Source organism: Mirounga angustirostris, unplaced genomic scaffold, assembly GCF_029215605.1.
Source record: "Mirounga angustirostris isolate CCGP_5_RB_7025 unplaced genomic scaffold, mMirAng1.0.hap1 SCAF_16, whole genome shotgun sequence".
Classification (NCBI taxonomy): Eukaryota; Metazoa; Chordata; class Mammalia; order Carnivora; family Phocidae; genus Mirounga; species Mirounga angustirostris.
This window is the reverse complement of record NW_026991724.1, coordinates 59,222,249-59,354,963: the sequence shown is the minus strand read 5'-3', so window position 1 is coordinate 59,354,963 and position 132,715 is coordinate 59,222,249. Positions and strand designations below refer to the sequence as shown.

Here is a 132,715-nt window from a genome sequence, read left to right as displayed (position 1 = left end):
TTGTGACCTGGTGTACAGTATTCACTTGTAACCCCACAGGGGCAGGGGAACTGTAATTTGTAATCTAGATGACTGGGTAATTAGGTACTTAGAGGACACATCAGGCCCCTGATGGAGTGTATGTCTTATAAAAGTATATCCACAGATGGTGTAGTGACTAGCTGGGCAGGATCAGTGTTCACAAATTCTTCACTTTGAGACCTACATCCTGTGTAACAGGTCATTATAAAATAATCTAAAGGTCCCTGAATTCTGATTTGCTCTCTGGTGCTTACATGTCAAGGCCATTGTGTTGCATGCAGGGAAAAGGTAAAGACAAGGGAGAATTCATCCTCCAGGGTTGTAGCTTTTGTGAGCCTGTCTGGCCAGTATGCTTGTTGGTATCCTAAAGGACTATGGCAGACACCTGTTCTGAAACATCCTCTTCCCAGGGTGTCTCCCAGGTACTCCCCAGCCTCTAGGGCTAAAAAAGCAGAAATTTTTGGAGGTGGTGGTGAGGAGTCCTACTCCCATTAATGGTTGCTAAAGATTTGTTTCTGTCCCAAAGTCCTTGAGTAAACCATTTCTCCTCTAGGTGGACTTCTCAGCCTTTTTCTTTGGCCTGAAGGCTTGGAGGTCGTTTTGCAAGTATGTCCCTTTCCATCAACAGTACTGTTCTCTTCTCTGGATGTGTACCACTGTTGATCTCTTCATCTGTTTGGAGCATGTGGGTTATTTCCAGTGTTTACCTTTCACAAACAAATCTCTCTATATAATTTTCATTATAATTCCTTATGCGGATAGCAGTTTCATTTCTCTTCTGCTAAATCTCAAAGCACAATGACTAGGCACAGGCAGGTGAGTGTTAACATTGTTATGAAAGGGCCAAATGGGGTCTGAAGGGTTCACTACTGCATTCCCACCAGGTATGAATGAGAGCTCCAGTATATTCATCCCTGCCAGTACTTGAGAGGGTCAGTCTTCAATGTCAGCCCTTTTAATACTTGTGTAGTGGTATGTTGTAATTGCATTTCCTAGAGACTTCTGCCTTTCAGCATTGTTTCATGTGTTTCTTTACCACCTGTATGTCTTCTTTCGTACAATTTCTGTTTACGTCATTGCCTATTTTCTTTCATGTGAGTTATCACTAGTTCCTTTTTATTTACAAATAAGACCTGTATAACAACTTTGGAATTTTCCTCATTTGCACATCGTGTGATATTTTTCTCGATGGAGTCTTAGCAATCCTGGAAGGCTATTTCCTAATTTTTCCTGAGATTTTTTGTGTCCTGCACAATGTCATGGACCAAAATACCTTACACGTTTAAGTCTAGGGTGCATTCCTACCATTATGGAATGCCTTTGTAAAGTCCAGGCCTTCAGAAATACAGAACTGCATCCCCGCTTTGTAGTGCTTGCCAAATTCCAAAGTATAAATTCTCCCATTATGAGAGTGGGGTATGCTCAAAGAAGGTGCTGAAAAACTACTTGGGTGTTTGGGGCGAAAACTTGGGCATGTGCAGGCAGGACACTTCACAACACTTAGCAGACAGCAGCTGTGGGGGCTGTGAGCTGGCTGGAGGTCTGTCTGCAGGAGCCTCACAGGCAGGAGACTTTAATCCTGACAGGCCAGAGGGGAGGGACGTCCCTGAACATCCTGACTGGTGACTGAAAATCTGGCTGGTCTCACGTTAGTAGTGACAAGGTTGTCGTGTACACTCACTCAGGTCAGAGTTGCTTCCTCTGAACCCACCCAGTACATTGTATGGACTTTCCTGCTCAAGTGATTACCTCCACATGATTTAATTCGTTCTCTTTGTGTTAAGAGTCGACTACTGGTCCGCAAAGGAGTCTACATTCCGTGCAGCACACCACAGCTGTGAGCCGTGTTTCCAGACAGCTGACAGGAGAAGGCTAGGGCCACTTCTGGCAGCTGCCTGCCTTGAAAGACTGGGAGCCAGGTAGAGCAAGGCCTTACCCAGAAGACTGGGGTCAGTGCTGGCCTTCCTCTCCACTGGAAGGACAGGAGTCGAGGTGGAGTAGGGCTTCTACCAGAAGGAAAAGGGTCCCCAGGTCAGGCAGGTCAGGCAGGTTAGTGTCGGAATCTGCTAGGGCTGTTTTGCCTTGTACCCAGGTAAGATCATGGTCTCATCTGGAAGGTTCAGCCAAGAAGAGGCCTGCAGAGGGACCATGATGCTGGGTGGGAGGGCAAGTGTGGTGCAGGGATGGGAGCACCTGCAGGAGGCTGACAAGCGTGGAGGCGATTCAGGAAGGTTCCTCCGTGCTGCATCCCTTAACTTCCTCTGGAGCTGATGTTCCCATGTTTGGAACCTGAAGGTAAGGCCCTGCCCAGAGCTGCGGCCATTCTAGACCAGGTATGAGACAGAACAGTCCAGAGGTGAGTCCTCGATTCCTCCCACATGCACCAACAGGACTGCTGGCGCCTTCTGGTGCCGATGAGGCATAGAAGGCTGTACTAAACTCAGATTAGGTTGTCCACGATTATCTTTACAGGAAGAGACCTCAACAAATTATGGTTGGTCAACAAATAGGACTTTGTTGTAGTGTTGGGGCATGGGGGTGAAAGAGCGCCTAGCCTGGGGGTCCCAAACAGACTAGGTTTGGCCACTCCCTGGTGACAAAATCCAAAGTCAGAGAAAGCAGTGGTGGTAAACAAGAAAGGAATCTCAGGGAGCCCAACACAGAGAAGACCATGGCCGAACCTCTCAATGATTGTCTCCAAAGGGCTGAGAAACACTTCCAGGTTTATAGAAGGAAAACGTGGGGCCAAGGTGGATGGGTACATGCAGGTAGGCAGTGAAAGTCAAATAGATCATAGTCCTGGAGTCAGTCATGGGTGGGGACTTGCTGGCTCAGGGCAATCCTTACTGCTCGAGGGGGTAGTTTTTGTTCCCATCAGGGGATGCCTTGCCAGCAGGGTCTTCCATCTGAGTCTAGAGACAAGCTGGAAAGAAGAACCCGACTAGAAAGTTTGAGGTCAAAATGGGGGCAGCCGAAATCCTCTTTCTGTACTAAGAAAAACAGTATGTATGGGTGAAGCCACCTCAGGCCCTCCAGCCACCTAGTAATCTTGAAGGTTTAACAAGCACCCTTAGACTCCATGATGGGTTATCCTTTCTCTGTTTATCTATAGGTCATGCTTTCTCTCCTGGAAAGAGCTGATCATTCTGCATGCCACAAAACAGAACAGACCGTTTTGCACGACCCCTAGGCACTAAGGAACCAGACCCCCTTGCACAACCTCCCAGCACTGTGGTAACATCTGTAGCTGCACCATCGAGTGTGCATGTAGTCAAGAAACGTTTCAGACCTCTGTGCTCCCTTTATTGGTGAACTGCCCTAAAGTTTTTATTTTTTTTTTTTAAAGGTTTTTATTTATTTGACAGAGAGAGAGCACAAGTAGGCAGAGTGGCAGTCAGAGGGAGAGAGAGAAGCAGGCTTCCTGCTGAGCGGGGAGCCCGACGCAGGGCTCGATCCCAGGACCCCGGGATCATGACCTGAGCTGAAGGCAGAGGCTTAACGACTGAGCCACCCAGGCGCCCCTGCCCTAAGCTTTAGAAACACAAGTGTGAGGCAGAAACTTTGGATTTGGCCTCTGCACAAGAGTCCACCTTCTCCCCAGCCTCCTGATGAAAACTCATATTCCTTTCCAGTTAACATTTTCTATGTTCATCGAAGAGCTGTAATCCCTTAATACGAGAAAAACAGACATTTTAGATATTCCTTTTTTAAGGAGGGAAATTAACGTGTGCTTCCCTTTTTCCCTTCATACTCGCTTGCGGTTGGCCACAGTGTACTTACCCGGACTTGAAATTCCTCTGTTCCTGAAGAAATTTACACTTAAGGTTGACAGTACTATGCCTCAGTGTTTTCAAGAATGACAAAAGTCACATTTTGATGTTAAAAAGCCTCCCAATGTGCAGGCACATGGTCTAGCACGGTGACATCTCTGTTTGATTCTATCTTTTCCTAGACGTGTGGCGCCTTCTAGAAGGTCTCTGAGGTGGTAAGTACCTTTAGCTTTTCCTGACGTGTGAGGAGACCTATGCTCTGGACCTCCGGGGTGGACGACGCCCCTCCTGAGACCGCCAGAGCTCCGGGAGCCGCCCCACCCGGAAGAGCCCGGCCCGCGGACGCGGCGAGCAGCCAATGAGGGAACAGCACACGGCGTTTCCAGGCGAGCGCAAGCCCCGGGGGCGGGACTTCCGGTCTCATCCGCCAGGAGGTCTCTCTGCCTCAGGTTGGGTCTGTTTGTCCCGTAAGCTGCCGGAGCGCGCGTCAGGCTCCGGTGACCGGCCGTGAAGACGCGAGGGGAGGCGCTGTCCTCGCCGCACGCGGTCGAGTCCGGGTGTCCGCCCACCTCCGGCCTCGCTCGGCCCAGCGAGTCCGATGGCGGCGGCCGCGCGCAGGGGCCCGGCTCCGGTAAGCGTCGTCCCCGCACCCAGACCCCCGCGGCCCAGGCCCCGGCGTCCGGGACAGGCGGGCGGCGGCGGGCGGGGGCCCCATGCGGGAGCGGGCTCCGGGCCGAGGGCGGCCGGGGCCGAGGCGGGAGGGGGCCGCGCCAGCGGCGGGCAACAGCAGCTCGCCGTCCTTCCTGTCGGGAGCGCAGTGCCGCGCGGCCGTGAGGCCCGTCCCCTCGCTGCCCGAGAAGCCCGTCTCTCCTGGCGGGCGTGAGGTGGGCTCGGCCGGGTGTGAATAGGCGTTCTCCGGCCGCCAGAGGGGAGAGCCCGCCGCGGGGCTAAGCGAGGAGGCAATGGCAGGAGTCGGTGGCACTGTCCGCGGACTGCTGCTCGGCCCGCCTCGGATGTCGGAGGACTGGTGGACTCCTGGGGTACGTTCTGAGAAGGGCTACGGCAAAGGGTGGGTGTTGCAGGTGAGGAGAGAAGGGGGAGCGAGGGAGGCCCCGGGGCTTCGGGTCCGTGACCCTAAGAACGAAGCAAGAGCGGACAGTTATTTTACCCGCACGAACGGGTTTCTGTGGAGACGGAAGAGAAGTGCAGTTTGGAACGGAGAAGCGGAGTCCAAGCAGTAGGTCGGCGCGGAGGGCAAGAGGGGTGGTCTTTTTTCAGGGGAAAGGGGTGAAGTCGGGAAGGTGTTGTAAACGTAAGTCCCCTGGAGGCAACGGGAAGTGCTGGTACAGTGGCTTCTCATTGGCTGAGCCGTTGGGTGGGGCGCTCAGGACAGACTGTCTTTTTGGGTCTGTGCTTGTGAAGAAGTATCCCCATATAAGGTCAAGTCCGTCTCTGTGGGTTGCGTCTGCAGTTGATCACTGGCAGTGCCTGAGAGCTCCCTGTGCCTCAACCTCCCGACTCCATTTCCGTGAGGTTTCCCATCACTGATTTTCACAGGTCCTGGCAGCTGAAGGGACGGAAGCGCCCATCAGCCTGATGGAAGTTAGCAGTCGGTTGCGTATCCTTGGGGATGTCCTACCTTGTTTTGACATTGTTAAGCGACTTAGATGTTCGGAGAAGTGTGAGTGATGGTGCCAAGTGGGCAGCTGGACAAGATGTTTTGGGAAACTGGGGGAAGGTTTCAGGATGGAGGGTTTGAAAAGTGATGGCTGCTGTGTGGCCCGGGTGGAGATCTGGATCACAACTAGGAAGGGAATGCAGAGTATCATGGTAATACTGCTAGTAGGTCAGAGGGTCCTAGTAAAGTCTGCTGAAGAGTGGTTTTCTTCCTCAGCATGTGCTTGGGGTTGCTGGGCATTGTGAACACAGGTGAAGGAGAGAGAATGATCTGGCAGAAACATGGGCAAGCCTTCCCTGGGATGATGGGACAAGAGGTAGCTGAGGACAACTAGGAGTTTTGTGGGGTTTGTTTTGTTTTTTAATTTCTTTGTTTAAGTAGGCTCCATTCCCAGTGTGGAGCCCAGCATGAGTCTTGAACGCATGACTCTGAGATCAAGACCTGTGCTGAGATCAAGAGTCAGATGCTGAACCCAGTAAGCCACCCAGGCGGCCCCTCCTACGAGTATTTGAGAGGTTGGGGATTCTCTTTATTTAGTATTGTAGGGCTTCACCAGAATCTTGTGGTCAGCTCTTACGGTGTCTGCGGTATTGCAAAGTCTTGCCGCTGGGAAAGTTCTGGGGCAGATGTCATTTGTGGTTCGCTTTGCCTGGCAAGGAGACCTTTAGCGCTCGGGTTTTCACAAAGGTTCAGTGGAGAGTGGTGGGTTCTGATTGTTGAGGGACAGTATGGGTGGCACAGAAGTAAAAGAGGGTCTATGAGTACTCTAAGCTGACATGTGGTTGTGAGTGTCTGTTATTGAAGGGAAGATTACAGGCAGGTGAGGAGGGCTTCTCAGCAGCATTTGAGGCTTTCCCTCATTTGGGATCCCTGAGAGTCCTGGGATGGGACTGGAACCTGTTTGAGTTTGTCAAACATCCTTTGGATGTCATGTGACAAGCACAAGTGTGAGTCAAGGGAGGATCCTTTGGTGTGGGGAGGAAGGTGTGGGAGTTCATCTGTGGGGCCTGAAGACGTGAGAGTGGTACAGTCTACAGAATCCTGTACACATGGAGGGGAAGTGTGAGCTAAAGGCCTCAGCGCCCAGGTACTGAAGACTTCCGGGTAAAGCAGGGCCTATAATTGGCTGTCTTGAGGGCACAACTGGGAGACTCCATGGGAATGTCGGGGCAGAGGGATGGGACCTTGCAGGCCAAACCCAGAGCTTAGAGTGCATCCGTGTGTCCCCCTGCCTGTTACTGCTGAGGACTGAACACAGTGATTGATGGGAAGGTGAGAGGAGAGCAGCATTAGAGGCACCAGGACCTGGTATTTATTCTGAGGTGGGGAGACTGGGGTGGATGTGGGGGGGGATTGGATTATGTGTTCTCAGAGAGAGAACGTTCATGGTTTCATTTGTCCTTTTCATGAAAGGGTGGTGTGACCTTTGAGGACATTGCCGTGTACTTCTCCTGGAAGGAGTGGAGGCTTCTTGATGAGACTCAGAGACGGCTCTACCACCATGTGATGCTGGAGAACTTTACACTTATATCCTCACTGGGTAAGGCCCTCAGCCTCCCCTTTGACCTGGACTAGACTCTGTACTCCCGAGTCCCCCCTCTGCATTTTCCAGGATGGGTTAGTCCTTCTCTCATGTGGACTGTGGGCACTGCTTGCTTCCCCAGCTTTCTGGTTAGTTGCTTTTGTTGCTAGCTCTGAGTTGTTGCTGTGCCCTTTTCTCTGCCCTGCAGCTCCCAGTACCCTCTGTGCTGAGCCCTGATTGGATAAGATTAGAGGTCAGTGGTCATGCCGTGAGGCTGATGGATCGCACCTTGCTTGCCCTCTCCCTGGCTGGGTCCATGTGTTCAGATCCATGACTTCTCGATGGCCTAGGTCTTGACCCTTCTCTTAGGTGACATTTCCTTGTGCCTTCCTGTGCCTGAAATTGGAGGCATTGGTATGGTCACCGCTTTAGTGGACTGTGGTCTAGTTCTCAAGAATGTCCTGTATGGATCTTTTGGTTTTAGTAGTTAAAGATTTTATTCATTTATTTGTCAGAGAGAGAGCAAGAGAGAGCAGCAGGCAGAGGGAGAAGCAGGCTCCTCGCTGGGCGGGGAGCCCGAAGTGGGACTCAATCCCAGGACCCTGGGATCATGACCTGAGCCGGAGGCAGACGCTTAACCGACTGAGTCACCCAGGCGTCCCTGTATGGTTCTTTCTGTAATGTTTACATCTCTTCTTCTGCCTGCCCTCCTCCTTCAGGTTTGTTAGGTATGATTGACAAATCAAATTATTATTATTGAAAGTATTACATAATGATTTCATGTACTTAAACATTATGAAATTAGTACCAAAATGAAGTTAATCAACAGAACCATTCTTGGCATAGTTACCTTTGTTGTTGGTGGTGGTGAGAAAGCTTAATATCTACCCTCTTAGCAAATTTCAGCTCTACAAAATGCAGTATTAACTGTAGTCAACATGCTGTAATAGTTCCTCAGAACTCAATCATCATGTAAATGAAAGTGTGTATCCCTGACCACCATCTGCCTGCCTCTTCATGTGCACAGGCACTCTCTCAGTCTCTCTCTCACAAATAAGTCTTTAAAATAAAAAAAAAGATATCCATGTAAATAATGCCATACACTATTTGTCTTTTATGTGTGATGATTTCACTTAGCATAATGTTTTCCAAGTTTCCTCCATGTTGTGGCAAGTGGCAATGTTGCCTTTTTATGACTGAGTTTTCATGCATGTGCGTGTTTACTGGACTTTTTTTTTTTTTTTTTAAGATATATTTATTTATTTATTTGTTAGAGCACGCACAAGCAGGGGGAGTGACAGGCAGAGGGAGAAGCAGGATCCCCGCTGAGCAAGGATCCTCATGTGGGGCTAGGTCCCAGGACGCTAGGATTATGACCTGAGCTGAAGGCAGATGCTTAACCGACTGAGCCACCCAGGCGTCCCGTGTTTCCAAAATGTTCTTTGTCACCTTACTATTTTGCTTAAGAGTTAAAAAAACTTTTTTCTAGTGATCTCTACACCCCGTGTGGGGCTGGAGCTCAGGACTCCTGTGATCAAGTGTCGCATGCTCTACCTACTGAGCCTGCCAGCACCCCCCCTCCCCCCGCCCCGCCCTGCCCCAGATGTTCTTTGTAACTCTAAACCCTGACACACACTTAAAGAGGTTGCTATATTTTGGCTATTGTGAACAGTACTGCAGTGGACAGGGACGTGAGGATAGTTTGCGGAGATACTGATTTTTGTGCATTGGGATACACACATAGCTGGTATTGGCAATGGTGGAACATATGGTCGTCTGTTTTTAACTTTTTGTGTGCCCTCCCTAATGTGTTCCATCATGACTTCTGAAATTGATATGCCCAGCAACAGTATTCAGGGGTTCGCTTTTCTCCACATCCTCACCAACCTGTCTTGTCTTTTTGGTAATAGCCATTGTAAGAACTACGAGGTGATACCTAGTGGTGTTGGTTTTCATTTCTGTGATGATCAGGGATTGTGAGCTCGAGTTGGGCACTTGAACGTCTCCTTTTCAGTCTTTTGTGTGTTTCTTTGGCTCTGCTGCAACTTTTCCATTTGGTATAGTCCTACTTGTTGGCTTTTGCTTTCGTTATATATGCTTTGGGTGTCCTATTCAAAAAATCATTGCCAGGAGTAGGGTTAAAGAGGGTTTTCCTGGGCGCCTGGGTGGCTCAGTTGGTTAAGCGACTGCCTTCGGCTCAGGTCATGATCCTGGAGTCCCGGGATCGAGTCCCGCATCAGGCTCCCTGCTCAGCAGTGGTCTGCTTCTCCCTCTTGACCTTTTCCCCTCTCGTGCTCTTTGTCTCTCATTCTCTCTCAAATAAATAAATAAAATCTTAAAAAAAAAAAAAAAGAAAGAGGCTTTTCCCTCTGTTTTTGCTGGGAGTTTTAGGGTTTCAGGTCATAAGTTTCTGTCTTTAATCAATTACACGTACGTTTCAAGGATGTTGTAAGATGGGGATCCACTCTTATTGTTTATTCATTTGGATACTCCGATTTCCCAGCAGTAGTAGAAAGAGGTTATTTCTTCCCCAGTGTCGTTTCTTGGCATAACTGTCAAAGAGTAGTTGACTGTGTATGTGTGGCTGTCCTTATGGGCTTGTCCTTCCATTCCGTTGTTCTATTTTTATGCCAGTACCCAATTGTTTTGAATTGTCTAGCTTTGTGATCTAGTTTGAAATCAGAAATGTGCTGCTTAAAGATTTGATCTTCTTTCTGAAGATGGCTTTGGCTTTAGGCTTTGGTTGACTTGGTGGCAAATGTTCCCGTGTCCTCCGAGGAGCAGGAAGCTGGAGGCTCTGCTGAGCAGGGACTGCAGTCGCACCCACCCTGTGGCAGATGGAGGTAGCCCCAGGCCTTATTTCGCACCCGTCCCCACATGTCTCTGCTAATAGCAGTCTCCAGCCGTCTTTTCTGTGTGCTTGGGCCCTCTTTTATGCTCCACTGTGTACTAGTCCGTCTTAATTGGACGGTTGAGCCCTCGGAGGCTAATGTCATTCATGGACAGCTGTTGTGTTGATTTTTCTTGGGGTTAAGGATGGTATCTCCCATTCTACCTTCCTGCTGATAACAGTTCCATAGGACATTTTTCTGTGTCCATCGTGTCCTGAGTAGCTCTAGGACACTGCTGGCGGTCGACTTGGCCTGTTTTCCTACAGCATTTCTATCTTCCTGGTATCCTGTAGTTGCTCAGCTGCGGCTTACAGGGAGGAGTGCCTTGTGTATCAAAGCATGGACATGCTCCAGACATGACCAGGTGGCGTCATAGGGAGCCTGTTTCTCATGAATGTTAGCTGGCAATGGTGTGCTATCAGGCCTGTGTTTGATCATACTGGGCAGTATGTTTGTTTGTTCAGCCAGAGTTTGGTGCCATTGCCGATGGCCACACCCCGTTTCTGTCTTTCCTTCCTCGTTGTTGACATTTTTTTGTCAAATGGATTCTACTCCTTTGGTAATTCCGTGAATTCCAGTACAGGGATAATCCCTGCATCTCAGGTGTCCACATCTCACCCATTTCTGTCACTGCTCTTTCTGCGTACCTCAACATTCACCCCCAAACATTTTGAAATGAGATATTCACGTGTCCTTAAACTGACCTTGACTGCAGTCAATTTCGTGTGATTGGATTGTGCTGCCCCCGTCTACTCAGCCAAACACCAGCAGCACAAACGGTCCTACACAAACCTTTGTGTAGGCAGAAAACAAGTTGTAGACCGTGGCTCTCTTCCTTGTGTCATACCCTAGTTTTTTGTCCTTCTGGTGTGCTCTCCATAATACTTTGACCACTCGGGCCCAGTAATGCACGTCGGCCACTCCTTCAGTTGAATTTCATCTCCTGTGTGTGGAAAAGCATGCTATACGGTCCTGCCTGGATGAGTCGGGTGCATGTATGTGATGGCTCACCCCCTCGCTATAGTCAACACAAATTTCACCAGCGCTTCTTTGCCTTCAGGTTGTTGCTGTGGAGCAGAGGATGAGGAGGCACCCTTTGCCCAGAGCACTTCTGTAGGCGTGTCACAGACCAGGACGCCCAAGGCAGCTCAGTCTTCCCGGAAGACCCACCCCTGTGAGATGTGTGGTCCAGTCTTGAGAGGCATTTTCCACTTGGCTGCGCACCAGGGAAAAGAAAACAGCCAGAGACTGTTGAGGTGTGGGGCCTGTGGGAAACGATTTTATTTCATTACTGACTTCAGAAAACATGAGAAACAGCACATGGGAGAGAAACCCTTCAGAAGCCGTGTGGACAGGGCCTCTGTTGTGAAGAGCTGGGGATTCCATGGTGCAGGAAAGCCCCTTACCTGTGGAGAAGTTCAGAAGGACTTCCTGTCTGGCTCGGGGCATCTGCAGCAAGAGGCCACTCGTACTGGGGAGAAGCCACACACGATCACCCAGTGCAGGGCAACTTTACAAAGCAGAAAAAGTCATGACCCCTGGGGAGAATGCAAGAACGCCTTTGGTCCCAAACACACACATAGTCAGGACCAGGGTGTCCACCTTGGAAGACAGTCCTTTGTGTGCAGTGAATGCGGGAAAGCATTCAGGTACAAATCTTTATTTGCCATACACCAGAGATACCATACTGGAAAAACATACGAGTTTGGTCAATGTGGAAAATCCCTTAGGCAGACACCAACCCTGAATGAACATGGAAAGACTCACAGTGCATCCAGACAGTACACGTGCAGCAAATGTGGGAAATCCTTAGGCCCTAAATCTGTCCTCATTGATCCCCAGGGATGGCACAGTGGGGTGAAGAGTTATGTTTGCAGTGGTTGTGCAAAAGCTGTGAGCTGTAGCTCAGTGTTGATTACTCATAGGGTTGAGTCTGGAGAAGGGTTTTATAAGTGTCGTGGCTGTGCAAAATCTTTTCCCTCTATGTCTGCCCTCTCACATCATCAGAGATCTCATGCAGGGAAAAGACGGTATGAGTGCAGTGATTGTGGGAAATCTTTTACCAGTAATTCTGCCCTCCGTTCTCACCAGAGAGTTCACACTGGTCAAAAGCCCTATAAATGCAATGAATGTGAGAAATCTTTTGCTGGTAGTTCTGCCCTACGTTATCACCAATCAATTCATAGTGGAGTAAGGCCTTATGTGTGCAGTGAATGTGGGAAATCTTTTGCTGGTAGTTTTATCTTACGTTATCACCAGAGAGTTCACACTGGAGAAAGGCCTTACGAGTGCAGTGAATGTGGCAAATCCTTCATCCGAAAAACAAGCCTCAATGTACACATAAAGGTTCACTCAGGTGAAAGGCCTTATGAGTGTAATGAATGTGGGAAAAATTTTACTGCTAGTTCTGCCCTTCGTCATCATCTGAGAGTTCACACTGGAGAACGGCCTTTTGAGTGCTGTGAATGTGGGAAATCTTACACTGCTCGTTCTGCCCTCCGTTCTCACCAGAGACTTCATACTGGGGAAAGGCCTTATGAGTGCAGAGAATGTGGGAAATCTTTTACTTTTAGTTCTGCCCTGTCTTCTCACCGGAGACTTCATACTGGACAAAGGCCTTATGAGTGCTGTGAATGTGGGAAATCTTACACTGCTAGTTCTACCCTCCGTTCTCATCAGAGACTTCACACTGGAGAACGTCCTTATGAGTGCCGTGAATGTGGGAAATCTTTTACCAGTAGTTCTGCCCTCCGTTATCACCAGAGACTTCACACTGGACAAAAGCCGTATAAGTGCAGTGAATGTGGCAAATCTTTTATCACTAGTAATCAACATCGTGCTCACCAGAGAGTTCACAGTGGAGAGAGGCCTTATGAGTGCCCTGAATGTGGCAAATCCTTTCCCCGAAAAGGTAGTCTCAGTGTACACAAAATGGTTCACTCAGGTGACCGGCCTTATGAGTGTAATGTATGTGCCAAATCATTTATTGCTAGTTCTGCCCTCCGTCGTCACCAGAGAGTTCACACTGGAGAAAGGCCTTATGAGTGTAATGAATGTGGGAAATCATTTACTGCTAGTTCTGCCCTCCGTTATCACCAGAGACTTCACACTGGACAAAAGCCTTATAAGTGCAGTGAATGTGGCAAATCTTTTATCACTAGTAATCAACATCGTGCTCACCAAACTGTTCACAGTGGAGAGAGGCCTTATGAATGCAGTGAATGTGGTAAATCCTTTCCCCGAAAAGATAGCCTCAGTGTACACAAAAAGGTTCACTCAGGTAAACGGCCTTATGAGTGTACTGAATGTGGGAAATCATTTACTGCTAGTTCTGCCCTCCATCGTCACCAGAGACTTCACACTGGAGAAAGGCCTTAGAGTGCCGTGAATGTGGGAAATCTTTTATCAGTCATAATGGTTTTAGATACCATTGCAGTCTTCACACTGCAGGAAGGATTTAGCATAGCACAGAAGGTGATACTTCCTTAGTATAGTTTAGGCTGGAGGACAACCTCTGAGGCAGCCACCTACCTGACTCGAACGTGGTTCACCTGAATGTCCACCGTGGAGTGACTTCCCATAAATTCCAGCTATTTTCAGAAAAACTCAGAACCTGCATTGTGCTCTCTGGTGTGCATGCAGTCATTGCAAGATGGAAGCCCCTGTCAGTGTCTGGCAGATGTCCTTTCACCTCTGCCACCTGGCGGTTCCCAATAGTGTGCATAAGTCACCACCCCAACATGGTTAATGATGCCGACCTGTCTGCTTTCTCATGTGCGCATCTAAATTATGGGTAATTGGCAGGCGAGAATTCTACCACTGAACCACCAATGCCTGGCTAAATTATGGGTAATTGGAACTCCTCATTCTGTTCTAAGTTAGGACATAAATGTGACCCAGTGTTGGTCCACAGTGGGTGATCTGAGTTCTGGGTGGTGACTTGCACAGGAAGACTAAATCCCATGGGGATGTTGTTGGTCTCGTGATGCTTTGATGACTATTTGCAACTCCCAGGTCACCACACAGGAATTGTGTGTCACGTGTTGCTCTGGTTGATGCATTAGTAAACGCCATCTTGGTTTAGTTACCTTTAATCTTGTACGTTGTGTGCACTCTAGGGGGTGGTTTGAAAGCAGGATTGGGCTCTCCCAACATGAGGGAACGAGTAGATTGCGCATCCCAGACTTGCTGTGTCTGAGAGGATAATTGCAAATAAATAAAAAATACGGACATACATATATACATAAATAATCCAGCTTCTGTGCTAATTTGCAGTATAACCCAAGACCTTTGTGATGGGCTGAATTGTTCACAGTCTCAGATGTGTCAGAGAAGAGTGAGTCATGGAATCAACTAGGGAGCTGGACAGCAACGTTTGGGAAACTGGGGGAAGGTTTCAGGATGGAGGGTTTGAAAAGTGATGGCTGCTGTGTGGCCCGGGTGGAGATCTGGATCACAATTAGGAAGGGAATGCAGAGTGTAACAGCAATGCCCCTAGTAGGTCAAGTATCCTACTAAGAGGTGCGGAAGAGTGGTTCTCTTGCGTGACATGTGGTTGTGGTTGATGGGCATTGTCAACATGAGTGAAGGAGAGAGAAAGATCTGGCAGATGATGGCCAAGGTTCCTTGGGATGATTGGAAGAGATGGGTGAGGACATCTAAGATGGAGACAAGGTGACAGTGAGGCTGGGGCTGCTCTCTGTTCCGCGTTCTAGGGCTTCACCAGAATCTTGGTCAGCTTTTATGGTGTCTGGGGTGTTTCAGAGTTTTCTGCTAGAAAATGTCTGGGGAAAATGTCATTTGTGGTTCGCTGTGCCTGGCAAGGAGACCCTTAGGGCTGGGGTTTTCACAAAGGTTCAGTAGAGGATGGTTGGTTCCCGATGGTGGAGGGACAGAATGGGCAGCAGAGAAGTAGAAGAGGGTCTGTGAGTATCCGAAGTTGACAGTGGTTGTGAGTGTCTGTTGTTGAAGGGAGGATTACAGGCAGGTGAGGAGGGCTTCTCAGCAGCATTTGGGGCTTTCCCTCATTTGGGATCCCTGAGAGTCCTGGGGTGGGACTGGAACCTGTTTGAGTTTGTCAAACATCCTTTGGATGTCATGTGACAAGCACAAGTGTGAGTCAAGGGAGGATCCTTTGGTGTGGGGAGGAAGGTGTGGGAGTTCATCTGTGGGGCCTGAAGACGTGAGAGTGGTACAGTCTACAGAATCCTGTACACATGGAGGGGAAGTGTGAGCTAAAGGCCTCAGCGCCCAGGTACTGAAGACTTCCGGGTAAAGCAGGGCCTATAATTGGCTGTCTTGAGGGCACAACTGGGAGACTCCATGGGAATATCGTGGCAGAGGGATGGGACCTTGCAGGCCAAACCCAGAGCTTAGAGTGCATCTCCCTGTCCCCCTGCCTGTTACTGCTGATTACTGAATGCAGTGATGGATGGGAAGGTGAGAGGAGAGCAGCATTAGAGGCACCAGGACCTGGTATTTATTCTGAGGTGGGGAGACTGGGGTGGATGTTTGGGGGGTTGTATTATGTGTTTTCAGATAAAAAATGTTCATGGTTTCATCTGTCCCTTTCATGAAAGGGTGGTGTGACCTTTGAGGACATTTCCTACACTTTTCCTATCATCATTCATTTCATAGATGGCCCAGTAGAGAAAACTGTTATGTTTGCAGTGGATGTGAAAAATCTCTTATCCATAGCTCAGTGTTGATTACTAATAGGGTTCAACTTGGGGAAAGGCCTTGTAAGTGTAGTGACTATGCCAGATCTTTTACCTCTTTGTCTGCCCCCTATGCCCCCCATTATCATTGGAGATCTCAGAGCGGGGAAATTCCGTATGTCTGCAGTGAATGTTGGAAGTCTTTTATCGCCAGGACTGGCTTCTTTTCTCACTAGAGTTTACACTGGGTAAAGGTCTTATGTGTTCAGTGACTGTGGAAGATCCTTTCTCCAGAGAAACAATCTCATTGTACACCTAAAACTTTACTGAGGTGAACGACCTTTTAAGTGTAATGTTTGTGGGAAATGTGTTAGTTTTTTTATAGATTTATTTATTTATTTTATAGAGGGAGAGAACATTGAGGCGAGGGCCAAATGGAGAGAATCTTCAAGCTGTCACCTGCTGAGCTTGGGGCCGGAATTGGAGCTTGATCCCATGGCCCATGAGATCATGACCTGAGCTGAAATAAAGAGTTGGACACTTAACAAATTGAGCCACCAAGGTGCCCCAGATATGAGAAATCTTTTAAGTAGATGGCAACATTCATTCACCACCAGAGAATTTACACAAGAGAAAGGTGTATGAGTGCAACAAATGTGGGAAATCTCTTATTGGTCATACTGCTCTTAATTATCATCAAAGAGTTCACACTCGAGAAGGGCGTTAGAAGTGCTGGGGATGTAGAAAATCTTTCAGCCAAAGCTCCAGTCTCATTAAACCACAAAGTATATAGTTGATCAAGTCCTTATGAGTGATATTATAAACTGAATCTTTATGTTCACTAAAATTCATATGTTAAATTCCTATCCTCTACTGCGATAGGGTTAGGAATTAAGGTGATGTCTTTGGGAGGGAATTGCAATTAGAATGTGGCATGAGTGTGGAGCCCTCATGAATGCGATTATTGTCCTCAGAAGAGTTCTGAGAGAGCTTGCTTCCTCTATATATCATGTAAGGACTATTTTTGAAGATCATCTATAAATAAGGATCTCACCAGACACAGAACCAGACCCTATAAGGACTGTTCTGCCAGATATCCAGCCTCCACGACTGAGAAATAAATTTGTGTTTTTATAAGCCACCTAGTTTATGATTTTTTAGAGCAGCCTGAGGTAAGACAAATGTGAAGAATATAGGTAATTGTTTAGCCAAAGATACAGTTTCAGAAAAATCAGAATTCACACCGAATTGTAAGGTCTCATGAGTGAGGTGAATGACACCATTCCTTTATCCAGTCATCTGTCTTCATTCCACACTGGAGAGTTTACATTGCAGAAAGGCTTTAAAATAGCACAGAAGGTGATATTTCCTTGCTTTGTAAAATTACAGTGGGGGAGAACCTTTGTGAGGCAGCCAACTTCCTGAATTTAACTTTATTCACCTGAATGTCTACGGTGGAGTGACTTCCCGTAAGTTCCAGCTATTTGGGGAAGGTTTAGATGCCGCATTGTGCTTTCTGATGTTTGCAGAGTCCTTGCTAGATTGAAGTCACTGACCATTTCTGTGGCAGAAGTCATTTAACTCCTGCCACCTGGCAGGTCCCAATAATGTACATCAGTCACCACCTCAACATACTTAAGGATGCTGAGCTCTGTGGTTTGTCACTGTTGATGGAAATTATGGGCAACTGGAACTTCTCATTGCCATCTAAGTTAAGGCATGGATGTGACCCAGTATTTATCATGTGACCTGAGTTCTGGGTGGTGTCTTGCGGAGAAAGACTAAATTTCTTAGGAATACTGTTGGTCTTTTGATGCCCAACTGGTCAGGTGGGGCAGGGCCTCGCCCAGAAGTAGGGGATGAGGGTAGGGTTCTGCACAGCAACCTGGTAAGGTCTTTTCCTTTGCAGACCCAATTGTGAGTGTGGTCACATCTTAGTGGGGACAGTGAGAAACGGGTTGAGCCATGTGGGGAGCAGGGGCGGCATGCCAGCCGACCACCATGCCAGGTGGGAGGGCAAGGGTGGTGCATGGGGACTGGAGTAGACACCTGGAGGGAGGTAGCACACCTGGGGATGCGGTTTAGGTGGGACCCTATGGGATGAGTTTCCTTTCTTCCTCTGGAGATGGATTTCCCACCATGGGTCCCCAGGGCAATCCCCTGCTTAGGGCTCCAGCTACTCTTTCCCCAGTAGTCCCCTGAGGGACACATCACAAACCATGTGGCCTGGAGGCGATGGCATGTACAAAAGATACTCAGTTCTTTTGAGCCAATTAGGGACTCAGTCTCCATAGGGATTATATTTTTCAAAATACATTGTGAAGAGATAAATTAATAACAGGAAATGAACCACAGATCCAGAAGGCTTAGAGAACACTACGCAGGATACATGCCAAAAAAAAAAAAACAAAAACCCACATGTAGGCATATTATTTTCAATTTCTTGAAATTATGAAGGTTTTGTTTTGTTTTTTAAGATTTTATTTATTTGACAGAGATAGCGAGAGCAGGAACACAAGCAGGGGGAGTGGGAGAGGGAGAAGCAGGCCTCCTGCGGAGCAGAGAGCCTGATGCGGGGCTCGATCCCAGGACCCTGGGATCATGACCTGAGCTGAAGGCAGACACTTAACGACTGAGCCACCTAGGTGCCCCGAAATTTCGAAGTTTTGAAAGAAGCCTGAGGGAAAAAATACCTTAGCTCCAGAAGAATACTAAGACTTAAATCCATCCTCTTAGTAACCATGCAAGCAAGAGGGGAGAGGAGTTAAATTTTTAAAGTGTTGAGAGAAAAACTGATCGGGTTAGAATTCTGTTCATTGCAAAATTATCCTTCAACAGTTCAGGGCAAACAGCCTTTCTGAAAGAAAAACTAGGGAATTTGTTGCCAGTAAACCTGCCATCAGTCCATTTGGGATGATATAACAAAATACTAGAGACCCAGGTAATTTATATAAAGATAAACATTTATTTCTCACAGTTCTGGAGACTGGGAAGTCCAAGATCAAGGTGCCAGCATGGGTGAGTTCTCTGGTCAAGATCCTCCTCCTAGTTCGTAGTTTGCTTTTCTTTCTGTGTCCTTCCATGATTGAAGAATTTAGGGATCTTGGTGGAACCTTTTTTTTTTTCCCCAAAAAAACCTTTTTTTTTTTTGAGGGAGAGAGAGAGAGCGCATGCACACACAAGCTGGGGGAGGGGCAGAGGGAGAGGGAGAATCAGACTCCCTGCTGAGCGGGGAGCCCCACACCAGAGCTCGATCCCAGGACCCCGAGACCATGACCTGAGCCAAAGGCAGATGCTTAACTGAATGAGCCACCCAGGCGCCCCAGTGGAACTTTTATTTATTTATTTATTTATTTATTTATTTATTTATTTATTTATTTATTTATTTATTTTAAGATTTTATTTTATTTATTTGACAGAGAGAGACACAGCGAGAGGGGGAACACAAGCAGGGGGAGTGGGAGAGGGAGAAGCAGGCTTCCCGCGGAACAGGGAGCCCGACAAGGGGCTCGATCCCAGGACCCTGGGATCATGACCTTAGCCGAAGGCAGACGCTTAACGACAGCCACCCAGGCGCCCCCCTCAGTGGAAGTTTTACAAAAGCAGTAGCCCATTCATGAGGATTACAACCTCATGACCTAAGCATCTCCCAAATTTGCACCTCTTAATATCATATTTTGGGGTTAGGTCTTCATCATGTGAATTTCTGGGAAGGGGATGACCATGAGCTCTTCCATGCAAGAATTGTTAAGAGAACTTCTTTAGAGATAAGGAAAATTATATAGGTCAGAAACTTGGATATACATAAAGAAAGAAAGAGCATTGCAGGAGGAATAAGTCAAGGTCAAGTGAATATTTTTTATTATTTAAAAAGTTTTATTTATTAGAGAAAGTGGAATGAGGGAAGTAGAGGAAGAGAGAGAATCTCACGCAGACTCCCTGCTTAATGCTGAGCCTGATGCGGGGCTCAATCTCAGGACCCTGAGATCATGACCTGAGGTGACATCAAGAGTCAGACGCTTAACTGAGCCACCCAGGTGCCCTGTTGTTATTTTTAATTTTAAGTAGGCTCCACACCAAACATGGGGCTTTAACTGATGACCATGAGATTAAGAGTTGCATGCTCTCCTGAGCCAAACAGGTGCCCCAAAAGTATTATTTTTTGTAATTCTTAATTGATCTAACAATAATTTTTTCCCAATAGTAACACCAACAATATATTCTGTTATTTATGTTTATCTTAATGTGTGTGTGTGCTCTTATTATGCTTTTATATTCGTGGAATGAATGACATCAATGATACAAGGGACGGGAGGGAGGAATTGAGATTATTTTGTTATTATAAGGTACTCACATTATCCATGAAGTGGTATAGTGTTTGAAAGTAGATTTGGATTAGTTGTCAGTGTTTATTGAAAACTCTAGGACAACCAATTAAAAAAGTAAAAGTATAACTGATATGCTAAGAAACAAAATCATAAAATGCTCAAAGCCACAAAGAGCAGGAAGAGACTGGAAGACAAACTGGAACAACAAAAAAGGTGACAAATAGAAATTAGTAACAAATATGGTATATATTAATCTTAACTATATCAATAATCACTTTTTTAAAAAAGATTTTATTTGAGAGAGAGAGCACAAGACGTGGGAGGGTCAGAGGGAGAAGCAGAGATGTTGCACTCAATCCTGGGACTCCAGCATCATGACCTGAGCCGAAGGCAGATGCTTAACCAACTGAGCAACGCAGGCGCCCCTCAATAATCATTTTGAATGGCAAAAAACTAATAAAAGATTTTCAGAGTGGGCCCCAAACCAAGATCCTACTATGTATTATCTACAAAAACTGTGCGATAATTTTTACGCCTCTATGTTTGTAGTAATTTGTTAACAGGAACAATAAAAAGTAATAGAACAGATACGCAAAGAAATGAAGTAATTGAGAAAGACATAGAGCAAGTCAGTGAGGGCTCACTTCTTTATGAAGGTTCTCCCTGTGTGTGACATGGTAGGGTCAGTGTTGGTGAGTAAACTGCTTTATTTACTGTGGCTTCATTGCTTAACAGTATCCATTAACTCATCAGGCAAAAGTATAACTTTATATTGATATTTCATCATAAAATTATGCATGTATGACTGGGTCAGAAATGACCTTAAGATTATAGAGGGCAAAAGTCAATTAGTTGGTAACCTATTTAGCTAGTTGGAAAGCATTCCAGTCATTGTGTTTTAATGAAACACACCCTTTATCTGATTATAAAAGTTCTGTGAATGGGGAGGTATTGGAAGGATACAGCCTCATCACAGAATATTGCATGAAATTAACCTGATAAATATTTACAGGGTGTATAGAATTTTATAAATACGAAATCATACCCAAGAATATGAGGGTTTGGAATTAAACAAGCTTTTAAATTTCATTATTGGCATAGAAACACACAAAGATCAGTGGAACAGAATAGAGAACCCAGAAATAAAGTCGTGCATATATGGATTTGTCACTTTAGTTAGACAAACGAGCCAAGAATATACAATTCGGAAAGGTAGTCTCTTCAATAAATTATGTTGCCAAAACTGGGCAGTCACTTGCAAAAGACTGAATCTGGACCCCAGTCTTATACCATAAATGAAAATCAGCTCAAAATGGATGAAAGATTTGAATGTAAGACCTGAAACCATAAATCTCCTAGAAGAAAACGTGTGGGTGATCTCCTTGCCATTGGTCTTGATTTTTTGGATTTGACACCAAATATGTGGTCGTGACTATATAAGTGCAAACATTTGTCAAAAGTCAATAAATTGTATCTTTAAAATGGGTACACTTCATTGTTTTTAAATTGTGCTTCAATGAAGTGAGAACTAGCTTGCTTAAATGGTCACTAGGATCAACAGCCTAGCCTTCTTGTACAAAATGGGACACAGAGAGGTATACCTTTCTGTGGGAGAACAGGGAAAGGACTTCCCCAATGTCATTACAAGTTATGTCAGACCTGAGGCCAGAATGCAGGTAGCCTGACACCCAAGCAGGATTTCTTTCACACCCCTGTCTTCCACATAAAGACTGTGTCTAACTTCCCTGAATGACATGGGCACATCCCTCCGAAGACAGGCTCTGGGTCAGGGGCCAAAAGGCAGCTGTCCACTTTCACCTCCAGATGACCATGATACCTGAAGTGCTGGTTGACTTGTCCAGTAGTGTCTTGATAAGCTCTGCCTGCCAGAGTGGGGAGGAAGGAAAGTCATCCCCCAGGATTCTTTTACCTGGCCCCAGGGCTGGTCTCTGATCACTGAGAGACAGAGTCTTGAATATATTCAAGGATGTTGAGGTCTAAGGGGGCACCGAAAAGAGTCAGAAGAGTTCAAACATCCTCATTTCTAAAAGTTAGAATTTTTATTTTCTTTTGAATTATCAAGGAGAGAACCTCACCTTTTTTTTTTTTTTTTTTAAGATTTTATTTATTTGACAGCACAAGCAGGGGGAGCAGCAGAGGGAGAGGGAGAAGCAGGCTCCCCAGTGAGTCAGGAGCCCGATGTGGGGCTCCATCCCAGGACCTTGGAATCATGATCTGAGCCGAAGGCAGACGCTTAACCGACTGAGCCACCCAGGCACCCTGAGAACCTCACCTTTTAGATAAATTCTTCATGTTTTGTGACATCCTCAGAGGGAAGTGTGACCATGACACCCTCAGAGGGAAAAGTGAGTATGTGAAAGAACTTACAGGGTGAGGCTTCCGCTTGTCTTTGGAGGAAGTTAATAATTAGGTGGGTGCAAAGAATTAAATACTTTTGCGTGTGTCTATTTTCGCATAAAAACATGACACCAAACTTAAGTGGTTTCAAATAGCAAATGATGCATTAACTCACAGTTTTGGGTATCAGAAAACTACACCGGCTTCACTTGGGTAATCCTGCTCTTCACCGTCTCGGTGGAAATCACCTGAAGATGGGGGTGGGTGGGTTGGTTTGGGGGGTCTCGGATGACTTCACTCACATTTCTGTGCTGCCTTAGAGAGGGGTGGAAAGTTGGATTCAGCAGGAACTTTGAACTAGAGGACTTATATACCCATGGGCAGATTTCTTACATGGAAGTCCAGGGTGTATCAAGAAGCTCACAGAGAAGCTGCAGACTCTGTGTGTCTTGTTCTCAGAGATATAAAAAAAAAGTCACGGGCGCCTGGGTGGCTCAGTTGGTTGGGCGACTGCCTTCGGCTCAGGTCATGAGCCCGGAGTCCCGGGATCGAGTCCCGCATCGGGCTCCCTGCTCAGCAGGGAGTCTGCTTCTCCCTCTGACCCTCCCCCCTCTCGTGTGCTCTCTCTCTCATTCTCTCTCTCAAATAAATAAATAAAATCTTAAAAAAAAAAAAACAAAACAAAGTCACATCCACCAATTCTTTTAGTCAACAAGTCATCCAGTTTCAAGGTAAGGTGACACAGTAACTTTTCAGTGGGAGAAACCACAAGGAATTTGCTGTCTTCCTTAATACACCATGCACACCTACTGGGAGTTCTGGGGCAGTGGGGACACTGAGTATTGGCCGAAGAGCAGTGGGTAGGGAGACGAAAATAATCCTAATGTGATGCCACACTAAATGATGAAGATTGGAATTTATGAGAACGTTGAGGACGGGCAAGGGTTAGTGAAGCTATTGGGTAATAGGAAAGGGTTCTCAGAGGAAACACTGAAGACTCAAGGGCAGGCATCAGTTTCATCATACTTGCCTCTTCCTCTAGCATGCAAGGTCCATTCATGCAAAGGCTGTCTGTTCTGCCCCTGCTGCCACAGAGCTTCACACGGGGTGTCCTTTGTTCACTAAGTGTCAATGAGAAAAGATAAGCAGATATGAAAATGCACAAAAGTACAAATATATAGAATATTCCAGGAAGGTGAGTAGATCTCTGAAGCTGAACGTTTCTGGGCAAGGAGAGGGTCACTACGGGGTGAGGCTGTAGAGAGAAGCTTAACACTATGCCTTACTCTTTATAAAATAAATAGAATAACATATTCATAATTCTTCCAATTGTAAGATAAGATGTTCATAATAAAATATTACTTGTAAATGGGACAGCATATAATTACTATGGTTTTAGTCAGGAGTAAAACGTATTCAAATTGAGTAGTAGTTTTCACCGTGTTGTGTGATTTTCACAGAAATGTGACAGGCTCTGGCCAGCCTACCCAACCTCAGTTGATGCCCACTTCATCTTTCTGGTTGCAGACCCCACAGACCTAGGGACCAGCTTTGATTCATTCTTTTTTTTCACTCCCCACATCCAGTCCTACAGGACATCCTACTGGCCCTATCTTCAAAATATATCAGCAGTGTGAACACTTTCCATCATTCTCTCGACAACTAGCCTGGGCAGTGCCACCGTCTTCTTTTACCTGGCTTTCCTCATTGGTTGTCTGACTGTTCTACCTCTTCCTAACCTTCTCTGCAGTGTAGTCTCTACCTCCCGGTCAGCATGAACCTTTCAAAGTATAAATCGGATAGTGTCCCTATTTTGGTCAAACCCTATAACGGCTCCTATTTTATTTAGAGGAAATTCAAAATTCTTACAGAAACCTAGATGGCCTTACATTCCTTTCTCCCATGTTTGCCTCTGACCTCCTCCTTAAACTCCGCCCCACATCTAGTTCCATGTGCACTGGCACTTGGCTTTGCCTGAGACATGACACTGGCTGGTGTCTTTGTTTGGGTAAGAGATGCAACATATCTGCAGGGCTTAGTCCTTCCATCTTTTTTCAAATACTGCCTGCAGTAATCTTGTAAATGGTTCTCCATCACTACCCAGTTTATCTTGCTTCCTCCTTCATTCCCTTCTCATCCCTCGAACTCTTTTTTTCTTGCAAGGCACTTTTCATCTTACATTCAATATTTTATTTGTTATCGTCCGTCTTAACAATAACATTGGCTTGATAGAGGCAGGTTCTTCGCAAGTTTTTTTTTACCCTGGTCCCTCTCATATACCAAAAATAATGAGTGACGCTTCACCTGTGTCTGCTGAGGCAGGGAGTAAAAGTTTATCCACTTTCTCCAGTTTGTTTCTAACATTCCAACATTTCTAACATTCAGGCAATTTGTTCCTAATCAGTTCTTTCTTTTCTTCTCCCTTTCAGGCTGCCGTGGTGTAAAGTTATCAGAACTGAAAAATAATCACATTTTGGAAGCAAAATGCCTCAGGTTGGCAAGAAACAAAGCCCAACTTTGTTCTCAACTTCCTTCTCTCACTTCCTAGACCTCAATATCCTTGTCTCACCTGTCAGTTTTACCCGGTTTCTTCCAGGCATCTGAGGTGTGTTTCCTCTTGTCTGTTTCTCAGTCTCTATCTGTCTGCCTGTCTCTCTCTAATTGGTTAATCACTACAAATTGCTCCTACTAACTTTAAGTGATTTTCACATTTCATAATTGTTTTTCTGAGACAATTGCCACTCCCCAGACAGACACTCACTAAACTCACAAGTGAAATGATAATCACTAGTCAGCAAGGAGATGAGATCATATTGTCCCCAGCCTATATCTCGTGGATAAGGCTTGTGCTCTGCACTTTTGCTCAGACTGTGACCATGGCTACTTCTGTCCCAGCAAGAAAAGGTATTTGGTAAGTGGACCTTCTTTTTAGATAGATTTTTAGGAAAGTAGAATGTTTCTTTATAAAGCTCATAAGAAATATGGTGTGGACAGACATTTCTTCCTTCCCTCCCTCCACGGGTGAAATGGAACAAAGAAGAATACATGAAGTAGTGATATTTTCTGAGGGTTCCTGAGACATAGAGTCACCCCAGCCTTCCTGTCCCAGGGTTGCTTGACATCTCTTGCATGCCTTATCTGTCACAGCTCTGTCTGGAGTCCTCTCCCTGAGTGAACACACACACCCTCACAGCCCTCTGTCCTGCTTATATGGTCGGTGTGAGTGTGTTTAGCCCTTGGTTTCTGCTTAGCCACCTGGTGTCTGATAGCACCTAATACAAACATCTGTGGTGGGGGACGCCTGGGTGGCTCAGTCGTTAATGTCTGCCTTCGGCTCAGGTCATGATCCCAGGGTCCTGGGATCGAGTCCCGCATCAGGCTCCTTGCTTGGCAGGGAGCTTGCTTCTCCCACTACCTGCAGCTTCCTCTGCTTGTACTCTCTCTGCCTCTCTATCTCTCTGACAAATAAATAAAATATTTAAGGGGCACCTGGGTGGCTCAGTCGTTAAGCTAAGCTTCTGCCTTCGGCTCAGGTCATGATCCCAGGGTCCTGGGATCGAGCCCCGCATCGGGCTCTCTGCTCAGCGGGAGACCTGCTTCACCCTCTTCCATTCCCCCCTGCTTGTGTTCCCTCTCTCGTCTCTCTCTCTGTCAAAATAAATAAATAAAATCTTTAAAAGGAAAAAAAAAATAGTTTTGTTCTTGAACATGTATTAAACCAGGATGTAATGTGCATCAGGGGCAACCCACTACAGAGACAGTAAAGTCAGTAAGAACTCTCAACCTTTTATATGGTCCGGCAAATACAACCCAGGACGTACGTACATGTTCTTAAGATAAACAGCTGGACTTCAAGTAAGAGGACTTCACAGCACCATTTGTCACACAAAGTCCATTTTAAATTCACCTCAGAATGGCCTTTGGTGTTTGTTGATTGCTTTATCCTCAGGACAAATAGATTTCTCATATCTTTATGGAGGGATGGAATCTTGTAACTTGGATCCTGGCTCCTGCTGAAGTTAGGCTCCCAGCCTCCCTTGGAAACTAGGAGATGGTATCCTAGCTTCCTCCATGATTACATTTCAAAGAGATGCCCTTCTGGTCTTCAAGAAAAAGATTATGGGTTTTAAAGCTGCCAAGGGACTTACTTAATTAACTTTTATAAATATTTACATACATCTCAAAGGAAATAGGAAGAATTCACAATTAGAAGTTTTCTAAAGCAAATACTCTAAAAAAAGTGACGGATAGATGGAGTCTCTCTTTTTGCCTCAGAGAATTTTTTTTCTTTTTTGATTTGTATTTACCCTTACAAAACTCACTGCTAATTTGAACTTTAATGACCAAAAGATTTATTTGCATTTTCTAAGCATATTGGGTGAAGGTCCTTTCAAATGGAGAGAAAAGCCATAGGAATATCTGGATTGTGGAGGCCTCTGTGTGTGTGTGTGTGTGTGTGTGTGTGTGTGTGTGTGTGTGTAAGATAAAGCAGAGAAAGTAGTGATCATTTCTTCTGTTAGGTCTTGATAGATGAGAGACTTTGCAGAGGAGACATGATGGGTCACTGAGTGTTTATTTACCTAGGTGAAATGATCAGATTTCTTTAAAAACTTCAGTTGAAGTAAATTTATGTTATTGACTGTTACATTTCTCCACCAATAAACTTCAGTTTAAAATACTAAAGGAATATTTTGGAATTTTTTTATGAAATGAAAACAACTTTTAGAAAAATTTTGGGGCGCCTGGGTGGCTCAGTCATTAAGCGTCTGCCTTCGGCTCGGGTCATGATCCCAGGGTCCTGGGATTGAGTCCCACAGCGGGCTCTCTGCTCAGTGCGAAGCCTGCTTCTCCCTCTCCTACTCCCCCTGCTTGTGTTCCCTCTCTCGCTGTGTCTCTCTCTGTCAGATAAATAAATAAAATCTTTAAAAAATAAAAATAAATAAAAATTAAATAAAATCTTAAAATAATGTTTAGTCATTGAAAAATAATCTTATCTATCGCTAAATGTAGTTCTGTGATGTCTGCTTTAAAAAATTGATTTGAGGGGGGGCGCCTGGGTGGCTCAGTTGGTTAAGCGACTGCCTTCGGCTCAGGTCATGATCCTGGAGTCCCGGGATCGAGTCCCGCATCGGGCTCCCTGCTCGGCAGGGAGTCTCCTTCTCCCTCTGACCCTCCCCCCTCTCATGTGCTCTCTCATTCTCTCTCTCAAATAAATAAAAAATAAATAAATAAAATCTTTAAAAAAATTGATTTGAGGGGCACCTGGGTGGCTCAGTCGTTAAGTGTCTGCCTTCAGCTCAGGTCATGATCCCAGGGTCCTGGGACCGAGCCCCGCATCGGGCTCCCTGCTCCGCGGGAAGCCTGCTTCTCCCTCTCCCACTCCCCCTGCTTGTGTTCCCTCTCTCACTGTGCCTCTCTCTGTCAAATAAATAAATAAAAATCTTAAAAAAAAAAAGATTTAAAAAATTGATTTGAAAATTAATTTTGTTTTATTTTTTAATATTTAATTATGTATATTACTGTTTAATGGAAAAAATATGAAGCACATAATTGCCTAAATAGCACTTTTATCCAGTATACTTAGGTAACATGGATGCTATAAATGATAAATCATGGTGATTTAAGTTATATTTATTATTTCTTTTTTTTTTAATGATTTTATTTATTTATTTGAGACAGAGAGAATGAGAGAGAGAGAGCACATGAGAGGGGGGAGGGTCAGAGGGAGAAGCAGACTCCCTGCCGAGCAGGGAGCCCGATGCGGGACTCGATCCAGGGACTCCAGGATCATGACCTGAGCCGAAGGCAGTCGCTTAACCAACTGAGCCACCCAGGCGCCCCATATTTATTATTTCTAATAAACTCAATAGCAATATTATTTTCCATAGTAAGAGCTGTTTCTTTTCAATATTAGTCTGTATTCCAGTAGTAAATTGAGAATATGCATGATTTCCTGGAAGCTTTTTTTTTTAAGCTTTTACTTTGATGTTTTAATAGCTTTCACAGTCTAAGAGTTTTTAGTAAGTGCTCAGTGGCTTACCTAGATCGCATCTGAATGGTATGCCATTATTTCGAAATGTTGAATCTTTTTTTTTTTTAAAGATTTTATTTATTTATTTGACAGAGAGAGAGATAGCAAGAGCAGAAACACAAGCAGGGGGAGTGGGAGAGGGAGAAGCAGGCTTCCTGCTGAGCAGGGAGCCCGATGTGGACTCGATCCCAGGACCCTGGGATCATGACCTGAGCCAAAGGCAGACGCTTAACGACTGAACCACCCAGGCGCCCCTGAAATGTTGAATCTTTTCATTGTTTTCACAAATACTGACTTTGAAATCTGGCCTAATTCAAGATCCTCAAAATTATCTGTTCATGTATTGCATTTTTCAAAAGTACATATATTATGTGAGGGTTTTTTGTGCCTATGCACCATGTCTGTTAGAATCCAAAACTTGGGGTGCCTGGCTGGCTCAGTTGGTAGAGCATGCGACTCTTGATCTCACGAGTTTGAACCCCATGTTGTGTGTAGAGATTACTTAAATAAAATCTTTTTAAAAAACCCCACAAAGCTTCAGTTTGTCTAAGTGTAAACAAAGTTCCACTTAGTTTGGTTTTTCTCTTTTTTAAGATTTTATTTAGGGCGCCTGGGTGGCTCAGTTGGTTGAGCAACTGCCTTCGGCTCAGGTCATGATCCTGGAGTCCTGGGATCGAGTCCCGCATCGGGCTCCCTGCTCGGCAGGGAGTCTGCTTCTCCCTCTGACCCTCCTCCCTCTCATTCTCTCTGTCTCAAATAAATAAAAAAATAAAAAATCTTAAAAAAAAAGATTTTATTTGAGAGAGAGAGAAAGAAAGAGGGTGGGGAGGGGCAGAGGGAGAGGGAGAAGCAGGCTCTCCACTGAGCAGGGAGTCCAATGCAAGGCTCAATCCCAAGTCCATGGGATCATGAACTGAGCCGAAGCAGACACTTAACCGTTTGAACCATCCAGGCACCCCTGAAGGATTGGTTTTTGAAACTCTCAGAATCACTTTTCTTTTCCTCAAATGTGTTGTAGGTTCTAGCTGTGATAGAGAAACAGGGTCTGAATGACACCCTGCACAGTGGAGAGCCGATTATGTATGGGGTTAAGAGAGGAGGCAGGGACCCAGAAGCAGGCTACTGCAATTTAGTCCAGGTGAATTGGTTGTTGAACCGGATGGTGGCTGTAGAAGTGAGAGAAGTGATTGGATTCTGGGTCCATTTTTTAAAAAGGGCCAAGTAGACTTTTGGATATTGTAGGTGAGGGAGAGAAAGGAAGAGTCAGAAAGGACCCCAGGCATTTTGGTCCTAGCAGCTGAAGCAATGGAAGCTCCATCAACTAGGATGGTGAAGTTGGTGGGTAGTTACTTTTCACTGGGACTATCAGGAGTTTTGATAGTTAAGAATCTATAATGTTTCAGAGAATGGTGAATGAAGTCATCAAGTAGGCAGCTGGACACACAGGACTGGAGATCTGGGGAGCAGTTCAAGAGGGAGATGTTCGAAAGTGGTGGCTATGGTGTGGACCAGGATGCAGCGTTGGATTGCATGGAGGAGGGGGAATTCATGTTATGGTGTTGATGTTCTTAATAGGTTAGGAAGATGGTGAAGAGGACTGAGTCTATTGCTCAGGCACATGGTTGAGGTTGGTGGGCACACAAAAATGAAGGGAGGATTATCTGGCAGGTGACCAAGGCTTCCGTGGGATGAGTGGACATGAGATGGCTGTGGAGGCATGGGAGTAATTGAGACAAGATGACACTGAGGCCAGGCTCCTGCTTATTCACAACTGTACAGAATCAGCATAATTTTGGGGTGAGCTTTGGTGGGGCCTGGGGTTTTTCAGTCTTGCGGGTGGTTAAGATCTGGAGTAAAAGTTGTCATCTATGAGAGCCACTATACCTGGCAGGGGGATCAGTGGTGTCGGGATTTTTTTAAAAAAGATTTTATTTATTTATTTGAGAGAGAGAGTGAACACAAGCAGGGGGAGCAGCAGCAAGAGAGGGAGAAGCAGACTCCCCACTGAGGAGGGAGCCCAATGCGGGGCTCGATTCCAGGATCCTGAGATCATGACCTGAGCTGAAGGTAGATGCTTAACTATCTGAGCCACCCAGGTCCCCCTGGTGCTGGGATTTTTTTTTTTTTAAGATTTTATTTATTTATTGAATGAGAGAGAGAAAGCACATGAGAGGGGGGGAGGGTCAGAGGGAGAAGCAGACTCCCTGCCGAGCAGGGAGCCCGATGCGGGACTCCAGGATCACGACCTGAGCCGAAGGCAGTCGCTTAACCGACTGAGCCACCCAGGCGCCCGGTGCTGGGATTTTAATGAAAGTTTCTTAGAGAATAATGGATAATGGCTACTGAGGGGAGAGCAAGTGCAGCACAGAAGTGGAAGAGGGCATGAGTGTCTCTCAAATGGAGTTCTGGGTGGTTAATACTGCAGAAAGGTTCACAGGTAGGCTGTGAGGCCTTCAAAGCAGCATTCAGGGTTTTCCCAGGCTGTGGGATCCATCAGAGGTCTGGAGTTGTGCTGGATCATGTTTGAATTTGTCAAGTACTCTTTGGATGCCATGTGCCGAGTACCTGGGTGAGTCCAGGAACACACCTGTGGAGTGGGGCAGGGGGAGGTGGTGGTGACTGTTAAAATGTGCCTGTGGTGTCTGGAGATGTGAGAAAGTATGGTCCACAGAATGATGTGCATATAGAACGGAAGTGTGACCTAATGGCCCCAGGGCCTTGCTTATGGGAACTGAAGGTGAAGTTGTGAAGCCAGGTTTGGTTGTATCTAGGAGTCATAGGAAACAGCGAGAGAGAGAGAGCACACAAGCAGAGGGAGAGGCAGGTAGAGGGAGAAGCAGGCTTCCTGCTGAGCAAGGAGCCCTGTGCAGGACTCGATTGCCGGACCCTGGGATCATAACCCAAGCCAAAGGCAGCCGCTTAACAGACTGAGCCCCGCAGGCGTCCGTATCTAGGAATCATGATCTTAGGGACCCCAGGGTTATTGCCTGGCAGGAGGGTTTGGGCCCTGAAGGCCAGGCCCGCTGCTTAGATGGCATCTGCCCATCTGCCTGTTGGTGGTGACGCTGAGCAGAGTATTAATGCGACTCAGGAGAGCATGGGCTTCAGTGGGACCAGGGACTGGTATCTCCTCTGAGATGTGGATCTCTGGAGGAAGATGAGTTTGTATTGTGGGACCTCAGAGAGGCTACTCCTGATTTCTCCTGTCCCTATCATTGACAGGCGCCATGACATTTGAAGAAATGCTTGTGTATTTGTGGGAGGAGTGGGGGTTCCTGGATGAGGTTCAGAAATGCCTGTAGCACAGTGTGAATCGAAAGAACTTTACACTTACATCCTCATATCCTTACTGGGCAAGGCACTCATACCCTCCCCAGTGCCCTAATCTAAGCCTCACATCCCCCCTCCCCAACCCTGCTTTCCCCAGAGGGTGCTCTTCCTTCTCACATCAGGACTAAGGACACTGCTTCCATCCCCAGTTCCCTGGGCAGGTGCTGTGGTTGATAGGGCTGGATTGTTTGCACTGACCTTTTCCCTCCCCTACAGCCCCAACATCTGCTGCCCAGAAAGCCTCACAGGGAAAGATTGAGCATCAGTACTCTTACGGTGAGCCGAAGGATCTTGCCTTGCTTGCATTCTCCCTGACCGGTGACTGCATTTATGTCCATGGCACATCTGTACGTTAGGTTGTGCTTCCTTACTTCAGCTGGCATTTCCTTGTGCTGGCTTGTGCCAGGAATTACTTGTATTCTCATGGCTGCTACTACCTGGACCATGGACTGTTTTTCAAGCCTCCCACTCACTTCTCTTTGTCGTGTTTAGATCTCTTTTCTGTGGTCCGTTGTGTGCTGATTTGCCGTGGCCCAGTAGTAGCCACTCATCTGGCGTTTTTTCCCTCCAGTGCTTGTATCCTCCATGTCCCACGTATTTGCTCAACTAGGACCTTGGGAAGAGTTCTTTCCGCATCACAGATTGGACATGACCCAAGCCACAGCAGCGTGGGCTCAGAGGGGGCCTGGCCCTGGTAGATGGCAGCTGGGGACAGTGTGTTGTCAGGGCTGTGTTCAGATCACACCAGCAACCTGTCTGGTTCAACCAGTGTTTGTCAGTGGCCACACCCCCTTCCTTCCTTCCTTCCTTCCTTCCTTCCTTCCTTCCTTCTTTCCTTCCTTCCTTCCTTTCTCTCTCTCTCCCTTCCTTCCTTCCTTCCTTCCTTTTAAAAAATTTTATTTACTCGTCAGAGAGAGAGGGAGCAGAAGCAGGGGAAGCAGCAGGCAGAGGGAGAAGCAGACTCCCTGCCGAGCAAGGAGCCTTACCTGGGACTCGATCCCAGGACCCTGGGATCATGACCTGAGCCGAAGGCAGACGCTTAACTGACTGAGCCACACAGGCATCCTCTATCTTTCCATTGTTGATATTTTGCTGACTTGTTGAAGCCTAGGGAAAATCTCCCCCTCTCTGTACTCCACATCCTACCCGTCTCTCTCACCACTCCTTCTGAAGTGCTCTGCAACATTGACCTGCATATGTTGTGTCCTAAGGTGTACACATATCTTGATATCGGCCTTGAACTCCCACTTGTCTGTTGGAACTGGATTGTCCTGGGCTTTCACACACCTCTGCATAGCCTTAAATGTCACCAGCAGACAAGTTCCTGATGAAAGCCTTTGGTGGAAGAAGTTGTACATCTGCCTTGCTTCCCTATGCCACACACCCTGTCCTTGTGTCCTCCTGGTGAGGCTGCTACCAATATATGACCTTACGGGTCCAGTAAGGCACAGTAGCCACTTCTGCAACCAGAACCCCACTCCCATTTCTTTTCTTTTTTTTTTTAAAGATTTTATTTATTTGACAGAGACATAGCGAGAGAGGGAACACAAGCAGGAGGAGTGGGAGACGGAGAAGCAGGCTTCCCGTGGAGCAGGGAGCCCGATGTGGGGCTCGATCCCAGGACCCCGGGATCGTGACCTGAGCCGAAGGCAGACGCCTAACGACTGAGCCGCCGAGGCGCCCCCCCCCCACTCCCATTTCTTGAAAAGCATCCCCTGGACTTATTTCTGGTTGCATTTCAATTGAGTAATTCAATTGGTTGTAATTCAGTGAATCAGTGTAGACACATTCCTCCAGTAACATCAACACATACTTCACTGTCACTTCTTTGCTTTCAGGTTATTGGTGTGGAACCGAGAACAAAGAGGTACCTTCTGAACAGTGTTTCTTTAGGAGTAGCACAGATCAGGACTCCCAAGGCAGGTCTCTTCATCTAGAAAATCCACCCTTGTGATATGTGTATTCATATCTTGAAGTACATTTTACAGTTGGCTGAGCACCATGGAAAATGGACAGAAACTGTATACAAGAGAGCAGCATGTACCAAACATTTTTATTTCCGTGCAAACCCTCAGTGTCACCAGGATCAGCATATTGGTGAAAAACTTTAGAAGCAACATGGAAAGGGCCTCATGTGTGAAGAGCTGCAAGTTCCAGGTGTTAAGGAAGCCCTTTACCTGGGGGGAGGTTAGGAAGGACTTACCGGCCACCCCAAGCTATTTCTACAGGAAGGAGAGGCCAAACAAAACCATCACATGTGGGTTGGCAGAAAAAGTCATCACAACTGGGGAAAATGCAAGAAAGCCTTCGGCTACACAGACACACTTGCTCAGAACCAGGTGTCTACACTGGAGAAAAGCCTTAGAGTGTAGTGAATATAGGAAATCTTTTAGCTATAGTTCCACCTTCGATTATTAATGGAGAGTTCACACTAGAGAAAGACCTTAGTTGTGGAGGGAAAGTGCAATCTCCTTGTTCAGTGTTAACAGAAATGGATCAAAGCCTCTGTGAGTAGCCATCTGCCTCATTTGAATCTCATACATCTAAACCTTCATAGAGGGAAGGTTCCCCATAAATTTCATTTATGTAGGAAGCATGTGTGGCTATGATGCACTTTCTAACTTGCCCAGGGCTCTCTCCAGATTTATGTCACTGCCAGTTTCTGTGGCCAGAGCCACTTCATCTCTACCACATGGCAGGTCCCCACAGTGTGCATCAGTCACCACCCCAATGTGCTCAGGGAAGCTGACATCCGTTCTGTAATGTATTCGAGCAAAGTAGGAGTAACCTGAGCCTTTCATAGGTCCACATTCCCTTCTCTCTGACTAGTTGGCAAGGACCTCACCCAGTTTTGGCCCAGAGGAAACCAAATGAATTCTACTGGCAGCTTGCCAAGAACTACTTTTTTCAGGCACGTTTGTCTCACGTGATATTTGTAATACCTTTTCCAGCTCCCAAGTCTCCAACCTGAGAACTGCCTACCACACGTTGCTTTGGTTTGTACAATAAGAAAGACCTTATTGTTTCAATCCTCTCTAAATTTGGGGTTCTAGTTACTATGCAGTGGTTTATAATAGATTTGGGCCCTGCACACATTACAATTTTTGTCAGTATGGCAGAAAATGGCACCTCAGTTTTGGGCAAATTTGTATTGCTGCCTATGGCCGCTTTATGGTAAAGATCTGTCACGCTCATCAATGGCATGGATGCCTGGGTGATTAGTCTCCAGATAACCGCATATGGCCCCCTTAAAGAGGGGCAGCCGATCCTCTACCCCTGAGCTGGGGCCTTCCATTTCCCAGAGCGCCTCGCAGTAAATATTTGTGGGCCTTTTCTCCTGGAGTCAGGTGGGGAACCCGCTTACCTAGACCTTGGGAGCTGTGGGAACTACATTTCCCAGAACGCCCTGCGCTGAAGACGGCGTAGCTGAGCCAATGAAGGCTTAGAAAAGGGGCGTTTCCGATTGAGCACAAAGCGTCGGGGCGGGGCTTGCGGCCCCCAGTCCGTGGCCATCATCTTGGCCGCCTGCTGGTGTCGTCCGCTTGTGGGAGGTTCCGGAGAGCGGGGCCGGGGGCGAAAGGAGGCTTTGTCCCGGCTGTAGGGAGGCGGGTCTAGGGTCGGGGGTATCGCCGCCTGCGAGGACCGCCTGGAGACCTCGGTGCCCGCGACTGCCCGGCTCGCTCAGCTGTCATCACCTCACTCCGCCCAGAGGCTCCGATGGCGGCGGCCGCGCGCAGGGACCCGGCTCCGGTAAGCGTCGTCCCCGCACCCAGACCCCCGCGGCCCAGGCCCCGGCGTCCGGGACAGGCGGGCGGCGGCGGGCGGGGGCCCCGTGCGGGAGCGGGCTCCGGGCCGAGGGCGGCCGGGGCCGAGGCTGCAGGGGCGCTGGAGGGAGGCTGCAGGGGGCCTGAGGCGGGAGGAGTCTGCCCTCGGGGGACAGCGCGTGAGGGGGGTCACGCCCGGACTGCGGGCCGAGGTGCCGAACCTTCAGGTGAGGACTCTAGGCGCCACGGGGACTCTGGCCGAAGGAGGGACATGAGGGGTGATGAGGACATTGAGGCCCTGAGAGGTTTAGTTGGTAAAAGGCAAAATTGAGCCCTCAGGCACAGAGCGTAGAAGGCAGCCTGAGGTCGCCTGGCTCCAGGGTCAGGCCGGGGTACAGTGAGCCCATCGAATCCCACCATGGACACATTTCTTAAAGGCCTGCCTCTTCAGCACAGATTCTTACGGCTGGAGAAGTGCTTGGAACCTGCACAGCGAAGTGGAGGGCGTCTCAGTCCCTCACTGGCCCCAGACCCTCATCCCCACGTTCTCTGGATCGTGGTGTCCCGAGGCTCTTCATGCCCTTCTTCCGTCCTTGAGTCTGGTGATCCTGGACAACCCCTAAGCCCAGGGTCCTAAGTCCAGGTCAGGGGTTATATGCAGGCATTCCCTTTTCTGGTAACCATTTGTAAACAGGTGTGGAAGGTTAACCCAGGAGTGGGTACCAGGATGTGCAAGTGCCTCAAGGTAAAACTGAAGTCGGGAATGTTCAAAAACCACAGGTCTCCTTTCTTCCAGGTAGGAATAAATAGCAAATGGGTAGGTGTCCTGTCAAGTGACTGCCTGAGATGTTGGGTGTGTATTCTAGAAGTAGTAAAAGTTTTCGATCACAGGAAGGAGGTGATGTTACCAAGGTCTTAAGAGGCTTCATCTGGCTTCACAGTGGAAAACAGACTATGGGCTTGAGAGAGCACAAAGGACAATCATTGTGCAGGCTACTGCTATAGTCCAGGTGAGGGTTAATGGACCAGGGTTGTTGCTTAGGAAATGGTTATATTCTGGCTGTGTGGGTTTTTTTTTTTTTTTTAAGATTTTATTTATTTATTTGACAGAGAGGGAGACAGCGAGAGAGGGAACACAAGCAGGGGGAGTGGGAGAGGGAGAAGCAGGCTTCCCATGGAGCAGGGAGCCCGATGCGGGGCTCGATCCCAGGACCCTGGGATCAGCTTAACGACTGAGCCACCCAGGCGCCCAGAAGAGTGACTTCTAAGCATGTAGGGGTGAGGTAATACAAGGAGCTGGGCGCACAGGCGCCGCTGACGAAACCTGCTCTTCATGTGTTGGGTGTTTCATTTCCAGTTGTCTCCACCTCTGGGAGTGATTTATAGCATTGTAATGAGGTAAAGGTAACTGCTGGTCACTCGCTGGCCCATCTGCACAGGCGTGAGTCCGTGAGTCGGGGGTTAAGCTCAAACTGGTCTGGGTGGTTTCACCCACTAGAGGCCAGAACTCTTTGTCCTGCAGTCGTTATTGTTTGAGGGGTAGTTTTCGTTTCCATCCTGGGATGCTATGCCCTTTGGGTCTTTTGCTTGAGTTAGGAGATAAGCTAGAAAGAGGAACCTAAGGAAGAATGTGGAACAAATGCTGGTGGATACAAGCAGGTGAGAAGTAAAGGTCAGGTCTTGGGATCTAGCTGATGGGAAATTCAGATGAGCAAGTTGGTGTTCACTGAGATTATCAGGAGCTTTGTTCTGACCATTTTAAGAGTCTGAGGTGTTGGGCGCCTGGGTGGCTCAGATGGTTAAGCGTCTGCCTTCGGCTCAGGTCATGATCCCAGGGTTCTGGGATCGAGCCCCACATCGGGCTCCCCGCTCAGCGGGGAGCCTGCTTCTCCCTCTGACCCTCTCCCCTCTCATGCTGTTTCTCTCTCGCTCACTCTCTAAAAAATAAATAAAATCTTAAAAAAAAAAAAAGAGTCTGAGGTGTTTCACAAATCACTGAAGGAGGCATCAAAGAGCAACTAACATACAGGTCGGGAAATCTGGAGAGGGATTCAGGTTAGAGACATCCAAAATGTGGTTACAGTGTGGGCCAAGATGAGTAAGCAGTGGGTCACATTGAGGCAAACTTGAGGTTGTGGTGGCAAAACTCTCTGGGGGCCAGGTGTGGAGCGTGGGAGCCCAGGACTGGGTCTTTTGCTTGGATACCTGGTTGATGGTATTAGGCTTCACAAAGGTAGGTAAGTGGACATGAAGGTTTGGTGTATCAGACAGGATAGTCTGGTAGGTGGCCAAAGCTTCCAGGGGAAGAGTGGCTTTCCAATGGATGCAGAGACAAGGGGTAATGGATGAAAGATGACACTCAGGCCAGAGCTGGTACTTACTCGTCACTTTTTAGACTTAGCAAGATTTTGTGAGGACTTTGGTGGGGCCTGAGGTGTTTCATTCAGCCTGATTAGGGGTAAGTAGGGTCACCTGTGAGAATCACTAGGTCTGGGGCGCCTGGGTGGCTCAGTTGGTTAAGCGACTGCCTTCGGCTCAGGTCATGATCCTGGGGTCCCGGGATCGAGTCCCGCATCGGGCTCTCTGCTCGGCAGGGAGTCTGCTTCTCCCTCTGACCCTCCTCCCTCTCATGCTGTCTCTCATTCTCTCTGTTTCAAATAAATAAATAAAATCTTAAAAAAAAAAAAAAAGAGAATCACTAGGTCTGGGATGGGCAATTAATGGGAGTGGTCTTGGAATGACAGGGGGAGAGAAAAAATTTTTATTTGCTGAGGTGACAGCAAGTGCATCAAGGAAATAGAATGGAACTATGGATATCTGAGATCCACACATGGTTCTGTGTTCTAAGTCTGAGGCAAGGATCAGAGCCACAAGGTGAGGCCTTCATAAAATGATTTGGAGTAACACTGCTATTGGAACCCATGGGAAGTCGGTGATCTTATGGGATCCTGTGTGAATTTGCTAAGAATACTGTGGATGCTATCTGCCAAATTGTGGCATAAGGCCTAAACCCGATATGATGAGCTTCCTTGACGTTTGGCGAGACCAAGTGCTCAAATGGCCTGCGTGCAAGTTCTCCTCCCCACACTGCTTCATGGGATAATAGCTCGTAGCCCAACAGCGCTCTTCATAAAGGGAACATGGCGCAGTTCCTGCTCATCTCTTTGTAGCAGGTTTCAGTTCCCTACCAGCCCACAGACTTACACAAACAAGCCAGTCACATCCTCCTGTGGGATTCAGAGTGCTCCCAACCTTTTCATTCTACGAGCATAGCATCTCACAGCCCCTGTTTGTTCACTCTTTTTCAGAATGCAACTCCCTTGTGGGCCTTTATGGTGAGTGGTATCCTTTTCTCAGAGGTGTGAATTTATGTGGTAAATAAACTGCTGTCAGGCTCATCTGTCCAGTCTCAGGTGTCACGTGTTTGGCCATCACCATAGTCTAAGAGTGGGATTAAGAGGAAGCAGTAACATCTGGGTAGGTCAGGCAGATGCATATGGAGCAGGACAGTGAGGTAGTGGCAGTCATGGTCATGCAGCTGTGGGATATGGAGACTGAGGGATGTGTAGTCTAAAGAATGATGTGTCCTTGGAGAGGGAGCATTGTTAGATGGTCCCAGGGCCCTGAGTTTATAATTACATGGCAATGACCATACCAGGGGAATTGCTTGTCAGGAGTCGTGGATCCCGGTATGCTAGGCCCACAGCTTAGATATGTATTTGTCCACCTGTCTCTTGCTAGTGGTTGAACCCAGTGGTCAATGGGACCATGAGGAGACAACAACACCGATGCTACCAGGCCCTGATTTCTCCTCTAAGTTGGGAGGCTTGAGCTATAGATGGTCATAGGGTAGATGTGTGGGGGAAGGGATTGTGGCTCCTCGGAAGTAGACTATTTGTGGTTTCATCCATCATCATCATCATCATAGCAGGGCAGTGTGACCTTTCAAGATGTAGCTTATAGTTGTCTACACTATAAGCAAGAGAAGCAGATTTACTATCACTGTTACTGAATTTTGAATCAAAATATCCTGGAATACTAGATGACATGAAATGTGAGCCTACAAATATATAAAGTTGATTAAATAAATAGTGGGATGTTCTAAAGGGAACTAAAACCCTAGAAACTGTACTTGGAACATTTGTTTTTCTTGCCCAGCAGGTAAAGCAGAACTGAGAGACCCACATGTCACTGTCAAAGAGCATGAAGGGATGAAGGTCAGGGAGCCTGAAGAGACCGGTATAGAGGTGTTCATCAGACCATGTTGTAGGTTCATAGTCAGGGTTACTCAAAAAGATAAAATGGAAGAAAGTAAAAGGAGACCAACATATTCATCAGGATGAGATTGGCTTTTGTCCCATCAAGATGAGAATGGAGCTTGGGGCTTTGGTTTCACAGAAAGGTCTGGGGGAAAGGCCGTGGCCGTGAATGTGTTGGATGTGCTGCTTGTGCGTGAGCGGAACAAGGACGTGGCACCACTTGGTAGATGAGGCCAGAGCACATAATGCCAGTGAAGGACAAGATGCATACATGCAGTGAGATAATATTTCTGGAATATCCAATAAACAGTCCTATATATTTTTTCAGTAGTCTTTTTTGTTGTTTATTTTGGAGCCATTTACTTTCATAGGAGTAAATTTATTTAAGGGAGATGCAAGGTATAGGAGAGGAAACAGCAGAAGCCAGTGACACTTTGGGAACATCATTCTAAGCTCCATCCACTGCAAAGTATTGTGGCAAAACTTAAGGTTCTGAAAGCCACTCAGAAAGCAGGTAATGCTAAGAAGAACCTTCTGCCCTTTTTGTGAAAATAAAGACAGTTAATATCCCACATCATTCCAGAAAATAAATTCCATTCAAAAGCTGCCATTGGCTGGCAAATCTCGTTAGAGAGAAGCTTTACGGATAAGCTTAAAGATAAGTTGGTTGAAATTCAAGTCTGTCAATAGCACCTTCTATGCAGTGAGCAAAGTAAAATTATAAAGATAAGTGAGGTAAAGCATTTCCAAGGATCCCAGATCCAGTATGGTTGAGAAAGGTAATATCCAAATTTAAGTTAGAAACAATTTTATCAATTTAGAGGACTTGAATTTTTCTTGAATCAGAGAAATATGCAAACTTTAAAATAAAATTGGCTTGGGGCACCTGGCTGGCTCCGTCGCTGGAGCATGGGACTCTTGATCTCAGGGTCATGAATTTGAGCCCCATGTTGGGTGTAGGGCTTACTTAAAAAATATATTGATTAATTAAATTAAATAAATTTATTTTTTTATAATAACAAAAAGATTGAAACCTATCTGATGTCTATCAGTGGAAAATTGAATAAATCATGATGCATACCAAGATGGAGCATTAGACAGTGTGGAGATGATAAGGAAGTTCTCTTAACTGCTACAATCCAGAACATACTGTTTGGTGAAAAAGAAGAGGAAGCAGGTGTCACAATATTTTGTGCAGGTAGCTTTATTTTCCTAAGAATGGAAGGGAAATTTATTTTTCTTTGTTTCTCTTCAGTGTCATTATGGCTTGATTGGCTGATACTACAAGAACCTACTGAATATATTGATGTTAACTTGACAAAAATAGAGATAAGGAGATACTATGTTCCTTTGGAATGTCATATAGAAAAAAGTAGCAGTGGCTCCATATGAATAATTCTACCCAAATACCAAATCAAATTTTGATCCCATCCGTTGATTAAGTGAGTGTTTAAAGGAACAATGGGGCATTGAGGATTATATTAAAATACATTATGAGGAAGCAGTAAGCCCCATTAATATATGTGAAATTCTATAAGATATATGAACCTTTTCATAAAATGTGATATGTTAAGATAAAAGGAACAGGATATAATAAAGTCTAGAGAATATATAAATATGATACAATGGTCAGAAAAATATTTGAATGCTGATTCCAACAAACAACTCTGAATATTTAATCAACATATCAGAATTTGAATAATGACTTGGTATTTGATGATTTTAAGCAACTTAATTTATATGTAATAAAGATATTGTATATTAAATAAAATATTCTTTTATAAAAAATATTCCTTTATGAACATTCACTGAAGTGTTTAGAGGCACAATTACATGGCTTCTTAAATTATCCTTAACGTGAATTGGCTTTGGAGGGAACTTGGGTGGGTTTATACATGAAATGAGTTTGGCAGTGGGTGGGTCCTGTGAAACTATGTTATGGGTCCATATGATTCATTTATTAACCCTTTCTGTTTTGTAGATGTCTGAAAATTGGAAGTTATTAAAATGTCATTATTTCAATAATTAACAAATTCAGATAAATATTTTTCCTCTATTTGCTAAAACAATTCTTTTATTTTCTAGGGCACCATTCTTTATATTGCATTGTTTTAGCCTTCAATTTTGAGAGTATTACATCTCTTTTTTTTTTTAAGATTTTTAAAATCATTTATTTATTTATTTATTTATTTATTTTTTAAAGATTTTATTTATTCATTTGAGACAGAGAGAATGAGAGACAGAGAGCATGAGAGGGAGGAGGGTCAGAGGGAGAAGCAGACTCCCTGCCGAGCAGGGAGCCCGATGCGGGACTCGATCCTGGGACTCCAGGATCATGACCTGAGCCGAAGGCAGTTGCTTAACCAACTGAGCCACCCAGGCGCCCCTAAAATTATTTATTTATTTGACAGAGAGAGAGCGCGAGAGCAGGAACACAAGCAGGGGGAGTGGGAGAGGGAGAAGCAGGCTTCCCGCTGAGCAGGGAGCCCGAGGCGGGGCTCGATCCCAGGACCCTGGGATCATGACCTGAGCCGAAGGCAGATGCTTAACAACTGAGCCACTCAGGTGCCCCGCCCCTGAAGTCTCTTTCTATTACTCTGTTTCTCATCATTTTTCCTAAGCAAGGATCAACAACTTAAATGCCTTCCACACTGGGAGGAGAGGGCAGTGAAAGGAGTAAAGTCAGCAACGTGGGGTAGAGCTTGCATGCTGAAGAAGAGAAGACCCAACTATGTTGGCCATTATTTTGTATTTATGATCAATTTTTTACTTTGTTAAGCAGGTCATCAAATCCAGATTATTATTTTTTAAATTAGACTGTATTTTTTTTAGGACAGCTTTAGGTTCACAGCAAAATTGTGTGGAAGCTGTAGAGGTTTCCTGTATATCCCTTTTCCCCCACATAAACACAGACCCCTCTACTCTCAACATCCTACATCAGAGTGGTATATTTTGTTACAATCAACGAATCTGCACTGACATCATTTTCACCCAAAGTCCACAGTTAACATTGGGGTTCACTTTTGGTCTTATGCATTCTGTGGGTTTTGACAAGTGTATAATGACATGTATCCACCATTACCGTAGCATACGTAGTTTCACTGACCCTAATATCTGTGCTCTGCCTATTCAGCTCTCTCTTCCCACTAGTCCCTAGCAAACACCAATACTTTCACTGTCTCCACAGTTCGACCTTTTCCAGAATGTCATATACTTGCAGTCCATATAGCATGTACTCTTTTCAGATTGGCTTCTTTCACTCAGTAATATGCATTCAGGTTTCCTCCATGCCTCTTCATGATTTGTGAACTTTTCAGTGCTGAATAATATCCCATTGTCTGGACGGACCATAGTTTATTTATTCATTTACCTACCGAAGGACATCTTGGTTGCGTCTTAGTTTCGGCAATTATGAATAAAACAGCTATAAATAAATACCTATCATCAGGCTTTTATGTGGACATACATTTTCAACTGCTTTAAGTAAATACCAAGGGGCACAGTGCCAGATTGTATGATAAGATTATGATTAGTTTTGTAAGAAACAACCAAACTGTCATCCAAAGTGGCTGTACCATTTTGCATTCCTACCAGCAACGAATGAGAGTTTCTGTTGCTCCATATCCTTTCCAGCATTTGTCGTATCAGTGTTCTGGATTTTGGCTATTTCTAATAGTTATGTAGTGATATCTCATTGTTTTATTTTGAAATTCCTAATAACAAATGATGTTGAGCATCTTTTTTATTTTTATTTTATTTATTTATTTAAAAGATTTTATTTATTTATTTGACAGAGAGAGACACAGCGAGAGAGGGAACACAAGCAGGGGGAGTGGGAGAGGGAGAAGCGGGCTTCCCGCCAAGCAGGGAGACCAATGTCGGGCTCGATCCCAGGACCCTGGGACCATGACCCGAGCTGAAGGCAGAAGCCCAACGACTGAGCCACTCACGCGCCCCCTATTTATTTATTTTTTAAAGATTTTCTTTATTTATTTGACAGAGAGACACAGCAAGAGAGGGAACACAAGCAGGGGGAGTGGAGAGGGAGAAGCAAGCTTCCCGCAGAGCAGGGAGCCCGATGCGGGGCTCGATCCCAGGACCCTGGGATCATGACCTGAGCTGAATGCAGATGCTTAATGGCTGAGCCACCCAGGTGCCCCGAGCATCTTTTCATATGTTTGTTTGCCATCCATATATCATCTTTGGTGAGGTATCTGTTCATGGTTATGTTAAAACAAAAACAACAACATAGTTTTATTAGCCACATTTAAGTTAATAGTACCTAAATCACCTAAAATTTAGCAACCTAAAATTTAGATGCTCTCAGAGAATTCAAATTAGGATTCATCATAGCATCACTTACTTGAAATCCATAATAATATTTTACTTGTTTCAATTAATAGTCAATAAATCATTAAATAACAATAAATTATTAACTGGAATTAGACTTAGGGACCATCAGACATTTGGTAAATTACAGATTAGTTCCTGCGAATATATGCTAACAAATAAAAAATATTTCTGGAGGCATGCCCAACAATTGATGACAGAACTTAACTCTTGCATTATAGAGGATGGGGAGTGGAAGAGGAGAAAGAGGAAATACCATTTATTGTATGAATATGCACATAAATCTCAAAATTTTCTAAACAAAAATATTTTATACATATTGAAGAAATAATAAGGAAAACATTGATAAAAAGTGTGTGTATAAAATTAATCAATACATACAAATAATAAAAAATTATAGGGGAGAGCGCCTGGGTGGCTCAGTTGGTTAAGCGACTGCCTTCAGCTCAGGTCATGATCCTGGAGTCCCGGGATCGAGTCCCGCATCGGGCTCCCTGCTTGGCGGGGAGCCTGCTTCTCCCTCTGACCCTCTTCCCGCTCGTGCTCTCTGTCTCTCATTCTCTCTCTCTCAAATAAATAAATAAAATCTTTAAAAAAAAAAATTGTAGGGGAATTATAATAATGAGAAATTACAAAATGAATTTAAATAATCAGATATATCATTTAAATGGGAGTCAGGGGGTGCCTGGGTGGCTCAGTGGATTAAGGGGCTGCCTTCAGCTCAGGTCATGACCTCGAGGTCCTGGGATCCAGCCCTATGTTGGGCTCCCCTCTGAGCAGGGAGGCTGCCTCTCCCTCTGCCCCTTCCCCTGCTCATGCTCACATGCTCTCTCTTACTCTGCTCTCTCTCAAATAAATAAAATCTTGAAAAAAAATTTTTTTTAAATGGGAGTCAGGGGCGCCTGGGTGGCTCAGTCGTTAAGCGTCTGCCTTCGGCTCAGGTCATGATCCCGGAGTCCCGGGATCGAGTCCCACATCAGGCTCCCTGCTCGGTGGGAAGCCTGCTTCTCCCCCTCCCACTCCCCCTGCTTGTGTTCCTGCTCTCGCTATCTCTCTCTCTCTGTCAAATAAATAAAAAATATTTTAAAAAATAAATAAATAAAAATAAAATGGGGGTCAGAACCACAAAATTTGGGTAAATCATAGAGATCACAAAAGATCTTTGATTCCTGGACCTGTTGTAGTTACATGTCTCACCCCCATTAAGAACTGAAGTCATTTGTGAAAAAAATCAAGACTGTTTATTGACTAAATTGGTACATCTTACTTTCAGTGGGAGTGATGGGAAAATCCCCATCTCACAGCTCTGTGTTTTAGATTTTGGAGGTCAGATCAGACCCAAGTTGTCACTGCTCAAAGAATGAGTGGGGCAATTACTTTAGAAATCCTAACAAATGTGGAACAGATGCTGATGTTCAGGGATCACCAAAAAAGCACTTTTATATGTACCAGAGAAACACTTAGATCCCAACACCATTATACACCTTCATTGTTTCTGCCCTCTTAGCTTGGCAATCTTTTTTTTTTTTTTTTTAAGATTTTATTTATTTATTTGTCAGAGAGAGAGAGAGTGAGCACAAGCAGCAGGAGTGGCAGGCAGAGGGAGAAGCAGGCTCCCCACTGAGCAAGGAGCCTGATGCGGGACTCGATCCTAGGACCTGAGCCGAAGGTTGATGCTTAACTGACTGAGCCACCCAGGCGTCCCTCTAAGCTTGGCAATCTTTCACTCATCCTTTCTTTTATCAAATGAGGTGTTTATTTAAAAAAATATATATATTTATTTATTTGAGAGAGAGCAGGGTGGGGGAGTGGGCAGAGGGAAAGGGAAAGAGAATCTCAAGCAGACTCCCTGCTTAGCACAGAGCTTGGCATGGGGCTTGATCTCAAGACCCCGAGATAATAACTTGAGCCAAAATCAAGAGTCGGACACTTAACCAACTGAGCCACCCAGGTGCTCCTCAAATGAGGTGTTTATTATTCTGAGAACCACATTTGTAACAGCACTCCAGCGGGTCTTAAGGGTTAAGTGTGTAGATTATGAAGAGAGAGATGACTAAAAATCTACTGATTGGGAGATAATGAAGAATCAGCAAAAGTAAGTTAAAAAGAGAAAAATTATTAAGGGAGTTGAGACCTGGTAAGAGGAGTTTTAACCAAAATCTTAAACATGATTGTTCTCTTCAGAAGTTTGCTCATAACATTGGATCTGTGAAGATAAAGGTGTAAATAGAATGAGAATTACATAGGAATTGAGATAACAGAAAAAGAAAAAACACTCTTAAAAAGTTGAATTGTTAAAAAAAAGTTGTAAGGGTGTGAGTGAGAAGTGGTAGAAGCAGGAAATATACTGGATGGAATAGTGAAGTGTAATTGCTTCAGAGTGTCCAACATAGGGGCACGGGGGTGGCTCAGCTGGTTGGGAATCTACCTTCTGCTCAGGTTTGGATCCTGAGATCCTGGGATCCAGTCTGGAGGCAGGCTCCCTGCTCAGCGGGGAGCCTGCTTCTCCCTTTCCCTCTGTCGCTCCCACCCGCTCATGCTCTCTCTCAGATGAGCAAATAAAATCTTAAAAATAATTTTTAAAAAAGGGTGTCCAACATAAAATGTTTTTTTGTTTTGTTTTGTTTTTTTAAAGATTTTATTTATTTGAGAGAGAGAGAATGAGAGACAGAGAGCACGAGAGGGAAGAGGGTCAGAGGGAGAAGCAGACCCCCAGCTGAGCCGGGAGCCCGATGTGGGACTCAATCCCGGGACTCCAGGATCATGACCTGAGCCGAAGGCAGTCGTTTAACCAACTGAGCCACCCAGGCGCCCTGTTTTGTTTTTATTTAAGTAATCTTTACACCCAACATGGGGTTCGAACTCATGACTCCAAAGTCAAGAGTCGCATGCTCTCAACTGAGCCAGCCAGGTAACCCCAACATAAAGTTATTTTAAGAGATTCAAAGAGAGGGGCGCCTGGGTGGCTCAGTTAGTTAAGCGACTGCCTTTGGCTCAGGTCATGATCCCAGGGTCCTCGGATCAAGTCCCACATCGGGTTCCCCCTTCTCTGCAGGGAGCCTGCTTCTCCCTCTCCCTCTGCCTGCTGCTCCCCCTGCTTGTGCTCTTTCTCTCTGTCAAGTAAATAAATAAAATCCTAAAAAAAAAAAGATTCAAAGAGACTGAGTTGCAACGATACTTGTTAAGAGATTTGGTTAAACAATTTGTCTTTGCCAACTCCTTAGGACTTCTCTCTCAGGAGTTCCTTAAGACCATGGCAGCTTTGGAGGGAAATATTTTCTGAGTGATGTTGGACATAAACTTGTCCTTTATTTTCACAGAGGGCCAGAAGGATCTGTCTCAGCACTACCTGCTTCTCAAGTGGCTTCCAGGCCAGTAAGCTTTGCCCCAGTATTTTGAGGTGGGTGGAGCTAAGAACGATGTCCCTAAAGTGCACTGGATTTTGCTCTTTCCTCTACTGTGTCCTGTAACTCCTGCTAAATTCCTTTATTGCTATGAATAGACTGGACCAATAAAAAGGAAAAACAACTACAAAAAAAAAAAATTCATGGATATTGTTTTTCAGGCATTCTAGAAAGACGTATTATCCCAGAACATGCATTCATTTTGTTCTTCATTAACATTACGTGTTCTTACCTCATGGTCTACCAAGTGGCCCCAAAGTACTTCGGTACAGACACAAGTGGAGAACCCAACACATTCACAGCAACAGCCTTTCCCCTAGACTTTCCCATAAGCAGCATTCTTATCGTGGTGAGCAAAAGTCACATTCACCATTGTCATCCTGGTGAATATGTTTGTTGCTTTTTACTCTCTCCTGTTTTATCTTTTTGAATAACCCTCATTATGAACCCGCACCATGGTCTGATGACCTACACTGGTCTCTTCAGGATCCCTGACATTCATCCCTTTATGCTCTTTGGCAGTGACACCCAGGTCTCAGTTATACTTTGCCTGCTGGGCAACAAAAACAAATGCTCCAAGTGTAGTTCCTGTACTTATCTTTAGGACATCCCACCAGTTTTTCAAAAAACTTTATATATTTGTAGGCTCAGAGTTTATGTCGTTTAATATTCTGGAACATTTTGGCGCCTGGGTGGCTCAGTTGGTTAAGTGGCTGTCTCCAACTCAGGTCATGATCCCAGGGTTCTGGGATCGAGCCCCACATTGGGCTCCTTGCTCAACAGGAGCCGGCTTCTCCCTCTGCCTGCCCTCCCCCTGCTTGTGCTCTCTCGCTCTCTCTCTCACAAATAAGTAAAATCTTTAAAAAAATATTCTGGGATATTTTGATTCAAAGGTGAATAACAAAGATCATAGCTCTGCTCCATATTGCTTATAGTGTTCAAAACAGGAATGCTACTCATTCAAAAGTAATTTTCTAAAATTGTATAATGTTATTCACTAGAATTCAGGTAATTTTATGACATAACATTGGGAATATTCAGAATATAGGAGTTGAGAGTATAAAACTACTTCTGGGGGCGCCTGGGTGGCTCAGTCTTTAAGCGTCTGCCTTCGGCTCAGGTCATGATCCCAGGGTGCTGGGATCGAGCCCCACATCAGGCTCTCTGCTCTGCAGGAAGCCTGCTTCTGCCTCTCCCACTCCCCCTGCTTGTGTTCTCTGCTTGTGTTCCCTCTCTGGCTGTGTCTCTGTCAAATAAATAAATAAAATCTTTAAAAAATAAAAAATTAAAAAAATTAAAAATTAAAACTACTGGTTAGAAATTGATGCTGACACTTAAAAGATTCATTCTAATTACCAAAGCATAGTTGGAGGGGGGAGGGGAGGCTTCATTTGGAGAAAAAAAGACCTGAGAATATTATTCTGAGTTGGAAGGGCACATGTGGAATTCAAAGAAATGAAGGAAGATCAATGTATTTATAGTATAATGTATGATGAGGACAGTGGTGAGAAAAGAAGCATAGTGGGTGAGGCTTTTTCTACCAAGTATCAGAGGACACCTGAACTATCAGAATGATCATAACTTTTAGTAAGGGAGATGATGGGTTTGTGAGGGCTTAATCAGGTGGGATAAGTAGGGGTTTTTTTGTTTTAAGATTTTATTTATTTATTTGACAGAGAGCACAAGCAGGGGGAGTGTCAGGCAGAGGAAGAGGGAGAAGCAGCCTCTCTGCTGAGCAGGGAGCCCAATGCGGGGCTCAATCACAGGACCCTGGGATCATGACCTGAGCTGAAGGCAGACCCTTAACCGATTGAGCCACCCAGGTGCCCCTTAAATAGTATTGTTAATGATAAAAATTTAAGTATTTGAATAAATTTATTAAACTTTCCATTTTACCACTTTTTAAATTGGAAGGTTTTTGTTTGTTTTAAATCTTAATAAAAGCATTTATAGTATTTAGTGGGAAGCTTTTGGAAATTATGTGTTTTTTTTTTGTTTTTTAATTTATTTGAGACAGAGAGAATGAGAGACAGAGAGCATGAGAGGGAGGAGGGTCAGAGGGAGAAGCAGACTCCCTGCCGAGCAGGGAGCCCGATGCGGGACTCGATCCCAGGACTCCAGGATCATGACCTGAGCCGAAGGCAGTCGCTTAACCAACTGAGCCACCCAGGCGCCTGGAAATTATGTTTTTATCAAAGTCAGTTTTAGTAATTATTGTGAGCCATTGGCACCTGGATGATACTTTCAAAAAGTTGCTCTTTTTCCTCTTTATTACACGTCTTTAGTAAGTCATTTGCTGTTCATTGCCACTAAAACATTTATTAGTGTAATATTAGTATGTTGAAGTCCTAAGCCAGAATTAGGAGAAAGAGCATTCATAGAGGCAATTAAAGTTAAAGGAAGTCATAAGGGTGGGGCACTACTTCATTAGGACTGATTTCCTTCTAAGAAGAATAGAACATACCCTGTGAGTATGTTCATAGGGAAGAAAAGGCCCTGTGAGGGCACAAGAAGATGGCCATCCACAAGCCAAGGAGAGAGGCCTCAGGAGAAACCAAACCTGTTGACACCTTCGTCTTCAACTTCCAGCTTCCAGAACAGTGAGAAAATCAATTTCTGTTGTTTAAGCTACTTCAGTCCATAATATTTTGTTAGAGCTGTCCCAGTAGACTACCAAAATTGTCATTCAGTGTGTTCTCACCAAATAAATAAGCTGGACATCCAGAAAGATACAGTTAGGAGACACAATTGATACTATTCTAAAAAGGATACAAGGGCACCTAGCTGGCCTAGTCGGTGAAGCATGTGACTTTTGACCTCAGGATTGTGGATTCCAGTCTTACCTTGGGTGTAGAGATTACTTAAAAATAAAATCTTATTTAACAAGATTTATTTATTTACTTTAGAGAGAGAGCATGAGCAAGAGGGGCAGAGAAAGAGGGAGAATCCCCAGCAGACTCCACACTGAGGGTGGACCTCACAGTTACAAATTAGCTTTTTATAAAATTTAGAGGATTTAGTATAGAGCTTCCAATTTTACTTCCACTTCTGTTGATTTTTGCTTCCAATTGTCAAAATTACTGATGACACAGGTAATGGAGAAGTTTTCTGTGGGAACCAGAAACAAATCCTGTTTGTCCGCCCACTTCAGGGCAGCCTAACATGCTTTTTCTTGCTCTTCTGTTAAGGCCCCGTGTGGAGTCTTTTTTCTTCTTCCCGATAAACACATTAATACAAAACCGAGTAACGCCTCAGGCCATGTACATTTGAAGAACAATACCATAACGTCTCCAGCTATGTGTGAACTCTTTTATGTCTGCACGACACTGTGGAATGAGATGTCATTTAGATAGAGGATTTCGGGACATCTCAATACTTGTATCCTCATGGAGCTGGCCGAGCTTTAGAGTTGAAATAACGTCTGTAAGCCGCGTTTAACAACGACCAAAACCCCTCCCGCTTTGACGCAGGAGCGCCAGTAGCCTCCCCGGCTGCCGCCTGGACCATCCTCTGGTTGAACACTGTGAACACCCTTCGCAGCTACTACATTTCCCAGAAGACCCTGCGATGGGAGGGCGCAGTCGTGAGCCAATGAGGGGCCAACATGGGGGATTTCCGACCGTGCGCATCGCCTCGGGGCGGGACTTCCGCTCCTCATCGTCCTGGTCGTTTCTGCCTCGCGCTGGTTCTCTCACCCGGTCGGAGGTTCCGGAGCTCCGGGTGTGGGTTGTGGTGACGCGACCAGAGAACGGGCGGGAGGAGGCGCTGTCCCCGCCGCACAGACTTGGGTCCGCTGCTCAGCGACGCCGCCCGGGCTGCCCCGCGCCGGGACCGGGACGGGGACCGCCGGTCCGCTCCGCCCACAGAGTCCGATGGCGGCGGCCGCGCCCAGGGACCGGGCTCAGGTAAACGCTCGTCCCCCGGGCCCTCCCCGCCGTCCCCCCACCCAGACCCGAAGGCTCGAGCCGCGGCCGGGTGTCGGACAGGCAGGCGGCGGCGGGCGGGGGCCCCGTGCGGGAGCGGGCTCCGGGCCGAGGGCGGCCGGGGCCGAGGCTGGAGGGGGGCAGAGGCTGGAGGGGCGCTGGAGGGAGGCTGCAGGGGGCCTGAGGCGGGAGCATTCTGCCCTCGGGGGACAGCGCGTGAGGCGGAGTCGCGCCTGCACCGGCGGGCCGAGGTGCCGTACCTTCGTTCCTGGGGCCCTGGGGGGTCGGGTAGGGAAGAGGGACACAGTCAGTGTGAGGGTGTTAACAGCTTTCCAAAAGCTGTTCAAGAGAGTGAACAGGTTGGGATGGGGGTGATGAAGACGAGCAGGCACTGGTAGTTGAATTCTTGTCCAAGGTCATAGAGCTGGGAGGAGGAGCACTGAGGCTCAGAGGTTTGTCCGTTAACAGCTCACTCGGTTACCACCTTCTTCCCACAGTTTCTGGAGGCTGAAAAAGCGCTTCCGGCACCTACACAAGGAGGGAGAGGGTCTCCCAGTCCCTCGCTTGCGCTGGCACCGCCTCTCTGGTGGATGGGATTTCGGTAACCTGAAACCTTGACGTATTTTCCCAGCTGTTGGGTCTGGGACCTTCGAGATACACCAAGTTCAGGGTCCTGAGTGCAGGCCAGGGGTTACGTGGAGGTGTTCTCGGTTTTGTCAACCAGTGTAAACAGGTGTGGAAGGTTATCTCAGGAACAGTTACCAGTTTGTGTAAATGCTTGGAGGCGTGCCTGAGTTAGAAACGGAATAGCAGGTCTTCATTCTTTCTATTAAGAACAAAGAGCAGGAGATCAAGAATCAGGCCTGTAATGTGGGCTGCCTGAGAACTTGGGCATCTGTTAGGGACGTCATGGGAAGTTTGGATAGGAGGAGAGAGTTGGTGATACTCAGGCTTAACAGGCTCCATCTGGCTGCACAGTGGAGAACAGATTATGGGGTTAAGGGAGGAGACAGGGAGCCCAGGAGGAGGCAATTGCTACAATCTAGATGAGTGTTAATGGGTAGGAGTGGTGGCTGTGGAGGTAGAAGAAGGGGTTGGACTTTTGTCCATTTTTTAAGAAGGGCCACGTAGACTTTTGGATGTTGTAGGTGAGGGAGAGAAAGGAGGAGTCCGGGAGGATCTCAGGTTTTTTGGTCCTAGCAGCTGAAGCTATGGAAGGTCCATCAACTGGGATGGGAAAGTCGGTGGTAGGTTAATTTCCACTGAGAATTTTCTTAAGGTTTTTGGCCCTATTAAGAATTGGAGAAGTTTCAGAGAACTGAGTAAAAGCATCAAATAGGCCGCTGGACACACAGGTCTGGAATCTGGGGAAAGGTCCAGGATAGAGACATCCAAAAGTGATGGCTATTGTGTGGACCAAGGTGGAGATTTGGATCACATATAGGAGGGGTTGTGCAGGTTGTGGTGTTGTGGTGGTAATGCTGTTAGTGGGTTAGAAAGAAGAGGGTGCATGCCAAGGGAGAACTCTGATAGTAGAAGCCACATGGGAGAGAGGATGATCTGGCAGGTGGCCAAGACTTCCCTGGGATGAGTGGACATGAGAGGGCTATGTAGACAGAGTAGTAAGTGAATCAAGATGATAGTGAGGCCAGGCCTGTTGTTTATTCACTACTGTACAGATTCACCAGAATTTTGTGGTGAGCTTTTATGGCATCTGTGGTGTTTCAGTCTTGCTGGTGGATAAGGTCTGGGGAAATTTGTTCATTTGTGAGGGTCACTGTGCCTGGCACGGAGACCAATGGGGTTTTGATGTGCTTTTAATGAAGGTTAAGTGGAGAAAGGAGGGTTAGTGCTGCTGTGGGACAGGAAGGGAAGCACAGAAGTATCAGAGGGTCACGGGTATCTGAAATTTACTTGTGGTTCTGGGTGACAATATTGAAGCAAAGGCCACAGGTAGATGGGCAGGCCTTCAAAGCAGCATTTGGGGCTTTCTTTGTCAGTGGGATCCATCAAAGGACAGGGGCTGTACTAGATCATGTTTGAAATTTTCAAGCACTCTGGATGCCATGTGCCCAGTGCATGGGTGAGTCCAGGGACATGCCTGTGGTGTGGGGCACAGAGATGACAAAGCTTTGGGAATGCATTTGAGGGATCTGAAGATGTGAGAGAGGTTTGGTCTACTGAATGATATGCACACAGGGAGAGTAAGTATGAGCTGAGGGCCCTGGGGCCCTGGTATTGGGAACCTCAGGGTGAAGCATGAGCCCACGTGGCTATTTCTTGTATGTACAATCTGTGAGCTGTAGGGGAATTGCTTGGTAGGAGAGATGGGGCCCTGCAGACCAGGCCCAAAGCTTACATGACATTTATCTGCCCCCCTGCCTGTTGTTGCTGAGGGCTGAATATAGTGATGAATGGGATCATGAGGAGAGAACAGCCATCAGTGGCTCTAAGGCCTGGTACCTCCTCTGGGGTGGGGAGCTCCGGAAGAGGATAAATGTGGAGTAGATGTATGGGAGATGGAGTGTGGGTTTTCAGAGAATGTTCATGGTTTTATCCATCCCATTCTTGATAGGGTGGCGTGACCTTTGAGGATGTTGCTGTGTACTTCTCCCAGGAGGAATGGGGTCTCCTTAATGAGACTCAGAGATGCCTGTACCTGAATGTGATGCTGGAGAACTTTGCACTTATATCCTCACTGGGTAAGACCCTCCCCCTCCCCAGTGGTGTAAACTAGGTTTTGCATTACCCCATGCTCCTCTTTTCCCAGGGGGTGCTCTGTCCTTTTTAACATGTGGACCGTAAGTACTGCTTGCTTCAACAGTTTCTTGGGTAGTTGCTGTCTTTGGTAGGGCTGTGTTTCTGCACCTCCCTCTTTTCTCCCCAGAGGCCCAGTACTGTCTGTACTGAACCCTCAGAGGAAGAATTTGAGTTCAGTAGTCTTGCAGTGAGGCTGGTGGATGGCATCTTGTTTGTCCTCTCCCTGGCCAGGTCATCTCTCTAGGTCTGTGTTAGTTTTGTGTCCCTGGTTTTGTTTCCTTTTTTTATCTGACATTTCATTGTGCTTCCCTATGCTGGGAATTGCAGATATTATCATGGTCATTACCTACCTGGACCATGGACTGTTTTTTTAAGACTATCCTGTACTGTTGTGTGTATAGTGTTCTGATTTCTTTCCTTTTTTCTTTTTATCAGCTTTATTGAGATGTAATTGACAAATAATATTGTATATATTTATTTTTAAAGTATACAGTATTATGACTTGATATTGATATACATTATGAATGTATTACATTCATACATTCAAACAACTTAACATATCGATCACTTTACGTATTTACCTTTTTTGGGTGTGTAAAAACACTTAAGATCTATTCTCTTAGCAATTCAAGTATACAACTCAGCATTATTAACTGTAATCACTATGCTATACATTAGATTCACAGAACTTAATCAGCTTGTAACTGACCAGTATCTCCCTGTTTCCTGTAGTCCCCAGCCCCTGCCATTCTACTCTCTGTTTCTGTGGGTTGAACTTTTTTTTTGTACAAAAAAATATTTTAATACCTTTAAAATTCAAATTTTTCTTTAAAATCATTCAGGAAAAAGATTCTCAAGTCAGAATTAACAGCTCAATTAGTCAAGCATCAGGAAGCTGCAGTACAGCTATTTAATACACAAAGAGGCATCTCTTCCCCAGTCACTTCCTTCTAATGTCTCTGTTTCCAGAATTGTACAGACTCTCTCTTTTTTTTTTTTTTTTTTTAAGATCTTATTTATTTGACAGAGAGAGACACAGCGAGAGAGGGAACACAAGCAGAGGGAGTGGGAGAGGGAGAAGCAGACTTCCCGCCGAGCAGGGAGCCCGATGTGGGGCTCGATCCCAGGACCCTGGGATCATGACCTGAGCCGAAGGCAGACGCTTAACGACTGAGCCACCCAGGCGCCCCAGAATTGTACAGACTCTTTTGCTTCTCTCCACTCCCCATGCCACCGTTATCTTCAGATCATGAAAACTGAATCTGTTGAACACCAGAAATCTGTTGATATGACATTGTATAAACCATAACATTTTGTTGTTGACCCTCTGCAATTATTAAGCCAGCTGGTAACTGGTTAGTAAATGCCTCCTCTGTAAGTTCTTCACTTAGTCCATCTGTAGCTGTGACTGTTGCACCAATTCCTTTCTCTCCTTTCCTAGCCTCTCTGAATTTCTGAAGGTATAATTTTAGAGGTTCCACGTAACTGTCAGAGCATAAGGTCAGCATGGCAAAGAGAGTGTCTTCTCTCTTGATTGTCCTCCGTTTCTCTTGATGGCATTTTTCACTTGCTTCAGATGTTACAAAGCTGATGAACTCACACATTGTTGAACATAGTCTTTGACATCTTTTACAATCTTTCCCGTTTGAGGTATGGCATTTTTCATTATCCTTGCTACATTTGCAATTGGAAAATAGATATCTTGTTCTCTGAAACTTTCTTTTGAACCATTTGTGTCTTCATGATCATTCATGCCGTCCTCAGTATCACCACGAGGCTGTATCACATGGTGGCTTCCTCCCATGTAGTCCGCAGAGATGCCTAGTTGGAGCACTGTCGCCACCCGTGGTCATGAAGTACTGTCAGAACTGTGTTGTCAGTGGTGTTCAGGAACACCTTTCTAAAAAGGAGTCTAATCTTTGCCCAATTTCAACCTTGCAAGTCCAGGGACTGCAAGCCGCCAGATGGGTGCATTCTTTATGTGCAAGCCAGACTGCGGGGAAACCAAATCCACTCCTTCCTCCTGGGCACCTCGCTTCCTCCCCACGAAGGTGCTTGGGCTGGCCCTGGCCCTGGCCCCGCCGCCCGCGCCAGCCGGCTGTCAGTACCGCCAGTGCAGGGCAGCCACCCCTGGCACGCATGCCCTGACTCACCCACCCAGACCCTGGGCTGGCGCCCAACGCCTGCCGGCCACCCACCCACCTGGGGCACCAGGGCAGACGAAGCTGCCCTGCCACGCCCCCTCGAGCAGGCCGGTGGGCCGGAGAGCCGCGGGAGGGGGGCACCCCTGGGGACTCCGTGAGGCAGCCTGGCCAAGAGCGCAGGGTCGGGGACGCCAGGGACAGGGCCCGGGCCAGTGCCCCCATCCGGCTCCCCTCACAAAATGGAGCCGGCCTGGGCGCCGCCTCCAAGTGCCGGGAGCTCGGTGGTGGTGGCCTGGCCTGCATCCCACCGCTCCTTGGCACAGAGCACACAGAGCCTGCTCCCTCGCTGGGTCCGCAGTGGGAGCGGCCTTGCAGGTGCCATCTGGCCGGCCCCAGGTGTGTGGGAGGGAGGCGAGTGACCCTGGCCACGCTGGCGGTGGAGACAGCCTTTTTTTTTTTTTAATTCCACATAGAAGTGATACCATATGGTATTTTGTCTTGCTGACTTACTTCACTTTGCATTTTGTCCTCCAAGTTTATCCATGTTGTCATAAATGCATGATTTCCTTTTTTATAGCTGAATAATACTCCATTGTGTATATATACCAGGCTTTATTTATCATTCATCCATAGAAAGATACTTAGGTTGTTTTCATTCCTTGGCTATTGTGAATAATGCAGTAAACGGGGGTGCAAATATCTCTGCGACATACTGATTTCATTTCCTTTGGACATGTACAGAGAAGTAGAATTGTTGAACCATATTGTAGTTCATTTTTAATTTTTTTTAAGATTTTTAAATTATTTTTAAGTAATCTCTATAGCCTACATGGGGCTCAAACACAATCCAGAGATAAAGAGTCGCATGTTCTTTGGACTGAGCCAGCCACGCACCCCTATTTTTAATTTTTTAAAGATCTTCCATTCTGGGGGCGCCTGGGTGGCTCAGTTGGTTAAACCGCTGCCTTCAGCTCAGGTCATGATTCCAGAGTCCTGGGATCGAGCCCCGCATCAGGCTCCCTGCTCATGCAGGAAGCCTGATTCTCCCTCTGCCTGCCGTTCCCCCTGTTTGTGCTCTTTCTCTCTCTCTCTTTCTCTCTCTGTTAAATAAATAAATAAAAATCTTTTTTTTAAAGATTTTATTTATTTATTTATTTTAAAAGATTTTATTTATTTATATGAGAGAGAGAGAATGAGAGAGAGAGCACATGAGAGGGGGGAGGGTCAGAGGGAGAAGCAGACTCCCCGCCAAGCAGGGAGCCCGATGCGGGACTCAATCCCGGGACTCCAGGATCATGACCTGAGCCAAAGGCAGTCGATTAACCAACTGAGCCACCCAGGTGCCCCAAAAATAATCTTTTTTTTTTTTTTAAAGATTTTATTTATTTGAGAGAGAGAGAATGAGAAACAGAGAGAATGAGAGGGGGGAGGGTCAGAGGGAGAAGCAGACTCCCCGCCGAGCAGGGAGCCCTATGCGGGACTCGATCCCGGGACTCCAGGATCATGACCTGAGCCGAAGGCAGTCGCTTAACCAACTGAGCCACCCAGGTGCCCCTGTCTATACCAATTTAGCTTACCAACTGTATATAAGGGTTTCTTTTCTTCACATTCTTCACCAGCAGTTATCTCTTGCTTTTTGATAATAGCCATCCTAATAGGTGTGAGGTGATATTGTGATTTAGATTTGCATTTTTCTGGGGCGCCTCGGTGGCTCATTCGGTTAAGTGGTTAAGTATCTGCCTTTGGCTCAGGTCATGATCTCAGGGTCCTGGGATCGAGCCTGGCGTAGGGCTTCCTGCTCAGCGGGGGTGTCTGCTTTTCCCTCTCCCTCTGCCCCTCCCCCTGCTTGTGTTCTCTCTCTCTCTCAAGTAAATAAAATCTTTAAAAAAGTAGATTTGCATTTTTCTGATATTAGTGATGTTGAGCATCTTTTCACGTACATGTTCGCCATTTCTGTGTCTTTGGATAAATGTTTATTTAGGTCCTTTGCCTATTTTTAATTGCATTATTTGGTTTTGTTGTTATTGTTGAGGATGTTTTAAGATTTTGTTTACTTGACAGTGAGAGAAAACACAAGCGGGGGAGGGGCAGAGGGAGAAGCAGACTCCCCGCTGGGCAGGGAGCCGGAGGCGGGACTCGATTCCAGGACCCTGGGACCATGACCTGAGCTTAACGACTGAGCCACCCAGGCGCCCCTGTTGTTGAGTTTTATGAGTTCTTTATATATTCTGGATGTTAACCTCCTGTCAGATCTTTTGCAGATACTTTCTCCTATTCCTTAGGTTGCCTTTTCATTTTGTCGTCTCCTTGCCATGCAGAGGTTTTTGGTTTGATACAGTTCCACTGGTTTATTTTCGCTTTTGTTGCCTTTGCTGTTGGTGCCATATCCAAAAAATCATTGGCAACACCAGTGTCAAGGAGTTTTTTTCCCGTGTTTTCTTCTAAAAGTTTATAATTTCAGGGGCACCTGGGCGGCTCAGTTGGTTGGGCGTCTGCCTCTTGGTTTTGGCTCAGGTCGTGACCTTATGGGTTGTGGAATTGAGCCCTGTGTTGGGCTCCGTGCTTGGCAGGGAGTCTGAATTTTCTTTCCCTCTCCCCCTCCCCCCCCTCACTTCAGCATGTGCGTGCACTGCTGGCTCTCAAATAAATCTTAAAAAAATAATAAAAGTTTTATAGTTTCAGGCCTTATGTTTAAGTTCTTACTCCAATTCAAGTTAATTTTTGTGAGTGGTGTAAGATAAGGGTCCAGTTTCCTTTTTTCTTCTTTTTTTTATTGGTAGCACTAGGATTTATTAAGCTGTGTCTTAGTAAAGGCTCTGGGGCTTGCCCATGGTGCTCTTAATGTATAAAGCTCAGATGTTCTGCCAGTTCTTCTTGAGCCTTGACACCAGGAAATTGATAGTTAAGTGGATGTTGTGCACAAGCTCATCATCTGTCATCTTCATATGGCCAGTAGCCACTGCCAGACACAGGACCTTCTTCGTCTGGAGTTTGCTGGTGGACTTAACTTCATTCACTTTGGCCACCTGTTCTCATTATGAGTCAGCAAGGAAGGGAACTTGTCAGCCTTATGCAGGCCTCAGCCCAGGGTTTCTGGGATCTGCTTGATCCAAGATTCTGAAGGCAAAAATGCATCATATTTCTTGGCCAGCTTCTTGAATAGTTTTTTAAATTCTTGTTGAGTTTCTTCAGCGCCTCAGTGTCTATATGGAGAATATCCACAGCCTTGGCCTCATCACAGTGCTGCTGGTCCCCCAAAATACATATGGAAGACTTGGGGCGGGGAGTGGATGTATGCCCAGAATGTCCACACTCACCGGCAGCTGGTCTAGCTTCCCAAACTAGCTGGCGGGCTTGGCCAAGTTTTCCCCACACCTTCCCTCTTATTTTAAGACCCAGGGTGGAGGTCCCCTTTTTTTCTTTCTCCATGCGGATATCCAGTTTTCCCATCATTATTTATTGAAGAGACTGTCCTTTCCTCACTGTGTGTTTTTGGTGTCCTTGTCAAAGATTGGTTGACCATGTGTGCCTGGGTTTATTTCTGGGCTCTCTATTCTGTTCCATTGGTCTGTTTTTATGCTAGTACCATACTGTTTTGATTATTATAGCTTTGGAATATTTTGAAATCAAGAAGTGTGGTGTCTCCAGCTTTGTTCTTTTTCAAGATTGCTTTGGCTGTTTGGAGTTCTCTGTGGTTCCATACAAATTTTAGGACTGTTTTCTATTTCTGTGAAAAACGTCAGTGGAATTTTGTTATGGATTGCATTGAATCTGTAGATTGCGCTGGGCAGATTGCTGTGAGTAAAATGGACATTTTAACAATATTCTTCCAATCCAAGAACATTGGATATCTTTCCATCTCTCTTCACTTTCTTTCATCAGTTTCTTACAATTTTTAGGATATAGATCTTTCACCTCCTAGGTTAAATTTCTTTGAGTATTTTATTCTTTTTGATGTTATCTTAAGTGGGATTGTTTTCTCAATTTTTTTTCAGATAATTTATTATTGGTGTATATAAATGCAGCTTAGTTCTGTATATTAATTTTTTAAATCCTGCAACTTTACTGAATTCATTTATTTAATAGTGTTTTGGTAGATTCTTTTTTTTTTTTTTTAAGATGGAACATTGCTTGATAGATTTTTTTTTTTTTAAGATTTTATTTGTTTGCCAGAGACCGAGCATAAGCAGGGAGAATGGCAGGCAGAAGGAGAAGCAGGCTCCCTGCTGAGCAAGGAGCCCAGTGTGGGACTCCATCCCAGGACCCTGGAATCATGACTTGAGCTGAAGGCAGACACTTAACCATATGAATCACCCAGGCGTCCCAGTGTTTTGGTGGATTCTTTATAGTTTTCTATATGTAAGATTATGTCACCTGCAAACAGATAATTTTACTTCTTCCATTCTGATTTGAATGCCTTTTATTTATTTTTCTTCCTTAATTACTCAGGGCTAGGATTTCCATTGCTATGTTGAATAAAAGTGGAGAGAGTGGGCATCTTGTCTTGTTCCTGATGCCACAGGCTGGGGGCAAGGGTGGCAGGGAGAGGGAAACTTTTAGCTTTTGATCATTGAATATGATGTTAGCTGTGGGGCTGTCAGATATATTGAGGTTGTTTGCTTATATATCTAATTTGTTGGTGATTTTTTTATCATGAAGGCATATTGAATTTTGCCAGATGCTTTTTCTGCATCTATTGATATGGCTATATGATTTTTACCCTTTAAACTGTTATTCAGTTATGGTGGTGTATCATGTGTATTGATTTACACATGTTGAACTATCCTTGCATCTCAGGGATAAATCCTGATTGCTTGTAGTATATGATGCTTGTAATGTGCTTTGGGATTTGGTTTGCAAGGATTTTTTTTTTTTTTAAGAGTTTTGCATTTATGTTCATCAGGGATATTGGCCTGTAATTTTCTTCTCTTGCGTTGTCCTTAAATGCCTCTGATATCAGGGTAATGCTGGCCTTACAAAGTGAGTTTGTAAGTCTTCCCCCTTCAGTTGTTTGGAAGACTTTAAGAAGGATAGTGGGGATGCCTGTGCATCTCAGTCTGTTGAGCATCTGACTGTTGATTTCAGCTCAGGTCATGATCTCAGGGTGGTGAGATTCAGCTTGGCCTGGGGCTCCATGCTCAGTGAAGAGTCAGCTTGAGATTCTCTCTTTCCTTCTCCCTCTGCCCCTCCCCCTGCTCATGCTCTGGTCTGTCTCTCTTTAAAATAAATACATCTTTAAAAAAAAAAAAAAGGATGGTGTTAACTCTTTAAATATGTAGTCGGATTCCTTGTGATTCTGTCTGGTCCTGGGCTTTTCTTTGTGGGAGATTTTCTCCTTACCAGTTATGAGTCTATTCACATTTTCTGTTTCATTATTCAGTATTGTCAGGTTGTATGTTTCTTTCTTTCTTTTTTTTTTTTTTTTTTTAAGATTTTATTTATTTATTTGACAGAGAGAGAGACACAACGAGAGAGGGAACACAAGCAGGGGGGAGTGGGAGAGGGAGAAGCAGGCTTCCCGCCGAGCAGGGAGCCCAACATGGGGCTCATCCCAGGACCCTGGGACCATGGCCTGAGCCGAAGGCAGACGCTTAACGACTGAGCCACCCAGGCGCCTGCTTGCTTGCTTGCTTGCTTGCTTGCTTTTTTTGGTTTGGTAGTTTGTATGTTTCTGTGAATTTATCCATTCTAGGTTATCCAATTTGTTGGCATATAATTGTTCGTTGTAGTCTCTTGATAGCTTGTATCCCTGCAGTATCAATTGTGATGTTTCCTCTTTCATTTCTGAGGTTGAGTCCTTCTTTTTTTCTTAGTCTAACTAAAGGTTTGTCAATTCGTGTATCTTCTCAAAAACCCAACTCTTAGTTTCATGGATCTTTTTCTATTGTTTTTCTCATGTCTATTTCATTTGTTTCTGCTCTGGTCTTTCTTATTTGCTTCTTTCTGCTTTGACCTTATTTTGTTCTTTTTCTCATACGTTGAGGTATTAAGTTCTTTATTTGAGATTTTTCTTTTTTCTTAATGTAGACATTTATTGGTATAAACTTTCCTCTTATAACTTATTTTCTTGCATCCCGTTTTAATGTGTTACATTTCTATTTTCATTTGCCTACATAGATTTTTCAATTTCTTCTTTGACCCATTGTTTGTTCAGAAGAATGCTGTTTAGATTCCACATGTTTGTGATATTTTCCAGCTTTCCTTCTGTTAATGATTTCTAGTTTCGTGCCATGTACTTGGAAAAGATACTTGATATGATGTTAGTCTTCTTAAATGTTAAGAATTGTTTCATGGCGGGCGCCTGGGTGGCTCAGTTGGTTAAGCAACTGCCTTCGGCTCAGGTCATGATCCTGGAGTCCCGGGATCGAGTCCCGCATCGGGCTCCCTGCTCGGCAGGGAGTCTGCTTCTCCCTCTGACCCTCCTCCCTCTCATGCTCTCTGTCTCTCATTCTCTCTGTCTCAAATAAATAAATAAAATCTTTAAAAAAAAAAAGAATTGTTACATGGCGTGCCTGGGTGGCTCAGCTGGTTAAGCATCTGCCTTCAGCTCAGGTCATGATCCCAGAGTCCTGGGATCAAACCCCTGCTTGGCTGGGAGCCTGCTTCTCCCTCTGCCCCTCCCCCTGCCTGTGCTTTCTTTCCCTCTCTCTCTCAAATAAATAAATAAAGTCTTAATTTATCTGAGAGAGAGAGAGAGAGATCATGAGCAGGGGGGGAAGGATTGAGGGAGAAGCAGACTTCCCCAGTGAGCAGGGAGCCTGATGCAGGACTCGATTGCAGGACCCTGGGATCATGACCTGAGCTGAAGGCAGACACTTACGTGACTGAGTCACCCAGGCAGCCCAAATAAATAATTAAAAGCTTAAAAAGGGGGGGGGGCTGGCTGGGTGGCTCAGTCAGTTAAACATCTACCTTCGGCTTGGGTCATGATCCCGGAGTCCCAGGATTGAGTCCTGCATCGGGCTCCCCACTTAGCAGGGAGTCTGCTTCTCCCTCTGATCCTCTCTCCTCTCGTGCTCTCACTCTCTCTCAAATAAATGGATAGAATCTTAAAAAAAAAAAAAGTTTCATGACCTAACATGTGAGAGAGTCCTAGAGAATGTTCCATGTGTACTTGAGAAGAATGTATATTCTGCTGCAGTTGGATGGCATCCTCGGTATATGTCTGTTAGGTGCCTTTGGTATAAGTGCGGCTCAAATCCAACATCTCCTTATTGATTTTCTGTCTGGATAATCTGTCCATTGTTGATAATGGGTTATTGAAGTCTTCTACTGTTGTTGCATTGCTGTCTATTTCTGTTAGTATTTGCTTAATATATTTTGGTGCTTGGATATTGGGTACATATATACTTGTTATTGTTATAGCATCTTGATGAATTGACTTCTTTATCATTTTATAGAGACCTTTTTTGTCTCTTATGATAGTTTTTGACTTTAAAGTCTACTTTGTTTGACATAAGAATAGTTACTCTGTTCATTTTTGGTTTTCATTTGTATAGTCGTAATTGGGTCCAATAAAGTCATTGTGTACTTCACAAGTGTTTCTTTGTGTTCAGGTTGCTCCTGTCAAACAGAGGCTGCGGAGGTACCCTTTGAACAGAGCATTTCTGTAGGTGTGTCACAGGCCAGGACTCCAAAGGAACCTTGGTCTTCCCAGAAGACCCACCCCTGTGAGATGTGTGGTTCAGTCTTAAGAGAGATTTTCAACTTGGTTGGGCACCAGGGAAAACAAAACAGCCAGAAGCTGTTCAAGTATGGGGCATGTGTGAAACAGATTTATTCTAGTGCAAACCTTCAACAGCATGAGAAATGGCACATGGGAGAAAAACCCTTCAGAAGCAGTGTGGACAGGGCTTCATTTGTGAAGAGCAGCAATTTCCATGATTCAGGAAAGCCCTTAACCTGTGAGGTTGAGAAGGATTTCCTGGCCACCTCAGAACATCAACAACAGGCCACTCATACTGGGGAGAATAAAATCACTGAGTCTGGGATGACTTTTCAAAGCATAAAAAGTCATCGCACCTGGGAGGAATGCAAGAAAGCCGTTGGTCCCAAACACACACTTGTTCAGGACCAGGATGTCCACACTGGAAGACAGTGTTTTGTGTGCCCTGAATGTGGAAAAACATTCAGGTACAAGTCCTCACTTATGATTCATCAGAGAGTCCACAATGGTGACAGGCTTCATGTGTGTAGTGACTGTGGAAAATCCTTTAGGGGAAGCTCAACCCTCAGTCAGCATCGAAGAATTCATACTGGGCCAAGGCAGTACAAATGCAGCAAATGTGGGAAATCCTTTAGCCAAAAATTTGTCCTCATTCATCCTCAGAGAAGTCACACTGGAGAACATTGTTACGTGTGCCGTGTATGTGCTCAGTCTTTTAGCCAGAGCTCCATCCTTATTCAACAACGTACAGTTCACGCTGGAGAAATGAGTTACGAGTGCACTGAATGTGGGAAATCTTTTAGACGAAAATCTGATCTCATTGAACACTGGAGAGTACACACAGGAGAAAGGCCTTATGAATGTAGTGAATGTGGGAAATCTTTTACTTCTAGCTCTGCACTCCGTTATCATCAGAGAATTCACACTGGAGAAAAACCTTATAAATGTAGTGAATGTGGGAAGTCTTTTACCTCTAGCTCTGGCCTCCGTTATCATCAGAGAATTCACACAGGAGAAAGACCATATGAGTGTAATGATTGTGGGAAATCTTTTACCCAAATAAATCATCTTATTATACACCGAAGAGTTCACACAGGAGAAAGGCCTTATGAATGCAGTGAATGTGGGAAATCTTTTAGCCACAAATCTTACCTCTCTCAACACCAGAGAGTTCACACAGGAGAAAGGCCTTATGAATGTAGTGAATGTGGAAAATCTTTTACCTCTGGCTCTGCCCTCTGTTATCATCAGAGAGTTCACACTGGAGAAAAACCTTATGAGTGTAGCGAATGTGGGAAATCTTTTACCAATGGACCGATACTTATTCGACACCGTAGAGTTCACACAGGAGAAAGGCCTTATGAGTGCAGTGAGTGTGGGAAATCATTTACCCAAAGAAATCACCTCAATATACACCAGAGAGTTCACACAGGAGAAAGGCCTTATGAGTGCAATGAATGTGGAAAATCATTCACGTCTGGCTCTGCTCTCCGTTATCATCAGAAAGTTCACATTGGAGAAAGGCCTTACGAGTGCAGAGAATGTGAGAAGTCTTTTACCTCTACCTCCGCCCTCCGTTGTCATCAGAGAGTTCACACAGGAGAAAGGCCTTTTGACTGCAGTGAATGTGGGAAATCTTTTAGGGATAGTTCCCAGTTGAATCAACACCAGAGAGTTCACACTGGAGAAAAGCCTTATGAATGTAGTGATTGTGGGAGATCCTTTAGTCAGAATTCATACCTCTCTAAACACCGGAGAGTTCACACTGGAGAAAGGCCTTACGAGTGCAGTGAATGTGGGAAATCTTTTACTTCTGTCTCTGCCCTTGGTTATCATCAGAGAGTTCACACTGGAGAAAGGCCTTATGAGTGTAGTGAGTGTGGGAAATCTTTTACCAATAGCTCCATACTGATTCGACATCGCAGAGTTCACACAGGTGAAAGGCCGCATGAGTGCAGCGAATGTGGGAAATCCTTTACCCAAAGAATTCACCTCATTATTCACCGGAGAGTTCACACAGGAGAAAGGCCTTTTGAGTGCAGTGAGTGTGGGAAATCTTTTACCTCTCGTTCTACGCTACATTATCATCAGAGAGTTCACACAGGAGAGAGGCCTTACGACTGCAGTGAATGTGGGAAATCTTTTAGCCGAAAATCTAATCTTTCTCAGCATCGGAGAGTTCACACTGGAGAAAGGCCTTAGGTGGGTAGAAAATGTAGTTTCCTTGTTCAATGTAATGACACCAGAGGAAACTCTTTGTGAGGCACCATTTGTCTGAATTCAATATACCACATCCAAATGCCAATAGTAGAATGATTTCCCTTAAGCTTCAGTTATGTGGAAGCATGTGTGGCTATGTTGCATTTTCTAAACTGCCCAGGGCTCTTTCCAGATTTATGTCACTGCCAGTCTATGGCCAGAGCTTTGTATTTCTACCACCTGGCAAGTCTCCACAACATGCTTCAGTCATCACCCCACTGTGCTCAGGGAAGCTGACTTCTATTCTCATTTGTTGGAGGAAATTAGGAGTAACCTGAGTCCTTAGGGGGACCCAAATTTACTTTTTTCTGACTAATTGGCATGGACCTGACCCATGTAGTCCTAAAGAACATACGAGTTCAGCTGACAGAGAAGGACCACCATTTGCAGGGACATGGTCTCTGGAGATATTTGTGATTAATTTTTCCAGCTTCCAAGTCACTAACTCAACAACTGCTAGCTCCTACTGGTTTGGTTTGAATAATAACAAGTCCTTATTGTTTAAGTCCTCTTTAATCTTGGGTGTTCTATTTACCATGTATGGTGCTTTATAAATATTTTGAGGTCTACAAGCATGAAGGGGTGAACAACATTCATTGGGGTGGGTCTCCAACTTTCTGTGCCTCGAGGGGACAGTACAGTGGCAGAAAGTAGCTTACCAGTTTTTGCCAAATTTGTACTGCCCATGGCCTCCTAGGAAAGACTGCAGGGTTTTCTGGTCCTCATTTGAGACTGGATGCTATGAGGTTGAGGAGTCTCAGAGGTCACCCCGAGGAGGATCAGGTGTGAGAACCTCAGGTGCTTCTGGGAGCAGCATGAATTCTTTCCCTTGTTCACAGAGGATATCATGGGGGATGTCAGCACTGTTGAGGGGAACCCCTTCCCCAGGTCCGGCAAAGAGCCATATGCCCTGATGTCCACATATCTGTAGGTGATGGTCATTGGTTGTAAGGCCATAAGGTTCAGGGGAAACCACAACTGCTACAGAAACATTGGCTTCATAGGGAGTGGAGGAGACCACAGCCAACCAGATGGAATGTGCCTCTTCTAAAAGTGCACCCACAAATGATTCTGCAACAGGGGCTGTGGAGCGGGTGTGTACACCAATCTGTGGACTTCCAGGTATGGTTATCTTTTATAGTTTATGTCACTGTCATTGCAAATAATGGAAAGGTTTTTTTGGATTCCTGTATCCTCTCAGTGATGTTCACCTCAAGACCATTGCTGCACGGGCAGGAAAACAGATGGAGAAAAGGGGGATCTGAAGTCCAGGGATGTGGCTTTTGTGACCCAGCCAGCAGTCCTTTTGACTCTGGCGGAAAGTCCTTCACTGATCACTATCTTTGCTTTCACTGAGCAAAACTGGCCTCCATAGGGCGAGAATGTGTGGTGAATGTAGGGTTGCAAAACCTATTTTCCAAAAAGAGTTGGACAGAGGTTTCTTATTTTGAATCATTTTGAAAAGCTTTATTAAGTTATAATTTACATGTAATAAACTGTATATACTGGAAATGTAGTCTTCTGTAAGTTTTGATGTACTTATGAACCTGGAACATCATAGTCATGATAGTGATCATATGTGTCACTGCATATTTACCTCATGTCCTTTAATAATTTCTCTACCTGCCTTCCCAGCCCTCCAAGTCACTATTGATTTACTTTCCGTTATAATAGAAAACTGTATTTTCTATAATTTATATAGTAGGAGTCAAAGGTTTTTTTCCTCCTACTTTTATGTTGCATAAATAATTGTAGATGCATCAGTGGTATAGAAGTAGCTCGTTTTTTGTTCCTGTTTTTTGGCTGAGAAATATTCTTATCTTTGATAGCACTATTAGTTTACTCATTAATTTGTTTATGGACATGTGGGTATTTCTAATTTTCACCTATGGAAAATAAAGTTGGTTCAAACATTTGTGTAATTATATGGATATGTGTTTCACTTACCTTTTGTCAATAACTCAGAGTGGAAAGTCTGATTCGTAGGGTAGATAAATGTTTTAACTTAAAGAAATTAGCAAATTGTGATCTAAATTATTATATCTTTTTGTATTCTTACCAGCAGTGTATGAGAGTTGCATTTCCTCCACATCCTAGTGAATGGTTTAGTTTGGTCAGTTGTTCTTAATTTTAACTCTTTTTAAAAAACTGTGTAGTGCTGTCTTAGTGTTTTAACTGCATTTCCCTAAGGAGTCACAATGAGCATTTTTTTCAGATGTGCATTTGCTATCTATATTTTTGCTAAAATGTCTGTTCATATCTTCTGCCTATTCTGTGAATTTTGATTATTCTCCTTTTACAAAAGGATGTGAAACAACAAAGATATATGTTGGAATTTCACTCATTTTGTGGCTTCTTTTCCTTATGGAATCATTTTTAATACTGGAAGTGTATGTTTTCATTGTTTTCAGTTTTTTTTATGCTATGCATAATGTAATGGACACATACACACTTTTAATCTACATTATTGATGTCTTCTTTGCTTTCTAAAGTCTAGACATTTAATAATACAATAAATCCTTGCTTTGTAGTGTTCACCCATTTTCCTGGCCTATCATTATGGAGGTTGGTGGGTTGAAGCAGGGCTCTGGGGGCACCAGATAGACTCAGGATGGAGAAGGTGTTTTTTGATTCCCAAAGCCCAACAGAGAGGAAAAATAAGGCACTAATCAGGATCTCCAAGCCCTGGGTCCAGGCAGCCTGCGCTGGAATCCCAGATCCCCAGGACATGCAGGGAAACCACCCACCCTCTGTGGGCCTCAGGTTCCTCCTGTGTAAAAGGGTTGTAAGGTGCAGGCTGCTCCATAGTGTTTGGAAGAGATTAAGAGCTGAGGTACCCATTCACTCTGCAGTGGCTGCACCTGTGGCCTCTCTAGGCCTGGGCAACTCCAGCCTCTGCTAGCAACAACATCCTTGGGCCAAGCAATTTTGTTTCCCCAATGCCCTAAAGGCTCTCTACCCCTGGGTGTGTTTGAGAAAGAAATGGGGCTTCTTAGAACCTGCTGACCCACCTGTGGGGGAGGTGGGGCTTCTCCACCTCAGAATCTGGGCAACTTGCCATTGCTCCTTATGCCTCAGCTCCCTGACTGATATGGAGGTGATGATGGTGCTTACCTTGGCCCCTGTGAGGATTACTAAGACTCACACCCTGAGCACTTACCAGTGTCAGGACTCCAGGGTTTGCGTTGTGAGCATCTTTTCTAATTCTCACAGCAACCTGAGGAGGTGGGAATGGGAATGATTATTTTATTTCTAGGGAAGTCCAGGGTCAGAAAGATGCAGTTGGTTCCCCAAGGTGTCATATAAGAGACAAGCATTGGATTCCAGAAACTGCATTCAAACCTGAATGACTAGCTCCAGACCTGGGTATGTTTAATCCCTTTAGCACAGCTCCTGAAGCCCTCAGCCCAGGGGAGGGTATAGCAAGGACAAAGGAGGTACTGTCGCTGCTATTCTCATTGGAATTACCATCATGACCATTTTCCTACTTGCCCTCTGCCCCCACAGTCCTCATGGAAAGCCATTTTCGTCTCCAGTGCCTCCCCTTTTCTCTCAGCCACAGTAGCATTATGTACAAGGGCTGCATCAGCCTCCTTGTGCCCAGCACAGAGCTGGAACCTGAAGAAGCCTGGGTGATTCAGAGTTGGATCTCTGCATCTTCATTAGCAATGGAGTGACAGCCAACCCGAAGGTCAATATGATGCCTTAGTTTTACTTTTTCAGGTGTTTATGACTTCAGCTCTGGTCGGCTGCACACAGCCCAGAGGATCCAGTACCTGGATGTGTGCCAGAGACCTTTGGGCTCCTGGTCTTGCTAGGTAAGGGCTCACCTCTCCAAGTGGCATCTCTCTCCCTGCTCCATTTTTTTTCCCATAGGAGGCAGCACCGAGCTCTGGAAAGAGCCAGGTCGGAAGTCAAATATGCCAGGTCCCAGTGCAGCCTCTCTTTCCATAGCTGTGTGACCTTGACACACACACACCGGTCCGATGAAGGACTGGGCAGCTGCTTCTGAGGTTCCACTGTCAGTTATTCACTTGCCCCTTGGAGCCTGCAATGCCAACATCAGAGTTAGAGGCCAAGGTTGTATCAATTGAGAGGACCATATGGTTCCTCTCTCTCCTCTTATTAATCTGTTCTGTCACATTGGTTTGCGAATGTTGAGCCACCCTTGCATCCAGGGGATAAATCCCAGTTGGTCGTGGTGGATGATCCTTTTAATGTATTGTTGGATCTTATTAGCTAGGATTTTGTTCATCAGGTTTATTGGTCTGAAATTCTTTTTTTTTTTTTTTTTTTTTTTTTTTTTTTTAAAGATTTTTATTTATTTATTTGAGACAGAATGAGAGAGAGAGAGAGCACATGAGAGGGGGGAGGGTCAGGGGGAGAAGCAGGCTCCCCGCCGAGCAGGGAGCCCGATGCGGGACTCGATCCAGGGACTCCAGGATCATGACCTGAGCCGAAGGCAGTCGCTTAACCAACTGAGCCACCCAGGCACCCTGAAATTCTTTTTGATGGGGTCTTTGCCTGGTTTGGGGATTAAGGTAATGCTGGCCTCATAGAATGAGTCTGGAAGCTTTCCTTCTGTTTCTATTTTTTGAAAAAGCTTCAGGAAAATAGGTATTATTTCTTGAATATTTGGTAGAATTCCCCAGGGAATCCATCAGGCTCTGGACCCATGAGGGGAAGCTGAAACAGCATTTTGGTTTTCTTTGTTTTTAAGATTTTATTTATTTGAAAGAGAGAGTGAACAAGAGAGAGAGAGCGTGCACAAACAGAACAGTAGGCTCCCTGCTGAACAAGTAGCCGATGTTGGACTCGATCCCAGGACTCTGGGATCATGACCTTAGACAAAGGCAGACGCTTAACTGACTGAGCCACCCAGGCGTCCCAGAAACAGCATTCTGATTAGGCTTCCTGAACTGTCCTTTGGTTTTACAGCAGTAGGCTGTATGGAGTGCCCATGTGAAAGGGGTCCCTTAACCACAGCAATTGCCATGACCTGGGTAACAGGCATATTCAGTGTGTGAGTACCCCAGTCATAGAGTCAGGCCCACATGGCTTGCATACCAAGCATATCAGCTGCTTCATCTGGGTTGCTCCATTTGGCATTTGTAGGGGGAAACAGACCCCTTCTCAGGATTAACACACCTTTCAGTAACTTTTATTCCGGTCTACCAGTTGGCTTTCCCCTAAGGACTACCTTCTGTGTGTCTCAATCACATACAGCCATCTGTGATTATTTCAGTGAGCCATGGATCACGTATCAACATAAACATCTCTTCCATTCTGCAGCATTTAAAGCCAAAGACATAGCCCCCAAATTATTTACTCTCATAATACATTTCAGTAAAGGTTCTGGTAATACCAATCTATAAAGTGAAAGAACTTCATATTACGCCCCCTCATTTCAAGTTTCTTGGTTTGCCCCTCAACCATGATGACGAACATCTTGGTGACCAGAGATCTTAGAATTACTTTATCCCTGCACAGTTTATTCCTTGGGAGACTGGTTTGAGGCCTGTGGGCAGAGCTCAGACTCACTGAAATATGAGCTTGGTCTAGCAACGAAGTTTGACCCAGCATTCTCCTTTTAGTTTAGTTGTGAATATTTAGCCTGTTTCTCATTGGTTTGCACTTATGCATCCAGTGAACCAACTCCCCAGGAGTTGGATCCATCTCTGAATTCTATTGGTAAGTTTTATCTTTAGTAACCGATTACAGCACAGCTACTGCTCCACATCACGGTCACCACCACGGTCATCACCATGAAATCAAAGGTTATTTATCTACAACTCTCTCCTCCTTTCTCTTCCCAAACCACATGTTTCCATGAGCAAGCACTGGTCTAGCAAATCCCACTTCATGACACCAACTACATTCTGCACCAATAGTTCCAACGAAAGAGGGTGTTCCCACACCAACCCTGAAATAATATAAAAAATATATATGCATACATGCATACATATATACACATATACATAAATACGTGTGTTATATATGTACGTGTGTGTGTGTGTGTGTGTATTTCAGGTATGAATGAGGTGGTAGTATTAGAGGAAGTCATCAGGAAGACATGACCACTGGTTGATGCAAGAGATGGACCTGGGCAATCAGAGGCTTCTTAACCCTTACCCTGTCCTTGGAATGTCCATTTTGCTTGCCTTCCCTGCACTAGAAGCTGCCCAAGGACACAGCCTTGAGATAGTAAGGTGCTGTTGATACCATCTGGATGGTTTATGCAACTGAACCCAGTTAAGGCTTCTATATAAACTTCAAGATTCTGGCGGGCAGTGGCAGAGATCTATTCATCTTTCAGTCACCCAAGATAAGCTTCACATGTTAAGTTCTCATGCTTAAACCTGCCACCTATCAATGTGGAGTGGTCTACCTCTGTCCTCCGTGTATGGGGGCCAGTTTCAGATCATATCTAGGAAGCTCCCCAAATTACGAACTAAAAGGTAGAAGAAGTGTACGGGTTGGAAGAGTGAAAGTGTAATTGTTTTAATGTGTCCAATTTTATTTGGTTTATAAAGATTATTTTTTATAAAGATTTATAAAGATACTTTTTATAAAGATATTTTATAAAACAGACTCAAAGAGACTGAGTAGCAATGATGGGGAGATTATTGTCAAGAGATTTGGTTAAACAATTTGTCTTTGCCAACTCCTTAGCCCTTCTCTCTAAGGAGTTCCTTAAGACCATGACAGCTTTGGAAGGAAATATTTTCTAGGTGATGTTGGACATAAACTTGTCCTTTATTTTCACAGAGGGCCAGAAGGATCTGTCTCAGCACTACCTGCTCTCAGATGGCTTCCAGGACAGTAAGCTTTGCCCCAGTATTTTGAGTTGGGTGGAGCTAAGAATGATGTCCCCAAAGTGCACTGGGTTTTGCTGTTTCCTCTGCTGGGTCCTGTAAATCCTGCTAAATTCCTTTATTGCTATGAATGAACTAGACCAAGAAAGAGGAAAAACAACTACACAAAAATATTCATAGATACTGACTTTCAGACATTCCAGAAAAATGTACTGTTCCAGTATACACATTCATATTGGTCTTCATTAACACACGTGCCAACTTCGTGGCCTGCCAAGTGGCTCCATGATTTCTGACCTGCAGTGGCACAGGCAGCAAGGCCATCAAATTCCCAGCAACCACCTTTCCCTAGACCTTCCCATGAGGCCAGAGCCCTGAGCACAATTCTCATCGTGGTGGATGTTTATCTCCTTTTACTCTGTCTTCTACTTTATATTTTTATATAACCCTGATTGTAAAGCCACACCATGGTCTGATGAACACCTCTGCACTGGTGTCTTCAGGCTCCCTGACATTCCGTCCCTTCATGCTTTAGCAGTGACGCCCAGGTCTCCGTTTTGTTTTGCCTGCTGGGCAAAAAAACAAATGTTCCAAATGTCGTTTGTGGGCTATAAGTCCCCTGTAGAACATCCTATCATTTATTTAGTCAAATTTATATATTTGCAGGCTCTCATTTTATACCATTTAATCTTCCAGGACATTTTGACTCAAAATTGAATAATAATGATAGTAACTCTGCTTCGGATTGCTTATAGTGTATGGAAAACATGAACATCCTTGATAATTTTATTTATTTTAGAGAGAGAGAGTAGCGGCAGGAAGGGACAGAGGGAGAGAGAATTTTTTTTTTTTTTTTTAAGATTTTATTTACTTGACAGACACAGCGAGAGAGGGAACACAAGCAGGGGGTGTGGGAGTGGGAGAGGGAGATGCAGGCTTCCTGCCAAGCAGGAAGTCCGATGCGGGGCTCGATCCCAGGACCCTGAGACCATGACCTGAGCCGAAGGCAGACACTTAACGACTGAGCCACCCAGGCACCCCGATCAGAACTTTTCTTAGGCCAGATGATGTGTCTATGAGGGTTTAATCAGGCTGGATAAATAATCAGCATTATTCATGATGCAAAATACTAAGCCTCAATGGAAATAAATGCATTTTATTTTATTAAACTCTACATTTAATAAATGTAGAACCGCCAAACTAAATCCCTCCTTTTTTTTTTTTTTTTTTTTTTTTACAGAGACACAGCGAGAAAGGGAACACAAGCAGGGGGAGTGGGAGAGGGAGAAGCAGGCCTCCCGCTGAGCAGGGAGCCCAATGCGGGACTCGATCCCAGGACCCCAGGACCACGACCCAAGCCGAAGGCAGACGCCCAACGACTGAGCCACCCAGGCGCCCCAATCCCTCCAATTTTTAAAAAAGCGGATTTAGGGGTGCCTGGGTGGCTCAGTTGGTTAAGCGGCTGCCTTTGGCTCAAGTCATGATCCCAGGGTCCTGGGATCGAGCCCTGCATCGGGTTCCCTGGTCAGCGGAGAGCCTGCTTCTCCCTTTCCCTCTGCCTGCCGCTCTGCCTACTTGTGCTCTCTGTCAAATAAATAAAGAAATAATATCTTTAAAAAAGAAAAAGCTGATTTATACTTTTGTAGCATTTTTAGAATTGTATCAATTGTGTCCCCTTAACTCTATATTTTGAGCCTTGTTATTTATGTATTTGGTGAAGAGAGCACATTAAATGAGAGCTGTGTTAGCACCACCACCATAACAACATAACAAACTACCATAGATTGGTTCGCTTAAATAACAGAAATTTACTTTCTCACAGTTCTATATGCTGGAAGTTGAAGACGAAGGTGTCAACAGCTTTGGTGATACATGGTCTGTCTCCTTGGCTTGTGGATAGCCACCTTCTAGCTGTGTCCTCACATGGCCTTTTCCTCCTGGTGTTGGTGTCTATTCCTCTTAAAAGGAAGCCAGTTCTAATAGAGTAGGACCCCACCCTAATGACCTCATTTAATTACCTCTTTAAAAGCCCTAGCTCTTTAAAAAGTCACTTGGGGGTTAGGGCTTCAACATACCACTGTTTCAGTGGTAATAAAAGGCAAAGGAGTTACTTAAGTTACATGATAAATACACAAAGACCATTCAGCTATTTGAAAGTATCTTCCAAATGCCAGTGGCTCACAATAGCTTCTAAAAGTGACAAAGAAACATAATTTCCAAAAGGTGCATTCAGTGATATCTATAGTATTTAACTGTAAATGCATTATTTCCAAGTACTTAAAACAAAAAAATTTGTATTAAAAGGTGCTAAAATGTGTCCGTTTTCTCAATAGAATTGAGTGTATTGGGTTTTGGAATATAGGGGAGGTTCAGTGGGGTAAGGTCTGGAGCGATGACCAAGAAAGAATTCTTGAGATGTCTTTGGTGCAAAATGGTGGTTTTATTAAAGCGTGGGGGCCGAAAGAGCTGCTGCACCGGGGTTGGTAGGGGTGGCTGGTTATATACTATGGGGTTGGGAGAGGTAAGGAAGAGGGAGGTTTCAAAGGATTTTCATGTTCAAGGAGACTCACGGGAAAGATGTTAGGCTGCCCTTAAGAGGCCTTGCCATTGTCAAGTTAGGGTTGTTTTTCCCTCTAGCAAGGTATTAACATTAAGATAGTTGGGAGCTTCCTGGAGGAACAGTATATTCTGCCCCGTTCAAGTATCTGTCAATGGGCTCCAGGTTATAAGGACATTTAATTGTATCTACATTTCCTTCTCAAGCTAGGCCATTGATAGAAATGTAAATTGCTAAGACTTTTGTTAACTGAGGGAGACTCACGTCTTGGAGGATTGTGATCTCTGTAAGTTAACTATTTGTTTTTCCTTTCCTTTGTTTTAGGGCAGCCAGGAGTGCCTGAGGAAATGCCCTATATATCCCATGGTGGGGTCTTCAGCTTGCCTTCTGTTCCCTCAAGTGTATCTTAGAACATTGAGTAAGAAATACTATATAGATAAAAATGGGTAGGACACAATCACTAACCCTACAGGTAAGGCACAGATTTTCTGTGGGAGCCAGAGGCAGAGATCCTGCTTGTTCGCGGGCTTAAGGCGGCCTAACATCTTTCTTCTTTATTCCCAGTCAAGGCCCTGTATAAAGTTTTTCCCCTGCCCCGAGCCAATCATAAGAGAGGTCACAACATTGACAAATGCATCAGGTTACATGCATTTCATAGTAATAACAAAATGCCTTCAGCTGTGCGTGGACTATTTTATGTCTGAATGACTCTGTGTAATAATATGGCCATTTAGATCCGTGGATTTCGGGGCATCTCAGTAACAGTATTATCCTCTGGGAGCTGGCTGACTTTTACCGAGTATGGAATTATGCCTCTTCACTGCAGTTCACAAAGAGCAAATCCTCTCGCCCGTTGCCTCGGCTTCCAGCATCCCTCGAGGAGCCGCATGGCCAGTAGTCTGATTGGTCAGGCTGGAGAAAAACCCTTGCCTCGCGCACTAGAGCGTTGCCAACTACAATGCCCAGAAAGTCGTGCGCGGAGTTGAGCCAATGGAAGCATTTCCGCGGGAATACATCGCGTAGGGGTGGGACTTCCGGCCTCCTCCTTGTGGCGGCCATTTTGCTGTTCTCGGGCGTGCCGGGGCGGGACTGAAGTGACGGAACTGTCAAGGCGCAGAAGTCGTTGCCCCACGGCAGAGAGGCGGGTCCGCGGCTGGCGACGCCGCCCGGGCTGCCCCGCGTCGGGGCCGGGACGGGGACCACCGGCCCGGGTGTTTGCCCCACCCACAGAGTCCGATGGCGGCGGCCGCGCCCAGGAACCCGGCTCAGGTAAACGCTCGTCCCCGGGCCCTCCCGTCGTCCCCCCGACCCAGACCCGAAAGGCCCGAGCGCGGGGCGCCGGCTCACGTCCCTGCGCCCAGGCCCCGGCGTCCGGGACAGGGAGGCGGCGGCGGGCGGGGGCCCCGTGCGGGAGCGGGCTCCGGGCCGAGGGCGGCCGGGGCCGAGGCTGGAGCGGGGCTGAGGCGGGAGGATTCTGCCCTCGGGGGACAGAGAGCGTGAGGCGGAGTCGCGCCTGGACTGCGGGCCGAGGTGCCGTACCTTCGTTCCTGGGGCCCTGGAGGATCGTGAACAGAAGAGAGACACAGTGTTAGGGTGTTAACAGCTTTCCAAAAGCTGCTCAAGGAGGAAAGGTTGGAATGAGGGTGATGAAGACAAGCGAGCCCCGGGAGTGGAGTTCTTGTCGGAGGTCACTGAGCTGCTGGGAGAAGTAACTGCGGACTGAAGCATAGAGTTTAGTTAGCCTGAGGTCACTCAGGGGAGGCCTGATCTCGTGGAGCCCAACCCTGGTTTCCTCAACCACAAGTTCTGACGGTTGTGAAAGCACTTAGAGAACCTATACAAGTAAGGAGAGGTTGCCTCAGTCCCTTACTGGTCTTGACAGCGCCAGTATGGTGTCCAGGATTGTGGTGTGTTGAGGCTCTTCCCTTGCTGTTTTTCCAGCTGCTGGGTGTGGGCATCCCAAGAATACCCCAAGCCCGGGGTCCTGAGTGCAGGCCAAGGGTTACATGCAGGTGTTCTTGTTGCTGTCAGCCAGTATAAACAGGTGTGAGACGTTATCCCAGAAATAAATACCAAAGTGTGCAAACGCTTGAACCTGTTTTCATTCTCCCTGCGAGGAACAAAGAGCTGAGTGAGGGTCAAGAATCAGGCCTCTAATGTGGCTATTGAGAATTTGGGCATCTGTTATGTAGGTAATGAGAGGTTTGGATAAGGGGGCTGGTGGTCTTACCTAAGTCTTAATAGGTCCATCTGGTTGCAGAAAAGATAACAGACTATGGGGGTAAAGGAGGAGGCAGGAGTCCAGGAGGAGGCAGCTGCTATAATCCAGATTGATGGACCAGAGTGGTGGCCATAGAGGTGGGTGAAAAGTTGGACTCTCTGTCCATTTTTTGAAGAGGGGTGGATTTTTTGATGTTGTAGTTGAGGGAGAGAAAGGGAGGAGTCCAGGATGACCCCAGGGTTTTTGGTCCTCGAAGCTGAAGGGATGGAAGTGCCATCATGTGGGATGGGGTAATTGATGATAGGTTAATTTTCTTGGAGACTATGAGGAGTTTTGTTTGGTCCTGTTAAGCGTCTCAGATGTTTCAGAGAATTGTGAGTGGAGACAGCAAATGGGTATCTGGATTCACAGGTCTGGGTATCTTGGGAGGAGGTTTTGGATGAAGAAATCCAAAAGTGGTGACTATTGTGTCGACCAGGGCGGAGCTGTGGATTGCATTTAGATTGGGGAATGCAGGTCATCATGACAATGCCTTAGCTGGTCAGATAGAGGAGGGTGCATGATGAGGAATGATTGTCTTGCTGGGCACCTGATCAGTGTTGCTGGGCACACGAATGCAGGTGAAGGAGGGAAGTGATCAAGGTAACCATATGGGGGAGAGAATGGTTTGGAACGTGATCAAGGCTTCCATGGGATGAGTGGATATGAGATGGCTATGGAGGCATGGGAGTGATTGAGACAAGATGACACTGAGGCCAGGCTCCTGCTAATTCACTACTGTAGTTTCACTGGAATTTTGTGATGAGCTTTGGTGGGGTCTGCAGTGTTCAGTCTTGATGGTGGATAGGTCTGGGGCAGACTTTCAAAAGTGGTGGCTATTGTGAGGACCAGGATGGAACTGTGGATCACATTTAGGAAGTGTAATGTAGGTTATAGTGGTAATGCAGTTTTCAGGTTAGAAAGACTAGGGTGCATGCTGAGAAGTGGGTCTCTTGCTTAGTACCTGGTTGAGATCCTAAGAATGAGAAACACAAGGGAGGGAGAGAGGATGATCTGGGAGGTGGCTAACGCTTCCATGGGATGTATGGGTGCAAGATGGCTTCAGAGGCAAGAGGGTAATTGAGGCAAGATGAAACCGAAGGCAGGGCTCCTGCTAATTCACTACTGTATGGATTTACCAGAATTTTGTGGTGAGTTTTGATGGGGTCTGGGGTGTTTCAGTCTTGCTGGTGGATAAGATCTGGGGTAAATGTAGTCATTTGTGAGAATCATTATGCCTGGCAGGGAGACTATAAGGATTGGGGTTTTAGGGAAGGTTGAGTGGAGAGTGGGGAGTGTGACTGCTGAGGGGACAGCAAGTCCAGCACAGAAGTGGAAGTGGGTCATGGGCATCTATAATTCGTAGTGCCTCTGGGTGGCTAGTATTGAAGCAAGGATCAGAGGTACAGAGGAGGCCTTCAAAGCAGAATTCAGGGCTTTGGCCAAAGTAGAGCTATGGGAGTGCAGCTGTGGGGACTGAAGATGTGAGAGAGGTACAGTTTACAGAACAATGTGCACAACAAGAGGAAGTGTGAGCCAAGGGCCTCAGGGTATTGGAGCTGAAGGGTAAAGCATGAGCCATTTCATTGCGTTTTGGGAGTCTCAAAATAGAGACCTTGGGGGAATTGACAGTATGGACCATACAGGCCAGGAGGAATTTGGATGACATCTCTTGTTTCCCTTGCCTGATGTTGCTGAGGGCAGAACACAGTGAATAAAGAGAACCTGAAGATAGGGTGGACATTAGTGGCACCTAGGCATGGCATTTCTGAAGTGGGGACCTCTGAAAGAGGATAAGTGTGGGATAGATGTGTGGCGAGATGGATTGTGGGACTCAGAGAATGTTCATGGTTTCATCTGTCCCCATCATAACAGGATAGTGTGACCTTTGAGGACATTGCTGTGTACTTCTCCTGGGAGGAGTGGAGGCTCCTTGATGAGGCTCAGAGATGCCTGTACCACGATGTGATGCTGGAGAACTTTACACTTATATCCTCACTGGGTAAGGCCCTCACCCTCCACAGTGGCCTGAAGTAGGCTCTCTTCCCTCCCCACCCACCATTTCTCAGTGTCTCTCACATGCGGACCATGGGCACTGCTTGCTTCTCAGCTTACTGGGTAATTGCTGTGTTGATAGGGCTAGTTTATTTGCACTGCCCTCTCCTCTTCCCCTGAAGCCTCAATAACTGCTATACTGAACCCTCTTAGGAAAGGATTCAAGGTTAGTAGATTTTTAGTGAGCTTAATGGATTCCGCCATGCTTGTCCTTTGTTTGGATCAGTGTGTACAGCTTCATGTCACTTCTGTATCCCAGCGTTTGTTTGTTTGTTTGTTTGTTTGTTTTTAAAGTAAGCTCTATACCCTTGGGGCTTGAACTCACAACCCTGTGATCAAGAATTGCGTGCTCTAGGGGCGCCTGGGTGGCTCAGTGGTTAAGCGTCTGCCTTTGGCTCAGGTCATGATCCCAGGACCCTGGGATCAAGACCCGCATCGGGCTCCCTGCTCAGCGGGAAGCCTGCTTCTCCCTCTCCCACTCCCCCTGCTGGTGTTCCCTCTCTCGCTGTGTCTCTCTCTGTCAAATAAACAAATAAAATCTTAAAAAAAAAAAAATTGCATGTTCTACTGACTGAGCCAGCCTCTGTTTTCCAGTTTTTGATTTCTTCTTTTAACTGACTTTTCCTTGTGTCTGCTTGTGCCAGGTTTGCATGCATTGTCATCGTCACTACTTACTTGAACCATAGGCTACTTTTCAACACACTCCTGCAAGGTTTGTAGTTTAGGTGCATTTTCTTTTTTTTCCCCCAGCTTTCTGGAGATACAAAATTATATAAAAGTGCACAGGGCGTGCCTGGGTGGCTCAGTCAGTTGAGCATCCAACTCTTGGTTTCGGCTAGGTCATGATCTCAGGGTTGTGGGATTAAGCCCTGAGTCCGGCTGCAGCTGAAATCAGCATGGCATCTGCTTGTCCCTCTTTCATCCTCCCTATGCTTGCTCTCTCTCAAATAAATATAAAAGATCTTTAAAAATATATATACTAAAAAAAATTAAGTGCACAGTGTGATGATTTGATATATGCATACATTGTAATATAATTTCCACAAGTGAAGTTCATTAAATATCTACCACCTCATAAAATTACATTAATTTTTTTGTAGAAATGCTCAAATCTACTCAGTAAATTTCACATATACAACATCATTATTAACTATAGTCACCATGCTGTATGTTACATCTTCATAACTTTTTAATCTTTTTAATTTTTCCTATTTTTTAAAGATTTTATTTATTTCAGAGAGTGAATGAGAGAGAGGGCATGAGCACTGGGGCAGGGAAGGGAGAAGGAGACTCCCCACTGAGCAGGGAGCCCAATGCGGGGCTCAATCCCAGGACTGTGAGATCATGACCTGAGCCAAAGGCTGATGCTTAACCGACTGAGCCACCCAGGCACCCAAACTTTTTCATCTTATAACTGAACATTTGTGCTTTTTGACCAATATCTCCCCATTTCCCTCACACCCCGGCTCCTCGTATTCTACAGGCATACCCCAGAGATATTTTGGGTTTGATTCCCGACCACCACAATACAGCAAACATCACAATAAAGCAAGTCAAATGAATTTTTTGTTATTCCAGTACATATAAAAGTTACGTTTATTACACTGTAGTCTTTTTTTGCTTGGTTTTAGAGTGCAAGTGGGCAGGGAGGGGTAGAGAGAGAGGGAGAATCTTAGCACGCTTCACACTCAGCACAGAGCCTGATGCGGGGCTCAATCTCACGACCCTGAGATCATGACCTGAGCTGAAATCAAGAGTTGGACTCTTGGGGTGCCTGGGTGGCTCAGTCATTAAGTGCCTGCCTTCAGCTCAGGTCATGATCCTAGGGTCCTGGGATTGAGCCCCGCATCGGGCTTCCTGCTCTGCGGGAAGCCTGCTTCTCCCTCTCCCACTCCCCCTGCTTGTGTTCCCTCTCTCGCTGTGTCTCTCTGTCAAATAAATAAAATCTTTAAAAAGAAAAAAGAGTTGGACTCTTAACTGACTGAACTACCTGGTGCTCCTGTTTATACTGTAGTCTACTAAGTGTCCCAGAGCATTATGGCTAAAAAAAATGTACATTTAAAAATACTTTACTGCTGAAAAATGCTACCATCACCTGAAATTCCTGCAAGTATCTTTTTTGCTGGTGAAGGGTCTTGCCTTGATATTGATAGCTGCTGACTGGTCAGGGTGGTACCTTGCAAGGTTAGGGCAGCTGTGGCGATTTCTTAAAATAAGACAACAATGAAGCTTGCTCTGTTGATTGACTCTTTCTTTCATAAGTGATTTCTCTGTAGCATGTGATGCTGTTTTATAACATTTTACCCACAGTAGAACTTCTTTGAGAATTACAGCCAGTCCTCGCAAACCATGTTATGCAATATTCTTAATTCTTTGTTGTCATTTCCACAATCTTGACAGCATTTTCACCAGGAGTAGATTCCATCTCTTTTTCTTGAATTTTTAAAAAAATTTAATTCCAGTATAATTAAATACAGTGTTTTTTAAAACATGTTTTTAAATTTTAGATTCCATCTGAATAAACTTTCTTTGCTCATCCATACAAAGCAACTTCTCATCCATTTAAAAAATTTTTACTTTAATTTTTTAAAATTTAAATTCAGTTAATTAACATATAATGTATTATTTGTTTCAGGGATACAGGTCTGTGATTCATCAGTCTTATATCCATTCAAATTTTATCATGAACTTGCAATAATTCAGTCATATCATCAGGGTCCATTTTTTTTCTTTTTTTAAGGATTTTATTTATTTGTGAGAGAGTGAGCAAGAGCGCGGGATGAGGAACAGAGGGAGAGGGACAAGCAGACTCCATGCTGAGTGGAGGGCTCGATCCCAGGACCCTGAGACCATGACCTGAGCTGAAATCAAGAGTCGGATGCTCAACCAACTGAGCCATCTGATGCCCCCAGGCTCCACTTCTAATTCTAATTCTCTTGCCATTTCTATCATATCTGCAGTTACTTTCTCCACGGAAGTCTTAAACCCTTCAAAGTCATCCATGAGGGTTGGCATCAACTTCCAAACACTTTTTGATACTTTGACCTCTGCCACCCATGAATGGCAGTTAGAATGTTCAATCTTTTCCAGAAGGGTTCGATTTCCTTTGCCTAGATCTATCAGAAAAACCACTATGGCAGCCCTGGCCTTACAAGTTGTATTTCTTTCTTTCTTTCTTCTTCTTTTTTTTTTTTTTTTTTTAGGATTTATTTATTTATTTGAGAGCGTGGGAGAGCGCATGTGCGTATGGGGGTGGCAGGAGTATAGGGAGAAGGTCTTATTAAGTAGACTCCCTGCTGAGTGTGGAGCTCGACACAAGGTTGTTCTCAACAAATTGTATTTCTTAAATAAGACTTGAAAGTCAAAACTGGGGGGCCTGAATGGTACAGTTGGTTGTGTCTGACTCTTGGTTTCAGCTCAGGTCATGATCTCAGGGTTGTGAGATCGAGCCCCACTTCAGGCTCCAAGCTCACCTGGGAGTCTGCTTGAGATTCTCTCTCCCTCTACTCTTCCTGCTCATGTGCGTGTGCATACTCTCTCTCAAATAAATAAATCTTAAAAAAAAAAATCAAAATTATTTGGGCTACATGAGCTACAGAATGGATATTGTGTTAGCAGGCATGAAAACATTAATGTTGTACATCTCCATCAGAGTTCTTGGGTGACCAGGTGCTTTGTCAATGAGCAGTAATATTTTGAAAGAAATCTTTTTTTCTGAGCAGTACATATCAACAGTGTGCTTAAAATAGTCAGTAAACCATATTATAAACAGGGTGCTGTCATCCAGGCTTTGTTTTTCCATTTATAGCTCAGGCAGAGTAGATTCAGCATAATTCTTAATGGTCCTAGGATTTTCAGAATGATAAATGAGCACTGGCCCCTAACAAGAGAGTTGGCCTGTCCTTTGAAGCCAGGCTTGATGTCTCTAGCTTGGAAAGTGCTAGATGGCATCTTCCAATAGAAGGGTGTTTTGTCTGCATTGAAAATTTGTTGTTTAGTGTAGTCACCTTCATGAATGATCTTAGCTAGATCTTCTGGATCACTAGCTACAGCTTTTGCATCAGCACTTTGTATTTTGATGGTATGGAGATGGCTTCTTTCCTTCAGCCTCAGGAACCAATCTCTGCTAACTTCCAACTTGTCTTTGTGGATTCCTCACCTCTCTCAGCCTTCCTAGAATTGGAGACAGTTAGGCCCTTGCTCTGGATTAGGTTTTGGCTTAAGGGAACTTTGGGGCCACTTTGATCTATGCAGACCACTACAACTTTCTATCAGTAGTAAGGCTGATTTGCTTTCTTACCATTTGTGTGTTCACTGGAGTAGCACTTTTATTTTTACATTTTTAAGATTTTATTTATTTATTTGACAGAGAGCGAACAAGCACAAGCAGGGGGAATGGCAGGCAGGGGAGAATTCTCGCAGGCTCCCCACTGAAGGCGGCCGCTTAACCGACTGAGCCACCCAGGCGCCCCTGGAGTAGCACTTTTAATTTCCTTCAAAGACTTTTTGTGGTTTTTTGCATTCACAACTTGGCAACACTTGGCCAGCTGTTGGGCTCAAGAGGCTTAGCTCGCTTTTGGCCTATCTCGGTTTTCAACATACCTTCCTCACTAAGTGTAATCATTTCTAGCTTTTGATTTAAAGTGAAAGATGTGTCACTCTTCTTTTCACTTGAACACCTAGAAGCTATTGTAGAGTTATTAATTGGCATAATTTCAATACTGTTGTGTCTCAGGAAATAGAGTGGCCCAAGAGAAAGATAGGGCAATGACTGGTCATGGAACAGTTAGAAGAAACACATTTGTCATTTTTTGATTATGTTAAATGTCATATGGGTGTGGTTCGTGGTGCTCCAGAACAATTACAATAGTAACAAAGGGCTCTGATCGCAGATCACCATAACGAATACACTAATACTGGAAACATTTGAAATATTACAATTACCAAAATTTGATACAGACATGAAGTGAGCAAATGCTGTTAGAAAGATGGTGCCAACAGACTTGCTCGTTGCAGCCTTGCCACAGACCTTCACTTTGTAAGAAACACAGTATCTGTGAAGCATCATAAAACAAAATGCCGTAAAACTAGAAAATAAATAAATATGCCTATACTCTCTGTTTCTATGATGTTGACTTTTATTTTTTCCTAAGCATTCCAACCACGGTGTACAAGGGTTCCTTCTACCTTCACCCTCCCCAACACTTATCTCTGCTCTTTTTGAAGGTAACGATCTTATCAGATGTGGGTGATACATCATTGTGGTTTTGATTTGCATTTTCCTGATGATTTAACTCATTGTTAAAACCATTGTCAAGGAGCTTTTTCTCTGTTTTTTTTCCCCCCAAGAAGTTTTACATTTTCAGGTCTACATTGAAGTCTTTAATCCATTTCAAGGTAATTTTTTGAGTGGTATAAGGTAGGATCCCAGGTTCTTTCTTTTTTTTATTTTATTTGTTTTGTTTTGTTTTATTTTGTTTGGCATGTGCATATCCAGTTTTCCCAGCACCATTTACTGAAGAGACGTTCCTTTTCCCATGCGTGTTCTTGGCACCCTTGTCAAAGAAAGAGTAGTTAACTATATATGTGGGGGTTTATTTCTGGGCTATCATATTTCATGGGTCTGGATGTCTGTTTTTATTCCAGTACCGTAGTGTTTTGTAGTATAGCTTGAAATCACAAAGTGTGGTCCCTCTAATTTTGGATATTCATGATCAAGATTTCTTTGGCTTATTTGAGGTCACTTGTGGTGCAAATTTTAGGATTCTTTTTCTGTTTCTGGTAAAAATGTCATTGGAATTTTGGTAGATATTGCATTGAATTTTAGGTTCCTTTATGTAGTAGAAGCATTTTTTTTTTTTTAAGATTTTATTTATTTATTTGACACAGAAACAGCAAGAGAGGGAATACAAGCAGGAGGAGTGGGAGAGGGAGAAGCAGGCTTCCTGCTGAGCAGGGAGCCCGATAATGCGGAGCTCACTCCCAGGGTCCTGGGATCATGACCCGAGCCGAAGGCAGACAACGACTGAGCCATCCAGGAACCCCTATATAATAGAAGCATTTTAATAATAATTCTTTCAGTCCACAGACATGGGATATCTTTCCATTTATTTGTCTTCAATTTCTTTCATTGGTGTCTTACAGTTTTCATTGTACACATCTTTCATTTCCTTGGCTAATTTATTCCTAAGTATTATATATTTTTTAATACTCTTCCAAATGGGATTGGTTTCTTAATTTCTCATTGAGATGTTTCATTGTTAGTAATAGGCACATCTGATTTTTGAATGTAGATTTTATATCCTGCAAATTTACTGAGTTTATTTATTCATTTTGCTTTTTTTGGTGGACTTTTTAGGGTTTTCTTTATATAAAATCCATGTCATCTGCAAACAGTTTTGTTTCTTTTCTGATTTGGAGACCTTTCTATTTCTTGTCTGATTGCTCTGGATAGGACTTCCAGTACTATTTTGAATAGCAGTTATGAGCACAGGCATCTTTGTCTTGTTCCTGATAGTAGAGGGAAAGTTTTTACCTTTTCACTGTTTAATGTGTTCTTAGCTGTGGGCTTATATATGGCCTTTGTGATATTGTGGTGTGTATCTTCTATACCTAATTTTGGGGGAGTTTTTATTGTGAAAGGATTCTGAATTTTGCCAAATGCTTTTTCCACATCTATTCAGATGATCATATGAGTTGCCTTCTTTGTATTAATAAGATATGGCACATTTATTGATTTACTTATGAGGAGACCACCCTTGTATCCCAGGGATAAATCTCACTTGATCACAGTTTATGATTCTTTTCATATACTGTTGAATTTGGTTTGCTAGTACTTTGTTGAGCTTTTTTACATCTGTGTTCATTAGGGATGTTGGCCTGTAATTTTGTTTTCTTCTAATGTCCTTCCCTGGCTTTGGTGTCCTAATATTAGTCTCCTAAAATGAGTTTGAAAATTCCAAGATTTTTGGAAGAACTTGAGAGTTTAATACTTGAAATGTGGATAGAAATCATCACTGAATCTATCTGGTCATGACCTTTTCTTTGTTGGGATATTTTTGATTACTGATTCAATTTCCTTGTCTATTTGGATTTTCTATTATGATTCAGTGTTGGGGGGCGCCTGGGTGGCTCAGTCGGTTAAGCGTCTGCTTTCAGCTTAGGTCATGATCCCAGTGTCCTGGGATCAAGCCCCACATCAGGCTCCCTGCTCAGTGGGGGGGCCTGCTTCTCCCTCTCCCTCTGCCACTCCCCAGCCTGTGCTCTCCTGCTCTCTGTCAAATAAATAAATTTTAAAAAAATCTTTAAAAAAAATGATTCAGTGTTGATAGGTCGTATGTTTCTAGTAATTTATTCTAGGTTATCTAATTTGTTGGTGTATAATAGTTCATAGTAGTCTTTTTTATGATCCTTTGTGTTTCTCTGCTATCAGTTGTAATTTCTCCTCTTTTATTTCTGAATTAATTTATTTGAGTCTTGCCTTTATTCTAAGTTAGTCCAGCTAAAGGTTTTTCAATTTTATCTTTTCAGAAAAGCAGCTCTTTTTATTGTATTTCTAGTTTTTATTTTACTTCTGTTCTGATCTTTGTCTTTTCCTTCGTTTCACTAACTTTGGTCTTAGTTTGTTTTTTTCCCAGTTCCTTAAGGTGTAAACTTAGGCTGTTTGAGAGCTTTATTATTATTTTTTTTTTAGTGCTGGCATTTAGTGCTCTAAACTTTTTTCTTAGAATTGCTTTTTCACATTCCATGTTTTGTTTCCACTTTTGTTTTTCTCAAGGTATTTTTTTATTTTGCTTTTGACTTTTCCTTTGGCCAATTGATTGGATAGGCATGTGTTGTTTAATACCCACATATTTGAATTATTAAGCTTCCTCATGGTCTTTTGTGTTTTTTTAATTTTAATTTTTATTTATTTTATTTTATTTTTTTAAGATTTTATTTATTTATTTGACTGAGAGAGACACAGCGAGAGAGGGAACACAAGCAGGGGGAGCAGGAGAGGGAGAAGCAGGCTTCCCGCGGAGCAGGGAGCCCGATGCGGGGCTTGATGCCAGGATCCCAGGATCATGACCTGAGCCGAAGGCAGACGCTTAACGACTGAGCCACCCAGGTGCCCCTTTTGTGTGTGTGTTTTTTTTTAAAGATTTTATTTTAAAAAAAGAAATCTTATTTTTTTAGGTAATCTCCACACCCATGAGGGGTCAAACTCCCAACCCTGAGACCAGGTTGCAGGCTCCACTGACTAAGCCGGCCAGTCACCCCTTCCTCATGTTACTGATTTCTAGTTTTATTCATTATGTTAGGAAAAGGTACATGATAGAATTTCAGTCTTCTGAAATTTGTTAAGACTTGTTTGACATAGGGTGCCTGGGTGGCTCAGTTGGTTAAGCGACTGCCTTCGGCTCAGGTCATGGTCCCAGAGTCCTGGGATCGAGTCCCACATCGGGCTCCCGGCTCAGCGGGGAGCCTGCTTCTCCCTCTGACCCTCTCCCCTCTCATGCTGTTTCTCTCTCTCTCTCTCAAATAAATAAATAAATAAAATCTTTGGGGCGCCTGGGTGGCTCAGTTGGTTAAGCAACTGCCTTCGGCTCAGGTCATGATCCTGGAGTCCCGGGATTGAGTCCCGCATGGGGCTCCCTGCTCAGCGGGGAGTCTGCTTCTCCCTCTGACCCTCTCCCCTCTCATGCTCTCTCTCTCATTCTCTCTCTCTCATATAAATAAAAAATAAAAAAAAAAAAGCACAGAGAATATTCTGTGTGCACTTGAGAATGTGTATGCTGCTATAGTGGATGGAATGTTCTATATATGTCTGTTTGATCCATTTGGACCAGAATGTTCAATTCAGATATATCCTTACTAATTTTCTGTCTGGATATCCACCATTGTTGAAAGGGGGATATTGATATTAATATTCAATTGCTGTCTTTTTTGCCTTCAGATCTAGTTGAATTTGCTCAAGACTTAACTTATATGCTCTGGGGCGCCTGGGTGGCTCAGACGGTTAAGCGTCTGCCTTCGGCTCAGGTCATGATCCCAGGGTCCTGGGATCGAGTCCCACATCGGGCTCCCTGCTCCTTGGGAGCCTGCTTCTCCCTCTGCTTCTCTCTCTCTCTCTCTCTCTGTCTCTCATGAAAAAAAAAAAAAAAACTTACATGCTCTGATGTGTGATGCATACATACTCACAATTTTTACATCTTCTTGGTGAATTCATTCCTTTATCATTATATAATGACCTTGTCTCTTGTGACAGTTGTTGACTTAAAGTCTGTCGTATCACCTATAAGTATAGCTACCCATATTCTGTTTTGGTTTCCATTTGTGTGGAATATCTTTTCCAGTTCCTTCACTTTCAGCCTTTTGTTTTGTTTTGAGTTCAGCCATGGTATCTCTTTTGCCATCTTGTTAATTATTGTCTGAGTGTTTTGTAGCACCATTCTTCCTCTCTCACTGTCTTCCTTTGTGATTTGAGGATTTCCCATGGTGTTATGCTTTATTCGTTTATCTTTTGTTTCTACTGTAGGTTTTTGCTTTGTGGTTACCATGAGGCTTCTTTAAGTCATCTTATAACATTCTGTTTGAAGCTGATAACTTTAATTGCATACAAAAACTCCTTTACTCACCTCCTTCACATTTTTTGTTTTTAATGTCACCATTTACATTTTTTTTTTAGATTTTATTTATTTATTAGAGAGCATGAGCAGCGGGGAGGGCCAGAGGGAGAAGCAGACTCCCCACTGAGCAGGGAGCCCGACAGAGGGAGTGGGACGGGGGGGGGGGGGGGCTCGATCCCAGGACCCCTAGATCATGACCTGAGCAGAAGGCAGACGCTTAACCCACCCAGCCACCCAGGCACCCCACATTTTTATATTTTGTAACCATTCACAGATTGTTGTAGATAGTTTTTGTTTTTTTTGTTTTTTTTTTTTTAAGATTTTATTTATTTGAGACAGAATGAGAGACAGAGAGCATGGGAGGGAGGAGGGTCAGAGGGAGAAGCAGACTCCCCACTGAGCAGGGAGCCCGATGCGGGACTCGATCCCGGGACTCCAGGATCATGACCTGAGCCGAAGGCAGTCGCTTAACCAACTGAGCCACCCAGGCACCCCTGTAGATAGTTATTTTTAATAGTCTTTTGTCCTCCTTACTGGTGTTGAGTGATTAACACACTATTAGAGTATAGTAGTCTCTTGTTATGCATGGGGGGGCGGGGGGGGGATATGTTCCAGGACTCCCAGTGGATGCCTGAAACTTCAGATAGTACTGAACCCTATACATAGTATGTTTTCTCTTATACATACATACCTATGATAAAGTTTAATTTATAAATTAGATACAGTAAGAGATTAACAACAATAATAAAATATAATAATATTAATAGTACAATAAAAGTTATGTAAATGTGTTCTGTTTCTCTCCAAATATCTTATTATATCATACTCACCCTTCTTGTGATGGTGTGAGATGATACAATACCTAAATGATGAGATGAAGTGAGGTGAATGACTTAGGCTTTATGACATAGCATTAGGCTACTATTGACCTTCTGACAATATGTTATAATGAAGGAGGATCATTTGCTTTTGGACCATAGTTGACCATGGGTAACTGAAACCATGGAAAGTGAAATAGATAAGGACGGACTCCTATATTTTGAATATGACTATACAATTGCATTTATCAGTGTGTTCTATATTTTCATGTTACTAATTAGCATACTTTTAGTTTGAAGAACTGTGTTTAGCATCTTTTGTAGGGTAGGTCAAGTAGTGATGAACTCCCTCAGCTTTTGTTTGGGAAAGTCTTTCTCCTTCATTTCTAAAGGACAGCTTTGCTGGTAAAGTATTTTTGGTTTGCAGTTTCTTTGTTGCAGCATTTAGAACACATCATCCTACTTTCTCTTAGTATTCAGTGTTATAGCTGAGAAAACTGCTCATACCCTTATGAGGGGAGGGGAGTTCCCCTGTATGAGTTTTTCTCAGGGCTTTCAAATTCTCTTTGTCATTACATTTTGACTTTTATCATGAGTTGACCTTCGAACAATATGAGGTTTAGGGGTGCCAACCCCTATGCAGCCAAAAAACCGTATATAACTTGACTATCCCCAAAACTTAGCCACTAATAGCCTATTCTCCACCAAAGCCTTACTAATAACATAAAGTCAATTAACCCATATTTTGTATATTATATGTATACTGTATTCTTATATTAAAGTAAGCTAGAGAAAAGAAAATGTTAAAATCTTAAGAGTAAATACATTTATAGTATTTTAGTGTATTTATTGGAAAAAGTCTGCTTATGAATCAATCCGCACAGTTCAAACCCATGTTGTTCAAAAGGGTCAACTGTAATGTGTTGGTGAAGTCCTCTTTGGTTTGAATCTTTTTGGGGACTTAGGAGCATCATGTACTCAGATTTCCATGTCTTTCCCCAGATTTGGGAAATTTTCATCCATTATTTATTTATTTTTTAAAGATTTTATTTGTTTATTTGATAGACACAGTGAGAGAGGGAACACAAGCAGGGGGGGTGGGGGAGGGAGAAGCAGGCTTCCCGAAGAGCAGGGAGCCTGATGCGGGGCTCGATCCCAGGACCCTGGGACCATGACCAGAGCCAAAGGCAGACACTTAACGACTGAGCCACCCAGGAACCCCATCCATTATTTTTTAATCCATTATTGTTTAAATAAGATTCCTGTCCCTGCCTCTCTTCTTCAGGGCCCCCATAATGCAAATATTATTCTGTTTTCATGATGTCCTATAATCCACATAGACTCTCTTTATTCACTCTTTTTAGTTGTCTTTTTTCTAATTTGACTGAATGATTTCAAAAGACGTATCTTCAGGGGCACCTAGGTGGCTCAGTTGGTTAATCATCTGCCTTTGGCTCAGGTCATGATCCCAGGGTTCTGGGATCGAGCCTCGCATCAGGCTCCCTGCTCAGTGGGGAGCCTACTTCTCCCTTTCCCTCTGCCTCTCCCCCTGCTTGTGCTTTCTCCCTCTCTCTTTCTCTCTCTGAAATAAAATCTTTTTTTAAAATGTGCAGAGCACTATTAAAAAAAGAAAAAGATGTATTTTCAGTTTCCGATTCAGATTTTGATTGATCAGGCTGGCTGTTGATGCTCTCTATTGCATTTTTCCTTCCTTCCTTCCCTTACCCTTTTTTTTTTTTTTAAGATTTATTTATTTATTTATTTATTTGACAGAGAGCAAGCGAGCGAGAGCAGGAACACAAGCAGGGGGAGTGGGAGAGGGAGAAGCAGGCTTCCTGCCAAGCAGGGAGCCCGATGTGGGACTCGATCCCAGGACGAAGGCAGACGCTTAACAACTGAGCCACCCAGGCGCCCTCCCTTCCCTTTCCTTTCCCTTTTCCTTTCTCTCCTTTTCTTCCCTTTCATTCATTCAAGTTGGGGGCAGGGAGAGGATCTCAAGCAGACTATGTGCTGAGTGCAGAGCCTGATACAGGGCTCGATCTCACAACCCTGAGATCATGATCTTTGCTGAAATCAAGAGTCAGACGCTTAACTGACTGAGCCACCCAGGCGCCCCCTGCATTTTTCATTTTTTTTTTTTTTTAAGATTTTGTTTATTTATTTGACAGAAACACAGCGAGAGAGGGAACACAAGCAGGGGGAGTGGCAGAAGGAGAAGCAGGCTTCCCGCAGAGCAGGGAGCCTGATGCGGGGCTCAATCCCAGGACCCTGGGACCATGACCTGAGCCGAAGGCAGATGCTTAACGACGGAGCCACCCAGGCACCACCATTTTTCATTTCATTCATCGTATTCTTTACCATAACTTTTTTCCAGTATAATTAACATACAGTGTTTTGTTTGTTTAAGGCGTATAGTATAGTATACCATAATTTATTTGGTCCTTTTTTATATTATCTGTTGAAAAAGCTTGTATTGTTTATAATTGTTCTCCTTATTTCATTGAATTGTCTGTGTTTTCTTGTAGCTCATTGAGCTCCCTTAAAAGAATTATTTTGAAATCTTTGACAATTCTTAGATCTGCATTTCTTTGGGGTGACTGATCAATTACTGTGTTCCTTTGGGGGTGCCCTGTTTCCTTGATTTTTTTGTGTGTGTGTTTCTTATGGCCTTGCATTTTTTTTTTTTTTTTAACATTTATTTGAGAGAGAGAGCGCACAAGAAGGGGGAGCGGGAGAGGGAGAAGCAGACTCCCTGCTGAGCAGGGAGCCCGATGCGGGACTCGATCCCGGGACTCCAGGATCATGACCTGAGCTGAAGGCAGTCGCTTAACCAACTGAGCCACCCAGGCGCCCTAGCCTGCATTTTTGTCTGTGCATTTCATGAAGTAGTTAGTCCCTTCTTCCAGACTTTACAGAAAGGTTTTGGTGGGGAAGATCTTTACCTGTGTGTGTAGATGTGAGTGCACCGGCTTGGTGGGGTGTGGCAGTTCTGACTACAGTTTGGTCAAGAGGCTTAGTGTCTGTGCAGCTCTGTTACCTGAGATCAGTGTCATCAAAGACTGTAGGAGTCCTCAATAGCCAAGGCTGTGTGTGTCCACAGTAGTAGACAGTGCTACTGGGAACCTCCTGATCTCTTTCTCCCACAGAAAATGTTTTGTCTCGTGCCTGAGACCTGGGCACTCAGGTGATAGCCATGGAGCAGTTGCGCGGCTGGGGTCCAGGGTGTATGCAGGGTTGGTGTGAGTGGCAGCTCTGCTTCTGGAATGGAGCAATAACTCCTTTTTTGGTGGAGGGGGCCGCTCAGTATATTCTTCTCTGGCAGGTCCCCCATGGTGATAGCTATTGGTTACCTTAGTGCAAAAGCTGCCGGGGTCTGCAAGCTGCCGGGGTTTTCTGCAGAGCAAGCATATGGGGTCCATGCCTGCAAACACTTGGACACGTCTGCTGGGTAATCTGTGATGTTCTGCCACTATAGCAGGACTTGTTGATGTTCTCTGCAGCAGAGGCTGCTGAGGTGCCCTCCAGAGTAGGGGAGTGGAGTGGCATCAGTCCTTTGGCTGACATAGCCCCACCCTTCTTATTTTCTGCCTATATCCAGCTGTCTTCACTAAGCCAGTGTCCCCATCAATCCTTCCTGTGTGGTTATTCTCCTTTTTGTGTGCTCCATTGTGTCACTGTAGTAGTTTGTTTGTTTTTTTTTAATGATTTTATTTATTTATTTGAGAGAGAGAGCACATATATACAAGCAGGGGAAGTGGCAGAAGGAGAGGGAGAAGCACACTCCCCACTGAGCAGGGAGCCTGATGTGGGGCTCAATCCCAGGACATTGGGATCGTGACCTGAGCCGAAGGCAGATGCTTAACTAACCCAGGTGCCCCTGTAGTATCTTAATTGACTCTTAAGCCTGCCAAAGACAAAGGCTGGTTTCTTCTTGTATTACGCTGACATCACCTTGCTGTCTTTTGTGCTGAATAGCCCGGGATAGTGCTGGCTATTCATTTGTCCTGTTTTTCCCTTAAGACTTGTATCGTCCATGTCCCATGTAGTTGCTCAGGGCTTACACGGAAGAATCCTTTGTGTATCAGAGGATGGGCAGGACTCCAGACATGACAGAGTGGACTCAGAGGGTCATGGTCCTGGTCAATGGATGGAGAGAGTGTTCAGATCACACCAGGTCCCCCATGGTGAACCTGTCTTTATTCACCCACACTTTCATGTTGTTTTCAGTGGCCACACTTCATTTCTACCTTCTCAGTTCCATTTTGACATTTCGCCAATTTGTCAGTTCTCTCATCATTTCTAGTACGATTTCCAGCACAGGGATAATCTCCACCTCTCTGGACTCCACATCTCACCCATTTCTCTCACTGTTGCTGTACTCCAGCATTGGCCATGAGATGTTCACACATCCCTAACTTGACACTGAACAGCAGCTAATCTGTTACAGTTGGGTTTTAATGGGCTTGCATGCATGCTTTTACCCAGCCTCACATCAGCAGTAGCAAAGGTCCTGCCAAAGACTCTTGGCAGAGAAATGAGTTGTAGTCCTTGCCTCTTTTTCTTGTCTCATATCCTGTCTTTGTATCCTTCCCCTGGTGAGGTCTCCACCATTCTGTGACCTTAGGGGTCAAATAATGCACAGTGGCTGTTCCTTCAACTGAATTCCAACTGCTGTGTCTGGAAAAGCATGTCATACACTCCTGCCTAGATGAGATGGATGCATATATGTGATGGGCTCACCCCCTCACTATAGTCAACACATATTTCACCAGCATTTCTTTGCGTTCAGGTTGTTGCTGTGGAGCAGAGGATACGGAGGCATCTTTTGAACAGAGCACTTCTATAGGTGTGTCACAGACCACGACGCCCAAGGCAGCTCAGTCTTCCTGTAAGACCCACCCCTGTGAGATGTGTGGTCCAGTCTTGAGAGACATTTTCCACTTGGCTGCGCACCAGGGAAAAGAAAACAGCCAGAAACTGATGAGGTGTGGGGCATGTGCGAAACGATTTTATTTCAACATAAACTCTCAGCAGCAGGAGCAGCACGTGGGAGAGAAACCGTTTAGATGCGCTGTGGACAAGGCCTCTTTTGTGAAGAGCTGCAGAATCCATGATTCAGGAAAGCCCTTTACCTGTGGAGAGGTTGAGAAGGACTTCCTGTCTGGCTTGGGGCCTCTGCAGCAAGAGGCCACACATACTGGGGAGAAGCCACACACGAACACCCAGTGCAGGGCAACTTTACAAAGCAGAAAAAGTCATTACACCTGGGGAGAATTCAAGAAAGCCTTTGGTCCCAAACACACGCTTGTTCAGGACCACTGTTTTGTGTGCAATGAATGTGGGAAAACATTCAGATACAAATCTTCATTTGCTATACACCAGAGATTCCATACTGGAAAAAGACATCATGAGTTTGGTGAATGCGGAAAATCCCTTAGGCAGAGCTCAGCCCTCAGTCAACATGGAAAGACTCACATTGGGTCCAGGCAATACAAGTGCAGCAAATGTGGGAAATCCTTAAGCCAAAAATCTGTCCTCATTCATCCCCAGAAATGGCACAATGGAGAAAACAGTTATGTGTGCAGTGAATGTGCAAAATCTTTTAGCCATAGCTCAGTGTTGATTCCATGTAGAGGTCAAACTGGAGAAAGGCCTTACAAGTGTAGTGACTGTGCAAAATCTTTTACCTCTATCTCTGCCCTCAGTTATCATCAGAGATCTCATACAGGAGAAAGGCCTTATGAATGCACTGAATGTGGGAAATCTTTTATCTCTAGGTCTGACCTCCGTTATCATCAGAGAGTTCATTCTGGAGAAAGGCCTTATGAGTGCAGTGAATGTGGGAAATCTTTCATCACTCGTACTGCTCTCCGTTATCATCACAGAGTTCACACTGGAGAAAGGCCTTACGAGTGCAGTGAATGTGGCAAATCCTTTACTCGAAGAAATAACCTCATTATACACCTAAGAGTTCACTCAGGTGAAAGACCTTATGAGTGTAGTGAATGTGGGAAATCTTTTACCTTTAGCTCCAGCCTGCGTTACCACCACAGAGTTCACACTGGAGAAAGGCCTTATGAGTGTAGTGAATGTGGGAAATCTTTTAACAATAGGTGGACACTCATTCGACACCGGAGAATTCACACAGGAGAAAAGCCTTATGTGTGCAGTAAATGTGGGAAATCTTTTACCTGTAGCTCCACTCTCCAGTATCATCATCGAGGTCACCTTGGAGAAAGACCTTATGAGTGTAGTGAATGTGGGAGATCTTTTACCACTAGTTCTGCTCTCCGTTATCACCAGAGAGTTCATACTGGAGAAAGGCCTTATGAGTGCAGTGAATGTGGGAAATCTTTTATTTCTAGGTCTGACCTCCATTATCATCATAGAGTTCATTCTGGAGAAAGGCCTTATGAGTGTAGTGAATGTGGGAAATCCTTTATCCGAAGAAACAACCTCATTTTACATCAGAGAGTTCACACAGGAGAAAGGCCTTACAAGTGTAGTGAATGTGGGAAATCTTTTAACAACAGGTGGACGCTCATTCAACACCAGAGAGTTCACACAGGAGAAAAACCGTATGTGTGCAGTGAATGTGGGAAATCTTTTACCTGTAGCTCCACACTCTGTTACCACCAAAGAGTTCATGAAGGTAAAAGGCCTTATGAATGCAATGAATGTGGGAAATCTTTTACCTCCAGTTCCACTCTTCGTTACCATCAGAGAGTTCATACAGGAGAAAGGCCTTACAAGTGCAGTGAATGTGGGAAATCTTTTACTTTTAGTGCCAGCCTTCGTTATCATCACAGAGTTCACAGTGGAGAAAGGCCTTATGAGTGCACTGAATGTGGGAAATCCTTTAAGGATAGATCACAATTCAATAAACACCGGAGAACTCACACGGGAGAAAGGCCTTACGAATGCAGTGAATGTGGGAAGACGTTTAGCCAAAAATCTTCCCTGTCAATACACCAGAGAATTCATAATAGCGAACGGTCTTATGAGTGTAGTGCTTGTGGGAAATCTTTTACATCTGTCTCTGGCCTTGGTTATCATCATAGAGTTCATAGGGGAGAAAAACCTTATCAGTGCAGTGAATGTGGGAAATCTTTCACCAATAGCTCAATACTGATTCGACACCAGAGAGTTCACACAGGAGAAAGACCTTATGTGTGCAGTGAATGTGGAAAATCTTTTACCAGTAGCGCTACCCTCTCTTATCATCAGAGAGTTCATGCAGGTAAAAGGCCTTATGAATGCAGTGAATGTGGGAAATCATTTACCTCCAGTTCCACCCTTCGTTATCATCAGAGAGTTCATGCAGGAGATAGGCCTTTCGGGTGTAGTGAATGTGGAAAATCTTTTATCTCTAGCTCCAAACTACGTTATCATCAGAGAGTTCACACTGGAGAAAGGCCTTATGAGTGCAGTGAATGTGGAAAATCCTTCAGGGATAGTTCCCAATTCAGTCAACACCGGAGAGGTCATACTGGAGAAAGGCCTTACGAGTGTAGTGAATGTGGGAAGTTTTTTACACGAAAATCTACCCTCTCTCAACATCAAAGAGTTCACACTAGAGAAAGGCCTTAGGTGTACAGGGAATGTGTAATTTTCTATTCACTGTTAACACTGGAGGGAACTCTGAGGAGCCATCTGAATTGAATCTCAGACATCTAAACATGCACAGTGGGATATCCCTTGGAAGTTTCAGTACTGTAGTAAGCTTGTGTAAATATGTTGCACTTTCTAAGCTGTCCAGGGCGCTTTCTAGATTTAGCTCACTGCTAGATTTTGTGACCAAAGCCTTTTCACAACTCTCCTGCCTGGCAGGTCCACAAACTACGCATCCGTCACCTCCACAATGTATTCAGTGAAGCTGACCTTTGTTCTCTCATGAATTAGAACAAATTAGTCGTAACCTGAGCCCTTAGGGTCAGTTTCCCCATCTCCTTAAGTACCTTGGGCATGGACCTGAATCATTGATGACCCAGGAAATAAGGGTTTGGCTGGTAGCTTACAGAGAATGACTACCTTTTTTAGGGACATGTTAGTCTCATGTGACACTTGTGATGAGTTTTTTCAGCTTCCAAGTCCGAAACGGTAAATGTCTGCCGCACATTGCTTTGGCTTATGTGATTATCAAGGCCTTACTCTTTAAGTCCTCTTTAATCTTAGATTTCTACTTACTCTATGTTTATATATGGATTTGGGCTCAACAAGCATCGCTGGGTGAACTTTTTAGGAGTCTCAAATTGTCTGTGCTTAAGGAGGATGGCAGAAAATAGCTTGCCAGTTTTGACCAAATTTGCATTGCTGCCCCACAACCTCTGAAAAACTGCAGGGCTTTCTGGTTTTCATTTGAGATCTGGATGCTTTGTGTTTTAGGAGTTTCAGTGATGACCCCAAGGAGGGGTCAGTTGGGAGATCCTCAGATGCTTCTAAAAGGAACAGGAATTTCTTCCCCTTACTCAAAGGAGACATCACAGGAGATGTCAGCACTGTTGAGGAGTTATCTTCTTCAGCTTTACAAACAGCTATGTGCCCTGATGTCCACAATCTATTGGGCTAGGGTCACTGGTTTTAAGACCATAGTGTGCAGGGGAAGCCATAATTGGTACAGAAACACTGGCTTAATAGGATGTGGAGGAGACTGCATCCAAGTAGATAGAATGTGCCTCTTCTAAAAATGGATCCAGACAAGTTTCTGTGACAGTGACTGTAGAATCAGTGTGTATACAAATCTCAGGACCTCTAGGCATATTTATCTTGTGTAGGTAGTCATTGTTGGAGAAAAAAATAAAAACTAAAATAATCAAAAGGTTCTGTGGTTTCCTCTCAGTGATGTTTGCCTCAAAACCACTACCACAGATGCGGGGAAAAAAGGTAAAGGGGGTTCTGTATTTCTGCGATATGGCCCTTGTAACCCAGGAAGCATTCCTGGTGACTTGTTTGGAAATATTCATTGTTCTCCACATTTGCTGCCACTGAGGTAATATCCCCGTAGGCATAAGAAAGAGAGATGGAGTCAGTGTGGGGTTGTCAAACCTATTTTCCAAAAAGTGGGACAAAGACATTCTATCTTGAGCCATTTTTAAAGCTTTATTGAGGTATGGTTTATATGTTCTAACTTGCATATATTTACAGTATAATTTGGCAAGTTTTGACATAGTTACAAACTTCTGAAACCATCATCATAGTCCTGATAATGACCTTATCTGTCACATTATGCTTACCTCATGTCCTTTTATAATCTCCCTTGCCCCTCCCACCCTTCAGGTAACCACTGATTTACTTTCTCTTACAATAGATGGATGAATACCTTTGAATTTTTTGAATTTATGTTTGGAATTATTTTGTTTTTCCTATGTGTCACAATTACTTTGAGATTCATCAGTGATACTATATGAGTAGTCAGGTTTTTTGTTTTTTGCTGAGTAGTATCTTTGGATATACCAGTTTATCCACTTATCTGTGTATGAGGATTTGGGTTTTTTCTAGACTTTGACTATTGAAGATAAAGCTAGTATAAATATTTGTGTTCTTTATGTGAATGTATTATGTTTCTTTGATCTGTCGGGAACTTACGAGTAAAATGTCTGGGTTACAGGACAGGTAATGTTTTACTTTTGATTATACCTTTTTCATCTTCCCAGCAGTGTATGAGAGTTCCATTTCCTCCATATTCTGAATACTTGGTTTGGCCATTTTAATTTTAGCCTTTTTAATAAGTGTTTAATGTTCTCTCATTTTGTTTTAATTGCATTTCTGTAAGGATTCACTATGGGCATTTTTTCAAATGCTAATTGCTATCTACAACTTTGGTAAAATGCCTGCACATATCTTTTTCTTATTCTTTGAGCTTCGGCTATTTTCCTTTAACAGGACAATGAAACAAGTGTGTGTGCGTGCGCATGCGTTATTCACAATGGATTGAACAGCTGTAGCCTTTTAAATTTTTTCTGCATTATTAATATGTTCTCCATCATCTTTTTAAATTTTTTTTTAAGATTTTATTTATTTATTAGAACAAGCAGTGGGGAGGGACAGAGGGAGAGAGAAAGAGAAGCAAACTCCCTGCTGAGCAGGAAGCCAGATGTGGGACTGGATCCCAGGAACCAGAGACCATGACCTGAGCCGAAGGCAGATGCTTAACCGACTGAGCCACCCCATGCCTCTATCACATTTTTTTTTTTAAGATTTTATTTATTTATTCATGAGAGACAGAGAGAGAGAGGCAGAGGGAGAAGCAGGCTCCCAAGGAGCAGGGAGCCCGATGCAGGACTTGATCCCAGGACCCTGAGATCATGACCTAAGCCGAAGGCAGACGCTTAACCATCTGAGCCACCCAGGCGCCCTATCACATTATTTTTTTAAAGATTTTATTTATTTGAGGGAGAGAGCAAGAACTAGTGGGGGGCAGGTGGGGCGCAGAGAGAGGGAGAAGCAGACTCCCGGCTGAGCAGGAGCCCAACTTGAGGCTCAATCCCAGGATCCTGGGATCATGACCTGAGCCAAAGGCAGTCACAACCAACTGAGCCACCCGGAGCCCCTCTCCATCACATTCTCCTTAAGTCCAGTCATTGAAGAATACAATAAAGCCTTGCCTAGTAGTGGTTACCTATTTTCCTGGTTTATCACCACTGGGGTTGGTGGGTTGGAGCAGATGTGGGACAAGGTTGCATCAGTATGGTCTGGGCTTTACTTTGAGCCCCAAAGCTTGGCTAGGGGGTGATGTAGAGGTCATTAATTAGACCCACAGGCACATGCCCCCATCCAGGGCCTCAGTTTCATCCTATGTACAATGGGTATTAGGAGCTGCCCTATCCCTGGTCCACTGGAAATTGTGAAGAGGTGTCCATTCCTGTATAGTTCTACCTGTGGGGAGCATCCTAGAGCCAGGCACCTATAGCTCTCCCTGTTACCACCACCAGACCACTGTGCCCCCAGGTGTGTCAGGAATTGAGCTTCTCAGGAGCCCCTGGTCCAAGTCAGTCTCCAAAACCCACCTGCAGGGAGGAGGGTCTGCACAGTACTGAGGTCTCTGTGGATTCCTGGGAATATCTGAACAACTCCCCAGAGCCCCTTGAACCTCAAGTTTGCTGAGTATGACAAAGAAGTGACGATGGTGTTTACCTTGGCCCCTGGGAGCATCAATAAAACTAACAAAACACTGATCACTTACTCATGACAGAATTCTATGGCATTTTGATCTTGTATATGTTTTTTATATCAAGTTTTTAATATAAATATTAACATAACTTTCCTTTTCACAGTTCTTACTGTGCTTAGCTCTCAGTTATTGGCATTTATATTGCATTAGTAATATCCTAAGTTTTGTTCATTCTATAGAGTGCCACATAAATCAATATATTTACTGTGAAATTTTGTCTAATCCATCTGTGTGTGACCTAGCTTATTTTCTCTTCTGAATCACTCTGTGAGACCAAGAGCATGCTCACCAATTGGTGAATTATCACAGAAATACTTGGATTCATTCATTCTTTTTTTTTTTTTTTTAACTGAGAGCGCACCCCAGTGGGGGGAGGAGGAGAGGGACAAGCAGGCATCCTGCTGAGCAGAGAGCCCCATGCAGGGCTTGATTCCAAGTCCCTGAGATGATGACCTGAGCTGAAGTCAGATGCTTAACTAACTGAGCCACCCAGGTGCCCTGATTCATTTTCATATGTACTGAGAGAGCTCTTCTTATGGATCTCTGCTTGCCCTGCCAGATTAATTCTCTTCAGACCCTCTTTAGACATATTTGATTTGTGATGCTTAAATGCAAAATGATCAACACCATTAAGGTATGTTATGCCATACACCAGAGATTCTTTTCACATAGCTATGTTTTGGTTCATTAAGAGTCATTTTTTTTTCTTTCCTAAAAATTCAATGCAAGTTTTACTTACTTAAAACCTAAACTGTTTAACATGATGTATACAACAGATGACCACTTGGAAAAACAAGCATTCTTATTTTAATGAATTTTGTTAAGAGTGCACTGGAAAGCTTCCAAATACATTTTTAAAACATTCAGTGAAATGTGGCTGATATAAAGTAGAAATGATAAAGTAATAAATATATAACTATGTTTTCTACAATTAGAATGTTTTTTAAACATTTAAAAATTTCAGTCCACTTTAGTTTTGAATGTGTTGAAGGTAAATTTTGAAATCAAAATGAAATTTTCACAAATTAATATATTGTATAGTTGTGTGTATCTCCATATACTGAGTAGTTTTCACAAAAATTGCCTGTTTTAAAACTTCCTAATATGGCTTGTATGGATACTGAAAATATAGTTCTTTTTACATTATATGTCATTTCTGTGATTAAATTTTTTAGTTTTGTATTCTGCATATATTTTTATTTTTAAAAAGTGAAAAGCATATTTTGTGGTTTTAAATTGGGGTCTTGTTTTGTAATGACTCGCACATTTCAAGTGCAGGTTTGTTAAAAAAGAATTTTTTTTTTTCTTAAATAATCTTAGGCTTTTTGTTTCCATGTTCAGCTTGATGCAGTTAATTTTCTATTTGACCTGAGATAAAAATTGAGATTTTCTTTTTCTTTCTCATTTGCAATCCATCTTAATATTTTATTCCGTTATCTATTTTCTCTACACGTTGATAATCAAATTTAATACATACATGTTTATAAAAGTTTACCAATATATAGATGTCAGGGATGTTCCCAGGCTGTCTCCTGTGTACCACTAACCCATTCTGGTTTCCTTTCCAGAATAAGTTGTTAGATATAAATGTAAGATTTCTCAATAAACTTACATTTATTACCCTTTAGAATACATTTCTTTTTAAAAAATTTTTTAATTGAGGTATAGCTGACATGTAATATATTTCAGATGTATAACATATGATTTGACACATACATCATGAAATGCTCACCGTATGTGTAGTTACCATCTGTCACCATACAAAGTCATTACAATATTGACTATATTCCCTATGCTGTACTCTTCATCTCTGTGACTTCCTTATTTTATAATGGGAAGTTTGTACTAATTAATACCTTTCACTTATTTTGCCTATCCCCCTAGCCCTTCCTCCCTGGCAACGACTAGTTTTCTATGAGTCAATTTCTCTCCTTGGTGGTGGTTTTTTTTTTTTTTTAGATTCCACATGTAAGTGAAATCATACGGTATCTTTCTCCATTGGAATGGCAAGATTTTTTTTTTTTTAATGGCTGAGTAATAGTCCATTGTGTGTGTGTATATATATATATATATCGCATCTTTATCCATTCATCTATCGATGGACACTTTGGTTCAATATCTTGTCTACTGTAAATAATGCAATAAATAAAGGGGTACACTTATCTTTTTGAATTAGTGTTTTGTTTTCTTCAGGTAGATATCCACAGGTGGAGCTATTGGGCTGTATCATTCTATTTTTTAGGGTTTTTTTTTTTTAAGATTTTATTTATTTATTTGACAGAGAGGGAACACAAGCAGGGTGAGTGGGAGAGGGAGAAGCAGGCTTCCCGCTGAGCAGGGGCCCAATGCGGGGCTGGACCCCAGGACCCTGGGATCATGACCTGAGCCGAAGACAGATGCTTAATGACTGAGCCACCCAGGTGCCCCTATTTTTAGGATTTTTTTAGGAACTTCAATATTGCTTTCCAGAATAGCTGCACCAATTTACGTTCCCACTAACAGGGCATGAGTGTTCCCTTTTCTCCATATCCTTGCCAACGCTTATTTATTGTCTTTTTTTTTTTTAATATTTTATTTATTCATTTGAGACACAGAGATACAGAGAGAGAGAGAAAGCATGAGCAGGGAGAGAGGCAGAGGGAGAGGGAGAAGCAGGCTCCTCGCTGAGCCAGGAACCCGATGTGGGGCTTGATCCCAGGACCCTGGGATCATGACCTTGAGACGAAGGCAGACGCTTAACCATCTGAGCCACCCAGGCGCCCCTATTTATTGTCTTTTTGATACTAGCCACTCTGACTGGTGATACCTTGTTGTGGTTTTGATTTGCATTTCCTTGATAATCAGTCATATTGAGCATTCTTTCATGGGTCTTTTGGCAATCTATATGTCCTCTTTGGAAAAATGTCCATTCAGGTCTTCTGCCAATTTTTTTTTTTTTTTAAGATTTTTATTTATTTATTTGACAGAGAGAGAGACAGCGAGAGAGGGAACACAAGCAGGGGGAGTGGGAGAGGGAGAAGCAGGCTCCCCGCAAAGCAGGGAGCCCGATGCGGGACTCGATCCCAGGACCCCGGGATCATGACCCGAGCCGAAGGCAGTCGCTTAACCAACTGAGCCACCCAGGCGCCCAGGTCTTCTGCCAATTTTTAACTGGAGTTTTTAGGGATTTTTGGTGTTGAGGTATGGGAGTTCTTTATATATTTTGGGTATTAGTCCCTAATTGGATACATCATTAGGAAATATCTTTGCCTTTTTGTTTTGTTGATGGCTTGCTTTGCCATGCAAAAGCTTTTAGTTTGATTTAGTCCCATTTGTTTAGTTTTGCTTTTGTTTCCCTTGTCTGAGGAGACAGATTCAGAAGACTATTGCTAAGGTTGATATCCATGCCATTACTGCCTGTTTTCCTTTTAGTTTCATGGTTTCAGGTCTTATATTTAGGTCTTTAATCCATTTTCAGTTTGTTTTTTTCTTAATGGTGTAAGAAAGTGGTTCAGTTTCATTTTTTTGCCATGTAGCTGTCCAGTTCTCCCAATACCATTGATTGGAGAGACTGTCTTTTCCCCACGGCCTCCTTTGTCATAGATTAAATGATAAGTGTGTGTTTATTTTTGGGCTCTCAATTTGAATTAATAACCTCAGGAATATTAGCATTTTTGTGTGAAATACACAAATTGTCTTTTTGTAGTAGTTGTATTTATAATATCTAACCTTTCTATGTAAAAAATGGCTTGCATCTATATTTATTTGGGTCTGCTTTTCACAATTCCTGATGTTTTTGGATTTCTTTCAATTCTTGTCATATTTCTTAGTATTAATTTGTGTTTCAAATTTTTATTTCATTAAGATATTTTCTCTAAATGTTTAAATAGAAAGCTTCGTACAGGATTACCATGAATTTTTTTTACTTTTATTGCATTTCCATAATTACCTTGTTTAATATTTCATATGATTTTAAAAGGATTCTCAGCTACAGAAATGTCAACTTTGAGTACTTCATTTGTTCTAAGTATAATTCATAAATATGTCCCAAGTCTTAGAGCATTGAATATTCCAGACATATATCATCTATCCTCTGATCCGTTATCTCTTAGGACTTCCAGAATAGACACACAGCTTCTCCGGTAGCCATTCCAGTCGTAACTTCTGCACACCTGCTTTTTGTTCCCACATAAAAGACAGCCTGGTGGTTTCCTAAGAGTTTTACCAGAGCTTTTACACATCTCGGAACCAGTTCCTGATAGAACCCTCCACACCTGTTTACACTGGTTGCAAGAAATGGTAACATATAAAACCTGACACGGACCTCACACCCTGGGCTTTGGGTTTCTCCATGATCTCCAAACTCAGGGACTGAAGAAATGGAATTTAGACTAATAGGAAACCACAACCCTGAGAACATGTCAGCGGGGTTATTTATGGATCAGTGTTCTCTCAGCAGTTTGGGAAGGCTGGACTTGTATCTTCCTGTTCACGATCTTCCCACGGCTCCCAGGGCCCTCGGGAAAGAGGAACCACACCTCGGCCCGCCGGTGCAGGCGTGACCCCCCTCACGCTCTCTGTCCCCCGAGGGCAGAATCCTCCCGCCCCAGCCCCCCTCCAGCCTCGGCCCCGGCCGCCCTCGGCCCGGAGCCCGCTCCGGCACGGGGCCCCCGCCCGCCGCCGCCTGCCTGTCCCGGACGCCGGGGCCTGGGCCGCGGGGGTCTGGGTGGGGGGACGACGCTTACCTGAGCCGGGTCCCTGTGCGCGGCCGCCGTCGTCGAACTCTGTGGGCGGAGCGGACACCCAGGCCGGCGGTCCCCGTCCCGGCCCCGGCGCGGGGAAGCCTGGAAGGCGTCGCCGAGCCGCGGACCCGCCTCTTTGCCGTGGCGACAACGACTTCTGCGCCCTGACAGTTCCGTCACTTCGGTATCGCCCCCGCACGCCCCAGAGCTGCAAGAAGAACGCCACAAGGACGAGGCCGGAAGTCCCGCCCCTCAGCGATAAATCACCACGGAAACGCTTCCATTGGGTCAACTGCGCGCCGGATCTGGGTAATGTAGTTGGCGGCCCGCTCGAGGCCAGTGGAAGGGTTTTCTCCATCCTGACCAATCAGAGCATGGCTAGGCGCCTCCCGAAAGAATGCTGAAAACCTAGAGGGAGGGAGGGGATTTGCTTCTTGTGAACTGCTGCCAAGAGGCCTAATTTTGAGAATACATGGCAGGGAGATTATTATAAACAGGATAATTCCTGATGTTTGGAGTGCATTTTGGAGCCATGGTCCCTAAGGCCCAATCCAATAAGTCAAAGAAATGCCTTGTGGAAGGAATCACCTCTTATGCCACCAGCTGGCTTGTTCTGTGATCTTATGTAATTTGAGTTTCAATTTATGCAGGTGTTAATCCAGGTACAGTAGGTGGTGTTGGTCACAGCTAAAAGATATTCAAGAGCTCTTCTATTATAAAGAACAACTTTGGGTACGCCTGGGTGGCTCAGTCAGTTAAGCGTCTGACTCTTGATTTCAGCTCAGGTCATGATCTCAGGGTTGTGAGATCAAGCTCCCTGTGCGCTCTGTCTAAATAAGTAAATAAAAATCTTTAAAAGCAACAACAACAACTTTGGCCAGAGTCTAAAGATCTTTTTTGGAAGCAATTGTCTTAGCGATAAATTATGTAATATCTTCCAAAGTTAAGGATGGGTTTCTGATCATAATCACCTTTACATTTACTCCTATAAGCAGGAAACTATGGCCTTGCCAAAGGAAGCAAATCCTGAGCCATGAATGCCTCTGGGGTAGGTATGTCTGGACAATATAAATTCAGGGGAGTTATCAATAAGATGTCTTAGTTTGCTTGTGAAAAGTTAGGGACACCATTAGATAACTTAAGAGGCATTGCCCAGTTGTGTGCTAGCTATGTAGGCATTCACAGGCCCGAGGAGAATGATAACAACCACAGGGAAAGATAGACCCTGTCAGAGCCCAAACTTCTTATTCAAGTGTTACTGTTCATGGATTCATTTGTAGACATTGCTGGTTCTACCCATTCAAGCCAGGAATAATTTAGGTTTTTAGCGCATATGGGAAGAAAATCTCCTAGCCTAAAAGGACCTTGCAAAGGTGTTCTAAATACCTTGCAAAGATGTTTACTGCTGGTGAGATCTCTTAGTGAGTAGGGGCAGATCTGAACCCCCATGGGAAGGTGATGGTGCACACGTACTAAGATTTACGTTAAGTATTTACTAAGATTTACATTAATTTACTAACTTGGTATATATGATTATAATTGAAGAAGGGTAAATACAAGGCACAAGTTGTTCTGGTCATAAAAGTGAAACTTGGTAAGAGACTTCTTCAGGGGCGGTGGCGGTGGGGGTGGGGGTATTGATTGTAGTTAGTTGTAGTTAGTTATTCCCCATTTACATGGGGAATAGAAGAGTAGTTGGTCACAAGGAGTACCAGGGAGTCTCTAGCGTCATGGGAAGATTGGGATCTTTGATGATGAATCCAGCAGTCTTAAAGGTTACCCCCTTAGCAATGGCCTGGGAGATACCGAAAGTGTTATCTTTCCAGGTCAATGCCACAGTAAAGGAAAGAAAATGAAAAAAGGATTTCATGCTTAAAATCTGAAGTCTTGGTCTGGCATTTTGGGTGGAAGCAGTCTACCTCAATGTCAGCTGCTTCTCTTATTTGTTGGTTTTATTTGAAGGTCTCCAGCATCAATACAGGACCAGAAGTCAACTGGTGACTTTAGCTGTGAGATGTGTATTTAAAACTCAGTGCCCTCTAGTTTTCCATTAGTATCAGTGGTCAGGAACACTTGAGAAGGTCCTCTGCAGTGGGGCTCAAGAGCTGTTTTTCTCTTGTGATGTTTCCAAAATACCCAGTCACCAGGCTCCAGACTATGATTAACAGGATCATTTGAATTGGGAACAGGGAAAGCTGCTAACCTGATGATAGGCTTTAACATAAGACATTAAAGACTTACAATCACTGGCTATATTAGTATGGGATAACAAGGGATCAGCAGAAAGTGGGATCAGCCAAGAGACATTGGTTTACTGGTGACTATCTCATAAGGAGTGAGTTTATGTTTTCTGGAGGGGATACTGCAAATAGTCGGCAGAGTCAGAGGCAATTCCGTAGGCCAAGGGAGTACAGTAGTTTCAGCAAGCTTAGAGATTTTAAGTTTTAGGATCCCATTAGTTCTCTCAACCTTGACTGATGATTGAGAGTGATAGGGACAGTGATAATTCCAAGAAGTTTGCGAGCTATTCATTAAGGCTTGTATGATTTGCCCAGTGAAGTGGGTGTCTTGATCACTGGAAATTAGGGAAGTTATATCCCATGTGGGAAACATATTTTCTAACAGTTTCTTTTTTTTTTTTTTTTTTAAGATTTATTTATTTATTTGACAGAGAGAGAGGGAACACAAGCCAGGGGAGTGGGAGACGGAGAAGCAGGCTTCCCGCAGAGCATGGAGCCCGATGCGGGGCTCAATCCCAGGACCCTGGGATCAAGACCTGAGCCGAAGACAGACGCTTAAAGACTGAGCCACCCAGGTGCCTTGGCTGAGCTGCCTTAAGCAATTTTATTTTATTTTTTAAAGCTTTTTTTAAGATTTTATTTATTCATTTGAGAGAGAGGGAGAGAGAACACAAGCAGGGGCAAGGGCAGAGGCAGAGGGAGAGGGAGAAGCAGACCCCCTGCCGAGCAGGGAGTCCGATGCTGGGCTCAATCCCAGGACCCTGGGATCATGACCTGAGCTGAAGGCAGACGCTTAACCATCTGAGCCACCCAGGCACCCCCTTAAACAATTTTAAATTGTTTGTCCTACAGCTTGTAGATCTGTGTTTCTTTGGGTTCACGTGTTGAAAACTTACTGTGCTGCTCTGGTTATGTCCCGTTTCCTTGATTTTTTGTGTGTTCCTGATAGCCTTTTGTTGATGTCCCCACATGTGATGGATCAGTCACCTCTTCCAGCTTTTACAGGCTGGTTTTGGTGGGGAAAGACTTTCACCTTGGGTTGGTTGCAAGGTCACCAGCTGAAGGCCCTGTGGCCATTTTGGCTCTAGGGAGGGACCAGCCATGTGATCACAGTGCAGCACCATCAGCAGAGGTCAGGTGCAGCAAAGATTGTAGGGATTCTCAGTAGCCAAGGCTGCAGATGAGGTTACAGGTGCCTGCCCCTGGTGAAACTGGGGAGAGTGTGACCTCAGGACTGTGTTCAGATTATACCAGGAATGTTTCCCATTTAACCAGTGTTTTGTTGTTATTGCCAGTACCATACTCCATTTCTACTTTTCCTTCCCTTTGTTGATACTTTACTGACTAGTCAAGTCTACTCCGTCATTTCTACCCTGACTTCCAGCCAGGGATAATCTCTACCTCTCTGGACGTTGTATCTCATTTCTCTCATAAGTCTTCCTCTGTTGCTCTGCAACACTGGCCCACACTTGCCACAAGGCGTGCACACGTCCTTAAATTGGCTTTGAATAGCAGAAGCTCTGTTGCAATTAGTTTTTCCTGGGTTTGGACATACAGTTTACACACCCGCATGTCACCAGCAGAAAAGGTCCTGCAGGAATCCTTTAGCAGAGGAACAAGTTTTAGAATATGCCTCTCTTCTTTGTGTTACAGACTGTCCTTGTGTCCTTCCCATGATGAGGTCTCTACCATTCTTTTGCCTTAGGAGCCCAGAAATGCCCAACTTCTCTGACCAGATTCAAACTCCCTTACCTAGAAATGCATGCCATACATTCATGCCTAGATGAGTCAGGTGCATGTATGTGACGGGCTCACCCCCTCACTATAGGCAACACAGATTTCACCAGCGCTTCTTTGCCTTCAGGTTGTTGCTGTGGAGCAGAGGATGAGGAGGCACCCTTTGCCCAGAGCACTTCTGTAGGCGTGTCACAGACCAGGACGCCCAAGGCAGCTCAGTCTTCCCCTGAAATGTGTGGTCCAGTCTTGAGAGACATTTTCCACTTGGCTGCGCACCAGGGAAAAGAAAACAGCCAGAAAGTGTTCAGGTGTGCGGCAGGTATGAAATGATTTTATTTCATTACTGACTTCAGAAAACATGAGAAACAGCACATGGGAGAGAAACCCTTCAGAAGCCATGTGGACAGGGACTTGTTTGTGAAGAGCTGCAAATTACATGTGTCAGGCAAGCCCTTCACCTGTGGAGAGGTTGAGAAAGCCTTCCTGGCCACCTCAGAACACCAAGTGCAGGCCACTCACACCAGAGAGAAGCCAAACAGAATCACTCAGTGTGGGGCAACTTTTCAAAGCAGAAAAAGTTATGTCACCTGGGGAAAATGTAAGAACACCTTTAGCCCCACATACACACTTGTTCAGGACCAGTGTGTTGACATAGGAAGACTGTTTCATGTGCCGTGAATGTGGGAAAACATTCCTGTATAAATCTTCACTGGTTACTCACCAGAGAGTCCACAGTGGTGACAGGCTTTGTGTGTGTGGTGAATGTGGTACGTCTTTTAGGCAAAACTCAACCCTCAGTCACCTTGGAGGAGTTCATACTGGGCCAAGTCAGTACCAGTGCAACAAATGTGGGAAACCCTTCAACCAAAAGTTTGTCCTCATTCATCCCTAGAGAAGGCCTATTGGAGAAGATTGTTACTTGTGCAGTGAATGTGTGTAGTCTTTTAGCCATAGCTCCATCCTTATTCAACTACAGATAGTACATACTGGAGAAAGGCATTATGAATGCATTGAATGTGGGAAATGCTTTTTTTTTTTTTTTTTTTAAGATTTTTTTTTTTATTTGAGAGAGAGAGAATGAGAGACAGAGAGCATGAGAGGGAGGAGGGTCAGAGGGAGAAGCAGACTCCCTGCCGAGCAGGGAGCCCGATGCGGGACTCGATCCCGGGACTCCAGGATCATGACCTGAGCCGAAGGCAACTTAACAGACTGAGCCACCCAGGCGCCCCATCTTTCTTTTTTTTTTAATAAAGATTTTATTTATTTGAGAGAGAATGAGATAGAGAGAGAGTATGGGAGGGGGGAGGGTCAGAGGGAGAAGCAGACTCCCTGCCGAGCAGGGAGCCTGATGCGGGACTTGATCCTGGGACTCCAGGATCATGACCTGAGCCGAAGGCAGTCGCTTAACCAACTGAGCCACCCAGGCGCCCCTGGGAAATGCTTTTGATGAAAATCTGCCCTCATTGTGCACTGGCAAGTTCACACTGGAGAAAGGCCTTATGAACGCAGTAAATGTGGAGATCTTTTACTAGTAGTTTGGTACTCATTCTACACTAGAGAATACATAAAGGAAAATGGCCTCTTGGGTACATTAAATGCGGGAAATCCTTTAGCCATCAATCTTAGCTCTCTCAACACGAGTATTCACAGAGAACAAAGGTCTTATAGGTGCAGCCAAGGTGGGAAATCTTTTACCTCTAGCTCTACCTTTGGTATCACCAGAGAGTCCATGCTGGAGATAGGCCTTACCAGTGCAAGTAACCACAGGAATTGTTTTATCTCTGGCTACCTGCTCTGTTATCAAAGAGTTGACACAGGAGGAAGGCCTTAACAAGTACCATGAATGTGGCAAATCTTTATCTGTAGGAGGAAACTCCTGTATCATTTGGGAGGTCACACTGGTGAAAGGTCTTATGAATGCACCGAGTGTGGAAAATTCTGTCGAGGAAATTATCTCCCTGAATACTGGAGCGTTCACACTGCGTCAAGACCTTATGATATAGTGAATGTACGAAATCTTTTACCAAGAGCTCGGCACTCATTTGACGTCAGAGTTCACACAGGAGGAAAGTCCTATGTGTTTGGTGAATGTGGGAAATGTTTTCCCCAGAGAATTCATCTCATTACACTCATAGAGTTCACACTGGAGAAAGGCCTTAGCTGTGCAATGGAGTGTGGTATTTCCTTGTTCAGTTTAAGGTCACTGGAGGAAAGCCTGAGGAGCCATGTGTCTGAATTTGGTCTCCTGCATCCAGTTGTCCACAGTGGGGAGAATTCCCCTAAGCTTCACTTCTGTGGGAAGCAGGTGTGGCTATGTTACACCTAACCTGCTCTGGGCTCTTTCTAGGGTTATGTCAATGCCATTTCCAGAGTGAAGCCATTTCACCTCTACCACATGGCAGGTCCCCACGGTGTGCATCAGTCACCACCCCACTGTGCTCAGGGAAGCCGACCTCTCTTCTCTCGTGCTGGAGCAGATGAGGAGTAGCCTGAGCCCCTCTGGGTCTGTGTTCCCCTCTCTCTGCCTGGCTTGGGCAAGAACCTGACTCAGTGTTTGCCCAAAGGAATTTCATATGAGTTTGGCTGGCAACTTGCAGAGGACAACCTTTTTCAGGGACACGTTGTTCTCAGATGATGAATTTTTCCAGCTTCTAAGGCAACAGCCTGAGCTGTGTGCCACATATTGCTTTGTTTTGTATAATACGAAAGCCTTATTGTTTGAGTCCTCTTAATTTCAGGTGTTCTATTTGCTGTATGGTGTGTTTTATAAATAGATTTGTGTTCCACAAGCATGAAGGATGAACAATCTTTGTGGGAGTCTCAAACTCTCTGCCTCAGTAGGGACAGTATGATGGCAAAAAGAGCTTGTCCCTTTTGGCCAGATGTGCACAGCTGCCACTGACCTCCTAGGAAAGCCTGCAGGGATGGCTTTCTGGTCCTCATTTGAGACTGGATGCTATGAGGTTGAGGAGTCTCAGAGGTCACCCCGAGGAGGATCAGGTGTGAGAACCTCAGGTGCTTCTGGGAGCAGCATGAATTCTTTCCCTTGTTCACAGAGGATATCATGGGGGATGTCAGCACTGTTGAGGGGAACCCCTTCCCCAGGTCCGGCAAAGAGCCATATGCCCTGATGTCCACATATCTGTAGGTGATGGTCATTGGTTGTAAGGCCATAAGGTTCAGGGGAAACCACAACTGCTACAGAAACATTGGCTTCATAGGGAGTGGAGGAGACCACAGCCAACCAGATGGAATGTGCCTCTTCTAAAAGTGCACCCACAAATGATTCTGCAACAGGGGCTGCGGAACGGGTGTGTGCACCATCAGTGTTCCTCAGGTATCTTCCAAAACAATACAGTCTCAGTAAAAATGCCCCTAAGGGCTGTACCACCGTCCCTTGCTTCCTGAGGACTGAGCCACACTCCTGCCCTGGTTCAGGAGATGCTTTCAGAGGACACACAAACACAACATCAGGGGGCACGTGTGGACGCCTTGAAAAAGCTGATCCTTTTTCCTTCTTATTATTGTCTGGAGAGAGTCTTGGTGGCATGCTGAATCTCTAATACCCCTTTTTACTGATTTCCCTTTTCAACAGAGGGAGCAGGGGCGCCTGGGTGGTTCAGTCAGTTAAGTATCCAACTTTTAGTTTCAGTTCAGGTCAGATCAGGGTCATGAGCTCGAGCTGCATGTCAGGCTCCATGCTCAGCATGGAGTCTGCTTGAGATTCTCTCTCTTCCTCTCCCTCTACCCCCCATTCCCCACTCACTTGCTCTCAGGGCACCTGGGTGGCTCAGTTGGTTAAGCGACTGCCTTCGGCTCAGGTCATGATCCTGGAGTCCCTGGATCGAGTCCCGCATCGGGCTCCCTGCTCGGCGGGGAGTCTGCTTCTCCCTCTGACCCTCCCCCCTCTCATGCTCTCTATCTCATTCTCTCTCTCAAATAAATAAAATCTTAAAAAAAAAAACACGGGTGCCTGGGTGGCTCAGTTGGTTAAGCGACTGCCTTCGGCTCAGGTCATGATCCTGGAGTCCAGGAATCGAGTCCCACATTGGGCTCCCTGCTCGGCAGGGAGCCTGCTTCTCCCTCTGACCCTATCCCCTCTCATGCTGTTTCTCGCTCTCTCTCTTAAATAAATAAATAAATAAAATCTTTAAAAAAATTATAAAAAACCCCACAATGTACTATCTTAGGTAAAGGCCTTCACTTCATGTGAACAATCTGATGTCTTTTTTTTTTTTTTTTTAAGATTTTATTTATTTATTTGACAGAGAGAGAGACAGCGAGAGCAGGAACACAAGCAGGGGGAGTGGGAGAGGGAGAAGCAGGCTTCCCGCCGAACAGGGAGCCCGATGTGGGACTCGATCCCAGGACCCTGGGATCATGACCTGAGCCGAAGGCAGACGCTTAACGACTGAGCCACCCAGGCGCCCTCTTTTTTTTTTTTTTTTTAAAGATTTTATTTATTTATTTGAGAGAGAGAGAATGAGAGAGAGCACATGAGAGAGGGGAGGGTCAGAGGGAGAAGCAGACTCCCCGCCGAGCAGGAAGCCTGATGCGGGACTCGATCCAGGGACTCCAGGATCATGACCTGAGCCGAAGGCAGTCGCTTAACCAACTGAGCCACCCAGGCGCCCTGATGTCTTAGGAAACTAGAGTTGTAGCCATCCTAGTTGTAGGATTTCCCACACTTGTTGCACTCAGATGGTCTTTCTCCAGTGTGAATGCTTTGCTGTTGAATGAGGTTAGAGTTCTATCTATAGAATTTCCCACATTTACTGCACTCATGAGTCCTACCATCGTGAACTCTCTGATGTTCTAGGAGCAGAAATGTTCTGAAAAAGAATTTCCCACATTTGTAAGCCCATTCTTTTTTTTTTTTTTAATATTTTATTTATTTACTTGACAGAGAGAGACACAGGGAGAGAGGGAACACAAGCAGGGGGAGTGGGAGAGGGAGAAGCAGGCTTCTTGGGGATCATGACCTGAGCTGAAGGCAGACGCTTAACAACTGAGCCACCCAGGCGTCCCGCATTGCTGTATTTCTGATAATCACTTTGCAGCAAAGAGAGAAGATTATGGGATTCAGATGCCTCATCTCAGAGTTCAGTGCTCAGTGCTCCCTTTCTACCTTGACCTTTACAAAATAGCAATAGTTAGGGTAAGAGAGAGAGGGTTTTGTATTGGTCTCAGCTTATCAATAATGATGCAACCAGCTAAGAATGCCTGAGGCTCAGGTCATGATCCTGGAGTCCTTGTGGTGAGCCCTCAGAGGTACTTCCCTGGAGCTAATGTGGCTGGACTGCCCCTCATGGTTTTTATTATGATTGCAGGACATACCTCAGGGAAAACTATCAAGAACTTTGAAAAAGTAAGGGCCACACAAGAAAGTCACCACTAGAGAGAGGGAGGGAGTGTGAACCTGGGGCTCTGCCTTGATTATGGTCATGAGTGGGCTGCCTAGGGTTTCACAGGTTCCGTCTCTATTGGAGAATTTAAGATATAAAAGTAGGAATTGGGGAACAAAGGGAACAACAGGATCACTTAAGTGATTGGTTATTTAGCCTACCTGGGGCTTTATACTAGTCATTTTACTATTAGCTGTGATATGTAGCTGGCAATATGCGTTTTTCTACATGGATGTCTTTGAAATTGATGTCTTGGCAATCAAAAGTTTATTGTCAGGCCCTTGCACTACAGGGAGGGATGAACAGGTGGAGCACAGAGAATTTTTAGATCAGTGAAACTTCTCTATATGACATTATAATGGTGGATACTTGTCATTATACATTTGTCCAAATCCATGTATGGTACAACACCGTGAGTGAATCCTTATACAACTATGGGCTTTGGGTGATAATGATATCTCAGTGAACGTTCATAAATTTTAACAAATTACTGCTCTGGTGGAGGTATACAGGTAATGGGGGAGCTTTGGGGGGGCAGAGATATAGGGGAAATCTCTTTACCTTTTGTTCAATTTTGCTGTGATCCTAAAACTGCTATAAAATATAGTCTATTACAAAAAAGAAAAAAAAGATAGCATTAGTTAAGTTGCTCTCTGATTGAGCTGCTCCTCAGATTGCTAAAAGAAATTGAGTATATCTTAGTATATGGAGTAAACAATGTGGATAAAAAGTGTTTTTCAGTGTGTAGGACACAATCCCTGATGATATAAGCAAGGGAGAAATTTCCTGTGGCATTCAGAAGCAGAGCTCCTAGTTGTCCACCGGCTTCAGGACAGTCTAACATTCCTCTTCTTTCTTCCCACATATGGCGCTCTTTGGAGTCTTTTCTTTTTTCTTTTACAGATTTTATTTATTTATTTGACAGAGAGAGACGCAGCAAGAGAGGAAACACAAGCAGGGGGAGTTGGAGAGGGAGAAGCAGGCTTCCCGCCGTGCGGGAGCCCGATGCGGGGCTCGATCCCAGGACCCTGGGACCATGACCCGAGCCGAAGGCAGACGCTTAACGACTGAGCCACCCAGGCGCCCCACTTTGGAGTCTTTTCTATTCTTCCTGACCAAACATAATGAAACACTGAATAGAGCTTCAGGCCACAGCATTTGAAGAACAATAACATAACGTTTCCAGCTATTGAAGGAGTCATTTTATGATTGATTATGGGGTGATTAAGCCATTTATGTTAAGTAGATCTGGGAGCATCTCAGTAAGGTTTTTATCCTCTTCGAGTGGGGTGATTTTATGGAGTCTGAAACAATGTCTTTTCTCCGCCTTCGACATGGGCAAAGCCTTTTCCTCCCTTGAGGTAGGAGTACCATTTTCCTAGCTTCCCTCCTAGCCGATGCTCGATGTTCTGGTTTATCGAGGGCGGAGAACCCCCTTTCCTGCCCCCTCCGGAGCTCTAGGACTACATTACCCCGAAGACCATGCGTTCAGAGGAGCCGATGACGGATCAGGACGAGGCATATCTGTGCGTGCGCATCGCGTGGGGGCGGGACTTCCGGCCTCCTCTTCCGGGCCGTGGTGGCTTTCCGTTCTGGGGAGTCCCTTCCGCAGGGCTGAGGCGTAAGTGACAGGGGGGAGTAGGCGTGAAAACAGTCGTCCTCACGGCAGAGATTTGGATCCGCGGCTGGCGACGCCGCCCGGGCTGCCCTGCGCGGGGGACGGGACGGCAGTCGCTGGCTCGGGTGTCCGCTCCGCCACAGAGTCCGATGGCGGCGGCCGCGCGCAGGGACCCGGCTCCGGTAAGCGCTCGTCCGCCCACCCAGACCCCCGCGGCCCAGGCCCCGGCGTCCGGGACAGGCGGGCGGCGGCGGGCGGGGGCCCCGTGCGGGAGCGGGCTCCGGGCCGAGGGCGGCCGGGGCCGAGGCTGGAGGGGGGCAGAGGCTGGAGGGGCGCTGGAGGGAGGCTGCAGGGGGCCTGAGGCGGGAGGAGTCTGCCCTCGGGGGACAGCGCGTGAGGGGGGTCACGCCCGGACTGCGGGCCGAGGTGCCGTACCTTCAGGTGAGGACACTAGACGCCACGGGGACTTTGGCCGAAGGAGAGACACGATCTCCTTGAGGGTTTCAAGACTCCCCCAAGGAATTCTAAAGAGCAGTTTGGAGGAGGGAGATGAGTGCACTGAGGCACTGGGAGGTTGAGTCTTTGTTCAGGGTCACACCACTGGTAAAAGGCAACATTGAGCACTGAGGCGCACTGGTTAGACAGCCATCCGAGGTCACTTGGCTCCAGGGCCAGGGAAGGGTACCGAGAGGCATGAGCCCATCAACCTCCCTTTCCCCCGTGATCGCATTCTTTAAAGGCCTGCCTGCCTTTTCCCGCAGAGTCCCAGGACTGCAGAAGCACTGAGGGAAACAACACGCCTATGTAGAGGGTGTCCTAGTCCCTTACTGACCCTGATTGACACCCAGATGTTGTCTGGATTGTGGTGCCCTGGGACTCTTATCTGCTGTTTTCAGAATCCTAAGTTGATGTCAGGGGTTATATGAAGGTGTTCCCATTCCTGTCAACCAACATAAATGAGTGTTTAGGGTTAACCGAGGAGCGGGTACCAGGATGTGCAAATACATGGAGGTAAATCTGAGCGAGGGGTGTTCAGGAACCACAGGTCTCCTTTTATGAAAGAACAAAGAGCAGGGGGACAGGTGTCAGGACAGGAGTGACTGCCTGAAAAATTGGGCGTCTATTCTGGACGTAATGGGAGGTTGGATTAGAGGAGAGATACAAAGTTAGGAAAGTCAAAACAGGCTCCTGACTAAAGCAGAGGACAGACCATGGGAATGAGGGAAGCACAAGGGAAATCAGGGCAGAGGCTACTACCATAGACTAGTGAGGGTTAGTTGACCAGGACTGTGATTTAGGGTGGTTGCTTTTCTGGATGCAACCGTGGGATGCATGTTTTAAAACGGGAAACTAGATTTTCTTTTTTTTAAGATTTTATTTACTTATTTGACAGAGGGAGACATAGCGAGACAGGGAACACAAGCAGGGGGAGTGGGAGAGGGAGAAGCAGGCCTCCCAGCGAGCAGGGAGCCTGATGCGGGGCTCAATCCCAGGACCCTGGGATCATAACCCGAGCTGAAGGCAGACGCTTAACGACTGAGCCACCCAGGCGCCCCGGGAAACTAGATTTTCTAATGTGGGTGGTGAGGGAGAGAAACGGAGATATCAGGGATACCCCCAGGGTGTTTGATCTTTGCAGCTGTAGGAATGGAAGTTCCAACTGAGAGGGGGGAAGTTGGTAGTAGGAATAATATTCACCGGGGATATTAGGAGCTTTGTTTTGGCCATGTTTAGATTCTGAGGTATTTCAGAGACCACTGAGTGGAGGCATCAGACTGGCAGCTGAAAACACAAGTTGAGAAATCAAAAGAGCGGTTCAAATTGGAGACATTCAAAATGTGGTATTTACTGTGTGGACCCACGTAAGTAACCTGTCGTTACATTTAGGAGGTATAATCTTCTTGTTAACTGGCGTGAAGATGTTCATAGGCCAGGAAATAGAGGGTAGGGGCTGAGCACTGGGTCTCTCACTTGAGTACCTGAGTGACGGTATTGTAATTCATAAATGCTGGTGAGGGAGGTATGTGTGCTTAAAGGTAGGGTGTATTAGACAGACTAGTCTAGGAGGTGGCCAAGGCTTAAGATAAGAATGGACATGAGAGAGATGCAGAGACAAGGGGTAGTTGAGGCAAGATGTCATTCAGGCCAAAGTTCTTGCTTATTCATGTCTCTGTGGATTCACAATGGGCACATTTCGGCTGTTTCTTCACCAGTCTTGACACTTGGCCTACTTGTCAACTCTACATGTCACTTCTGCTCTTAAACCCTTTGCGGGACCAGTCCCTACCTCTCTGGACTCCACGTCTTACCTGCTTTTCTCACTGCTCCATCTGCAGTGCTTCCCAGCAGTGACCTCTACATATTTTGTCATGAGGTATGCATATATCTTCAAATAGTCCTTGAACATGAGCAACTCTGTTGCATTTGGATTTTCTTGGTTCTGGACATACCCTTCCACATAGTGGTCATATGTCACCAGGAAACAAGAGCTGGCTGGAAGTTATTTGCAGAAAAACAGGTTATAGACCCTGCTTTCCTCCACGTGTCACACATTATAGTTGCGTCCTTCACCATTTGAGACCTTCCCCGTTTTATGCTCTTTATTTCCCTGGAGCAGAGGCTCTCTGTCCTCAACCTGAAACAGTTCTGGTTCTGCCGACAATCGCATGGATTTGTCCTGGGTTTGGGAAAAACATTCTTGTGTATGGGTGGTCCCCTCCAACCAGAGTCATCATGGACTCCTCCAGCATTTTATTTCTTTCAGGTTGTTGGTGTGGAGCACATAACGAGGAGGCACCTTTTGAGCAGAGCATTTCTGTAGGAGTGTCACGGGTCAGGACTCCAAGGCAGGTGTGTCTGCCCAGAAGGCCTGCTCCTGTGAGATATGTAGCCTAGTCTTGAGAGAGATTTTTTACTTGGCTGCACCAAGGAACACATACCAGGCAGAAACCATACACCTGTGGGGCATGTGGGAAATGATTATGTTTTACTGGAAACCTTCCACAGCACCGGAAGCAGGACACTGGAGAGAAACACTTCAGAAGCAGAGCCTCACATGTAAAGAGCTGCAAGTTCTGTGTGTCAAGGAAGCCCTTTACCTGCAGGGAGGTTGGGAAGGACTTCTTGACCAGCTCAGGATCTCTCCAACAATAAGTCAACTTACACTGTGGAGAAATCAAAGAACAGTACCGAGTGTGTAGTGGGCTTACATGATATAAAAATTCATTATAAATGGGGAAGATGCATGAAAACTTGTGAGAACAAATACACATTTATTTAATACTAGAGAGACCTCTCTACAACAAGATATTATGTATGTGGTGTGTGTGGGAAGTCTTTTAGCAAAAGGTACCACCTCAATCACCATTGGAGAGTTACACTGGAAAAGGGCCTTAATGAGTGTGTGGAATGTGGTAAATTATTTAGCAACAAGGCCAATCGCATTCAGCACCACAGAGTTCACACTGGGGAGAGGCCTTATGTGTGCAGGGAATGTGGGAACTTCTTTCCTTACAGATCCAGTCTCTTTAATTACCTGAGGTTTCATAGTGAATCAAGGCCTTATGAGTGTGGGGAATGTGGGAAATCTTTTAGCTAAAGTTCTGTGCTCTTTCAGCATCAGAATTCACACTGGAGAAAGGCCTTTTGAGTATGAGGAAAAAAGCTCTGTTGCTCCTTCAGTGTTGGAAAGTTCACACTGGATGAAGGCCTCATGAATGTGCTGACTGCTCAGGTGGAGGCCCTGTCTCATTGAATGCCAGAAAATTCACATAGCAAACTTAGGGAATTTACGTAGATGTGCAGGGAGTGAGCTAGTTCTATATTCTTTATAACACTGGAGGTGGTCCCTTATGAGGGTGCCATCTACCTGAATTTAATCTCCTACATCAGAACAGCCACTAAATTCCAGGTATGTGAGAGGTATGTTTTTAAACTGCCCGGGCCATTGCCATATTTATGTCCCTCCGTTCTGTTGCAGAAGCTTTTCTATTTCTGCCCCTTGGAAGGTACCCAAGGTGTGTCTCATTCACTAACTACATTGTGTTTAGGGAAGTAAAACTTCCCTGTTCTCCTGTTTGTGAAAGGATATGTGAGAAGCCTGATCATTCATTCCTTTCTCATTTCTTTCTCTCTGATGAGTTAGGCCATAGACCTGACCCAGTTTGGGCCCGGAAGACAATGCTCATGATCTGAAAACATAGACTTCCCAGGGATGTTACTGGTCTCACATGACTCTTGTGATGGAATTTTCCAGCCTCCAAATCACAAACCTAGGAACCAGCCTGCCTTCCATTGTTCTGGTTTGTGTGATAATGAAGGCCTTATTTAAGGCACCTTTAATCTTGGGGGCTCTATTCACTGTGTATGTGGCAGTTTGAAAACAACTATTTAAGTTGTTCTGCTGAGAACAACTGAGTTCTGCTAGCATGAACGTGTGACCAGCTTTTGTTGGGACCAAACTTTGTGTGCCTCAGATAGGACAGTATTACGGCAGAATATATATAGCTCTCTCATTTTGGCCTAGTTTGCATTGCTGCCCACAGCCTCCCAGGAAAGACTGCAGGGCTTTATGGTCCTTATTTATAGCTTGGATGTCAGGATATTTTGTAGGTTCAGGGGTCAACCTGAGGAGGAGACAGCTGTGACAACCTCTGGTGTTTGTGAGAATTGTTCTCTTATTCACAGGGGATGTGGCATTGTGCTCAGCACTGGTAAGGGAAATCTGTTCCTCGTGTCCTGCAAAGGGGCCATATGCTCTGGTGTCCAGAATTCTTTAGGGTGGTGCCACTAGTTGAAGGATTATAGGGGGAATCATGATTGTTAAAAACAAACAAACAAAACCCCACTGGAGTTATAGGGATTGAGGAGACTACAACAAACTAGTTGGAATGGGCCTCTTTTAAAAGGGTGTCCACAAGGTTTAGTCTCTATGGCTGTGAAGGGTGAGCAGGTACAGAAATTCTCAGGATTTCCAGAAGGGTGTATTTTGTGTAGCTTGAGGGCCTGTCAGAAAAAGTAATGTAAAGTTTTTGTGACTCTTGTAGCTTTTTTGGGCGCTCTGTCTCAAGGCCATTGCTGTGTAGGGAGGAAAACCAGGGTGTCTAGAGAAAGGAGATGTCTTGGTCAGTGATTGTGGCCTTCATGCGCAGCCTGCATTCCTTTTATTGAATCAAGTGGAAATGGCTTTCATTGTTTACCTTTATTGGTTATCACTGAGGCAAGGCATCCTCTCCTGGGGCATGAGGAGAGATGGTGGAGTCAATAGAAGGAGATTTTACAAACCAGTAGGAAATCCAGGTTTTATTTTGAACCATGTTTCTAAAGCTGTGATAAGATATAGATGACATGCAATAAACTGTACATATTTAAACTGAACAGCTCAATAAGTTGAAATTCACTTAACCCAGGAAACTCATCACAATCATGAAAACGGACCTATCCGTCACTCCCGTATTTTTGTGCAGCACTTTAATGATGTCTCTCTCTCTCTGCCCTTCAGGCAACCACTGATCTTTATAACAGATTAGTTTGCATTGTCTAGATTTTTATGTGATTGAAATAATAAATTGTTTACCCTTTTTTTCCTCCCATGGGTGCCCTCTGCAGAACGTTTATTTTCAGATTCAGCAATGACACTTACATGAGTAGTTCATTATTTTTATATCGCTGAGAGGTATGATTTTCTATGAAGTACCACGGTTTATATATTCATTCATCTGTTTATGGATATCGACTGCTTTACGGTATTGGTTGTTACAAATAAAATTACTACAGACGTTTTAATACAGTTCTTTATGTGGCTGTGTTTCATTTCTCTTGTGTTACTACTTCAGCTGGAATCACAAGCTGGGTGAATGTATTAACTTTTTAAGAAATGTCAAACTGATCTAAAATGGTTCTACTAGCAGTGTGTAAGAGTTCTACTTCTTCCTTATCTTTGCCAATAGTAGATACAGTTAATCTTTTAAAGTTTTGACCCTTTTAATGAATATTTAGCAATTTTATCTCAACTGTGGTTTTAGGTGCATTTCCCTGATGTTTAGCATTTTTTCATTTGTTTATTTGCCAGGTGTTTGTCTTCTTTGGTAGAATGTTGGTTATCTTTTACCTGCTTTTTTTTTTTTTTTAAAGATTTTATTCATTTATTTGACAGAGAGAGACAGCAAGAGAGGGAACACAAGCAGGGACAGAGGGAAAGGGAGAAGCAGGCCTCCCGCTGAGCAGGGAGCCCGATGTGGGGCTTGATCCCAGGACCCTGGGATCATGACCTGAGCCAAGGGCAGATGCTTAACGACTGATACACCAGGTGCCCCTTTTACCTGCTTTTTAAAAATGAATTTTGGCAAATAAGATAGTGAAAAAACAAAGAAAGATCATGTGTTGTGCCACAAAACAAGTCAACAAATTTAAGAAGATTGAAATAATATCTAGTATCTTTTCTCACCATAGTGGTATTAAAGTAGAAGTAAATAACATGAGGAAAATGGGAAAACTCACAAATAAATGGAAATTAAACAACACACTCCTGAACGACCAGTGGGTCAAAGAAGAAATCAAAAGGGAAATAAAAAATTATCTTGAAACAAATGAAAATGAAAATACAACATACCAAAACTTATAGGATGCAGGGAAAGCAGTTATAAGAAAAGGTTATAGATATAAATATCTACGTTAAAATAAAAAATCTCAAATAAGCAACCTTTGCTTTACACTTCTAGGAACTAGAAAAACAATAAATTAAGCCCAAAGTTAGCAGAAGAAAATAAACGATAAAGATTAGAACAGAAATAAATGAAATAGATACTAGAAAAACAATGGAAATTATCAATGAAATCAAGAATTGTTTTTTTTGCAAAGAAAAGCAAAATTGACAAAACTAGCTAGATTAACCAATGTAAAAAAGAGAAAGGATCCCATTAAAATTATATAAAAAGTGAAGCCTTGGAGCACCTGGATGGCCTAGTCGGTTAAGCATCTGCCTTCGGCTTAGGTCATGATCCCACGGTTCTGGGATCGAGTCCCGCATCGGGCTCCCTGCTCACTGGGGAGACTACTTCTCCGTCTCTCTCTGCCTGATGCTCCCCCTGCTTGTGTGCTCTCTGTCAGATAAATAAATAAAATCTTAAAAAAAAAAAAAGTGGAGGCTTTACAGCTGATACCACAGAAATAAAAGGATCACAAGAGACTTCTGTGAAAAAGCACAGAGCGCTGAGTAAGACTGTAAAGCAAGAAGGTTTGGTGTTTTGAGGTCCAACTATTGACCGCAGTGACTGATAAGAAGCTGCCCTTGTGCTCTAGATGAGAGTTGTTGAAATCCTACTTATATGGAGAAAACCAAACACATTCACATATTTTTCTTTCTTTTTTTTTTTTAAGATTTTTATTAATTTATTTAACAGAGATAGAGAGCACAAGTAGGCAGAGCGGCAGACAGAGGGAAAGGGAGAAGCAGGCCTCCCGCTGAGCAGGGAGCCAGATGTGGGGCTCGATCCCAGGACCCTGGGATCATGACCTGAGCCAAAGGCTGACGCCCAAGGACTGAGCCACGCAGGCGCCCCCTCCCCATATTTCTTCTAGAATCATGTGCTAATATCCTAAAACTCAGATTGAGAATACACTTGGATGATAATCAGTCACTGATCAGTTTCTAGAATCTAGAATTATCTTAAAGGTTCTGAATAATTACGAGGGGCTAAGAATAAGCAGTGAAGACTTTGCCCTTGTACCCTACAATCAAACAGAGTATGTAGATAGTGCCCCAAAATTTTTTCTCAAGTAACTAGGTGCAAGAAATTTTTATTACAAACCTATTTAATTAATTATTTATTTTTTTAAAAGATTTTATTTATTTATTTGAGAGAGAGAATGAGATAAGAGAGAGCATGAGAGGGGGGAGGGTCAGAAGGAGAAGCAGACTCCCTGCTGAGCAGGGAGCCCGATGCGGGACTTGATCCCGGGACTCCAGGATCATGACCTGAGCCGAAGGCAGTCGCTTAACCAACAGAGCCACCCAGGCGTCCCCAAACCTATTTATTTTTTTAAAGATTTTATTTATTTATTTTTGATCGCGTGCGCCGCACGAGAGAGAGAAAAAGAGAGAGAGAGAAAGAAAGAAAACAAGTTCGTGGAGGGACAGAGGGAGAAGCACATTCCCTGCTGAGCAGGGAACGGATGCAGGGGCTCATGCGGGGCTCGATTGCAGGACTCTGGGATCATGACTTGAGCCAAAGACAGACACTTAACTGACTGAGACACTCAGGTGCCCCTATAAACCTAGTATTTTTTTTTTTTTAAACAGGAGAAAGTCAAATTTATTTATTTTTTTAAGATTTTACTTATGGGGCGCCTGGGTGGCTCAGTCGTTAAGCGTCTGCCTTCGGCTCAGGTCATGATCCCAGGGTCCTGGGATTGAGCCCCGCATCGGGCTCCCTGCTTGGCGGGAAGCCTGCTTCTCCCTCTCCCACTCCCCCTGCTTGTGTTCCCTCTTTCGCTGTGTCTCTGTCAAATAAATAAAATCTTTAAAAAAAAAAGACTTCACTTATAAAAATATGGAATGCTTCACGAATTTGCGTGTATCCTTTCTCAAGGGTCATGCTAATCTCCGTATCGTTCCAATTTTAGTGTATGTGCTGCCCGAGCGAGCACCCTAGAAACCTATTTTGACATCAACTTTCACCCAGAGATCAAAGGGGAAAGAAGAGCTACTCAAACTCATGTACATTCCATGCCCCTAAATGTGTACATTTTCCCATTTAATTATATAAAAGCTTTTAATTAAAAGTGTGATCATTTCTATTTTTAATTTTATTTATTTAATTTTAATTAGGTTCCACACCCAGTGTAGGGCTCAAACTCAGGGCCTTGAGATAAAGAGTTGCATGCTGTACTGACTGAGCCAGCCAGGTGCCCCTCTATTTTTAATTTTTAATTAATTAATCTATTTTATTTATTATTTTTTACGATTTTATTTTTTATTTATCTGACAGAGAAACAGTGAGAGAGGTGGGAGAGGGAGAAGCAGGCTTCCTGCTGAGCAGGGAGCCCGATGCAGGGCTCGATCCCAGGACCCCGGGATCATGACCCAAGCTGAAGGCAGATGCTTAACGACTGAGCCACCCAGGCGCCCCAGTTAATTAATCTATTTTAAAAAGATTTTATTTGAGGGCGCCTGGGTGGCTCAGTTGGTTAAGTGACTGCCTTTGGCTCAGGTCATGATCCTGGAGTCCCTGGATCGAGTCCCGCATCGGGCTCCCTGCTCGGCAGGGAGTCTGCTTCTCCCTCTGACCCTATCCCCTCTCATGTGTTCTCTCTCATTCTCTCTCTCTCAAATAAATAAATAAAATCTTTAAAAAAAAAAAAAAGATTTTATTTGAGAAAGAGAGTGAACACGAGTGTGGGGGGAGGGGCAGAGTGAGAAGCAGGCTCCTGGGAGCCCTATGCCGGGCTCCCTCTCCAGACTCCGGGGTCATGACCTGAGCTGAAGGCAGACACTTAACCGACTGAGCCATCCAGGCACCCCTATTTTTAAATTTTTTTTTAATTTTTATTTTTTAATATTAATTTAATTTTATTTTTTTAAAGATTTTATTTATTTGAGAAAGAGGGAGAACACGCGCCAGGGGGCAGAGGGAGAGGGAGATGCAGAGCCCGACACGGGACTCGATCCCAGGACCCTGGGATCATGACCTGAGCTGAAGGCAGATGTTTAACCGACTGAACCACCCAGGCACTCCACCTATTTTTAGTTTTTAAAAGAAACTTATTTTAGAGGAATTTTAGATTCATAGCAAAATAGAGCAGTAAGTATAGGGAGTTCCTGTATAGTGCCTGCCTGTCCCCTGACACAGAGCCTCCCTGACTATGAACATCCTATATTAGAGTGGTGTATTTGTTATAATCAATGAACCTAAACTGACACATCATTATCACCCAAAGTTCATAGCTGAAATTAGAAATTGCTTTTGGTGTTGTATATTCTATGGATTTGACAAATGTATAATGATATGTATCATAATACCATACAGAATAATTTTGCTACCCTAAAAGTCCTTCATGCTCTGCATATTCATCCACTCCTTACTGTAAGCCCTGGCAACCACTGATCTTTTTACTGTGTCCAAAGTTTTGCCTTTTCCTAAGTGTTAAATAATTGGAATGACAAATATGTAGCCTTTTCAGATTATCTTCTTTCACTTAGCAGTATGCATTTTTGGTTCTTTTGTGTCTTTTCTGGCTTGAAAGTTAATTTCTTTTTAGTTCTGAATAATATTCCATTGTTGAATATACTAGGGTTTATGTATGCATTTATCTATTAAAGTGAATCTTGGTTGCTTCCCAGTTTGGGAACTATGAATAAAGCTGCTGTAACATCTGTGTGCCGGTTTTTGTGTGGACATGTTTTCAACCCATTTGGGTAAATACCAAGGAATGTGATAACTGGATTGTGTAGTAAGAGTATGTTTAGTTTTGTTAGACACTGTCAGACTACATTCCAAAGTGGTTATGCAAGTGTGCATTCCTACCAGAAATGAATGAGAATTCCTGTTGTTCACCTTCTCACCAGCATTTGATATTGTCAGTGTTTTGGATATTGGTGATTCTGTTAGGTATGTAGTAGTATCTCATTTGAATTTATAATTTCTTAATGACATATGATGTTGAACATAATTTCATATGTTCAGTGGTGATATGTGTATCTTATTTGGTGAGGTGTCTGTTAAGGTCTTTAGTCCTTTTTTTTTTTTTTTGTATTTTTTGCCCATTTTTTATAAAAGTGTTTTGTTACTGTTGGGTTTTAAGAGTTCTTTGTACATTTTTGATAACAACCTTTCATCAGATTTGTCTTTTGTAAATGTTTTCTTCTCATTTGTGACTTTTCTTCTTATTCTATTGACATTGTCTTTTGCTGAGCCGAAGTTCTGAATTTTAATGAAGTCCAGCTTTATCACTTCTTTCTTTCTTTTTTTTTTTTTTGAAGATTTTATTTATTTATTTGACAGAGAGTCACAGTGAGAGAAGGAACACAAGCAGGGGGAGTGGGAGAGGGAGAAGCAGGCCTCCCGCGGAGGAGGGAGCCCGATGTGGGGCTCGATCCCAGGACCCTGGGATCATGACCTGAGCCGAAGGCAGACGCTTAACGACTGAGCCACCCAGGCGCCCCCACTTATTTCTGTAATGAATTGTGCCTTTGGTTTTGTATTGAAAAAGTTAGCATCATACCCAAAATTATCTAAGTTTTCTCCTATGTTATCTTCTAGGAATTTTATAGGTTTTTTTGCTGTGCATTTAGGTCTGTCATGCACTTTAAGTTCATCTTTGTAAGGGAATAAAGGCTATGTCTAGATTCTTTTTTTTTTTTTTTGTATGTAGATGTCCAGTTGTTCCAGCATATTTGTTGAAAATATTATTTGTGCTCCATTGCATTGCTTTTGTTACATTGTCAAAGATCAGTTGAGTTTGTGGGTCTATTTCTGAGCTCACTATTCTGTTCCATTAATCTTTTTATCCTTTAGCCAGTAACACACTGTCTTCATCACTGTAGCTTTACAGTAATCTTGAAGTTGGGTAGTGTCAGTCTTCGACTCTGTTCTTCTTCTTCAATATTGAATTAGTTAGTTTTTTGGCTCTTTTGCCTGTCCATACAAACTTTAGAATCAGTTTGTCAATATCCACAAAATAACTTGCTGGGATTTTTAAGATTGTGTTGAATACATAGGCAAATTTGAGGAAAACTGACATTTAGACAATATTGAATCTTCCTGTTCATGAACATGGTACATCCATTTATTTAGTTCTTCTTTGATATCTTTAATCAGAATTTTATAATTTTCCCTATATATATCTTGTACATGCTTTGTTAGATTGATGCCTAAGTAATTTATTTTGACGGTACTAATAATGTAAATGGTAATATTTTTAATATCCAATTCCATTTGTTCATTGCTGGTGTGATACAGTGATTTATAAGGAATGTTATATTGTTATATATTATATCATTTCTTAGATATATTGGTCTTCATCCATAATTCCTGAAAATGCTTCAGAGCTATAAAGGTAAAATGAGTGTCTTGTTATTAATGAAGGTGATTTTTCCTTTTCAAACCCACCCAAGGTTCAGAGGCAAGGTGCCAGGAAGAGCAATCATGTGATAAAGGATTAGAACTTTCAGTCCCTATTCCCAACACCCTACCTTCAGGGAAGGAGAGAAGCTGGAGGTTGCATCATCCAATGGCCCGTGACTTAGGCAATCATGACTTTGTAATAAAGCCTTCATAAAGACCCAAGAGGACAGTCTTTTGGTCCTTTTGGAGAGGTTTCACACTTGGAGAACCAGGACGTTTCCATGTGCCACCAAGCCAGGCCCTAAGCTCCATGAGAACAGAAGGACCTCATTGAGTGATGTAAGAATTCTGGAGATGGATAGTCTTGACAGTTGCACTACAGTGTGAATGTACTTACTGCCACTGAATTGTACAATTAAAATGGTTAAAATGGTAAATTTTTCATGATGTATATTTTATCATAATAAAAAATATTAAAATAATAATTACTCAAAGATGACTTTCTAAAACGTTAAGTGTTTTTCACTAATAAATTTTAATTTTTGAAAAAAACTTATCTTAGAGCAGTTTTAGGTTCATAGAAAATAGAGCAGAAATTACAGGGAGTTCCTATATACTGCCTGCCTGTCCCCAGATGCACAGCCTCCCTATATTAGAGTGGTTCATTACCTAAATTGACACATCATTATCACCCAAAGTTCATAGAGTTCACTTTTGGTGTTGTACCTTCAGCATTTTGGAGTTCTGAGGTAGGAGGATCTCTTGGGGAAACATAAACAAAATATCCTGCTAACCCAGAAAACCTTTGCACACAAGTAGAAGGAAAGAAAACAAAACAGTTTTACTATTAATAAGCATTAAAACAGATGTGATGTGCATCACAGGCAATCCAATAAAGAGATTGTGAAGTCAGTAAGAAATCTCACTTTTTTATACAGTCAGGCAGATACAACCTATTACTTAACATGTTCTTCTTCTTTTTTTAAAGATTGCAGTTATTCATTTGACAGAGAGACAGCAAGAGAGGGAACACAAGCAGGGGGAGTGGGAGAGGGAGAAGCAGGTTTCCCGATGAGCAGGGAGCCCGATATGGGACTCGATCCCAGGGCCCTGGGACCATGACCTGAGCCAAAGGCAGACGCTTAACGACTGAGCGAGGCAGACGCTTAACGACTGAGCGACCCAGACGCCCCAAAGATTTTATTTATTTTCGAGAGAGAGAGTAGGTGAAGGACAGAGGGAGAGGGAGAGAGAATCTTGAGCAGACTCCTCTCTGAGCATGGAATGTGACAGGTGGCTCGATCTCATGACCCTGAGATCATGACCTGAGCCAAAACCAAAGGTTGGACACTCAAATGACTGAGCCATCCAGGCACCTTTCACGTTCTATTTTATAATTGTATATACTGATCCCTTCTTTTTTAATATCAGTTCAGAAATCCTGCAGATTTAGAGGTGACTCCTTTTGTGAGAAACACTGTGACCTGGTCTACAGAAACCACAACAGTACAATGGAATGTTATATCAGAATCACCTGGAAAATTGTTAAAACACAGATTCTAGGCCTTGACCACAGAATCTGTTTCACTAGGCTAGTTTCTGAAATGAGAATGAGCATTTCTTTTTTAAAAAATTTTTATTGTTATGTTAATCACAATACATTACATCATTCGTTTTAGATGTAGTGTTCCATGATTCATTGTTTGTGCATAACACCCAGTGCTCCATGCAGAACGTGCCCTCTTTAATACCCATCACCAGGCTAACCCATCCTCCCACCCCCCTCCCCTCTAGAACCCTCAGTTTGTTTTTCAGAGTCCATCGTCTCTCATGGTTCATCTCCCCCTCTGATTTCCCCTCCTTCATTCTTCCCCTCCTGCTATCTTCTTCTTTTTTTTTTCCCTTAACATATATTGCATTATTTGTTTCAGAGGTACAGATCTGAGATTCAAACAGTCTTGCACAATTCACAGCACTTACCAGAGGAGAATGAGCATTTCTAACAAATCACCAGGTGACATGAATGGTAAAGGTCTAGGAATCAAACTTGAAAACCAGGATTCGATGAAAAACGAGGCTGCCTAGTTCCAGGCCTTGTAGTCCACCACAGTGAAAAATTGCAGACTCCTAGAGGCAGAGCCAAAGTTTCTCACATACATCCCCTCAGTGTCTCTGCAGTGAGCAAGTCAGGCTAATGGCCAACCTGGCTGGAGTCCTCAACTGCTGAGGAGCCCTGTGAAGGCTCCACCTACCAAAGCTATCTAGCCACCTGCACATTTTGCCTAGAACTTATTCCAAAAATACTCACATAGTTATCCCTCATATCCTTCAAGTTTTTGCTTAATGACCCTATTAGCAAAGAGGCCTCCCTCTTCTAAGCACATTCACCTTATGTTCTTCCATTGTGCCTAACACATTCCAAGATGCTGTATGATTTAGCATTTCTTCTTTCATGATTTCTGTGACCTCCTTGTATATAATATAGCCCCCAGGAGGGCAGGAGTCTTTTGTCCCTTTGTGTCCAAATGTCTCCTATGCATCTACAATAAGTTCTTGAAGCCAAACACTCACTGATTATTTGTTAGAACAGTGAATAAACAGGACACTTTAGCTTCCCTTTATATTTTTACAATTCTACCTATTCCTAACGTCCCCGTTAGCTTTCCCTGAATGCTGGTATCACTCAATTTCAAGAATGAATAAGAATCAAATTTGGGAGACAAAGTCTTCAGAATGATTGTTTTAGTCACATGCTCAGCTTAACTATCTTTTCTCAGACACTGATACAATTTCTCTTAAAAAAACAAAACAAAACAATTTCTCTTAAGATCTTCACATTTTTACCATCCACTGGTATTTCCACTAAGACATTTCTGACACAATCTCTGAATCATTATATAGCCATTATTAATAGCTGTGTAATTTGCATTTTACAGCTGTTTTTTCTCAGATAATGCCAATTCCTCATGCAGAATACTCCCTGTAATCACAGGGGAAATGATAACCACTTTCCAGTAATGAGATGAGGTCGTAGATTTAAGTTACCCTCAGCATTTTGGAAATCAGAGCACCCTTTTCATACATGCTAACACCTGTAAACACCGAACCCACTGTCCAGTATGAAAATAGCACGTCTCTCAGTTATGTTGTTGAATTGATGTCAGATTTCCAAAAGGAAGTGACTATCAGGCAATCGGAGAAGATACCAAATAGATAAACGTGTTGCTGAGTTGAACACAGTAATTTACTATGCAGTCAAGGGAGGTACTTTCTGTGGTCATTACAGAGCTCACCTTTGAATTCCTGCTTCAGTGTATCCAACATCCCTCTACAATATTTCCTGTCATGACCCAATCTGTTTATTCTCTCGTCCCTGATCAAACATAGAGCGACTGATAAAACCAACTCTAACACTTCATAGCGTATGGATTTGAAATGCAACGTGACGTGTTAGCTTCTGCTACCCGTGGACACATTTTGAGCCTGCATGACCACGATGATAAGTGTATTTGGGTCTGCAGCCTTTGGGAG

At 44.4% G+C, this 132,715-nt stretch overlaps 3 protein-coding genes, 1 non-coding gene and 2 pseudogenes across 21 annotated transcripts; 3 read left to right on the top strand and 3 right to left on the bottom strand.

Annotated features, from left to right (window-relative positions):
* Positions 1-4,007: 4,007 nt before the first annotated feature.
* Positions 4,008-42,595, top strand: LOC123842425 (zinc finger protein 345-like). Of its 12 annotated transcripts, XR_010407951.1 has the most exons (8): positions 4,535-4,831; positions 6,883-7,009; positions 10,943-11,531; positions 21,986-22,233; positions 24,655-24,718; positions 33,425-35,336; positions 38,659-38,685; positions 39,509-42,595. XR_010407951.1 is itself a non-coding variant. In XM_064580205.1 (4 exons), the coding sequence occupies exons 2-4, from the start codon at positions 5,422-5,424 to the stop codon at positions 13,258-13,260; spliced, it is 2,496 nt and encodes an 831-aa protein (XP_064436275.1). In that variant the 5' UTR covers positions 4,008-4,422; positions 5,349-5,421; the 3' UTR covers positions 13,261-15,939. The 12 variants fall into 12 exon arrangements, 9 of the variants coding, with proteins under 9 accessions (XP_064436275.1, XP_064436277.1, XP_064436279.1 ...); XR_010407952.1 differs by lacking the exon at positions 38,659-38,685; XR_010407950.1 differs by having other exon boundaries at positions 38,659-42,595.
* Positions 42,596-49,149: 6,554 nt separating this feature from the next.
* Positions 49,150-75,946, top strand: LOC123856166 (zinc finger protein 345-like). Of its 2 annotated transcripts, XM_064580222.1 has the most exons (5): positions 49,150-49,963; positions 50,552-51,268; positions 53,862-53,988; positions 63,747-66,058; positions 75,812-75,946. In XM_064580222.1, the coding sequence occupies exons 2-4, from the start codon at positions 51,236-51,238 to the stop codon at positions 66,056-66,058; spliced, it is 2,472 nt and encodes an 823-aa protein (XP_064436292.1). In that variant the 5' UTR covers positions 49,150-49,963; positions 50,552-51,235; the 3' UTR covers positions 75,812-75,946. The 2 variants fall into 2 exon arrangements, with proteins under 2 accessions (XP_064436292.1, XP_064436291.1); XM_064580221.1 differs by lacking the exon at positions 75,812-75,946 and having other exon boundaries at positions 49,152-49,963; positions 63,747-68,018.
* LOC123855967 (nuclear transcription factor Y subunit beta-like) lies at positions 55,267-55,829 on the bottom strand (annotated as a pseudogene).
* On the bottom strand, positions 58,995-59,619 carry LOC123855966 (large ribosomal subunit protein uL1-like; annotated as a pseudogene).
* A 672-nt stretch (positions 75,947-76,618) lies between the features above and the next one.
* On the top strand, positions 76,619-129,669 carry LOC123856164 (zinc finger protein 814-like). Of its 6 annotated transcripts, none has more exons than XM_064580194.1 (4): positions 76,619-76,756; positions 77,748-77,845; positions 79,623-79,749; positions 95,021-103,573. In XM_064580194.1, the coding sequence occupies exons 3-4, from the start codon at positions 79,716-79,718 to the stop codon at positions 97,819-97,821; spliced, it is 2,835 nt and encodes a 944-aa protein (XP_064436264.1). In that variant the 5' UTR covers positions 76,619-76,756; positions 77,748-77,845; positions 79,623-79,715; the 3' UTR covers positions 97,822-103,573. The 6 variants fall into 6 exon arrangements, with proteins under 6 accessions (XP_064436264.1, XP_064436267.1, XP_064436268.1 ...); XM_064580197.1 differs by lacking the exon at positions 77,748-77,845 and adding an exon at positions 129,235-129,669 and having other exon boundaries at positions 76,622-76,756; positions 95,021-96,211; XM_064580198.1 differs by lacking the exon at positions 77,748-77,845 and adding an exon at positions 105,493-105,852 and having other exon boundaries at positions 76,622-76,756; positions 95,021-96,211.
* Positions 125,666-125,768, bottom strand: LOC123841718 (U6 spliceosomal RNA). Its single transcript, XR_006790271.1, has one exon. It is a non-coding gene; the product is annotated as a U6 spliceosomal RNA (small nuclear RNA).
* Positions 129,670-132,715: the final 3,046 nt, after the last annotated feature.

Excerpts from the sequence above, each read along its gene's own strand:
- LOC123856164 (XM_045892333.3), top strand. The coding sequence starts at position 76,724 with ATGGCGGCGGCCGCGCCCAGGAACCCGGCTCAG. Across the intron at positions 76,757-79,622 it reads CGCCCAGGAACCCGGCTCAG|GATAGTGTGACCTTTGAGGA; the intron begins GTAAACGCTCGT and ends CCATCATAACAG. Across the intron at positions 79,750-95,020 it reads TACACTTATATCCTCACTGG|GTTGTTGCTGTGGAGCAGAG; the intron begins GTAAGGCCCTCA and ends CTTTGCGTTCAG.
- LOC123842425 (XM_064580203.1), top strand. The coding sequence starts at position 4,754 with ATGGCAGGAGTCGGTGGCACTGTCCGCGGACTGCTGCTCGGCCCGCCT. Across the intron at positions 4,832-6,882 it reads AGGACTGGTGGACTCCTGGG|GGTGGTGTGACCTTTGAGGA; the intron begins GTACGTTCTGAG and ends TTTTCATGAAAG. Across the intron at positions 7,010-10,942 it reads TACACTTATATCCTCACTGG|GTTGTTGCTGTGGAGCAGAG; the intron begins GTAAGGCCCTCA and ends CTTTGCCTTCAG.
- LOC123856166 (XM_064580222.1), top strand. The coding sequence starts at position 51,236 with ATGGCGGCGGCCGCGCCCAGGGACCGGGCTCAG. Across the intron at positions 51,269-53,861 it reads CGCCCAGGGACCGGGCTCAG|GGTGGCGTGACCTTTGAGGA; the intron begins GTAAACGCTCGT and ends CATTCTTGATAG. Across the intron at positions 53,989-63,746 it reads TGCACTTATATCCTCACTGG|GTTGCTCCTGTCAAACAGAG; the intron begins GTAAGACCCTCC and ends CTTTGTGTTCAG.